Consider the following 144,179-nt stretch of genomic DNA (forward strand, 5'->3'; position numbering starts at 1 on the left):
GGTGAAGAAAGAAAGAAAGAAAGAAAGAAAGAAAGAAAGAAAGAAAGAAAGAAAGAAAGAAAGAAAGAAAGGTGTTTACAGTTTAGGATGACACAATTTAGAGTGATGAATTTGTTAATGATATAAATGTTTTTTCAATATTTTACGTTATATTAAAACGTTATCTAAAATAGATGTTTTCATTTCTTATACTTATACTTTATTTTTATATTTTACATTTTTGATGTTTTGCAGTTCATAATCTATATCCTTGACGTTCCACTTCCAGGATTTCACTCATTTAGAATGGACATCCGTTGCCTTGGGCTTCCTTTGTGTTGGCATTTTAAATTCCGGTCGATTTATGATCTCTGTAGGGTAAATCAAGACCGCTAGCCAGACATCGTCTGTCCAATCTGAGTATACTGCTGCACGACTAAAATAACTTTTGAACATTCACATGTTCCACCAAAACAAGTTCCTTCCGAGCCTATTTTGCAGCAGCACTGTGGCTTTTGTGATTGGTTTAAAGAAATGCCAATAAACCTGAGCACGTTTTCCTCCCATCCCCAAATGCTATATGGAGTAGCCGGACTCTCCTCCAGCGCGCTTTGGCAGAGGGTCTGGTGAGCATTACTTTGTATGTGGTGCTGCCCAGATGCAAACAAATGCAGGGGGGGGGGGTCAAGATTACTAAAGATTGATTACTAAAGAGCAGGGGCCAGTACCACGAAGCGAGTTCAACACATGCAGGATATCTTTTGGTTATCTGGCTTCACTAACCATAACATTCTGCAGGTCACCTGACGTCGGCCATCAACTCTATAAGTCAACCCAGGGTTTCCCCATGACTCATCGGCGAGACTACATTGTAGTACAGGCCCCAGGTCAGCTCTACCCTGAAATCAAAAATGCAATGGCACAATAAGATCACATTAACTTAACAACAGCTGGCTGCTGTGGCATGCCACTGCCTCTGCATTTATGAAAACTGGTTTGTTATTCATATAACTGGCCACTAGAGGGCAATGTACATTGTTGGTAATGGGAGTCTCAATCACCAAAGACCATGCATGATTATGTCACCTAGTGATGTGAGGTCTAGTTGCCTTCCAACCATGTCTATATTGTTTTGAGTCCTTGAGGGTCCAGACCTATTTGATGTCTTTTCTATAGACCTTTTTCATGCCAGACATGTTGACATACCATAGTAGGAAAAGCAAAGGTGTATTCAAAACCATTAATGATGGCTGCATTCCACTTAGGAAAGGCCCTGGTATTGTGCATGGTGACTCACTGAAATAGCTTACTGGGACACTTGATGGAATTGAGCCATCGTTAAGGTTATCAATTTCAGCTGTGCTTTTCCTACTATGACAAGTCAAAATGTCTGCTGTGAAAAGGGCCATCATTTTCTATGTATCCTCATTTTGTGTACTAACGCAGAGAAGAGTAGTAACGAGTGTTGGAGCCATAATAAGTCTATTGGTATTTATTAATTTCATTGTAAAAACAAACTTTACACTTTATTTTTCTATTTCATCTCTAAATTGTATACATCTGGAGAAATAACTTAAAATAATTGCTAGAAAACGGCAACCCCTGCTCCTCCTCCTAATTAGGTCACCTTCACAGGTATAACGAGGTGCTGGGTGACAGCTTGAGGAGTTCTTTTGTTTGAGTAAGACACATTGTACACATTGTGATCATTGATTAGTAAACGTTTAAGTTTCTGTTGAAAGTCAAACACGGAGAGATTATTATTTTTTATTTTCTTGACGTAATAAATCTTGCATTATTTGAACGAAACGTAAGGATCTCCGTGAGTGCTTATTTACCATACGAGTCACAATCCTCCTCAAAAAAGGCGACTAAGGAAAATAAGATGAATGGAGTCGCCACAACGAGCATTCTATTCTTTTTGATTCTTACTGTATTGTTGATGTATTTTTGTGTATCTGATATATATCTGTATCTGATCTTGACTGTGATTGTTGACATGTCCTTATTTTCTATTCATACATATGTACCAAAATTGATGTTTTTTTTTAAATAACTTTGCCTTATCGTTTTTTGACCTTGAAATGTTGAATCTAATTAGTGTATGTGTAGCTCAGATGTAGATTCCATAATTTGTATGTAGTTTGTTGCTGCTGCTTATTAAATATTTGGACACGTTTATGTTGCAGGCTTTTCTTGGTTATGAATGTGAATGGCCTTTGTTGAGACTCCTTTAAGTTGATGAGCTCTGACTTTCTAAACACCAGTTACTATAGATGTCAGACAGGTGACTGCTGGATTTGATCATAAGGAAGGCAGTGTGGAACCTTGATCTAGAGAATGTGTAATATAAGATTGTTTGGAGTTATGAGCGCAAGATGCAATTTTCATCTTCTTTCCTTGATAGTTGCATTTCATTACCTGACACTGATCATTTTTGTAGACGAAGCTTATCGCAGAAGCTACTGTATGGTATGGAAACATCAGACAGGTTTGAAAATGACTCATCCTCAACATTTGTTGTGTTCTGGTTTCCGAACAATGAAGACAGTTGGATACAGAGGAAACAATCTTTTCCTCTGCAACTTTCAGGTTTTTCCCAAACGATGTACAGATTGTCAGGCATTCTATTATCAAATGGCTTGAAATATAGTGCATATAGCTGCCGTAAATAGAGCATGCCCCCAGACTCCGCCCCTGCCAGTATACCTAGAAATGTTCCACTTGACTGCAGTAGGAGGTCCTAGGTTTCCATTCAGTGTCAGCCCTAAAAGCCACAGGTATCATTATTGTTCTCATTATTGTTGATTTCTAAATATATACAATGGTGGAAGTCATCAGTTCCTTTACCTACTTACAGTAAATAAAAGCAGCAATAGAACAATGTAAAAATACACCATTACAAGTAAATGTCTTACATTCAAAATCTTACTTTAAGGTACTATGTGAAGCATTTAGCACCTTTTTGTTAATTTTACATCTTGGGGCCTCAGATAGTTATATACATGTAACCATGCGAGAATGCTCCAACTAGGTTGTTTTTTTGTAAGGGGTCACAAGCCAAAAAGGTTGGGAACAAATTGTTTAATCTTAACAAAATTGTACTTAGGTACAGTACTCATCACCACTGATTTTACTCCAGTAATAATAAAGTATCTCTCTGTAATCAGAATGCAGAGAGCATGTTTGTGAGTTTATCTCTTGTCTACATGATGCCATTCCAGTGAAAACATGCTCATATTTTTTATGCTTCAGTTATGATTTACGATCTGTGTTGTCATGGTAATTCTACCACATCAAATTGTAATGATTGTAAAACATTTCCTTATATTTCGTCAATTGTCAGATGTTTTGACCCACCAGGACTAAGGACTCACAGACTTAAGTGATCTCAGGTACTAAGTGAGCGAGTGTGTGAGGCCACATGGGCTCGGATAGGTATAAATGGGATTGGGACGGCGCTTCACGAGATCACATGTTACCTTGGCGACATTTAATAACAAAGATGTTGCTAACACTTGCCGGTTTGGGAATTGTCCTTTTAAGTTTGTTGCTTTTCACACGGCCGAGGCCCAGGAGACGGCTGCCTGAATCCAAACTCTTGTTTTACGAGCAGGACAACAGGTTGGTCCGCTCCGTGGTCGCGTGTCGTGCTGTTGTTTACCTTCGTAATTTCCGGATTTCCCTATCGTCTCCGCGGTAAACGTCACAACGCTTTGAACTGTGGGTAATTCCCTTTGGTGAAGTCTGCATCGATGCAGACTTACGGTTAAGGGCTCGGTAAGTGTGTACTCAAACCCTCACGCCCTTTGAAATTCCACATTGGGACAACCCTAAGCCCTGACGAATTTCGCGAGAACGCGCACCAAAGTCCGTGAGTCTGTGAGTCCGGACATTGGGATTGGGCCACTGACACCCCAACACTCTCATGTTCTAAGTGTCCTCCAGCACTGGCTCATTCGGCTCTGTTTCCCAGTTTAAGAGAAGCTTGTTAATGCCTGTAATGGGTGCTACATCCCTGAGATACAGCAGGATATTTTAAAGCTTGACCTTTTCACTTTAACAGAATTAAAATCTTCTAAACAGCATTACTTGCTAATTGGTGTGACGGGGCTGAGGGTAATTAGTCTGCATTGCACAGTCTCCAGAGGCCTGGAGGACTATTGTTCAGCCAGACCAATTACTCAAGCAGTGAGACTGGTTTTCAGAAGTGTAGCACGAGAGTCGGCTCACAAACATTGGGCTGCATGCAAAAAACAATTTCTTATTTTTCCTTGTTTATTTGATCTTGCACAAAGCCGTAGAATGTAAATTAATCCTATGTAGTCATCACTGAGTATGGTGATGTTGCGTTTGATTTTAAATTGGATACATGTGCCATTTGGCAATTTGAAATTAGTGTACGGAACGCCCCAATAAACCCATATGAGGGCGACAGACTCGTGTGCAAACCACAAACCAACCAGCCACTGACATTTGACAGCTAACAGTAAATTCAGACAAAAAAAGAAAAGAAAGAAAAATGGAAATAGCTAATACGAATAAGAAATACCTAAGGGCAGCAAAAGGAAAAAAAACCTTTCTTCTGAAGAAATATAAACCATAGAAGAAAAGACGCCATTTGTAAACCAAAGTGTCAAATATCACCACAGATGGGATTACATTATAATTAGTTGAAAGCCCCCTGCATCTGACTGAGATGCTAATAAACACTTTTTGTGTCAGTAACTAACTGCAAAGTACGGAAGCCCTGAAAGGCAAGGTGGAAAAAAGTTTAGCTATAAATGCAATAAAACCATGGTGAGTAAGCCAATACTTTGGCTACACCTGTTCAACAGGCATAAACATGTAGAAAAACGTGATATTGGCTGCTCTCATCTGCTGCCACTGTGTTACATTGCACAAATAGCGAATTACAAACAAATTCTTGTGGACTCAGGAGCTTGCTGAGGCAACCAGCGGTCCACATAGCTAATTAAAATTCACATGAATGATCTAATTATATGCGAGTGAATATTAATTAGCCATGTGGACTATAGCTTATCTACACTGTTTAACCCAAGTCGGCACCTATACACAGTTCCATTATGTTTTAAAGTAGACATTTGTTAACTCAGAAGGTAAACCTTTTGTTTATACTGCATTTGGCTAAACATTCAATTCCCTTTGTATCATTTATTAAGCGCTTAAGCTTTCTCGCTTTCAAAACAGCCTACAAGTAATTTAAAAGTAAAAGATAGGATAATATCCATGGCCAAAACCTAAGTTTATCTGTCTCGTAAGTACAAGATAAATTTTGACTTTCAGGGCTTCTGTACCAAATGAACCTGACCAAACGTTGGTTTTTGATATGCTGGGGCTGAGACTGTGTTGTAGTTTATAATAATATGAAAAAGACAAATTTAGGTAAATAAAAGGCCTCATTATTAATGAATTATTAAAGTTTCTCTTTTTTAAACATCCCCGTAACATTTAAAGGAATCTACATGTATGTATGTGTGCTCAAATATGGCTTCTGGAAAGAAAATAAAGGATAAAATATGCCAAATCTCTGGAATCTCTGTTTTCTTTATTTTCATATGTCGCCGTCCATACTACTATGTGCTAATGTTACCGCCATCAAGCTGCAATTATTTGCCGCAAATGAATGCCGCAGAATCTGTCGAGTCGTCTTGTAGTGGTGTGTCAAGTGCAACGTATATTCCCATCCAATTAGACTGAATTCAGTATTGATGATGCAAAAAATAACGGTTACTCCACTGAAATTCTTTGAAACTAAACTAACTAGCCAATTTTGTAAAATGTAAGGAGTAATGAATAGTAAAGTAAAAATATCTGAAAAATCTACTTGAGTACAGTAACAAAGTATTTGTACTTCGTTACTTCCCATCTCTGATTAATATCAAAAAGTTACATACTAAAGCTTTAAGGGAAATAAATGAAAGGAATCAAAGAGAAAACAGTGACTAATGTCAATTTCTTTGTTGCAAAGTCCTCACTTTGCTGATTTCTGTCAAAATTGTGATTCTGCCTCAGAGGCTTTTAGTTGTTGTTTGCGTGGCGTTTACCCAATTATGTGTTACAACTTTAAACTGTCCATGGATACATGTCAATGAAAGGAAAGGAAAAACACACTGAAATTAAATATACAAGACAAACAAAACAAAAAATCCAGTTGGCATTGGCATATATTTATTTACACTTCAAAAAATCTTTTCCACAATGTAATGTAAAAGTAAGACAAACAAACATACTCACAGGTAGACTAAATTTGGGGAGCCATTATTGGCAAAACATTTCTTAATTTGTTGTTTTTTATATGTCAAAGCACATAATGCTGTTTTGTTACAGTATCTTTATTTTTACTTGTTATTGTATATTGACTTGACTCAAGTGAACTCAAACACTTTCAGGTGATAGCGATGTACGAACAACCTAAATGAGATAAAAATTATATAATTATAAAATATAAAACAACAAATCTAGCAGCACATTATATTTATTACGTCAGGGTGTTCATGTATTTTGGTAATGTGTAGTGATTGACAACATCAAAAAGAAGTAATGTACAAAGACAAAACAATGGGTATTTATATGTGTAAAGATGGAAAACAGCAGTAATTGACATAAATTCTGAAAACAGTATTCATGTGCAACATATTTTTGCCACAAATATAACTCCATACACCCTCATTGACCAATAGACTACACACAGACCAGAACAACTAATAATTATAATAATTAATAATTATACTGTTTATTAGAAATCACTACACACAGGCCTGAAATACACACAGACATGCTCAGGACCTATTCATGCACAAATGGAGAGATGTCAGAGTGAGTGGGCTGCCAGTGCTGGACCAGCGCCCTGAGCGGTTGGGGGGTACGGTGCCTTGCTCAAGAGCACCTGGCAGTGCCCAGGAGGTGAACTGGCATCTCTCCAGCTACCAATAAATACCTGAGATTCAGTTTTATGCCAAACAAAGGCATCATTGCAGTCTCCATCATCTAACGACAGGCCCGGCCGCTTTACCCTCAGTTCAGGATGATAGTATTCTGTGAAACCTTTAGACTTGAATTCATGCTTATGATTAATAATGGAACTTAAAAAAAGGAGAAAAAAGAATTTGACATTTGAACTGAGAACAAAGACACCCCAACCTGTGTTATAATGCTTTCTATATGCATAACATTAGCTGTATTACAGTAGTTCTCAATCAATGTACAAAGTACAGTGTGCTTACTGGAAAACTAAACATCAGTTTCCTTTTTGCTTCTACGCGGACATCAACCTCATATTGACAAATCCCATTTGAGCCACCAAAATAGGAAATAATTAACAAAAACAATACTCTTACAAAATATTCTATCAATTAGCACATCACTTATTATTGACAAAGCATTTAGATGCAAGCAGCAAGTCATGAGGGGCAAGTAGACTAGAACTATTTGGACAATGCAGACATACAGAAATAAGAAATAAAGCAAAATTAGTTGGTGTTAAATGTTTGGTGCAGCAGTGTTTTACATTTAGTGGATTTTGTGCAAAGAACATGGAGACCAAGGACTGGATCTACAAGGAGACATGCTAATTAGCTTGACTAGCAGACATTATTTAGTGGCTAAAATTTTGAAAGATAATATATTGTTAAATGCTGCTTTTATGTAATATCATGTAAAATCAATACAATGCAAACCACTAAGTTAAATGTACAAACAGTGGCGTCATTTTAACCATCATCTCTATTTCGTGGGATTGTACATCAGATTGTACAAGTGGACGTAATATTCTCCTGACAGTCAAACTTCATATAAAATACATACAATCATCCTGAATTGACAGAACATAGTGTATTTTCTTTGATTGCAATTGACCAATCTGTGTAGTTACTCTTTAAATTGTGGCATTCCCTCTGACATTTTTTATTTTTTTTTAAACACTTTAGATTATCCATCATTTATGAAATATGCTTGTTTATATGTGCAACTCCCTAGAATTGACTGACCCTTAGTCTAGCAGTAGTCAGCAAAGACAGGTCTTTCCTATTATGGCATGTTGACAATATATTAACCTCTTAGCAATCTGTCCCCATTTTAAGAGGGGTGGGGGGACAGGGAGTGTTCAGAAGCAGATAAAAGTCAACAGTATATGCCACATACAAGTGGTGTACATCATCTGAAAGCTGGGAACCTGAAGGGTAATCTGAGATGCAGCTCAGCACTGTGTCAATTTGTTCTAGTCATTAACCAAAAATACAAAATAAATGATTAATAATAATTGACAATAGAACAGTGTGATGGAAGTATATGGTGGTCAATCCAAATCTCACCTTTATATATATATATATACACAGTTGGGAGAACAAGTATTAGATACTCTGCCGATTTTGGAGGTTTTCCTACTTACAAAGCATGTAGACTAGAGGTCTGTAATTTTTATCATAGGTACTCTTCAACTGTGAGAGACGGAATCTAAAAATCCAGAAAATCACATTGTATGATTTTTAAATAATTAATTTGCATTTTATTGCATGACATAGTATTTGATCACCTACCAACCAGTAAGAATTCCGGCTCTCACAGACCTGTTAGTTTTTCTTTAAGAAGCCCTCCTGTTCTCCACTCATTACCTGTATTAACTGCACCTGTTTGAACTCGTTACCTGTATAAAACACACCTGTCCACACACTCAATCAAACAGACTCCAACCTCTCCACAATGGCCAAGACCAGAGTGCTGTGTAAGGACATCAGGGATAAAATTGTAGACCTGCACAAGGCTGGGATGGGCTACAGGACAATAGGCAAGCAGCTTGGTGAGAAGGCAACAACTGTTGGCGCAATTATTAGAAAATGGAAGAAGTTCAAGATGAAGGTCAATCTCCCTCGGTCTGGGACACAATGCAAGATCTCACCTCATGGGGCATCAATATTGACGTGAGGGATCAGCCCAGAACTACACGGCAGGACCTCGTCAATGACCTGAAGAGAGCTGGGACCACAGTCTCAAAGAAAGCCATTAGTAACACACTACGCTGTCATGGACTAAAATCCTGCAGCACACGCAAGGACCCCCTGCTCAAGCCAGCGCATGTCCAGGCCCGTCTGAAGTTTGCCAATGACCATCTGGATGATCCAGAGGAGGAATGGGAGAAGGTCATTTAGTCTGATGAGAAGAAAATAGAGCTTTTTGGTCTAAACTCCACTCGCCGTGTTTGGAGGAAGAAGAAGGATGAGTACAACCCCAAGAACACCATCCCAACCGTGAAGCATGGAGGTGGAAACATCATTCTTTGGGGATTCTTTTCTGCAAAGGGGACAGGACGAGTGCACTGTATTGAGGGGAGGATGGATGGGGCCATGTATCGTGAGATCTTGGCCAACAACCTCCTTCCCTCAGTAAGAGCATTGAAGATGGGTCGTGGCTGGGTCTTCCAGCATGACAACGACCCAAAACACACAGCCAGGGCAACTAAGGAGTGGCTCCATAAGAAGCATCTCAAGGTCCTGGAGTGGCCTAGCCAGTCTCCAGACCTGAACCCAATAGAAAATCTTTGGAGGGAGCTGAAAGTCCGTATTGCCCAGCGACAGCCCCGAAACCTGAAGGATCTGGAAAAGGTTGTTATGGAGGAGTGGGCCAAAATCCCTGCTGCAGTGTGTAAACCTGGTCAAGAACTACAGGAAACGTATGATCTCTTTAATTGCAAACAAAGGTTTCTGTACCAAATATGAAGTTCTGCTTTTCTGATGTATCAAATACTTATGTCATGCAATAAAATGCAAATTAATTACTTAAAAATCATACAATGTGATTTTCAGGAATTTTGTTTTAGATTCCATCACTCACAGTTGAAGAGTACCTATGATCAAAATTACAGACTTCTACATGCTTTGTAAGTGGGAAAACCTGCAAAATCGAATCAATTCATTGTTCTCCCCACTATATCTATCTATAATTGCAGGACCGTCTGTCTGTCTGTGTGGGTGTTAACCCTTGTGTGGTCCTTTGGGTCCCAGTGACCCGAAGGACAACACAAGGATTATGTACCTCCCTTGTACCTTGTTGAGAATTGCTCTCTAAACCCTGTTTCTTGTTAAGTAAGTAAAGTTTATTTCTAGAACCCATTTAAACACAGTTTAAGCTGACCAAAATGCTGTACAAACAAGAACTAAGGTGCTGTATTAACCCTTGTTTAGAGAGCAATTCTCAACAAAGTAAACGGAAGTACATAATCCTTGTGTTGTCCTTTGGGTCACTGGGACCCGAAGGACAACACAAGGGTTAAGCGCATATCTCTCGAACCATTAGTCCGATGGATTTCAAAAAATGTGATAATGCGATCGCATATTTCAATGCATAATCAGCCAAAGTCTGCATATTCATGCGGGTGCCGCATTTTTTAAAATATGCCGCACTTTCGCCGCATAAATTGTCTATTTCCGCGCAAAATATGCGGTGCTTGCATGATTTCATAATCCCCGCATTTTCGTTGCAAAAAAGTCACATATATCTTAGCAGAAAGTTGAAAAAATGTTGCGTTTACTTCACACAAGAGCAGCCATTTTCCCCTGTTGCCATGGGAACGTTATGAAGTAACGTAATTACGCAACGTGAACATCATCGAAAGCAGGTGTTGGAGGTTGAATTTGACATGTACTTTGAGTCTCTTAAATTGGTATCCAATAAGAAACCTATCTTAATATCTGATATCTACACAAATTTCTTTGTTTAAGTGCTCCTGCTGTCTATATTATTAACGATTTTTGAAAGTCTGTATCTTTTATTTCCCTCTGTTTAGACTATTTTATTTTTACTTTAATATTATATTATTTGTATATATTTTTGTATCTTATTTGCTTACTTATTGCAATGACTGAATATCTGTAAACTATTTTTGGAAATTAAGTTAAAAAAAGCAAGGTGTTGGGGGAATCACTTTTTCTTCTCTTTTTCATCAAACCGCAGTTTTTGCAAGTTCCCGCATTTTTTGCAAGTTCCCGCAATTTCATTGCATAAAATTGCATAAATATCCCGCATATTCCATTGCATTTTTTAAGAAAACGTGCCGGATAATCAAGGATTTTTGCACACAACAATCGGAGACAGAGAGAGAAAGAGCAGCGCACCTTTGGCAGCTAAAATGTGACATACACCTCAGACCTACAAAAATGTGCAAAGTAGCACTACTTTGGACTGTCTTTGACTTTGAATAAACAAACAACAATTCCCGAATTTAAGGACGTTTCAGAATCCCACACATGCAAAGCACAACCAGCTACAACAAGTGCAGACAGAGTGTGATGTCACTTATAGGCAAGCTATCTATCTTATAAAGCAAGACGTATCTGTAAGTGTGTCCGTGTTTGGGGGGGAAGGTAACCTGCACATCAGCGCCTCTGACTCTTTTCCTGCTATTGTATTAAATTGCTGTGACCTGGCAGAACATAACGTAGCCTAATCTCGGAGATTATTCCTTCAGAGCGCTGTGCAACGCGAGAAAATCTCAGAGCTGAACCGGGCAGATAGCCTACATCAGATTTCATCAGACTCACCCTGGGTCGGGTTAATTAAGTCGCCAAAATACTCCCCGCAATTCAAATCCCCTACTTCACCGTTAACCGTCAAGGCACTAAACCTGTATGGAAATGAACACGTCTGCTGAAATGTTAAATTTGTTAACGATCCGACACATGACAACACAGTCTCTCTGGTGGTTGATGAACGCAGATATGTGCTGTTTAGCTCTCATAACGGGCAGGGTGGGTAAAGCACTGCCATGAGTCCATGACGCTAATGTCTGATTACTCCACATTTTAATTGTGATATATTGTGATTACATTCTGATTCTGCAATGTTCTCTGTCAGGTAAATATAGAAGCACAATGTCTTCCTCCATAGGCGCCGATTTATGTTTTCCTCCGTGGGTGCTCATGGGCGCATGCCCTTTAAAAAAAAAAGTAGTCCAAAAATGTTTTAATTTCAGAACCTTAGAAAAAAGACAGCGGCCGATACACACACTATTAAATTGATAATAAAGCCGTAAAGTTTCAACTGAGGACAGCGCCAGTTCTCACAAATACAGATAGGATTGGAGATGAGAAGTTTAACTGACCACCAACTACCGCTGACCTGATGGAGAACCACGACCGGCAGCTCGCGGTGCTCTGTATCCAGCGCACAGTCACCTATTCTGGGGTAACTAGACCACCAACTACCGCTGACCTGACGGAGCACCACGACCGGCCACTCGCGGTGCTCTGTATCTAGCGCGCAGTAACCGATTTTGGGGTATCAATCCCAGCTTCGTGGGAAATTAAGAACTCTCTGCACTGGTGGTGGATGTCGTTGATGCACTTTCATCATTAGGTTTGCATTTTTAATAACAAATCTGTTAATTTCATTCTCACTCTGATTACCTAACGCACATCCACGCACTGTGGGGGGATGGAGGCGTTTTCATCCAAGAGACGCTGTGATTGGCGAATAAAATATGGAGCAGGGGACTGACAGCAACATAACCAATCACATTATGACAGACGCTCCACTTAGCACCAATTGCAATGTTCAGTTTAAATGAATGTAGCCTACAGGCAGTCTGTCACACGTGGGTGCTCTGTATTTTCCGTTGGTGCTTGAACTCCGGAGCACCCACGGTATCGGCGCCTATGTCTTCCTCTGATGTAGACGTAGCCTACACAAAGTCAATAGATAGTAGGCTATACAGTGGAGTTGCATATTAAGTGATTCAGGGTCCTTCTGTAAGTCATTTTGGAGTACACTTTGGTTTTGATAAATTCTACAAGCAGCAACACCATAGGCCAAACAATCAGCCCGTTTAACGGGCACAGCACTAGTGTGTGTGTGTGTGTGTGTGTGTATATATATATATATATATATATATATATATATATATATATATATATATATATATATATATAACGGTAGTTGCCAAATTGCGTGAGCAACCTGTCTGAAAAGTTGTCAGTCTTCTGGTAGATGTAGGTACATGCGTAGATATATGTAAGGACATAACATTGGCACAGGGTTGCTAACTGAAATGCTAGTTAACATTATTAATTAAACTTAAACAGCTAATGTGAGTCAAAACTGCCTGCGAGCTTCTCCTGACTATACGGTAATTTCTCTTCTGTGCGACAGAAAGTCGCGTGGTTATGACACAATCATTAGCCTATTTTTACAAAAACTACTGCTACGGGGCCATAATGTGAGATACAAGGTAATGGAGTTTTTTTTTAACATTGTCGTGTTTCTTTAGAAATAAACAATGGACAAATAAAGTCTTTAAACGCTTCAGATGTAAAGTTATTTGCTGTCAAAGTGAAGCCAAAATGAATGGGAGTCAATGAAATGCTAACGGCAGGTGATGGCTTGTTAAGGATGCTGACACACAGGGCTGATTATTGGCTGTTGGACAGTCTGGCGAGGTCAGTGACTCGAATCTGTTCGGTGTGTCCCGTGCTGTCGTCAGTCTGGGGGGCTGTCGCCGTTCATTTTCGCCGACCTGACGTGTTCAGTCGGTGGCAGGGCAGTCGGGACTCACCCGGAAATGGCGAGCGGAATGAGGTGAATAGAGTCTCTCAAATTCTGACGAAAATCTTTTAAACTGACCTTTGTTGAGCTGAAATGAAGACAGATTCTGGAACTGCATGGCCTATTTCTCACTTAAATTTTTTTTTTCAAAAACATGTTTCAGTGAACTATTTTAGTACAATATGAGATCGTATTCTGAACAGCCGCCATGACAATGTAGCTTTGAATTTCCGGAGAAAACAAACCCATGTGACGCGTTCGTCCAATCAGCTGCTGGTTTTCATTTCTTGGGCAACAATACAGATTAGCGCCGCCTGCTGTTATAGAGATGTACAGTACAGGCCAAAAGTTTGGACACACCTTCTCATTCAATGCGTTTCCTTTATTTTCATGACTATTTACATTGTAGATTCTCACTGAAGGCATCAAAACTATGAATGAACACATATGGAATTATGTACTTAACAAAAAAGTGTGAAATAACTGAAAACATGTCTTATATTTTAGATTCCTCAAAGTAGCCACCCTTTTCTCTGATTACTGCTTTGCACACTCTTGGCATTCTCTTGATGAGCTTCAAGAGGTAGTTAACTGAACTGAACTGAACTGGTTTTCCAACAGTCTTGAAGGAGTTCCCAGAGATGCTTAGCACTTGTTGGCCCTTTTGCCTTCACTCTGCGGTCCAGCTCACCCCAAATCATCTTGATTGGGATCAGGTCCGGTGACTGTGGAGGCCAGGTCATCTGGCGCAGCACTCCATCACTCTCCTTCTTGGTCAAATAGCCCTTACACAGCCTGGAGGTGTGTTTGGGGTCATTGTCCTGTTGAAAAATAAATGATGGTCCAACGAAACGCAAACCAGATGGGATGGCATGTCGCTGCAGGATGCTGTGGTAGCCATGCTGGTTCAGTATGCCTTCAATTTTGAATAAATCCCCAACAGTATCACCAGCAAAGCACCCCCACACCATCACACCTCCTCCTCCATGCTTCACGGTGGGAACCAGGCATGTAGAATCCTCTTTTCTGCGTCGCACAAAGACACGGCGGTTGGAACCAAAGATCTCAAATTTGGACTCATCAGACCAAAGCACAGATTTCCACTGGTCTAATGTCCATTCCTTGTGTTTCTTGGCCCAAACAAATCTCTTCTGCTTGTTGCCTCTCCTTAGCAGTGGTTTCCTAGCAGCTACTTGACAATGAAGGCCTGATTCACGCAGTCTCCTCTTAACAGTTGTTCTAGAGATGTGTCTGATGCTAGAACTCTGTGTGGCATTAATCTGGTCTCTAATCTGAGCTGCTGTTAACTTGCAATTTCTGAGGCTGGTGACTCAGATGAACTTATCTTCGGCAGCAGAGGTAACTCTAGGTATTCCTTTCCTGGGGCGGTCCTCATGTGAGCCAGTTTCGTTGTAGCGCTTGATGTTTTTTGCAACTGCACTTGACACATGAAGTTTTCGCAATTTTCCGGACTGACTGACCTTCATTTGTTAAAGTAATGATGGCCACTCGTTTCTCTTTACTTAGCCGATTGGTTCTTGCCATAATATGAATTCTAACAGTTGTACAAATAGCTGTGTATCAACCTGACTTCTGCACAACACAACTGATGATCCCAACCCCATTAATAAGGGAAAAAATTCCACTAATTAACCCTGACAAGGCACACCTGTGAAGTGAAAACCATTTCAGATGACTACCTCATGAAGCTCATTGAGAAAACACCAAGGGTTTGCAGCGCTATCAAAAAAGCAAAGGGTGGCTACTTTGAGGAATCTAAAATATAAGACATGTTTTCAGTTATTTCACACTTTTTTGTTAAGTACATAATTCCATATGTGTTCATTCATAGTTTTGATGCCTTCAGTGAGAATCTACAATGTAAATAGTCATGAAAATAAAGGAAACGCATTGAATGAGAAGGTGTGTCCAAACTTTTGGCCTGTACTGTATTACGTCTTGTCTTGTCTCGTCTTTTTGATGTGTTCTGTGGCACTTTTTGGACCAACACGGGGAGAGTGATCATTTCGACTGGCTTTTCTGTCAATGGTCGGCTGTCGGCCCTGTGTGTCCACACCTTTAGCCTAAGAGTCTCCCCATAGGAGGTATGCTTTCCGGATGCTCGCTTACCCCCTGCAGTTTATACAGTCTCTGAGGTGGGTCTGGCCAGAGACAGTTTCTTTGGTCTGGCTGTGTGCTCACATTCTTTCACTAAACAAGCTGGTATTCAAGAGAATGTTCATCATTTGTTTGCTTGTTGCTTTTAAAGGAATTATGTAGTCTTTGTTGCAGCAATGAATTACAGTTACACTAACACTATGTTGTTATAATGCTAACAGTTAACTGATGTTTTTGCTAGGCTAGCAAGCTAGAGAAATGTTAACATCAATCAATCAACCAATGATAGAAGCTGGTTGTTCTACCAGTGCTATGTGTTGATTATAAAGCCAAGGTGCTACTGTATGGTTACCCCACAGTCACATTAGCTACAAGAGACAGAGACAAAGCGACAGGCTACCATTCATTTTCAATGGGAGTGGCCGTTTGCCAGCGACAAGCAACGAGCTCACCGCTGCCACGAGCAAGGCGGGGCCAAAATAGACAAGAAGTCTATTTTATGCAAATGCGGAGCGATGCGACAAAGCGACAGCCAATCGGAGTGAAGGGGCAGCGCGACGTAGGTCAGTGGCTGGAGTCGAAGAAAATAATTTAAGATGGTGGACAAAGCTTCAGGACATCGTATTTCTGTAAATATCTGATATGTTTGGCATTTTATCTCATATATTTTGTTACTTTTATCGAGAAATAAATACTTTTAAATTCAAAAACATCGTTCTTGTGACTTAACAATACCTCTGAAGTAACTTTTAAGACCTACTTGAAGGTAGCACCGGAGAATTTCTGTTTACTGTTGCCAAGCAACTAGGAGTAGGCTAGGGACGCCCAGGAGCGCCCACAAGCGAGTGCATGTTGCTCTCTTTTGTAGACTGTGGGGTTATCCTCACTGACTAGCATGGGAGGACTTACCCACATTTGTTTTGCTTGCGCAGCCACGGCGAGACTACGTGCGCCTTAACTCTAACCACATCTTAATATAATTTATTTGCCATAAACATACAGCAGTTGGCAGTATTCCGGCAGGATTCTATTTTATAGTACGCACAAGAACTACCCGCCCACCAAAGCGGTTTACTGCGCCAGAAATCAGCACAGAGCAGAACAGAGCTGCTGTCGGCTGCTGCTCCTGTGTGCATTTACACATTGTTATCATTAGATGCGTTGCATGTCTCACAGAATTTTTTTTACAAACCATGCGTACAGGATTATGGCTGCCAGCGCCACTGGTAGCTGCCATGTGCAAATATAGTAGAAAGCAAGACTGAAAAAAAAAATGCACTGGACTGGAAGGAAAACCTGTTTGAATCCGAAGTTTTGCAGAACCGTCCAATATCGACGTTTGAGTGTTGAGCAGCTGATTTGAGTGTCTGACTCTTGATAAACTTGCATAGTTCAGAGGCTCTACAGTGGTTGAACGACCAAATGTGATATTGTCTGAAGAAACTTGAATCATAAAACTTGATGAGGAAATGTTCATGGCCCTTAGGTCTTCACTTGACAGGCTAACGTATCTCAAGCATGATTATCACACCCCAACATTTCTGTTTTCATTTTCTGATTGTGATTCGGATTCTCTAGCTTCATACATAACACACAGACACGAGTGGTATCAATCTTCTCATCTAACTCTAGGCAATAAACCCAAAAGGATTATTTACCAAAATGTTAAACTATTGAAAATATGCTGTTCTTTCTGGCTATGGCCAAAAAACAAACAACAAACCAACAATAAATATATATTTAAAAATGGTCCCTGAATCAACTATAAGTGTAACCATGGCCACAACTGTAGGTTTGGTAGTTGGTTAGTTAAAGAATGACATTTCAATCATTCAAAGAAACAACTTCTGGAGTTGTTTCATTGGATGAATAATGTGTGTCTTCTTCTTTTCAGCAATTCCATATATGTGTGTATGTGTGTGTGTGTGTGTGTGTGTGTGTGTGTGTGTGTGTAAAACACCAAACTTATCAATGCTGAATGGCTTTGTAAGTAAAGTGCACAATTTCACTGAATACAGCCACATAAAATCTCTTCATGTGCACTTTACAGCTGATGAAAAACTAAGTTGGTGTGATTTAGTGCTTTTTGAGATATTTCAACTGTATACAAGCCACAGCTGTAGACAAGTCACAGGTGTAGGGGGTACAAAATACAACAGCTTTTACAAACAGTAAAAATACAACTTTGAGCTTGACAGTTACACCTCAGTCTGTTTTTGACATGGCTCAAGTCAGGTATATTCTTTTGCTTAAATTTCCATTTCAGTTTTAGAAACATTTGAAAATATATTTACATTTTTATAGCAATTTTTATGCTTCTGTAAGATTTGGATTCACAAAACATTATGGCTTTAGATTTGACTTGAATTTCTTGCAAACGTGTCACGTTTTCAAACCTCAGTCGAGCCGTCGTATGAGAACAACACCGTGGTGAGTCAATCAGTAACATAGCATTGAAAGACAGCGTGTCTGTAACACTTAAAAACTAAGTCAAGAAGGTCAAGACAACGCAACTCCACAGAATAAGCAAAACCTTCTGGGAAAGACGTGTTTCAGAGTAAGGGGAGGCGTGGGTGTAAAAACAAGCCGGAACTCAGGAGCCATCGGCAACAAAGGTGAGCTGTAGATAATACCATAACAGGTGACAGGCAGCATGTGATTGGGTATGTGTAGGGCACAGAGGGCAGGAAACAAGGCATACTGTCCAAAGTAGAAGAGTTAGACACAGTCACATCTCGATTTCAGCTTCATTAGCTGATGGATTGTCCTTTAACGAGCCAGCGATGGTGTAGAACCTGCAGGGACATCAAAAGAAGAGAAAACAAGAACATCAGTAAGAAACGTTTTCAACACTAAAAACCATGCAAATGTACTTTAACTTTCTACATTTTATTTTATTATAAGGCCGGCGACAGACTGGATGCATCGCGTGAGCGTGGCATTTCTGTAGCTTGTCAGCTGCGTGGCGGCTGTCTGGATTTGTCTTTACACACCAGAAACATGTCTGATGCGGCGCTGCAGCTGCTGGCCTTTTACACATGTATGTTTCCCATTGATTTACTGCACTCAAATAATAATAATAATAATAATAATAATAATAATAATAATAATAATCTGAATTTATATAGCGCTTTTCACGAACTCAAAGTCGCTTTACAGGGTAGGTATAGCTAAATAAAGACAAACAAACAAAACAAGTATATGGCAGTATTGACAGCAAAATAGGCTACAGAATATGTTGTTCTGTATTGACAGGTGCAATATTTGAAAATCAATTATTTTTTAATTGCATTTATAGCTGCATTTATGTCAAAACCTAGAGACTTTCAAACATCAACATGTCATTTATTTATATGTATTTGTGTCAAAATGACATATAAACATCTTTTCCTATTCTATTTTGCCTGGAAACTCTTGAAACTCTCGCAGGCAGTTTGCAAGCTTTAACCTGTTAACATTGGAGCTGAAATAAAACGAACATGCCACGCAGCTGACACACTCATGCAATGCCTCCAGTCTGTCGCCGGACATACAATATTCTTTGATTTTAATTAATCTTTCTAATCTTCTTTGCTAAAATTCTAACCATATTTGAATTCTAAATTAAGATCTATTCTTTAAGTCAGTCAGACAAAAAGTGGTCCCGTTTTCCGTTACTCCTCTAGTAAACTAGTATTCACATGAAATAAAACAATAAAACATTGAGACCATTCATCAAAGCACACTGGGTAATAACAAATTCAACACTGGTTGCTATGGACTCGTCACTAGGCTTCCTCAGTCATTGTATATTTTAGCATAGGTAAAGCTGCCGAAGCTGAACATTATCCAAAACTCCCATTTCTCAGACGAGCATCAATTTGGGAGCTTGCATGCTACCACTCCTTCCTTCTCAAATGCCTTGAAAAGGCTGTCGTTTGCACAATTTCAAATCACCGGGACCCAGGTGCGGAGCTGTGGGCGGGCCTCACCCGTGAAGGCATTGACATCTGGCCCGCCCAATCAGAAATTCAAAGTGTGCAAAGCGCTGCAACAATCACAACAATGGATTGCTGTTGTGGCCAACAAATGGAAACTTTATACATTGTTCGTCTGCTATTACTACATAACTTTTTTATGCGAGAAATCAACTATGTAGAGCTAAATTTTGGGCCGTTTTACGAAAATTGATTTCAACAAAATTCGGTCCAAGTTCAGAAGCTCCACAGTCTGACGTGACAGCCGGCGGGTGCCTGCCGGGGTCGCTGGCTTGCCGCCATGCCTGTCCACCTGGCCTGTCCACCTTCACAGACCTGTTGTGAGCTGGCTGGAGCTCTCTCAGGAGACTCGCGGACAAGAGGCGTTTATTTCCCTGATCGTTTGTTTAAATAACTCAACACACATATCCATTATAAGATTAACTGGAACCTGTGGTTTTTCAAAGTTATAATGCTCCACAAGAGATTGCGGGCGTAACAAGCTTGCTGACATCTGACAGGGAAGAAAGATACCCGTCTCCCTTTGACAGTCTTATAAATAAATTATAACATGTAGATCTGTCAGTCTTCCATTATCATAGGTTTATGATATAATAATTACGATATATGTTTTCCTCCGTGGGTGCTCACGGGCGCACGCCCTTTAAAAAAAAAGTTGTCAACATTTTTTTGCAGTGGCCAACACGAACGCACACGCCTATTAACTCGATAATAAAGCTGTAAACTAGGCCATCTTTCAACTCAGGACAGCATCCCCTCTCACAAATAAAGATAGGATTGGAGATGAGAAGTTTAACTGACACATAACCGCGATCAGCGCTCACACGCTCCACTTAGCAACAACTGCAATGTTTAATTTTAAATGACTGTAGCCTACTGGCAGTCTGGCACACGTGGATGCTCAGTATTTTCCGTGGGTGCTCGAGCTCGAGGCAACGTGAAACCTTTCAGCTGTTCAGCTTCATTATATTCCATCTTCATGTCAGTGACGATACTTTGGCAATAGGTGGTGCAGTTATATAGGGTTGCATTCTCAAAGAAAGCAACTCCAAACTCGTGTTGCTGTCATGTTGCGATTTTTGTTGGGTCACACCCATCTGCTAGCGATGGGGGGCAGAGACTGAGATCTACATGGAAAGGTATGCACCAAACAAGCCACTTTGACATTTTTCTGTTTTCATAAATACAAAAGTTGGGTGACCCTCCCCCCTAGACTAAAAAACATTGGGTGACCCTCCCCTCAACAAAGAATAAAAAGACATGACCCTCCCCTATTTTCCCCCAGTGGTCCATTCCATAAATACCATAAATATAACAGTCCCTTATGCATGTACTGTATATGGCTGCTGGTCCATGTTTGCTTTACTGTGTTTATGCATCTGTGATCTGTTTGTCTGCTTCAATTTTTTGTTTGTATGCCTATTTTATAGTGTTTTACCATGTGTGTCATTTCCTAAAGTCTAAGCAGGGACAAGGAACGCACATTAGCGTATGGCTAGAAGTCACATATACATAGCATTGGTTGCACTTTAGATGTAACAATGCCTATATGTATTGTCCCTGACAAATAAACTGATAAAATAAAATAAAAAACAAGGATTCCCCCGTATTAGTTACATTCTTACTAGGGCTGTCAAATGATAAAACAATTTTAATCGCGATTAATCGCTGAATTTCTATAGTTAATCGCGATTAATCGCATGTTTTATCACATGATTATAATTCTATTATTTTGCATTTCAGAACTGTTTTAAGTACATATTAATAATGGAAAGCAATTCTTACCAGTGTATCTTGATAGGGAATCAAATGAATGCAAAGAAAGTTACTTTATGAACTTAACTTTAAGATTTGTATTAGTTTATTATTTATTTATTGTAAACAAAAGAAGAAAAAAGAAAAAAAAGAAGGGTACTAAACAAGAGTCAGGAACTTGTTTATTGTTAAGGCCATGGCCAACATTAAAGATTTAATAATAATGTAATAACTATAACAATAATTTATTTCACCAGTGAATTGCTGTTGAACGACAAAAACAACCACCAGATGGAAAAAATTATATTTTACAATTACTTTGAATGCACCACGAGGCTACCTGTTTTAAGTCTGTGTTGTTTAATTCCGACAACGGCAGCTGCAAGTGAACGCACCATCTGTGTTTTTTAATTTCGACAACGGCAGCTGCTGTGCTGCAGAGCAGACTGTTAGGTCCCGATTTTGGAATACTCTACATGAAATACAGTCACACTTTACACTGTTTAATCCAGCTGCTAGCTAAAGGTAGGCTAACGTTACCTGCTGTCAGGCGTAGTGTAAAGTCAGGCACCGAAATGAGGCACAGAAATTTTCGTTCTTATTCGGTCTCGTAACTACCGTTTAGGTCGGCACGTTTCGGTACCCAAACCTACTTACCAGAGTCAATATAGTGTGCAGTAACTTATAAATAATTGTGATTACTCACTGACGTCCAGTGAGCACCGGTTGATGAGACAGCGTTTGCACTTTGGTTTCAATAACAGCTCAGTGAGTAGCACTCTAAAAACAGTGCTTTGCCTGAGCCCACTAGCATCAACCTGAGTCACGTTAACTGGACTATGCTTAGCTCATAGCTGGTAGCTGAAGCTTGACGTGCTTCGGTGATATTTTAATTTGGCTTTACACAATGTGCATATGGCTTTCGACTTGTCTACGAGCCGTCCGGGAGTTTTGTGAAATAAAAAGCGCCATTCAGAATTGTGTTGCTGCTGCATTTCTCCATCATGCCTGCAGCCAGCAGCAGGAAGATGTGTTAGGAGGAAGTATGACAGCTTGATGATAAGTAAAGGTGCGGCAAAGGGTCAAAATAGTAGCCTGTTGGGCAAGACGTGAAGCCGAGTGAAGTGAAAATAAATTTATAAATGACAGCATGCGATTAATGAGATAAAAAAAAATTAACGCGTTATGCTCGCCCCTTAATCGCGTCGCGATTAACGCGTTAATGCTGACAGCCCTAATTCTTACACATTAGATCTTAGTTAAAAGAATACCAACCGTGCTGTGGCAGCAAGCACAATGAGATTATTACTAGAGAAACAGAGAGAAATTTAAGATGTACACCTGAATTAAGTCAGGGTTAATGCCTGATGAGATATCCATTATCAGGTAAGCCAGAACTGGTTGCCTCCGCTAAAGTCCATTAATTACCTGATAAGGGACCTTATATAGACCTTAGATGCGACTTGCCACCATTGGCAACGGGAAATATTTCTAGTCTGCTCAGGTCATAGAACCCTTCAGCTGAGACAGCTATGAGCCAGAAAGCTAACATTATGCTAGCAAGATTCAAAGTCAATACAATAATTGTGTACGGCTGACAATCAGTAAATATAATCTGTTCAAAAACAAGACAAGCTAACTATCCAGCCATGTCATTGTCCCCAAATCAAAAAAGACTTTCAAGAACAAACGATACGCCATGTGTAATGTTGGCCGCAGCCTGAAGTACCAGACTGACCAGCAACAACGAGAAAAGAGATGATCGCTGTGAAACAAAGTCAGTTCAGAAGGGTAGAGTGACTTGTAGTGTTCAGCGGACAAGGCACTGAAGGACTACAGTCAGTGTTGTAAATTACATTTACAAATTTAGATGATCTTTTTCATGTAATGTAGCACATTGATTTAGAACGGTAAACAGTCAGTTTCACCAGAACTTGTACAGGTGTCCTGTATCCCCTTTTAATGGACACCCTCGCAGCCAATCAGAATTAAGTATTCACCAGAGACCATAATATGTGGTATCTAGTCAGATGGTAGTCACACAACTAGTGAATGAGCTAGTGACCATGAAGCATAAATGAAACAACTAATTCCAGCTAATGCTATGCTATGCTTCATCAACAGTGTCACTGGAATAAAGACTAGAAATATAACACACTCTGTTTTACCTTGACTTTCTAAAATTCCTGCGTTTCTTCAGGACCTTGAAACAGGAGGATATCCTGCAGTAACGTCTCAGGTTCACCACCTGGTAGATGATGGGGTTGTACATGGCTGAAGACTTGGCCAGCAGCGTGGGAATGACAGACACAGGGATGGGCACCGAGTCCGGTTCACCAAACGCTGACACCACTGACACCACTGCATAAGGGATCCAGGCTATCAAGAAGCCTGCACAGATCAGCATTGCCACCTGGGAGAGGATACAAAGCAATATTCAAATATTTAACAAAATGTCTTCTTTTCTCTACTTAGAACCCTTTCCTCTAACCTTTCACCCACCTTTGTGAGTTTTATCTCAAGGCTGTGGCTGTTTTTGATGCGGGCGTCAAAGTTTGAAATCTCCTTTGCAGAGGACTTGACTTTGAAGATAATCATGACGTAAGAGAAGACGATGATGCCTGTGGGAAGGATGAGACAGAAGAACAGAATGGCCAGGACGAAGCTTTGGCCGGACACAGAGGCCTGTGCCAGCCACCAGTCCAATGTGCAGGAGGTCCCGAAGGGCTCTGGGGCATAGTTTCCCCAACCAGTCAGGGGCATGGTGGCCCAGAAAGCTGCATACACCCACACAAAAACCAGGCACAGGAAGACATGGTGGCGTTGAAGCCATGTGCCTAAGAGTGAAAAAAAAAAAAGACAGGACGAATGATGGACAAGTGGTGAGAGACAATAGAAACCTAATTTAACTTAAATTACATCTGTTGAATGCTGCGTTTAATTCAATTAGGCTGGTTGACAATGTAGAACAAGGGGGGGGGGTTTCAGTTTTTTGTGCCTGTTTCTGCTGCTTTTGTTGAGTGCAGTTGCATGAGAATGGTGTGTCTCTGATGTAGGATTCTCGTAGGGTACAGATTTGATCATTGGCAAATTATCAAAGATGTTTTATCAATATTAATAAAGTTATGAATATGGTTATTAATAACTTTATCAAATCGACAAACAATCAAAACGGGGCACCACCCTGCTAGTCAGGGACCAATAATCAAAATGTGGAACAGTCTCATTTCTGTGGTAATCCTTTAAAAAGGAAATAAAGGAAGGGGTGAATCCAAGCACGGACCTGATCGACCAGCGATTATTACAACAAGTACACAAATAATCACAAGCAACTGCTAATTAAGTATAATAAGATTTATTAACGTCACAATTATCAGTAGCTAAACAATAATCCTTCAATAATAAACTTATATATCTTTTACCATATCACAACCAAAACAAAGCCAAAACAAAGCAGCATGTGTCATGGACACGTCTGTGGGTGGGTGGGTGTGTGTGTGTGTGTGTGTGTGTGTGTGTGTGTGCGAGCGAAGGAGGAGGGGCGGTGTCAAAATGTATTCCTAACACAAAAACCAAACTGGCTACTCCTGTGAGCTGCACAAAACTATTTAGCCTCAAGAGGGCGGTAGTGGTGCTGCGTGCACGGGGAGGGGCTGAAGAAGCCGAGGGGTTTGCTAGGCAACGCGCACGCTTAGCCTAGTATGCTAGGTCATGTGTTAGCTCTGTACAAGGTGAAGGCGACTCCACGGTGTGAAGCTAGCCTACCGCGTTAGCTCGGGAGATACGCGGCTAGCCTGTGTGTGTGTGTGTGTTTGTGTGTGTTAGTAAGAGGAGAAAGAGAAGAAAGAAGAGTAAAGGAAAAGAAGGCACTTTGATCTTAATTATCGATAATGACCTAGTTCCCCTCAGCCACTGTCCTACAGACTGAGACTTTTGGTTTTGCTGAGGGAAACGTCACTATAACCACTCCAGCAGCTAACAGCTGATTTTCGCGATTCTATCGCAGACAGTAACTAAATTCCATGAAAGGAATGAATTAGCGAGTAAGCGATTACAGTTATACCCAGCTACTTAACACCACATAAATCAACGGTATAATTGATCGTTTATACATTCACAGACAGATTAATAATCACATATGGACCAGTACATGATTAAATCAGATCACATTAATGGCAACAATGGTAGCGAACCCTTTGCTCATTAGTAAACACACTACTTATCTCTGCCCAGACGTCAGCCTTTTTACGGTGTGTTCAGTCCGTTGTTTCTGTCGATAGATTTCCACAGAAATGAAACAGAACGACTCCGGCTCTGGTCAGGGCCACCGGAGAAACCCTCCAAAAGGCAGTAAGGGGAAGAGTTTGTCGACTTTGAGAAGAAAAACGTTGTTTCCTTCTCACTGCAGTTACGAAAAACACTGGTGCGTTTTTCATAGGATCCTCCGAAATTAAATCCACTTTCTCCAGAAAATAGAAGTTGAGCACAAGCGCTTGCGCGCCTCCTGTCAGCAATGGGAGTTGCAGGTGAAGACGAGGGAGTTTCCTAGGGTCAGGTTATTTATAGGTTCAGACCCCCTGCTGTGTTTATGGTCCCGCTGAACCAATAGGAAGACTCGTGAAAACTACAGTCGTGTAGTCCTTTGACTTCCTGCCAGTTGTGAGGCGTTTCCCTTCTGGCTGGCACTTTCACATAGAGGTGTGAATTAACCAGGCTTTGAGGTTTACATACAGGCCAAGATTCCTTTGTCTTGGCCACATGTCCCCTTGTCTCTGAGCACATGTGTGTCTTGTATCCAGAGGTCAGTTTAATCTGAGGCCTTTTGGTTAAAATCGGGTTTAACCAGACTCTTGGTCCCCAACACTGAGCTATAAACAATTTCAGTAAACATGGAATTACTCACTCTCGTGCAAGAGATCATTTCTGCTGAACAGGAGTCAAACTGAAATTAAAATGTATTTCGTGTAATTTGGTCAAATTGTAATTAGCAAAACTAATGTATCTTTTGACAGCCCTACAATAATGTTATTTTGTTTGTTGCAATATCTGGGCAAAAGCACTATATAATATCACTTTAATGCTAACCGCCACACTGATAGTTAACCAGCTTGAAGAGCGAAGTCATTAGCTGTTGCTAAATCCCATCTGGAATTTGAGTACTTCTTTGTTACTCTGTGTTGTAATCTGAATCATACAGTAATTTAAGAAGTGCTGTGGTTACAGAACTAATTGTTGGTGTGAGTTTTAAAAGTCTGGTCATTTGCAGTCAACACAACTGGACCCATAAAAGTGGGAAAGCTAACGCTAGCTACACCCTCCTTTTTATAATGTGGGACACAAAACAATGTGCAGGAGCTTGATAATAGCACTCAGCAGGTGTTTAAATGCAATAAAACGCATAAGGTGTAATAGTAATCAAAGTTAAAGTTAGCATGCTAAGCTAACAAGTTGCCACTGTCCAAGTGGAAGTTTGTTAGCCTAGCTTGCTAGCTTACAATTGTTTGGATCACCCCAAATTTTGAACGTAAGGGAACACACACAGACAGCTTTATCAGGCCGCATATCACACAAGTAAACCCAGAAGCTTAGAAACTTTTTTTGGCGTACATGCTCCAGTTGAGCAATTCTATTGAACTGAATAGGCACCATTTCTTGTGATCCGGTATCTAGTTATTATTATACATCCATGTCACATCCATGTAGCATCTCCTAGCATTCGTAGCACTCATATGTCAGTCAACCACTGCCATGGAAGCTCCCACCCAGAGGATTGAAGCTTAGACGTTTTTAAGAATATCATTTGTTTTGTCAGTTTGACAGTTTGACTAGGACAAAACAGACAAGACATACAAAAAATTAACAAACACAAAGCAACCCCCTAGCTGCCATCAAAGCAAGATCTATGTACATACTTATATATTTATTTATTCCACTTGAAAGTTGTTAACATGACCAAAGCATATGAAAAAAATACCTTTATATTTCTTACAACACCAGCAGAAGAATGATAGCCATCATGCCTTATTTGAAAATATCTAAACAAATGGGAAGAAGAAACTCCATATTTCTGCTGAAGCTCAATGAATGAAAGAAAAATCCCATTTTCAAACAAATGTGAAATTTCTCATACTTTTATCCACAACACAAATGGAACACCTGGATTTCTCCAAATTGACTCAATAAACAGTGTAAACAATAAAGGTGACAGGGGGCACCCTTGTCTACAGCCTCTGTACACTGCAAAACCCTCTGACATCAGACCATTTGTATTAACACTTACTGGATCAGAGTAAAGAGTTTTACTCACATTGATAAAACTGGAACCAAAATCAAACTTTTCAAAGACTGAGAACAAAAAAGGCCTTTCTACATGGTCAAATTCAAATTTTCATTTTCTGCATCCAACAAAGTTGTAAACGCTGGGATTTATGGGTAGGCTATTATGATAGTGAATGACATTAAAGGGGTGATAGAATGCAAAACCGATTTTAACTTGTCATAGTTGAAAAACAACAGTTTTGGAGGGTAAATAGGACATACATAGAACCTCAAAATCCCATTGTCCCCCCATTCCTCTGCAAATCTCACAATTTGAAACTGCTGCTGAAAACAGGCTAATCTCAACAAAGCTAAAAGTTGACGTCAACATCCCAACTCCTAGTCTTTGTCACGCCCCAACATTTGCATAGGCTACACCACTGACCTGAGGTCAGCTTAGTCTTCTGAATCTAGCTAGGTCACGCAGATCTCCAGAGGTCCGCTATTTAATTACTAAATTCACTATGTAGAGGTCAAATATGGGCTGTTTTACGAAAGTTGATGGCTAATTGCAAATTATGTCCGACTGTGTGTCGCAGTTCAGCTGTAGCTCAGCAGGCTAACGTGACAGCGGCCGGTGCTGCCTCGCCACCCGGCGTGTCCTCATTCATAGACCCCGGCTTGCTGTGAGCTAAATGGATCTCCGTCACGACCAGAAGCCCGCGGCGTTCCATACCCGCGCAAAGTCACCGTTTCTGGGTTACTGGACTACTAAATGCCAAGGCCCTGACGGAGCTCCAGGGCCTGCAGCTAGCCGCAATCTTTACCCATAGGATTGAAGGGACACCAGCAGCTAACGAAACCCCTCCTATTCACAAAATTTAAATCTGACACAAGCGTTAGCTTTGTAAGACCTTATGGTAGCGGTTATATAAGTGACGTGATGAAATTCAAACTATAAATATATTATAGTTATGCCGGCAGCCGGACAGCTCTGCGTAGCCCCGGTTGTCCAGTAGCTAACCCAGAAACGGTGACTTTCTCCTGGGCTGCCGCTGTCTTGTCAGACTGTGTGGACCTCCTGAAATCCGACACGTCTTACCAAATTTGCAATTAGCCATAAATGTTCGTAAAACGGCCCATATTTGAGCTTTATATAGTTGATTTCTCGCATAAAAAAGTCTCAGAAGTGAATTTAGTAACAAAACATTGCAGTGTCTGAAATATGAGACCTGCTGTCGAGTCTCCAATGTGTTTCTATGTGGTTCGCTCAAACCAATCTGCACGCAGCTCATCTAAATATTCATGTTCATACCATATTTGGAAGAAAAGCTCAAATAGGGCCATATTCACAGGGTAGTTATGGGCCCATAAAATAGGATCGGACAATTTTCAGCCCAACAAATGTTACATACCCTATTAGGAGACCTTAAGGAACAGTGTGAAATACCCTATATAATCATTCTATCACCCCTTTAAGTGCTTGACGTACATACATCTTGATTTCACAAATCCTGCCTGATAAGGATTAATAAATTTAGGAAGAACCTTTTCAAGCCTGCGGGCCACTACTTTTGCAACTATTTTGTAGTCCACATTAAGTAGGCTAATAGGTCTGTATGATGAAATGCTGCACTTAAAGCCTGGTTCACACGGGACAATTTAAAAATTGTTGGCCGATTTTCCAATCCTGAGAGACCCCACACACGGTGATAAAAAATCACGGGTCTAACAGTTTTGGTCGTACAGTGTGTGGTGCGCAGCACACGGCAAAATCAACACATCACACACGAACCGATTTGACTCCCGAGCATTCCCAGGTCAGACGGGAAATCTCGCAAAATCCCTCGAGATCAAATGTGACTTCAGAATAAACAATCATTGCGGACGAAGAGGATGCAGTGGCGATAGTTTGTAGTGTGTTTTTAACCGAAAAGAAACGTTATCAAAAGAAAAGGCGATGGTCAAAGAAGACAACGCGAGCATGGACTATACTTGCTACATCATGATATGGAGGTGATTTGTTTTTTTCTCATAGAAATGTCGTTAGGTATTACACAGTAGAGCTGAAGATCTTTGCCCGAACCCGACGGGACCCGACGGGTTCGGTCGGGTTGTTGGTTGGGAGGCTGGTCTCTGGAGGACTTAATTAATTTCTATGTTCCAACTTCCAAGTGGCCTATAGCCTCCGTTATTCATGAATAAATGATGTTAAAAAATGTATAAATGACTCATTTTTTACGAAAGACAAAGGAGCTGTGTGCGTGTGGCGCAGTCTCTTTTTTCTTTCTCTCCCTTTTCCGCCGAGTGGTGCGTGTGCCCGCTCGCGGTGCCAAGCGCGTGTCCGACACTCTGACTGCAGTCGGGCTGTAAACGGGTTCGGGCTTTTAAAAAGCTGTCAATCAAAATGTACGGGTCGGGCTCGGGCCGAACTCTGTCGGGCTCAGGCCTTTTCGGGCCGTACTTTTAAGGCCCGATTACAGCTCTATTATACAGATTAATAAACGTTCATATATTCGTTTCCATGTACTCTGGTGGACTGCAGTTGTGGATGTAGTTATGCCCATCGACTTTATTTATTTTACACAGGCTGCGTGCTTGTTTGTCCCCGGGGGACACCACACACGAGGAGAAATCGGGCCAAATAAATCCAACATGTTGGATATCCCCGATTTGAGATCGGAGCGGTCCCAACGTCCTTCCGAGCAGACGAGAGCAGTCTTAACACACCACACACGGCAGGAATATCTGATCAGATTATTTTACGATAATCGGAGCATCCTTAAGATTGTCGGGAGGGGTGAATCGGGGCTAAAATCGGCCTAATTATCCTGTCATCTGTACCAGGCTTAAGGTGGAGCGTTCCTCCTCCACAACAGTAAGCAGGTAGGTAAGAGGTAACGTTGGATTCGATCTTCTCTGAACTGTAAAGGGATTTCTAAAAATCTCTGAATGTACTATTGTTAGTCAATGGGTCACAGGAATCATCACCACAGGGAGTTCTAATCATGTTGATTGAGCGATCATTGATCAGATTTTTCAGTTGGTGGGCAAGTAAGCGGCTTTATTATTATTATGATCAGGTCGTTAAGCCATACTGACACACAAGCCAGACCACACTGAGAGTGCTCCACTCTCTTGACGTGCTGACGTGTACGGTAAGCGTGTTGTGTCACTTCCGGTGTTCCCGTGTTAAAAACGCTAGTTTGCTGCTCCAGCAAAAACTTACTCAACTCTGCTTTATTGTTTAAATTAGCGGCTATTTGCCTGGATTGCATTTTAATTACAATTGTTCTACTCAAAGCACTTATACTTCGTTTCTCTTACAGCGACTGCCTCCCTGATCTTACAGTTGCTAAAACGCTGTTAGTAGCTACTTTAGCTTAGCCATTAGCAATGGCTAATTCCTCTCCCTCTCCTGCTCTCTCTTGCTCTGTGTGTCAAATGTTTAGCTATTCCTCTGACTCCTTTAGTGATAACGATACATGTAATAAATGTAGTATATTCGCTGCTCTGGAGGCAAGGCTTAGAGAGTTTGAGGCCTCCGTAGCTAGCCAGCACCATGCAGTTAATGCGGGCCAACATACTGTAGCTTCTGCTAGCTGTCCCCCGGCAGACCCCGAGCAGCCGGGCGAGTGGGTGACTGTCCGAGGGAAGCGTAGCGTTAGATCTAAACCAGGGAGTGCACATGATGACGGTCGCTCTAAACCGGAGCATCTTCGCCTCTCTAAAAGTTTCTCCCTACTCAGTGATACACCCGCTGAGAAGCCAATTCTGGTTATTGGGAGCTCTGTACTGCGACATGTGAAGCCGGCGGCTCCAGCGGCTGCGGTCATATGTGTCCCCGGGGCTAGAGCGGGCAATATAGAATCCCATCTAAAGCTGCTGGCTAAAAAGAACCGTAAATACAGTAAGATCATACTTCACGTAGGTGTTAATGGTCGAAAATTGGAGATCATTAAAATTATGGTTGAGCCACTTTGTGCATACACAAAGACAATGTCGCACTGAGTAGTTTTCTCTGGACCCCTGCCAAACCTGACCAGTGATGAAATGTACAGCCGTACGTCATCCTTCCACCGCTGGTTGTCGGGGTGGTGCCCAGCTAATGATGTGGGCTATGTGAATAACTGGAGGGCGTTCTGGGGAAAGCCTGGTCTGATTAGAAGAGACGGCATTCATCCCACCTGGGATGGAGCCGCTCTCATATCAAAAAATCTGACCGAGTCTATTATCGGTCATAGACCATGACAACCCAAGTTTGATATTAGTAATCAGAGGTGCACTGAAATGCGCCCCTCTGTGCTTCCGTTGGAGCAGTCGCCCACTCATAGTCTAATAAGCACGGTGTCTGTACCCCGGCTCAGATCGGTTAAATCAAAGGTAAACAAAAGATGCGCTATACTTAACAAGCTAATTGGAATTAAAACGACTGCAACGATAGAACAAAATAGGAAAATTAGATGTGGACTATTAAATATTAGATCTCTGTCTTCTAAAGCAGTATTGGTAAACAATTTGATATCAGATAATAAAATTGATTTATATCGTCTTACTGAAACTTGGCTGGGCCATGACGAATATGTTAGTCTAAATGAAGCCACTCCACCCAGTCATATTAATACTCAAATTCCTAGAGGCTCAGGCCGAGGAGGGGGAGTTGCAGCCATCTTTGATTCAAGCCTGTTAATTAGTCCTAAACCTAAACTAAATTATAACTCGTTTGAAAGTCTTGTTCTTAATCTTCAACATCCAAAATGGAAAACATCACAGCCAATTATATTCATTGTTATTTACAGGGCTCCAGGTCCGTATTCTGAATTTTTATCTGAATTCTCAGAGTTTTTATCATGTTTTGTCCTTAAATCTGACAAAGTACTTATTGTAGGTGATTTTAATATCCATGTGGACGTTGAATATGATAGCCTTAGTACTGCTTTCAACTCATTATTAGATTCAATCGGTTTCAGTTTTAACCACACCCTCGACCTTGTGCTGGCATATAGTATTGAAATTGAGGATTTAATAATATTTCCGCAGAATTCGGTATTATCAGATCGTTCTTTAATTACTTTTGGAATTCTTAATACCTGACCATACTAAATTGGATAAGAACTTCTACACTAGATGCCTATCTGACAGTGCTATAGCTAAATTTAAGAAAGATATTGCAACAGCATTTGACTCTATGACATGCCTTAACATAACAGAGGACCTTTATGTTATCCTTAGTCCCTCTCAAATTGATACATTTGTAGACGGTGCTACGACCTGCCTACGGACGACTTTAGACTCTGTTGCTCCACTCAAAAAGAAGATGATGAAGCAAAGGAAATTAGCACCTTGGTATAACTCCCAAACTCGCAAATTAAAACAAATCTCGTGAAACCTTGAAAGTAAATGGCGTTCCACCAAAGTGGAAGAAACTCTTTTGGATAGGCAAGAAAGTCTCAAAACCTATAGGAAGGCCCTAAGAAAGGCCAGATCAGACTATTACTCATCACTAATTGAAGAAAATAAGAACAACCCAAGGTTTCTTTTCTTGCTCCTTTAGTGATAACGATACATGTAATAAATGTAGTATATATATAGGGAGAGGAATTAGCCATTCTTTTCACTGTAGCCAGGCTGACAGATAGTCACAGCTCTACTGAGCCATCTATTCCTCTAGCTCTGAGTAGTTATGACTTCATGAGCTTCTCTAATGATAAAATTATAACAATTAGAGATAAAATCCATCACCTTTTGCCCTCAACTTCTAATGGTTCACCTTTAAACGCAGGACCGCTATAAAGAACGACTAGTCCCGACATATTTTTAGACTGCTTTTATCCTATAGACCTTCAACAATTAATGTTAAAGATATCCTCAGCTAAGCCATCTACCTGTCTCTCAGACCCCATCCCAACGAGACTACTCAAAGGAGCGTTACCCGTGATTAACACTTCATTACAAGATATGATCAATATGTCCTTATTAACAGGTTATGTACCGCAGTAATTTAAAGAGGCTGTTATAAAACCTCTTCTGAAAAAAGCCACCCTCGATCCTGAGGTCTTAGGAAACTATAGACCTATATCTAACCTTCCCTTTCCAAGATCCTTGAGAAGGTAGATGCTAATCAGTTATGTGATTTTCTACATAGCATTAGTTTATTTGATGACTTTCAATCAGGATTTAGAAATAGCACAGAGACGGCACTGGTGAAAATTACTAACAACCTTCTAACTGCTGCAGACAAAGGACTTGTCTTCATTCTTGTTCTACTAAATCTTAGTGCTGCATTTGACACTACTGACCATACAATCCTGTTACAGAGATTGGAACACTTAGTTGGCATTAAAGGAATCGCTCTAAGCTGGTTTAAGTCCTATTTCTCTGATCCATCTCAATTTGTTAACGTTAATGATAAATCCTCCAAGTACGCTAAAGTTAGCCATGGCGTTCCACAAGGCTCAGTGCTTGGACCAATTCTATTCTCCTTATATATGCTTCCTCTTGGTAATATTATTAAGAAACACTCAATTAACTTTCACTGTTATGCGGATGACACCCAATTATACTTGTCAATCAAACCAGATGAAACCAGTCAGCTAGCTAAACTTCAAGCGTGCATTAAAGATATAAAATCCTGGATGACCTATAATTTTCTGATGTTAAACTCTAACAAAAATTGAGCGTCAGCGTCAGTTCTGGCAGGCCAGGTAGTCAAGGCACTGCTAACGCTATTGGCCAACAACACGGTCTCATCAGCTGATCTGCTCCTGCTGAGCTGCATCAGCTGATCTGGATTAGCGCATCAGCTGGTCAACACCCCTCGCTGCTTAATGGCTACGCTCAAGACAGGGCGCCCTATTTAAAGCAGATTCAGTTTGCTCCTACCTGCTTGCTGCTCGCTTCTCTGCTGTCCGCCACCTCCCCGGCTCCTCCTTGTCGTGTATGGCGTGGCATTTGCTTCTATGTCTTCGTTGCTGCTCTGTTCATGTGGGGGAATAGTTCAGCTCTCACAGTCCTAAACTGTGTGAGCATTCCCTAATGCTGCTGCTGTCCTCTGACTCTCTGCTATTTCATGGTGCTCATGAAAGGTCAGAGGACTCCCTGAACAGAGCCATACCACCAAAGAAAATTTAATTCAGAATTTATTAACTGAAATGCAATTTATTCAATAAAAATGTCCTAAATCATTTTTATTGTCATGTGTGTTCTTTACTTAACGGACATGACAGAACTGAAGTTATTGTGCTGGGCCCTAAACACCTCCGAACCTCATTATCTAAAGACTAAGCTACTCTGGATGGTATTGCCCTGGCCTCCAGCACTACTGTCAGAAATCTAGGGGTTATTTTTGGTCAGGATATATCCTTTAACGCCCATCTAAAACAAACCTCAAGAACAGCCTTTTTTCATCTTCGTAACATTGCCAAAATTAGGAATATCCTGTCTCAAAACGATGCTGAAAAACTAGTCCATGCATTCGTTACTTTCAAGGCTGGACTATTGTAATTCCCTACTGTCAGGTTGCTCAAATAAATGGTCAAGCACCATCATATCTAGAAGAGCTCCTAATACCTTATTGTCCCACTAAAGCACTGCACTCCCAGAATGCAGAGTTACTTGTGGTACCTAGAGTCTCTAAAAGTAGAATGGGAGCCAGAGCCTTTAGTTATCAGGCTCCTCTCCTATGGAACCAGCTCCCAATTTGGGTTCAGGGGGCAGAAATTGTCACCACATTTAAGAATGAACTTAAAACTCTCCTATTTGATAAAACTTATAGTTAGGGAGTGAGTGTTGTGGATCAGTGGCTGTCCCCCTGTCCCTGCCTGTTTTCCTGTTCCCCTTTCCCCCTGTGTGTGTGTTGTCTGTGTCTATCTCCACCAGCTTATATGTCACTCAAGAGGATCTAGGTCAAGGGGCGTGGCCACTCTCACCTGCTCTGCTCCAGCCAGCTGCAGATCATTCCAGTAATCAACCAACAGCCAGCTGCAGCTCCTTCCAGTACTCAACCACCAGTTATCAACCCGGGCTGTTCACCTCTTCGGCGCCAGTTCGTTGCAACCACTCCTGTGGTGAGCAACTATAGGCCAATATCAAACCTTCCATTTTTAAGTAAAATCATAGAAAAAGTGGTTTTTCAACAACTCAACCTTTTCTTATTGCTAAACAACAGTTTTGATGCCTTCCAGTCAGGTTTTCGACCACACCACAGCACTGAGACGGCTCTTGTTAAAGTCTTTAATGACATCCACTTAAACACAGATAGTGGCAAAATTTCAGTCTTAGTATTACTTGATCTTAGTGCTGCATTTGATACAGTAGACCATGACATATTGCTTGACCGATTGGAAAACTGGGTTGGTCTTTCTGGCTCAGTACTAAAGTGGTTTGTGATCCTATTTAAAGAATAGGGACTACTTTGTGTCTATAGGTAATTATACATCTGAGCATACAAACATGACGTGCGGAGTTCCCCAAGGCTCAGTTCTGGGGCCTCTTCTGTTCAACATCTACATGCTTCCACTGGCTCAGATTATGGAAAACAACAAAATAACTTACCATAGTTATGCAGATGACACACAAATTTACATAACCTTATCGCCAGGGAACTATAGCCCAATACAACAATTAAATATGTGCATTGAACAAATTAATGATTGGATGTGCCAGAACTTTCTTAAATTAAATGAAGAGAAAACGGAGGTGGTTGTTTTTGGAGCAAAAGAGGAACGATTGAAAGTCAGCGCTCAGCTTCAAACGACAATGTTAAAAACAACCGACAAAGCCAGAAATCTTGGTGTAGTCATGGACTCAGACCTAAATTTTAACAGCTACATTAACATAATAAAAAAATCAGCATATTATCACCTTAAAAATATATCAAGGGTTAGAGGACTTATGTCTCAGCAAGATCTGGAAAAACTTGTCCATGCTTTTATCTTCAGTAGACTTGACTACTGTAACGGTGTCTTTACAGGTCTCCCTAAAAAATCAATACGACAGCTGCAGCTGATTCAGAACGCTGCTGCTCGAGTCCTCACTAAAACCAGGAAAGTGGATCACATCACTCCAGTACTGAAGTCTTTACACTGGCTTCCAGTGCCTAACCAATAGTATTAATTATATAACTATTTTGGTTTATAAATCACTAAACTGTTTAGGGCCAAAATACATTTCTGATCTGCTACTACACTATGACCCACCCAGACCTCTCAGGTCGTCTGGGACAGGTCTACTTGTTGTCCCCAGAGTCAGAACTAAACAGGGGGAAGCAGCGTTCAGTTTTTATGCTCCACATATCTGGAACAAACTCCCAGAAACCTGCAGGTCCGCTGCAACTCTGTTCTTTTAAATCTAAGCTAAAGACCTATCTTTTTGATGTTGCTTTTCTTTAAATCTATTTTATTAACTTTAATTTCTTATACTGCACTGTAACTTTTATTCTTATACTGCACTATCAATTTTATTCTTGTTTTAATTTGTTTATTAATGTTTTAAAATTGTTTTAAATTGTTTTCTAACTGCTCTTTAATGTTTTATGTAAAGCACTTTGAATTGCCCTGTTGCTGAAATGTGCTATACAAATAAAGCTGCCTTGCCTTGGTAACGTGGCTCTACTCTGTGCTCGAGAGAATTCAGTCCTGTTTCTAGCGTACCTGTTGCCTCATTTGTGCTTGGCTCGCGCATTCTATCTCTGTTCAGATTCCGCCTCTGGACCTGCTGCTCTTCGGTTCTCATCTGCCTCCTCGCTGCCTGCTCACCTCGCCGCTCCGTTCTCAACCAGCCATTCCACATCTTCGCTGCCTGGCCATACACCCGCCGTCTGATCACCAGCTTCGACCCCACCCGGAGCTGCTCTCCTGGCCATTTCCCTCCTGCACAATCCACATTGTTTCCAATAAAACACTCCTAACCGCTCATCTGTGTTTGTGTGCCTGTTCTCAGTCCTGGGTCCGACTAGAGCCTAACAGTGAGGAGTTGCAGCATCCGCCTAACCAGGCCCACATGCTTCTCTTCATAGTCATCAGATTAATAATCTAATAAAAGCAGAGGGAGGCAGGCCAGCACAGCCGATCCGGCAGGGGAGAGTTCCAAGCCCAAACAGGCTTCCTCTCCTTATGACCTGTCTCTCTTAGTTACGCTGTTATAGTTTTAGACTGCCGGGGGACTTCCTTCCTTTGACACACTGAGCTGCTCTCTCCTCTCCCTTTCTATTACCATTGGTGTGCATCCCGTCGCAGAAATGCTTGTTACTAATCCTAGCTTCTGGGGAGTTTACTCCCTGGAGTCCTTATGTTTTTTCACCCAGCGTATTTCCTTGGAGAACGTTGGCACCAAGATCCTGGTTGCAGCTGTCGCCGTGGTCCTGCTGCACTCCCTGCTGAGCTCTGCGGGGCCCTGCTGCTTCCTGCTACGTCCATCCATGCTCTGCTGGGCCACGCTACATCCTGTAACGCCCTGCAGCGCACTCATATGACATGAACTACTACGACTACCATTTGAAGTCACTGTTCCATTATTAATGTGACTTATCGTCACTGTTCATCACATCCCCAACCGGCACCGTCAGACACCGCCTACCAAGAGCCTGGGTCTGTCCGAGGTTTCTTCCCAAGAGGGAGTTTTTCCTCGCCACTGTCGCAGTGATGCTCTTGAGGGAATTACTGTAATTTTTGGGGCTTTGTAAATTACAGTGTGAGAATTACAGAGTGTGGTCTAGACCTACTCTATCTGTAAATTGTCTCGAGATAACTCGTGTTATGATTTATGACTATAAATAGAATTGAATTGAATTAACAAATTCATAATACTTCTGCTTTGTGAAAAGTAGTAGCTTCTGAACGTGGCGGTTGTGGTCAATATTGAGATCAGTCTTTGCAGTCACTAGCGCTTTTAGATTCACAACTGTGGGTGATTGTTCATGTATTTGTTTTAACCTAGTAACTTCCTTTTCAAGATTGTTCCTATTTCTCTTTAGAACCTTCTTTTGATGAGAAGTTTAGGAGATAAGATGCCCGCGTACAGTGGCTTTAGCCACATCCCAGATCATAGCAGAGAACACCTGGGGATTATTATTATCAAGCCAAAATTGTAATAGATTGTTCCAGACGAAGTAACAGAAGGGGTCACTGTTCAAAAGCGATGTATTGAATTTCCAGGTTGGAGTTCTGGGAATGTTAAATGCTGGGTCAATATGCAAAAGCACTGGGGCGTGATCCGATAGGACAATAGAGTCTATACGGCGAGCCTGGACTGCATGTTTCAAAAATGTGCAATTGTAAGCTCATTAAACTATAAAAAAAAAAAAAAGTGCAGACGAAATTGTCAAAAACAGACAACAGCTGTGTCTCAAAGACCGGGCAACAGCCAGGACGTTGAGAATCCACGCGCGCGAGGTGATGGATAGTTCCAGTCACTTCATCATGTATTCACTTCGTTGAAACAAGAGAAGAAAGCCTCACTGATGTGAAGAACAGGACAGAGATACATAAATGCTCTCTGCCTGCCATATGCCAACGCTCCGGTAAGTCCATCACCCTGTCTCTGCCCGGGCATGCCCCAGCTGCCCGCACATTTGTTGACAAACTCTGACGCGCACGCGACGGTGAAATGGCGATTTATCCCTTTAAATGTGAATAAAAACACACCCGCAGCAAATGCTCTTTCCGTTGTGATTGGTGGTATCTTGACAACTTGCCGTTTCCTTGTTTTCCTGTGACTGTGTTGATGCGACTTGTACATTACAGCCACTCAAACAGGACACGGCGGATATATTAAATTTCTTTTGAAGACTTAATTAAGGCAGCAGGCGCGTGTTGTTAAGGTGGCCGCCTAAACTAGAAAGTGCTGTGGGAAACCCTGTAAGGTGAATCAGAGTTTGGAGCATAAACATTAAGAATAGTTGTGTTGTTTAAGAACTGAGCCTGTAATTACAATGAATCTCCCCTCCAGGTCTTTTTCTTCGTGTTCTAAAATGAAAGGGATGTTCTTATGTATGAGAATGGCTGTACCTCTTTTATTCTGCGAGCGGGAGGAGAAGTAGACTTGACCCACCCAATCTCTCCCAAGCTTCAAGTGTTCTGTGTCAGATCATTTAGTTTCTTGAAGTAGTACTATGTCAGTTTTTTCAGATGCGTTAAAATCTTCTTCCTCTTTATTACGTGGCCAATCCCCTGGACGTTCCAAGTAACAATTTTAAGTGACCCAGACATACAAATTGTTAAGTTGAAAAGTAAATAGGTAATACAAGCTGAATTAGGAAAAGCTGACTACAGTAGATGACAGGAACCTAAAGCTCCAGTCGTATGGCATAACGGAAAAATTAAAGTTAAACAGTAAACCAAGATTGCAGTGTTTAACCTCCCCTATCCTGTCCCCAAACAACAGGGTAAAAGTACCCAAATGAAGTCACCAAGCACACTAAGCTTAAAGGGCCCATATTATGAAAAGAAATCACTTTTTCTGGGATTTGGGGTGTTATTTTGTGTCTCTGGTGCTTCCACATGCATGCATCCATCCATCCATCCATCTTCATCCGCTTATCCGGGGACCCCAAACTTCCCTTTCCCGAGCCACATTAACCAGCTCTGACTGGGGGATCCCGAGGCGTTCCCAGGCCAGGTTGGAGATATAATTCCTCCACCTAGTCCTGGGTCTTCCCCGAGGCCTCCTCCCAGCTGGACGTGCCTGGAACACCTCCCTAGGGAGGCGCCCAGGGGACATCCTTGCCAGATACCCGAACAACCTCAACCGGCTCTACTCCGAGCTCCTCACGGATGACTGAGTATCTCTAAGGGAGACCCCAGCCACTCTCCTGAGGAAACCCATTTTGGCCGCTTGTACCCTGGATCTCGTTTTTTCGGTCATGACCATAGGTGAGGGTAGGAACGAAAACTAGACCGGTAGATCGAGAGCTTTGCCTTCTGGCTCAGCTCTCTTTTCGTCATAACGGTGCGATAAATTGAATGTGATACCGCTGCGCCGATTCTCCGACCAATCTCCCGAGGTACCCCCAAGGTATTTGAACTCCTTCACTTGGGGTACGGACTCATTCCCTACCTGCAGTAAGCACTCCATCGGTTTCCTGCTGAGAACCATGGCCTCAGATTTAGAGGTGCTGGTCCTCATCCCACCCGCTTCACACTCGGCGGCGAACCGATCCAGTGAGTGCTGAAGGTCACAGGTCGATGATGCCATCAGGACCACATCATCTGCAAAGAGCGATGAGATGAGATCCCCAGCCCACCGAACTGCAACTCCTCCCCCCGACTACACCTTGATATCCTGTCCATAAATATTACAAACAGGATTGGTGAAAAGCTCCGCCGGAGGTGTGAGTTGAAAGTCTGTCGGACAGGGGCCTCCTCCAGACGTTCCCAATTTACCCGCACTACCCGTTTGGGCTTACCAGGTTTGTCCAGAGTCTTCCCCCACCCCCTGACCCAACTCACCACTAGATGGTGATCGTTTGACAGCTCCGCCCATCTCTTCACCCAAGTGTCCAAAACATACGGCCTCAGATCAGATGAAACGATTATAAAATCGATCAATGACCTTTGGCCTAGGGTGCTCTGGTACCAAGTACACTTATGAGCATCCCTATGTTCGAACATGGTGTTCGTTATAGACAATCCATGACTAGCACAGAAGTCCAACAACAAACAACCACTCTAATTTAGATCAGGGAGGCCGTTCCTCCCAATCACGCCTCTCCATGTATCTCCATCATTGCCCATGCGTTGAAGTACCCCAGCAGAACTATGGAATCCCCCACTGGAGCCCCATGCAGGACACTCAAGGTCTCCAAGATGGCCGAATACTCCGAACTCTTCTTTGGTGCATATGCACAAACAACAGTCAGAGTTTCCCCCCCCCCCAACCCCGCAGGCGTAGGGAGATGACCCTCTCAGCCGGGGGCTTGTGAGTATCCCCACACCCGCCCGGCGCCTCACACCCTGTGCAACTCCGGAGAAGAAAAGAGTCCAACCGCTATCCAGGAGTATGGTTCCAGAACCGAGACTGTGCGTAGAGGTAAGCCCCACCAGATCTAACCGGTAGCGCTCCACCTCCCGCACCAGTTCCGGGTCCTTCTCCTACAGAGAGGTGACATTCCAAGTCCCCAGAGCCAGCGTCTGCTGCCCGGGTCTGGTCCGTCGAGGCCCCTGACCTTCACTGCCCCCCCAGCGGTTCCTCCCACAGGTGGTGGGCCCATGGGCTGGAGAAATAGGTGCCACGTAGCTTTTTCGGGCTGTGCCCGGCCAGGCTCCGTGGCAAACCCGGCCACCAGACGCTCGCTGACGAGCCCTCCATCTGGGCCTGGCTCCAGACGGGGGCCCCGAGCTTCCTCTGGACAGGGTCTCTCTATCTCTACCTCGTTGTGTCATAGGGTTTTTGAACCATTCTTCGTCTGGCCCCTCACCTGAGACCACTTTGCCTTGGGAGACCCTACCAGGAGCACAAAGCTCTAGACAACACAGCCCTCAGGTTCATAGGGACACACAAACCTCTCTACCACGATAAGGTAATGGTTCCCTGAGAGGTCCACATGCATACAAACTTTGAAAAAAATCCATCCATGCTGTTTTGAGTGGGATATGGTTTCTGAATGTGTCCTGCCTTCAGTCTCCGGGTGAGCTGTTCAAAATCTGCATGGCTTTGTACGTCACTAGCTGAAACGAGCTGGCTAACCACTTTTATATATATGGTGTTTTTTGAAAATTAAACCATGTAAACCTATTCTGGAACAACCTTAAAATACAATTATGAACCTGAAAATTAGCATAATATGGGTGCTTTAAACATATCTTAATTTAACAGACCACAGTAACAGCTCAGGCGCTTGAGACAATATCACAACTCCAGGCCAAATAAATGACACCACTAGAGCTACCCCAAAATGAAAATTACTGAATTGTATGTAAACCCGAACATGGGCTTTGTGCCAGTCACTTCTTGAATATGAAATACCAGGGCGATATAAAAATAAGTTGATGAAATAAAATTCAAAGCGCTGTAGTCATAACAGTAGGTTATGGAAAAGCATTATAGTGAAGTGTAAAACTAATTTGAAACTAAAGTATACCAATTTTTGTACACTACAATAATAAAAAAAATGAAGCAAGCGGTCACAGCAATTAAAACACCCTGTTACCAAGGAGAAAAGTTGCATGTAGATTCAGCTCCGCTGCTTAATCAGTCTGTCAACAGTATTTATAACAACCAAACAGCAGAAATAATGTTTGATGGGGGTGGAGAACAAACGTTGCCTTATTTAAGAGTGTCCAAAAATGCAGCAGCAGACTCAGGTTATCAAAAATGCGGATCCGACTTTCGTGGAGGCACCACAGGCGGGCTGGATAAGCAAACCCACGGTACATATTGTGGCGGGCCAACACTTTCCCCACGGCATCAAACTCTCGCCGCTTCCGCAGAACCTCCGCAGATAAATCAGGGTAAAAGCGTAGCCGAGAACCATCATGGCCTCTCTTTGGGAGAATTGTAGAAAATGCACCAAGACACTCCTCGGGGGCTTGTTTGGAGCCGGGAATGAAGCCAGGGCTCTGTGGGCGCGTTCAGTGGTCAGCGGGTAAGCCGACTAAGGTCGGTAGTACAGAGTGGAGGAAGTCCACGAGAGGAGTACCGCCTTCGGCTTTCTCTGGGAGGTTAACAATCTTCAAATTCTTACGCCGGCCACGATTTTCCAAGTCGTGAAATTTCAGCTGTAGCAACTCCACTGTCTTCTCCATGGCCTTTAAGTGGCTGTGGTCCCCTAATACTGTATCTGAAGTCTCTTTCCAGAAATTCAGCCTTGGTGCAGAATTACAGTCACTAGAGCCAGTCCCACAATGAGCTTTCCTTAGTATGTGCCATTTCTGTGTCTGTAGCTACTGAGGAAGAGAGAGGGGGGGCAAGGTGGAGCACTTACTCCAGTCTGACTCCTGTTCCTTCCGTGCGTGACACTCTTATATAGGCCTTTAGCATGTCCCATTATCAATGGACACTGAGCTATTTTGATGTACCTCAATGAACATTTCTAAATACGCATTCATATAAGACTCTCGTTACTCTCTTTTGAGAGTAACATAATATTAAATCTCCATGGCTTGGAATTTGGTGCTAGCTTTTCAAATTCTATTTCACAAATCAGAGCAGAGAGGTCTGAAAGAATCCTAGCGTAGTAACAGCAGTTTAAATCTATTCTTGAATAAGAATCATGCTCATGAGAGTAGAAAGAGAACACTTTCTCCTCTGAGTGAAGCGTTTTCCATAATAACCACCCAAAAATATTTGAATTTCATACTGGAGTAACATAATATGAAGATCATTAATGCATTTGGGATCATCATAATTAGGACTATATGAATTCAATTGAATAACCTCTTCATGGACTAACAAGCCTGTAACAAATATATATATATCTACCATATAGGTCAGATTTAGCTTCTTCTAGGGAGAAAGGTATATTTTTACAGTCCCCCTATTTTATGTCCCCTTCAATGCAATGAAAGAGGTGCTGCATGGTATACAGTCAGCTCCACCTCAATTACATGAGACTTAAATATCAATATTTCTCAGAAAGTTGTGAATGAAGGCAGTTTGTTTTCCTCCTTTGGCGTCGCTAGGGATCCCGATGATGCGAACATTGCATTTACGGCTGCGGTCTTCGATTTGTTGGATCTTTTCTCTTAATGGGATGTTTTCTAAGTGTGGATTGGCATATTTCTTCTCCATTTCAGTCAGCCGGTGGTCGTTATCTGTAACTGCTTCCTCTACCACCCACAGTTTGGAGGATGTGTCCTTTATAACTTCTTGTAAAGAGTCTAACCCTTTAAATCAAATGCCATACCAATCTCCTCTCAAATAACATCTCTTATAATCACGGTGAGCTCTGTGCGATCCGTGACTGAGTACATGGCAGAATTGCTCCGCAAATTGCGATCCTTCCCCAAAATATATTTCAAAAATTGCAATTCAGGACATTATGTAGTCTTGACTAAGAGACAGTCAAAAGTACAAACTTTTATCAGAGGATGGAGCGACCGAGACATGTTCACTTCATGCTGCCGAAACAGGAAACAGTCTTTTTTTGTTGCTAATTTTTATTGAAATGAAAAAAATCAACCCACACATTTCCATACATTGTCACGTACATGGAATTCAAATGTTTAGGGGGAAATAAAGGAATAATCCGGAGACCCTGACATACCGTATCTGAGATGGCAGATCTTGAGGTACCGGTCCAGACTGACCACGGTCATCGTGATGAGGCTCCCACAACCAAAGAAGAAGCCTGCCCAGCCATAGAAGCGGCAACCTTCCCAGCCGAACAACCAGCGGTGGGACAAACTAGACACAATGAAAAAGGGTTTTCCTGTCACTGCAGGAAGGGGGAGCAGAAGGGGAAGCATGCAAGGAGATGAGAAGGAAGAAGATAAATGAACAAGAAGCATGAAACAGGAATGAGAAGGAAAGGAATGGAAGTTGGTGGAAGTAGGGTTGGAATAAGAGAAAGGGGAAGACAGAGAAAAGAGTAAACAGAAAATTATTAGATGATGTCAGGGTGAGCAATGTGCCCTTTTAGTAGGCTTTAGTACTTCCTTCTTTTGTTTTGGCTGGCTGGTAATGGGTGGGGCTTATCAATTAACTGCAGGTAAGAAGACAAAGGGCCCTATTTTAACAATCTGAAACACAAGTATGAAACGCAAAACGCAAGTAGCTTTGTGGACGGATCTCGGGCGCTGTTGCTATTATACCGGCGGGATAAATGACTCTTGCGCCCGACGCAAATCTAAAATGGGTTGGTCTGAAGTAGCTAGGTGTGGTTTGGGCGTAACGTGAAAATAACCAATCAGAGCGTTATCTCACATTCCCTTTAAGAGCAGGCGCGCTTGTTCCATGGCGGATTGCTATTATGACAGTGGATTTGCCTGGCGCACGCCAGCGGGAGCTATCCGAAGTAATAAATGCCCGTCTTGGCCAGGTGGCGATGTTGCTGCGGCCTCTTGTGCGCATCTCGTCAAGTCTGGAGAGGATTGCTGCAGCCATGGAGCGTGGGCCTCCAAACGCACCACCTGCACCTGTTGTGCCCCTTCCTCCTCCCCCTACTCCATCTCCGTCCACCCGCTCCATCAGGAGCATATCGCGCATTACTCCCGGACCAGATTCTGCCGGAGTGTCCAATCCCGCCGTAGTTCAACATCACGTCTCCTTAAGTCCTCTAATATTTCCTCATTTATGTCATCAACACATCCATGATTGTGTAATGTTGTGTAAAACACAACAAGCCACAAAGAATGCTGCAACTTTTTGATGACTGTAGTTTAAAGTGCCTCCTGACCTATCTGAACACCTGAAGCGCATTTTCAATAATATTTTCCTTTTGTAATTATGTATGGTTTGCAAAAATGGGAACTGCTGCGTCCGTTTAGATGAGAGAAGTGTATGCGCGTTGTGCACAGGCTACATTATGGCCAAGCATGCACCCCTAAAATAGCATCTGAATAATGCGCTACTGACTTTAGACTAGCACCACTGACTTTAGACTAGCACCACTGACTTTAGACTAGCGCCACTGACTTTAGACTAGCGCCACTGACTTTAGACCAGGTTTTTCCTGGTCACTGGCGGAATTGTTTTCTGAAACTGCAAAATAGCACCAGGTAACGTTTGCGCCTGAACACGCCTCCTGTTTTTGCTTAACCGACCACAGGAGCGCAAATACATTCCCTAATTTACCGACGTGCGTCTGTGGAGGGAAAAGTCCGCTGTGCGTCGGGTGCAAAACAGGAATGATACATGCGTCGGTGTACAAAGGCAATTGGGCTGGGTGCAAGATGGGGCCCTAAGTCTCAACAAGCTGAGAAGAGACTCTTGTCGCGGAATCATCGATGTTCTGTGTAGCTTTTGACACTAAAGAGAGATTTGATTTTGGAGCACCTTTGACTGTGGCCTTGAAGCCCGAACACCTTTTATTACCAGAGTTTTCTTTTCGACCAACCACTGATAACAAAATTTGAACGAGACACCATCAACAGCCGAAGACGGGGCTGGTCACTTGTGTGGAGCTGCTTTGACGAAAAATGTCAAACAATTTTTTTCTTTATTTGAATAAAACCTTACATTCAACACTTAGACAACAAATCCCAGTATATTCAAAGGATAAAAAGCAGGAATACATGTGACAGCTCCTGTGGCATCTTGCGACAAGTGACTCATTATCAAACATAAAAGGGAAGTGAAATATGAAAGGAAAATGATTGGACTGCTGATTGTTGACATAAACACAAAGCATTACTAGTAATTGTTGTACTTAAGCTTCTTTGGAAGGTTATAGTCATGTCTTAAAGCAGCAGTAAGCGATGCTGCGCCAAGATTGTTGATATATAAATTCAACTGCCAAACAAATACAACCCATTCTTCAGAATCTCCGCCCCCCACATTCATCGACTAAACGAAATATGGCAGAGTCAATGTTAGGTTGTGGATTAGCAAACTGACGCTACAGTTGTAAAGTCAACCAGTTGGAAGCAGCCATCACAAACAATAGCAAAGGTTAAAGTGACCTATTGAAAACGGCAAACAATGAAAGAGCCAAACTAATGTTACTCATCCTCTATTACTTATCGGTTTTCATTCCTTTGAGTTCACGGAGGTTTCTCTAGCGTTGAAAGCCTCACTGATGTTAACGAGGCTCTTCCTCCTTTCTTCTTTTTTAATTAGTATTCTTCAGATTTTTCCACTCTTCTTCTTGATAACTTCTGGCCGGCTGGCGCACATTCACATGCTGCCTCCCCCCCGCCCCCAGCCTTTGCTTGCACGAGCAAGTGGCCCCACCTGTTCCTGATTGACTGGAATAGTGTTTTGTGGCTTGTGCGCTCCTGTTTGTTTTCCATTTATAGAGGCAGGGCTGTGTAGGAACACCGGATTTTAACCACACACAAAAAATAGAGAGCTAGTTGACCGTGAGGAGATATTCGCTGAATTTGAGAAAAAGTGTATTGGATTAATATCGCTTACTCCACCTTAAAGTGTGAATGCTTTGGTAGCTATGGTATTTTTTATGGGACTTGTAATAACCTTGTCCTTTAAGTTGGGAATACCCTTTACACACAACACAGGTTAATAAGTTCATAACAAGGTCTGAGTGTAGCTACCTCTTATTGCAGCAAACCACAAGTAACTCCCTAGCCCCTTTTACACAGAGATTCCACAATACTGCCATAAAGAAGATTGGCATTACACAGGCTTTACTTTTATTACACTGAACTAACCAATGCCCGCATAGTCTATATCGACAACGTTCCACTTCTGGGATTGTTCAGGTGCCGCTGGAAATTCTGCCGGATGTCCCTCTTTTTAGGCCGGATGTCCCTAACCTTCCGCTTTCTTTGTGTTGGCATTCTAAAATCCGGTCGATTAATGAGGACTACGGTTAACTGCTCCTCAGATCTCTGCAGGGTAAATCCAGACAGCTAGATCTGTCCAATCTGAGTTTTCTGTTGCACAGCTAAACAACTTTTGAAGCTACAAATGTTCCACCAAAACAAGTTCCATCCCAAGGCTATTTTGCAGAGGCATCGTCATTGTGTCCAGAGCTAAGCGCTTCCCAAGACTATTGTGATTGGTTTAAAGAAATTCCAATAAACCAGAGCATGTTTTTTCTGTCCGTTTTGGCTCTGGTACTACCTCTGCTGCAGGCTTAACGGCAGAGCAAATGAGTCCCCCCCCATTCCGTGTTCATACTTTTTTTATAAAGAACGACAAGGCAGAATAGCGGCACAACATTCCTGGACAGGCTTTGTTAAAGGGGCTCCTGATTGTTGTAGTCTGCAACAGATGATGGCCTTCTCCCTAGAGAGCTGGATAAACCATGACCCATGTGGCAAGCCATGGCCAAGAGGTACAAAAGAGATAAACATCAAAACCTCTCGAGGCAAGATGACAGCATGAGACATTATGACTTCTTGGAATCACTGAAAACCGAGCGGGGCAAGGACACACGGTTGCTCACATGTTCAGAGGCTTGATCAGTCATGGTAATAACAGCAAATAAACTTTCAGCTCTACAAATAAGGCAGTTATTTAGTTTGCCCTGTGGCCAGCCGCCTGGTTTGGCAACCATGGCTGTTTTTGGTATTCCAGCTCATGTGGAAAGGATTATTGCGTAAATGGAAATTATTTACAGAGATGAAATTTGGCATCTAGTATAGGCTCTGAACCTATCTCTCCCAGCAAACATCATTTGCTCCATTTTTTGGAGTCCTTTTATTTTCAAGATTTCTTTTACATTTGTATTCAATTGGGGAAGATTTGCCACCACTGTATGCAATATTATGGAGAAAAAAACACATCCACACTAGTATACATTTAACAGTGTAATTAGATTTAATTGAGGGGCGAAAACTGTACAGTAATTTCATTCCAATATGCTATACAATACACTTCCACCAAATATTGTAAAAGGAATACAGTAGTTAAGTTTTTTATCAGGTCATGTGCATGCAGGTCACACATTTATACTGTTACAAACAGCTCAAGCTAACCTAGTTGTTGTGTCCCCCAGAGACCGCGGATCGTGTTGTCCAGCTGCAGCCCAGTCGCATGGCAGTTCGTGAAATAATAACATTCCAATTTCGTGGTGACCACCACAAAATATAGTAGAAAATCGTTTCCCTGTACACGAATCAATAGATCAAAATAACATGACCATTTCACGAACTGCCGTGAGACCGGGTTGATAATAAAGACATGCAGCCACTAAAGGTTAAAGGAGAATTCCGGTTGATTTTAACACATAGCTCTGTTGTTTGTAAATTTGGAGTGCTGTCAGTAGCTAGAACGAAAACAATCTGTGCTGCCTACACCGTGTTATCCTCCTGCTATCGTAAGAACCCAGGAGGCTGAAACAGGGCAAGTTTTAAACGTGCTTTTAATCTCTTAACATGTTCAAAATATCATTACAAGTGCCTACCCATGTGAAGTGATTCCTTCCCAGTGAACACAGTGAATCTGACTATAGTAGATGTGAAAGAAATGCTTTGCTAATTCAGCTCTGTTTAGTTCTGGTGTTGAGATGGCAAGACAAGTTCTTAGGGACCGTCTACAAACTACAACACCGAAAAGAGATACAAAAATATTTTCATAAATAGGCATATGCTTATTTTTATTAAGTAAATGCAGCAGGAGACAAGTTATAATCGAGGTAAGTTTGGAGACACTACCTTATTCAATCATTAAATTAATAAAGTTTCTTTTTCTCTTTTCGGTGTTGTACTTTGTAGACGGTCCCTAAGCACTTGTCTTGCCGTCTGAACACCGGAACTAAACAGAGCTGAATTAGCACAACATTTATAGCCTGGTTAAACCCTGACAAACTTCCGGCAAATTTGAGATTTGCTCTGCAAGTCAGTCTGGCCAATAGCCCCAAAATCGAGGCACCAATCACAACTACATCTACTGCAGTCAGATTCACTGTATTACGTTCCATGTGAGAATGAGACTAGCTTTCACGGATGAGTGTATGTCTTTCGTATTTCTAGATGGGTTTGTGCTGTGTTAAACTGACTCACCCAGAATATGCATGGTTTCGCGTCTGAAGCTGGCTGCTGTCAATCAGCTGACCACGCCCACTTCTCTAAAGACACTAAAGTGATATCATAACAATACTAATTTTTTAAAAGAAAAGGCTACATAATTTCCTAGCCACAGCTTCTTTATTGTTGAAAATATTACTCAAACTTTTCTGTCGGGTCTATGATATCTGCTTGGTAGTGACGCAAGGGGAAATGTCAACATATTAGGATTTCTTCTCTAGGGGGCAAATACACCACAAATTCTATTGAAACGAGGCCGTTTTTACTTCTAATTGACAAAAGTGTTGGTCAAGTAAAGATTGTCCATCACAATACATCAGAATCAGCTGCGAACACATACAAAGAAGTTGACTCTGTGATGGTTTTATTGGTGTTAAAGGGTTAGTAAAAATCCCCTGGTTTCTATTAATATGCATACTAAATTCTAATCAGTAGATGTCAAGATGACTTGCTCCGGACCAAAGTGTTATGTGGACACAGGCCAACCGAAGCAATCAGTTTAGTGACCTTATCATCTTTAGGTCCCATGGGGCAAAAGCTATTTCAATAATGGAAAATATTCATAATCTTAATGTATTCAGCTGCTCTTGTTCTCGAGATTGTACCGCATTGTTCTGTGCAAGACAAGGTTATTGTGAGCTACAACTATCACTATTACTTGAATTTATCCTTATCAGTGTTTTGGTCTTGAAAAGGCTACAACTTGATTGTCAATTTTGGACGCTTTAAAGGTCCCATGACATGGTGCTCTTTGGAGGCTTTTATATAGACCTTAGTAGTCCCCTAATACTGTATCTGAAGTCTCTTTCCTGAAATTACAGCCACTACAGCCAGTCCCACAATGAGCTTTCCTTAGTATGTGCCATTTCTGTGTCTGTAGCTATTGAGGAGGTAAGAGGGGGGGCAAGGTGGAGGATGGGGGTGTGGCCTTGACCAACTGCCACTTTGCTCGTTTGAAAGCCATTTTTTCTCATTGGCGGGCCAAATTCTCTGGGCGGGCAAAGCAGAGAAAGGGGAGGTAACCTTGCTCCTTATGACGTCATAAGGAGCAAGATTCCAGATCGGCCCATCTGAGCTTTCATTTTCTCAAAGGCAGAGCAGGATACCCAGGGCTCGGTTTACACCTATCGCCATTTCAAGCCACTTGGGGACCATAGGCAGGCTGGGGGAACTCATATTAATGTTGAAAAACCTCATAAAGTGAAATTTTCATGCCATGGGACCTTTAAGAGACTAGTTTTGTTTGGTATATCATCATTTCATGGAGAATAGAGAGCTAGTTGACCATGAGGAGATATTCGCTGAATTTGAGAAAAAGTGTATTGGATTAACATCGCTTACTCCACCTTAAAGTGTGAATGCTTTGGTAGCTATGGTATTTTTTATGGGACTTGTAATAACTTTATCCTTTAAGTTGGGAATACCCTTTACACACAACACAGGTTAATAAGTTCATAACAAGGTCTGAGTGTAGCTACCTCTTATTGCAGCAAACCACAAGTAACTCCCTAGCCCCTTTTACACAGAGATTCCACAATACTGCCATAAAGAAGATTTTCATTGTAAGCACCAATGAGAAAACAGATCAACCAGGGGAGGATTAGTGAGGATTACAGCACTGAAGTATTATGCAAGGTGAAAAACATGTAATTACATAATTTCAGTTACATAACGTCTGAAAATACCTATTGATACTCATTCAATAAAAGAATAAATAATAACTTTCCAATTGGTATATATAAGGTATTATGTTATGGTATGGTATGTCACCTATATATTTTTAATTAAAAAAATAATCTATCAGGTTTTTTTTCCCTCTGCCTCAAGCACAATCTGTACAGTGGCAGGATTTTTATTTACCTGATCACCACTCAGCAGAACAGTATGTGCATCCTCACTAGACCAATGCATTAGTGTAAAATGTGTAATGAGGTACATGAGGTACAGCTCCTGTTAAAATGTCAAGTGACCATTGTGAGTAATTTAGGCTATTGTAATGCTAATGTAATCAGAGAGCAGAGGTAATTAGGGAGTGATTGTAGTAGCCTGGGTAGACCGTGCCATAATTAGGGAGCGCATTGAGCCTGATTTTGATGACACAAACATAACCTCTCTTAAAATAATCGACTGCTTCGCACTGCTGCACCAGTAAGAGCAAATTAGGGCAACATGTTACATGGACGTGAATACATGGATGGTACACTATGTTCAAGGCTCTGGGTGTTATGCAGGGAACCTATACTGGACCTAGAAGCTAAATTATCAAATATAAAATACATTAAATTCCAATGAAATCCAGTGAAAGAAGAAAAGAGAAGACAAGAGAGTAGACGTGAAAGCATTTAGAGAGGGCATGAAAAACGCTAATCATTGATTTTTAACCATTTAAGAGCCACTTGCAATCACAGCATCCAAAAGCCAAGAGTCAGAAAATGACTGGGTAGTGGGAAAAGGTGGATGCAATAAACAGAGAAACGTTTAAGGTTAGACATCTTTGGCACAAATACAACTGCATTTTATATTCTTTAATATTATTATAATCATTATTTAATACAAGAAAGGAAATGCTTATGAGTCAAAGACTGAAAGCCTATCTATTGGATGTTATATGTTTGTGTATGCTACAACATGTTATGAAACTGTTGCCTTTTTACCATAGACTGTAAAAATAATGAAGAAAGATTCTTTCTTTCATTCTTTAAACAGGTCTGTGTGTGATTTTTAAAGACAAAAAGTCCATGGAGCTCTGTACAAATACTATTGACCGTCGCAATCAACAGCATCCAAAGTGATCACCCATGTCTCCATGATTGCATGGTTGAAATTGAAAAGTAGCATTTAAGACATTACATTGATGAAATGTCATCAGACAGATATGTTGGGCCTATTATTGGCAGCAGCCTTAAAATTGCACATTACACAGTCTGTGCAGATAGCAGCTGCGGTGAAGCTCAGTTTGTTGAAAAAATGTAAGGGAGATGGCTTTTGAAACGAAATTTGATGTACATAATGATTAATCAAAGGATGTAAATGTTGCTTTTTACAAACTTTTTGGAAGAATATAATTTAATCAAATAATGGAAGGTAAGATTTGGCTGCCTGGCTGATTTAGTTGATAATTGTAACAAGATGTTTTCAACTGGTGGTATGACCCATTTTGGAATAAAACTCTTTAGTTATTCTCAATATGCGGTTACATGGCATGTTTAATAACACTTATTTTACTGTGTATCTAGCTACGGGGCAAACACATGGGCTGCTAAACTGGCTTCACTTCCTGGGCACTTGACTCTGGTTGACTTTGACTTTAAAATAAATAAATTAATCAATGCAAATTCAATGTATGAAGAAGGACTGAATGAGAGAAAAATGTAGGGCCTAAATGATATTTATTCAAAATTAAACGTACATTATGTAATTTTCTGCCGCGAGGGGTTTCCTGTCAAGCTGGATGTAAACACAGGCTTTTGATCACGTTGTGAAGTTGCATGGGATTATGGGAGTTGTAGTTTTCATTGTTTAAATCACTAGGTAATTAAAATGTTTCTCTTCACATACAAGTTTATCCATTCAAGTTTTATTCAAGTCACGTTTAGTAAGGTTTATCCATGTCATTCTAATGAAAAAGCTGCAGTTGGGGGTGGCTGCGGTGGAGACAAGATGGGGGGACGGTAGTGGATGGCTAACAGAAACCTCCTTAAGCAGAAATGGATAAAGAAAAGGGTCTTTTAATAGCAAGTTACGTTTCAAAGCCCTTCCGGATGGTTCTCTCAACAAGACTAAAGTTATTTGCATGTACTGTCGATGTAAATTGAGTTACCACTGGGGTACGTGGAGTGTCAAATACCACTTGAGCATTAACAACTTGAAAATATCCTGTTTAAAGAACATTTAGAACAGATAAAATATGTGTGATTAGTTGCGAGTTAACTATGGACAATCATGTGATTACATGTTTTAATCGATTGGCAGCCCTACTAAAAATATTTAATGTATCTAACAGTGGCAGTGTGATTGTTTAGGTTGGTGCTCAAATTATGTTTTTTTGGCTTTTTCCCTTTCCTTTATTGTGTTATATATCTTTTTTTTGGGCATGTAATAGGTTTACAAAGTGAAAAAGTCCAAAGTCCACCCCAAAGGGACTTACCATCTCCAACAGAAAACACTGTTCACAAACTGCTCCAAACAGCTCTATTGTAGTCCAGCCTTTACTTCAGAGACAAACGTGCGTCACTTTGTAACACGTCATAATCCTCGCCTAGCTGCTAGCGTGGCACGCCCTCATACTCTTCATATTCTGACTGGCTAGTAGTCCTTACCTAGCTACTGCGCATGTGCGACTCCCAACAAAGATGGAACAGAAGTGAGATGCCTCACTCTGTAGCTAAAACAGAGAGCTCAACACACAAGAGTGAAAAGAGGAGCTGCAGCAATGTGCAGTACAACCAAAACATGGTGTTTTTTGAAAATTAAACAATGTAAACCTGTTCTGGTGCAACCTCTAAATACAATTATGAACCTGGAAATGAGCATAATATGAGCACTTAAAAATTTCTCACGATTTCATATCATCTACTGTCTTTACTAACATAAATGACTTAAATCCATCTATCCACTATTTTTTTTCCTCCACTAGTTGACCAAGTCAATCTGATATGCTTAACTTTAGTTTTTATGCAAAATGGTTTCCTTGATTTTTTGTGACATGTATTCTTTTGTACTATAGTAACTGCACACCTAAGCCAGTACCTGATATGCCAAAGTCGAAGATGGCTAGATTAACAGTCATGAGCTCAGGAGGCTTCAACTTGGTCTTGCGTTTGATGGTCATATAAATGACATAGCCATTCCCTGTTGCAGACATGATTCCTGTAAGATAGAGAGAGAAAGAGAGAAAGAGGGAGATTGAGCAATATGGGCTCACAACAGTATGACAGAAGAGACTGTTTGTGAATGCTGTCAAAATCCCAAACAAATCCTGTTCATAAAATTTTAAATCTGTCTTCACTGTCATCCGATTATCGGCTTGGTGTGTCAGCGCCTTAAGATGGAGGACTTTGCCTAGCTTTCTTAGCCACATCTCAAATGAAGGCACAGCGTCAGACTTCCATAATCGCAATATAATTTTTTTTTGCCAGTACATTACCCAGATACACTGGCCATTTATCCCTGCCAGAGTTCAAAGCAATGTCATTTGTAGACCCCAGAATGACCACAAGGGGGTTGGGCTCCCATTGCTTGTTAAAGGCTTTTGAGTAGAAAACAAATACATAAGACCAGAATGAGTGGAGGTTAAGGCACATCCTAAATTGGTGTGTAAATGTAGTAATTGCTTCTACTATCTCTTCAATAGAATAATAGAATAATGTCCTTGTCTAACTGCTTCATTGCTAAGATGAGGGAGGTTCAGCTCTGAGAGAAATTACCTAATTATGTCTTGGGCATGATTACAGTTTGACTAGAACTCCATAAAACGTGCGTTTATTTCTTTTAGGTCAGTAAGAACCATCCCATTGTCTGATTTTATAGCCTGAGAGGCTTGGGCCTTGCTCCATGCTGTGCCAACAATTTCTGAGGTTTGTCTCCTATTTCAAATTGCATCTGTTTAATTATGTTCATCTGCTTACAAACCTCAGCAGATACAATTGTATTGTACTCATCGCTATGGGAGACTATGGTATTCAATGTATCTGGATCTGCCGAGGATTTGTAAGAATGCTTTAGTTGAGACAGAGATTCGTTTAGGTCCACTAACCTCTTTTCTGTTTGTTTCTTCCTGCCTGCTACATAGGATATAATGCTCCCTCTAAGCACTGCTTTGATCGAATCCCACAGTACTGAATCGTCCACATCTCCATTGTCATTTGTAGCAATTATTTCAGCTAGGAGCATGAGCCCCCCCCCCCCTAAAAAGGGTCTAAAATCGCCCATGCTCGTTGCTTTACGCAAGATTGATTACAAAGACAATTTGAATCTCTTTGTTTCCCATCAATAATTTTAGAGCAGGTATTGACAACATTGTTCAGGCTGTTTCTGTCTTTCACTGTGAGGCTGTGAAACCAGCATATAAAACATAAAGTGATAAGGCTTTCGATAAAAGATTGATCAAAAAGACGTTTACATGTGTTTTTTGCCCCCAACGGTGCCTTCCAGGCACTGGTTATGGTTAGGGTTAGGGTTAGGGTTAAGGTTAAGGTTAAGGTTAGGGTTAGGTGCCTTGAAGGCAGCGATCGCAGCGCTGCCTGGAAGGAGCAGTTGGGGGCAAAAAACACCATCGAGCCAAAAAGACAGAGAATGATTGGCCTGACAGAAAAGGAGTTCAGTTTCCTGAGTAAGTGAATTCTTTGTTGCCTCTTTTTCACAATTCAGTATTAACACTGAATTTAAGGTGGTCATCAAGAACGGTACCTAAATATTTATATGAGGTGACCAATTCAACCTTTTCATTGTGAATGATGGACTACCAGGCTGTAGGTTTAATGGGTCTAAAATTGAAGAAAAGTTCCTTGGTTTTTTTGACATTTAAGTCCAAGAAGTGTTTGTCACACGAAGAAACTAAATCAGGGAGAGCCTTCCCATGATCAGATGCTGAACCTTGGAGAAGGGACAGCCATACAGTGCCATCTTAATTTTTTTTGAATTATCTGTTTATTGGATTTTACATAGTTATAAAACAAACAGGCAAACAATACTGTTCCATACAATAGTAATTGCAGATGTAAATTCAACATATCACAGGACAGATACCAACCCCCCACCCCACCTCCCACCGGCACCTAGCCCCAACAGATGGGGACATATAGTTGAAAAGTAAAGAAAAACAGAAAAAAAAAATGACGGGTTAATAGAAGAAGAGAGCACAAGGATAAATACACAGGTAAATAAAATAGAAAAGAACAGATAAAATAAATGATACTAAAAATAAATAAAATAAACTAACAGAGAAATAGGATAAAAAAAAACACCATCTAAGTTGGCAGATCATAAATATACAGTACAGGCCAAAAGTTTAGACACACCTTCTCATTCAATGCGTTTTCTTTATTTTCATGACTATTTACATTGTAGATTCTCACTGAAGACATCAAAACTATGAATGAACACATGTGGAATTATGTACTTAACAAAAAAGTGTGAAATAACTGAAAACATGTCTTATATTTTAGATTCCTCAAAGTAACCCTTTGTTTTTTTGATAGCGCTGCAAACCCTTGGTGTTCTCTCAATGAGCTTCAGAAGGTAGTCACCTGAAATGGTTTTCACTTCACAGGTGTGCCTTGTCAGGGTTAATTAGTGGAATTTCTTCCCTTATTAATGGGGTTGGGACCATCAGTTGTGTTGTGCAGAAGTCAGGTTGATACACAGCCGACAGCCCTATTGGACAACTGTTAGAATTCATATTATGACAAGAACCAATCAGCTAAGTAAAGAGAAACGAGTGGCCATCATTACTTTAACAAATGAAGGTCAGTCAATCTGGAAAATTGCGAAAACTTTGAATGTGTCCCCAAGTGCAGTCGCAAAAACCATCAAGCGCTACAACGAAACTGGCTCACATGAGGACTGCCCCAGGAAAGGAAGACCAAGAGTCACCTCTGCTGCGGAGGATAAGTTCATCCGAGTCACCAGCCTCAGAAATCGCAAGTTAACAGCAGCTCAGATTAGAGACCAGATGAATGCCACACAGAGTTCTAGCAGCAGACACATCTCTAGAACAACTGTTAAGAGTAGACTGCGCGAATCAGGCCTACATGGTCAAATAGCTGCTAGGAAACCACTGCTAAGGAGAGGCAACAAGCACAAGAGATTTGTTTGGGCCAAGAAACACAAGGAATGGACTTTAGACCAGTGGAAATCTGTGCTTTGGTCTGATGAGTCCAAATTTGAGATCTTTGGTTCCAACCGCTGTGTCTTTGTGCGACGCAGAAAAGGTGAACGGATGGATTCTACGTGCCTGGTTCCCACCGTGAAGCATGGAGGAGGAGGTGTGATGGTGTGGGGGTACACTGTTGGGGATTTATTCAAAACTGAAGGCATACTGAACCAGCATGGCTACCACAGCATCATGCAGCGACATGCCATCCCATCCGGTTTGCGTTTAGTTGGACCATCATTTATTTTTCAACAGGACAATGACCCCAAACACACCTCCAGGCTGTATAAGGGCTATTTGACCAAGAAGGAGAGTGATGTAGTGCTGCGCCAGACGACCTGGCCTCCACAGTCACCGGACCTGAACCCAATCGAGATTGGTTTGGGGTGAGCTGGACCACAGAGTGAAGGCAAAAGGGCCAACAAGTGCTAAGCATCTCTGGGAACTCCTTTAAGACTGTTGGAAAACCATTTCAGGTGACTACCTCTTGAAGCTCATCAAGAGAATGCCAAGAGTGTAAAAAGCAGTAATCAGAGTAAAGGGTGGCTACTTTGAAGAAACTTGAATATAAGACATGTTTTCAGTTATTTCACACTTTTTTGTTAAGTACATAATTCCACGTGTTCACATAGTTTTGATGCCTTCAGTGAGAATCTACAATGTAAATAGTCATGAAAATAAAGGAAATGCATTGAATGAGAAGGTGTGTCCAAACTTTTGGCCTGTACTGTATATACATGCATACACATATATACACACACATGTATACATACACACGCACCAATTAAAAATAAATCTGTAATAATAAATAAAGAAAACCCACTCACAGGCTCAACTCATTGCAGTAATTAGTGCACAGAGATCAAACATCTTGTGCTATTGACATAAGACAGTAAGGGATTCCAGGACTTCTCAAATGAGACAGCCTTGCCAATTAAAGTCAGTCTTATTTTTTCTAATTTAAGAAAATAAAGCACCTCCCTAATCCAGTTTGTAAAGGTAGATGGGACTGGGGATTTCCATTTCAGCAGTATCAACCTCCTCGCCAGCAGAGTTGTGAATGATATTAAGTCCTTGTTAGCTGGGGAAAGAGTAAGTGGGAAAGGCCATACACCAAACAGAGCAGTTAAGGCATTAGGAGTCACATCCCTTCTAATTACCTTGGATAAAGTACTAAAGATCTCAGACCAAAATCTAGTCAGAGAAGAACAGCTCCAAAACATGTGTAAATAATTTGCTGTGGCTTGTTGGCATCTGTAGACACTGTATCAAATGTTAGGAAGAGCAGGGAATTCTGGGAATGAGTTACGGATAAAACTTTGAACCTGAAGGTATCTAAAAAAAAAGTCCTTTAGGAAGTAACAATGTATTTTTCAATTGCTGAAAAGAAGCAAAAATAGAACCAACATACAGGTCTCTAAAAGTTTTTATGGACAGCCTAGTCCATATAGAGAAAGTGCTGTCCAATAACGATGGGGGAAAAAAAGGATTAGCTGCAAGTGGAGCACTAAAAGTAAGCGTTTGCAGGCCAAAATGACATCTAAATTGAGTCCATATTTTAATACTGGAGGCCACCATCACATTGTTAGTATAACCAGAAATAGAAAACGACAGGGGTGAGTACAGTAAGGCCTTCAATGATACCGGATGAACAGAATTTGCTTCCAGGATGGAAGGCACCGCAATATGTCCATAATTAACCCAATAGTTCAGATTTCTAATGTTTGTTGCCCAGTAATAGTAAAGGAAGTTTGGCAATACCATTCCGCCCAGAGCCTTGGGCCTCTGTAAAACTTGTCGACGCAACCTAGGAGTTTTCTTGTTCCAAATAAAATCAAGAATAAGACTATCTACTTTATGAAAGAATGAAAGAGGAAGGAAGATCGGAATGCATTGGAATAAATATCAAGATCTAAATCTTGTTTAATTTTTGTGAGCAGAGAGAGAACATTTTCCCTATAGAGATTAACCAACGTTTTGGCAACATACACTCCGAGATGAAGAAAGCCAGAGTTCACAACCTTAAATGGCATGTTTTGGAGACAAAGTGGATTTTCATTCACCTCTCCATTAACAGTAAACATTTCACTTTTGCCCAGATTAAGTTTATATCCAGAGAATCTACTAAATGCTTCAAGAACTAAGAGGGCTGCAGGAATAGAATTTGACAGATTAGACAAAAACAGCAAAAGATCATCCGTATACAGCGGCACCTTCAGCTTTACACCATTTATGGTTATACCACAAATATCAAGGTGACACCGCAGAGCAATCGACTCCATCACAATGGCAAATAAGAGCAGGCTTAAAGGGCAACCCTGCCTTGTAGAGCAATGTGACTGAAAATATTCAAAATTTGTGCCATTTGTCCTCACCAAGGCCTGAGGAGAAGCATATAACAATCTGACCCATGAAATAAATTTTTCCCCAAAACCAAATTTCCCCAAAATGAAAAAAGGATAATCCCACTGTACCCTGTCAAATGCCTTCTCTGCGTCCAGTGCTATCAGAGGCTCTGGGAGAGCGATTGGAGGAGGATTATAAACCACATTAAACACCCTTCTAAGATTAAAAAAGGAGTGTCTGTTGTGAATAAACCCTGTTTACCTTTCTTTAAAAGCAGAGAAATGCAAGCCTGGTTTAGGGTGTGGGGAAGTGTGCCTGACCTGTAAGATTCAGGAAACATCTCTAATAAGTGCGAGGCCAGCTGTTTCCAGAATGTTTTATAAAACTCGGTTGGGAAGCCATCCGGGCCCGGACTTTTACCACTTTGTAATGATTTATTATTATGACAATCAGAGGAATACAGCAATTTGTAGAATTCCATAAAAGTTTTATTAATTTCCAAAGGGTCAGATGTTACACCCGAGCCAGTTTCAATTTGAGGAATTAACTGAGATGCTGATATCTGGCGTAGCCGATGGGCCAAAAGTTTACTAGTCTTATCTCCCTGTTCATAACATTTTGATCTTGAATGTAGTAAAAGTTCAGTAGTGTACTGTGACATAATAAGATCATATTCAGCTTGTAAAGTCATCCACCACCCACACTGGATAGTGTACTCTTAACCTTGGTCATTGAAAGACAAAGAATTCAGTATGTAACAAACAAAAGGAAAGAGAAGAAAAAAAAAAAAAAAAGAGTGCGATACACATCCACTCAGTACATTGGAAAAGTAGCATAGGTGCCAACCCATTATCAAGAAAAATAAACACAAAAAGGTGCCATGGATTCTTAAAAAATAAAAATAAATAAATAAAACTGGTTCAAAAGCACTAAATTCTCCAGAGTCAGAACGTCCTCATCGGCAGAGACTGACCGAAAGAAAAAGAAAAATAGCACCAGTATGCTCTGAGTGGAGCAATAAAACTTACAGTCAGTACACAGCAAATACCGTATTTAGTCTATAGACAAATCAACAGCAGCATAACACTGGTGATACCTGCTAGAAATGCATCCTACAGCCGCAGAAATACAAACCAAACCAACAAGCTCATATGGATTCCAGAGTTAGTCACTCTCTGGGGCCGGATTCTTCTTAAGTCTCTTGTTTACAAAGTCCAGGGCCAGGTCCGGGTCTTCAAATCTGTAGGTCTGGCCGCTAGACATGGTGATGTGTAAAGTAGCCGGGTACCGGAGGCCGAATTTAACGTTAGCACAGGCATGGAGCTCCCTCTTCACCTGGACTGCCATCTGAAAATTTTAGTGGCTGCCCTCCTGAGAGCTCCTACAACCATCAGTGTACATAATAAAAAGGAGGGGAGAAAACACAGCCTTGTGGTGAGCCTGTGGACATAAGTAGAGGGTCTGAGAAATTATTGTTCACAAAGACCCTCTGCTCTCGACATTTTGAATCCACAAAACAAGCTGGTGAGGCAAATTGAAATCACAATGCAGCTTCTGTATTAAAAGATGTGGTTGTTTTGCCTTCAGGTTTAGTAAATTAACACTCTACCGGCCCTTTAAATTTCCTTTAGTTTGATATGCACTTTGACCCAGAAGAGGAAGTCAGCCATTTCAGTTTGTAGCATGCAGCTGTATTTTTGCTGAATGGACTCACATCTTATCTGCTGCAATCCTTCCTTTGTTTATGCCTTCGAAAGCATCGTCTGTAAGTATTAGTTTAAGACAGACCATAGAACAATATCTTGACATTATTTTTGTGATGAATGTTTTACTAAGCTTTATTTTTGTAAATTAGTAAATCGTAAGCTAAACCATATGTACGTTAGCAAGTTATCAGCTTAACTGCATGCCATGTATACTGTATACTTAAATCACTATACCACTGATGCATAGTAGCTATGTGGAGTTTACACTACAGTGTATACTTTGATTGTGCATCTTGCTTATTGTATATTTTTGTTTATGTTCTACAGTTTCACTCCTATTCATACTGTATATGACGGTGACGCCAAATAAATCACCAGGAGCTTGGACGCTATATCCTGACTTCTCCTGAGTTTGGCTTACTGCTGAATTGTGTACATGCACACACACAAGGAGAGCAGCATAGTGAAAAGACGGATACGCAGCTGGCTAAACAATGCTACAGCAGTAGATCGCAGTGAGTAAACAAAACATAGCTATCATGGATGACAAGTACTTCCAAGACCATAAGGAAACTCGGGGCTCACAAGATGGAGCATTAGTTCATAGTTCCCAGCGTTCTTGTTCATCACGATCATCATGATCATCAGTGGGTGTTGCAGCTGCATGAGCAAGAGCAAAGGCAGAGGCTGCACGAGCACGTGTTGAATTTGCAGAGAGGGAGATTGCTATTAAAGTTGACAAAGCTAGACTAGAGGCTAATTTGGAAGCTCTGCCAACGTGAAAGGCTGCAGCTGCTATTGCCCAGGCAGAAATATTGGAGGCAGCAGCAGAACATGAGGGTGAGGATTTTCACAGCGGAAAAAGCTACCTAGCGTCAGGACAAGGCACACACGAACGCGTGTCTGATTATGTTAAGGACCAAGCTACACGTCTGAGCCAGCAATCTAAGTCAGCCTTAAACTTCCATAATGAGCAACAAGCAATGCACCCTGTTGGGCTTACCTCTCAATGTTCTCTGAATGCTTTGGAGGAAGATGATAACCAGCATGTTGAAGGTGATGTCTGCCCCTTACCACTTAACCCACAACAATGCTCAGAGAAACCCCAGACCTCACAAATACTTCACAACCCTCAGTCATCTGTCCAGCTGCAAGGAAGAAATCCCCCTCAGGTGAAAAAAGAGACATTACAGACCGACAATATTTTGCATCAAAAGCCCAGGTTTAATGCCCCTCAGTATTCATATAGTTTACCTGTACGGCAGCCAGAGTCTTCAGTTATGTTGGACATGGCAAAGTATCTAGCACGCAAAGAGCTTGTCAGCACCGGCCTATCACATTTTGATGACCACCCAGAAACCTATAGAGCTTGGAAGTCCTCTTTTCTCAACACAATAAGGGATTTGGACCTTACTGCTGGGGAACAGTTGGACTTGCTGTCAAAATGGAGTATGTCAGGTGTTTGAGGGCAGTTCATATAAGCAACCCACAAGCAGCTCTGAAAATGACTTGGGAAAGGCTTGATGAGTGTTACAGCTCTCCCGAGGTCATATAAAGTGCTCTTTTTAAGAAGCTTGACAACTTTCCTAAGATCACAAATAAGGACAACCACAAGTTAAGAGAACTAGTGGATCTTTTAATGGAGCTACTCTCAGCTAAGGAAGATGGCTATCTACCAGGCTTGGCATACTTGGACACCGCCCGCGGCATCAGCCCCATTGTGGAAAACTGCCATATGGCTTGCAGGAGAAATGGATTTCTCAGGGACCAAAGTATAAGGAGGAGTATCGTGTTTCTTACCCCCTGTTTTCTTTCTTCACTTATTTCATATGCCACCAGGCTAAAACAAGAAATGACCCGAGCTTTGCACTTCCAGGCAACAGCTCTCCTAGGAGTGAGAAACCTCCTTTTTAAAGCGTGTAAACTTCAGATCTCCAGTGTCGGTGCATAAAACTGTTTCCCCCACTGCAGCTCAGAACAAAACAGCACCTGAAGATGATGTAGCTAAGTACTGTCCCATCCATAACAAGCCTCATCCACTCAGGAAATGCCGTGGCTTCAGATTGAAAACAATTGAGGAACGGAAAGCCTACTTGAAAGAGCAAGGGATCTGCTTTAAGTGCTGCTCATCATCTTCGCATCTCGCTCGCAACTGCAAGGCTGCATTGAAGTGCGATGAATGTAACAGTGATCGTCACCTTACAGCTCTACATCCTGGACCACCTCCATGGGCACTCATTGCCTCAAACTCTCCATCAGAGGACGGCGGGGAGGAGGAAAAAGAGGATGTTTTGTCAACACCTGCTGTGAACTCTCTGTGCACTGAGGTTTGTGGCAGCGCCGTTACCGCAAAGTCATGCTCCAAGATTTGCCTCGTCAATGTCTATCCTAAAGGCCACAATGAGAAAGCTGTCAGGATGTATGCTATGCTCAATGACCAGAGCAACAGATCATTAGCCAGGTCAGAGTTTTTTGATCTGTTCGGCATTCACAGTCATACGCTTCCCTACACTTTGAAGACATGTGCCGGCATGAGAGAGAGTTCAGTCCGAAGAGCGTCTGGCTATCAGATTGAAGCGCTGAATGGTGGAGTTAGCCTTACACTTCCGACACGGATTGAGTGCAATGACATACCAGACAACCGTGAGGAAATCCCAACACCTAAGGCTGCTCTCCATCAACCCCACCTTAAGAGCCTTGCTGCTGAGATCCCAGCTCTAGATAACGAAGCCCACATTCTTCTTCTGCTTGTGAGAGACATTCTTAGAGCTCACAAGGTGAGGAAGCAGATCAACGGTCCTGGCAACACACCCTTTGCCCAGAAGCTAGGGTGGGTCTTGGTGGGCGATGTATGCTTAGGGAATGTCCATAAGCCCACTGTTAGCACTTTTAAGATGAACATCCTAGAAGACGGAAGACCTACCTTGTTCAGACCGTGCATAAGTCATGTCCACCTTAAAGAAAAAGTCAATTCCAGCTCATTGTATGGTCTTTCTCATGACCGCTGGAATAGTAACATGGATGAAGACCCCCTTGGGCTCATTGTCTTCAAGAGAACAGTGGATGATGATAAGCGTGCACTCTCCATAGAGGATGAACACTAAAGATCATGGATGAACAGGTTTTCCAGGATGAGTCTTCCAGCTGGGTGGCACCTCTCCCCTTCAGGTATCCGAGACCACCTCTGCCAAACAATCGAGAACAAGCGGTAACCCGTCTCTCTTCTCTACGGCGCACACTAGAGCGAAAGCCAAAAATGAAGGAACAGTTTGTTGCTTTCATGCAGAAGGTGTTTGACAACAACCACGCAGAGCCAGCTCCTCCACTGATGAAGGGAAAGGAGTGTTGGTATTTACCAACTTTTGGAGTTTATCACCCCAGAAAACCAGACCAGATCAGAGTGGTTTTCGACTCCAGTGCACAATACAATGGCATCTCTCTGAACAGCGTCCTGCTCACGGGACCAGACCTGAATAACAGCCTCATGGGTGTCCTGGTTTGCTTCAGGAAGGAGCGTGTGGCCGTGACTGCAGACATTCAACAGATGTTTTATTGTTTTGTTGTGAGAGACGATCATCGGGACTACTTACGCTTTCTCTGGTATCGTGATAATGACCCAAGCAAAGATGTGGTCGAGTATAGGATGAGGGTCCATGTGTTTGGCAACAGACCGTCGCCAGCTGTGGCCACCTACGGCCTCAGAAGAGCTGCTATGAAGGGAGAACAGCAACATGGATCAGACACCAGACAGTTTGTAGAACATGAGTTCTATGTGGATGATGGACTCATTTCTGTGCCAACTGAGGAGCAGGCAACTACTCTGCTAAAGAGAACACAATCCTCTCTCTCTGAGTCAAACTTGAGACTTCATAAGATAACATCAAACAACGTAGATGTCCTGTGGAATTCCTGAGATTTCCAGTGGAAGACCATGCAAAGGACATCAAGGACTTTGACCTGGGTGGAGAAACCATTCCCACACAGCGCAGCCTTGGTTTGATCTGGGAAGTTGCTGTTGACACATTCCCTTTCCAGGCATCTGTCAGTGACAAGCCATTCACACGTCGTGGAGTTCTGTCCACAATAAACAGCCTTTTTGATCCTCTTGGGTTTATCGCTCCTGTCACTATTCAAGGGAAATTTCTACTCCGAACTGTCTATGGAAGTAAGTGACTGGGAGTCACTTAGCCACTAGCACAAGGGTCCAGGTACCGTTCGTTCATTTGTTTTTGCTTTCACATATGAAATCGAAAAAACGAGAAAACAACTCCTTTTTCCGTTTTTCCGTTTTTTTAGAAAAACAAAAAAACGAAATTATGACTTGATTTTTGGTTTTCCCGTTCTTGCACAGAAATCAGAAAAAAAACTTGATATTCCGATTTTCGCCTGTGGGTGGTGCTAAATCTGATTGGTAGGATATGCATTCATTGTTTTTCAAATTAAGAGTTTACCCACACTGTATTTGTTAGCCTGTAAAATTAATAGTCTATATGTAAAATTAATTGTCTATATGCATGCTTTTTGTCAACCAATTATTTGGCTTAACTGACTTAAAACATCTATTGAAATAGCCTAAATGTAAACATGTTCACCCATTGACAGACAAAAGGCACAATCTATTCTCATCGTTTAATCCTGTTGTGTTCAAAGTCATGTTAACTAATTTTTTGTTCCCAGTCAAAAATAGATAGATAGATAGATAGATAGATAGATAGTTAGATAGATATTTTATCGATTCCCCAAGGGGAAATTCAAGGTTCCAGTAGCTTAAAGACATCACACACAACATACACATACATGACAAACAGGATCATAAAAAAAGCAACTCCACATGAATAGCATGGACAATGAAATAAAAATACTAAATAAATTAAAAAAATAATAATACTAAATAAATAAAAAAATCCACATGACTGTACTAAGGGATGTATAAGCATGAGACGCTTGGAGTGATAGGGCAGGGACTGACCCTGTGATTCAGTATGAGAGTGTGTGTCATGGTGGTAGTGCAAATAGGTCCAATAGTGCAAGGATAAAGTCTGTTTATGGCCCACATGCCTCATTGATCTGAGCTTATACATCTTAAATTCGATCGAGTACTAAAAAACATAATTGCTGGATTATTTTGACGATAATAAATAATGAAATTCCTGAATGCAGATACTTTATCATGTACCAAAAACACATGGCACTCCTTTCCATAGATCATTTTATTATTTTTAATATGTTTTAAATATTTCCCTACTTTTTTCACGCCTACTACGCTAACCTTTTCTCAGAGTCTCTCTCTTTTTCCAAAGTGACAGATAAAATCTCTTACTTTTGACCCAAACAGGTGTTACTTTATGTGAATGTATACATACATTTTTAAATGGTTTCTTAACAAATTTCCTTGGTAACTTTGGCCCAAAGTAATCTGTGATAAACAGTATATTATGTTTCATCTGATTATTTATTATCGTCAAAATAATCCAGCAATTATGTTTTTTAGTACTCGATCAAATTTAAGATGTATAAGCTCAGATCAATGAGGCATGTGGGCCATAAATAACAAATAGACAATGTATTATTCATACGAATTTAAGTTAATAAAAACATCTAAAACAAAGAATAAATGTATTATTTAAATTTGTATGATGAGTATTAATGGAATGGTCATTTTGTCTGTCATGACAGACTGAGAAAGTAATTTGTCCACAGGGCCATACAACTCTACAATGCTTCACTAAAGAGAAGAGGAGAGAGAGACTTCTCTGCATAGTCTGTCTGCCTCTCCTCCCTCTCCACCACTTCCACTACCTCCTATAACAACAGTTATGTACTGACTGTCCACTGTTTACTGTTTACACTGTTTACTGGCTATATTAGCCCATATATGCACAATCCCTCCCTCCCTCCTCCCGCCAGCTTGGACTGAGGTCTAACATAACTTAATACATGAACAATGGCTGTAACCCTATTACTTCAAACCTTTAATATTGACTTTTGATCTCTTATATTGTCCATATTTAATGCTGGTCTCTAGACTTTATCCTTGCACTATTGGACCTATTTGCACTACCACCATGACACACACTCTCATACTGAATCACAGGGTCAGTCCCTGCCCTATCACTGCAAGCGTCTCATGCTTATACATCCCTTAGTACAGTCATGTGGATTTTTTAATTTATTTAGTATTATTTTTTTAATTTATTTAGTATTTTTATTTCATTGTCCATGCTATTCATGTGGAGTTGCTTTTTTTATGATCCTGTTTGTCATGTATGTGTATGTTGTGTGTGATGTCTTTAAGCTACTGGAACCTTGAATTTCCCCTTGGGGATCGATAAAGTATCTATCTATCTATCTATCTATTTATTTTTGACTGGGAACAAAAAATTGGTTAACATGACTTTGAACACAACAGGATTAAACGATGAGATGGATCTTCCCCTCTCCTACAAAAATAGATTGTGCCTTTTGTCTGTCAATGCGTGAACATGTTTACATTTAGGCTATTTCAATAGATTTTTTCAGTCAGTTAAGCCAAATAATTGGGTGACAAAAAGCATGCATATAGACAATTAATTTTACATATAGACTATTAATTTTACAGGCTAACAAATACAGTGTGGGTAAACTCTTAATTTGAAAAACAATGAGTGCATATCCTGCCAATCAGATTTAGCACCACCCACAGGCGAAAATTGGAATATCAAGTGGTTTTTCTGATTTCCGTGCAAGAACGGGAAAACCAAAAATCAAGTCATAATTTCGTTTTTCCGTTTTTCTAAAAAAACGGAAAAAGGAGTTGTTTTCTCGTTTTTTCGATTTCATATGTGAAAGCAAAAACAAATGAATGAACGGTACCTGGATCCACAAGGAACCAGCTACTCACACCAGAGAGATTTAACAGATTCTCTTCCTGGAACTCGTTGCAAAGAGCGGTTGCAACACTCATTCATGTAAGTCATTCGTTCCAGTCCTCGACCAGAGTTCCTTCTCAGTGCAATGGTTGGCATCAATGTACAAAACCCCACACAGTCAGTGATCTGTCAAAGGCAATGAGGACAATAATCCTCTCTGTGCAGAAGGCAACCTTCTCTGAGAAACTGGACACTCTCTCCAAGGGAGGAAGTATGTACAAGAAAAGCCCACTGGCCAAGCTAAACCCACTCATAGATGAGGACGGACCGCAAAGAGTTGGTGGCAGACTAAAGCTGGCAGATCTGAGCAGCCGAGAGAAGAACCCTATCATTTTGTCTGGTAAGCATCATGTCTCCACATTGCTCATACGTCACTATCGTGAGCGAGTGGAACACCAAGGCCGTACTTTCACTGAGGGAGCCATTCGAGCAGCTGGGATATGGCTCATAGGTGGCAAGAGATGCATAAGCAGCATTCTTCATGGATGTGTCATTTGTCGAAAGCTACGTGGGAAAATGGAGAGGCAGAAGATGTCAGACCTACCAGAAGAGCGGCTAAGCACTTCACCACCTTTCACTTACACAGGTCTGGATGTCTTCGGTCCTTGGACTGTGGTTGCAAAGCGCACGAGAGGAGGCTTATCCAACAGCAAACGTTGGGCAGTGCTCTTCACCTGCCTCAGCACTCGCGCTGTTCACATAGAAGTCATCGAGTCCATGGATGCTTCATCCTTTATTAACTCACTCCGAAGGTTCTTTGCTATCCGTGGCCCCTCCAAACAGATACACTCTGACTGTGGAACCAATTTCGTTGGGGCCTGCAATGAACTACAGTTCCACAAGGTAACGAAAGAGTCTAAGGTACAGAGGTATGTCAACTGTCAAGGTTGCACATGGGATTTCAATCCACCACATTCTCATATGGGGGGTGTATGGGAGCGCATGATTGGAGTGGCACGGAGAATCTTGGATTCTATGCTGATGTGCACAGACTATTCCAGCTTGTCTCATGAGGTCCTGTGCACTCTGATGGCGGAAGTGACGGCCATTATCAACTCCAGGGCTCTAGTTCCAGTCTCTACAGATGCAGACTGTCCTCTGATACTTACCCCGACAATGCTCCTTACTCAGAAGCAGAGCATGCCACCTCCACCTGGGAAATTCACAGAGAAGGATCTCTATAAACAGCAGTGGCGTCAGGTGCAGAGCTTAGCCAACCAGTTTTGGAGTCGCTGGAAGCGAGAATATCTGCATACTCTGCAAGTTCGTCACAAATGGCAAGATTCATGTCCTAACATCGAAGAGGGTGACGTTGTGCTGTTGAGAGACAGCAAAGCAGCTCGAAATGACTGGCCAATGGCACTCGTAACAAGCACCTTTCCCGGCGTTGATGGTAGAGTTCGCAAAGTAGAGCTCAAGGTGTCCAAGGAAGGCTCAAGCAAGAAGTTCTTCAGACCTGTATCTGAGATCATTCTTCTTCTGAAAAAAATAGGGCTGAGGCCTGACTAGTTGTTTAGTGTGGCATATTTACAGATGCCAGGCGGGGAGTGTTTTGCCTTCAGGTTTAGTAAATTAACGCTCTACCGGCCCTTTAAATTTCCTTTAGTTTGATATGTACTTTGACCCAGAAGAGGAAGTCAGCCATTTTAGTTTGTAGCATGCAGCTGTATTTTTGCTGAATGGACTCACATCTTATCTGCTGCAATCCTTCCTTTGTTTATGCCTTCGAAAGCATCGTCTGTAAGTATTAGTTTAAGACAGACCATAGAACAATATCTTGACACTATTTTTGTGATGAATGTTTTACTAAGCTTTATTTTTGTAAATTAGTAAATCGTAAGCTAAACCATATGTACGTTAGCAAGTTATCAGCTTAACTACATGCCATGTATACTGTATACTTAAATCACTATACCACTGATGCATAGTAGCTATGTGGAGTTTACACTACAGTGTATATTATATATACTTTGATACTTTGATTGTGCATCTTGCTTATTGTATATTTTTGTTTATGTTCTACAGTTTCACTCCTATTCATACTGTATATGACGGTGACGCCAAATAAATCACCAGGAGCTTGGACGCTATATCCTGACTCCTGTATTCATTTGAATGGAGTTTGGCTTACTGCTGAATTGTGTACATGCACACACACAAGGAGAGCAGCATAGTGGTTGAATTGCATTAAATGCAGAGGAAGTCTGCAAACAGAAGCCTGACATGAGCTTGTGGCTTTTCTAAATGTTTATAGATGCTGTTCGGAATAAAAAGCTTTGCATCCTCTACTTCAGCAGCATACTCGCGCCTTTCACCTGTGGAAAACCTGTAGATTGAATAAACTATGGCTGATCAAGTTATTGGAACGTCAGTTGAGCAGCTACAGGCGGAGAGGACATAGTTGATAGTTATGCCTTTGTTGGAGTGAAGCACAATATAATTTGGTAGATAAATACTGCACGTCAGTGAACAATGCAGGTAGGCTCCAGGTGTATTTAATCAAGTGGCTAATTTAACTAAAACCTCCAGAGGGAATCTACATGTTCAAGCTTGCTATGAGGTATCAGACACCCAAGAAACATGACACCTGTTATAATTATTAAAATAGTAGTCTTCAAAACTTTGTATGACTGGTGTCACTCGGTTGATTATGACACTTTTAGAGCAAAGTTGGCATTGTTTGAGATGTTTATGTTATGTCAACCTGACATAAACCAAGACAACAATGTCTGTTATGACCTCGTGGTGATAACGGTCTAAAACTCTGCCATTTCGGCCAGCTGTTTGTAACATAAAAACAAAACGATTATGGATAATTTTATTTCTATAGTTCATAGCTGACTTGACCAGCTGGCTTCTCTATTGGCTGTTGAAACAGGTGAAGTCTCTTACATTCTAAAACCAGCCTCGGCGACTTGAACAGCTGACCACCAGGCACCACCATTTGCTGGTTTGAGTCGAGCTAAAACAGGCCAGTTCAGACTGCTGCAACTCACAAATCCACAGTCAATTTGTGTTTGAGCTGACCTATACAGCCCACACAAAAATCACTCACAACCCTTTCTATTCTTCTAACCCTGAAGGCTTTTTGTTCCCAGTGCATTATTCCCTGTGTCTCCAAGAAGGTACTAATCAGGGTTGCTAGGAGGTGTAGGACATGTCAAGCCTACAGGCTTTGTACTGCAGCCATTTTATTACCATGATTCATGTGTATAATCTTACAGTTTTTCTCGTAGTTACAGAATTTTTTTTATTTCACATAGTCAACACATTTTGCAATAAAAAAAGTATATCACAACTTGTACAGTGAATGTCTTGTACACTGCAAGTAGTGCAATGACTACAATATTGGATATCTGTATATCAAGCACTTGTAGAACAATATACCTTGGATCTCATCATCTCCTATGGGCTTTCAGTTTCACTTGGAGAAATAACAGAAACTGGTATCTCAGATCACTTCCCCATCAGGTTCGAGATCAGTGTTCCACCACCCACTATTAAGCCTGTGTCCTCAGCTTTTAGGCGCCGCTGCATCACTTCCTCTTCAGCTGGAGAGTTTGCTTCTGCGTTTGTGGGCTCACAGTTTTATGTAAAGAATGGTCTGGTATCTCCCTCTTCCCCAGATAACATTCTCTCTGTGTTCCATTCCACATGCACTGAAATCCTAGACTCTGTTGCCCCTCATCGCATTAAATCTATTAAACCTAAGACAGACCCTTGGCTAAATGACACCACAAGGGCCCTTAGGCAACACTGCAGACAAGCTGAACGAAGATGGAAGAAGGACAATTTACATGTATCACTGGGTTTATTAAGGGACAGTCTAGCCACATACCAAAAGGCTGTGAAGGTGGCGAAGATGCAGCATCTCTCCTCTGTCATAGCTGGCAGTTGCCATGAACCCAGAGTGTTATTTAATGTGATAAACTCTGTTGTGATTCCACGCACCTCTGCTCTGACAGATGTTTCAATCATGACGTGAGAAATTTCTTTATTTTATTGACAAAATAGCATCTGTCAGGAAAAACGCCAGTGCTAATTTTAAGTTGTTTGTACCTGCTTCTCCTGCACACTCAGCTATGTTTGAGGAATTTAAGCCAGTTTCTCTGACGTTACTTAGTGAGGTGGTACAACACATGAAACCTACCAACTGTCCCTTAGACATTGTTCCCGCCAGAATGGTGAAGGAGGTTTTTAACAGCACCATTGGGTCGAGTCTTCTTACTTTTTTTAATTCTTGTCTTAGTTTAGGTTCTGTCCCAGCTGCCTTTAAACATGCTGTGGTCAGGCCCCTACTTAAGAAGCCTAATCTTGACCCCACAGTGTTGTCCAATTTTAGACCAGTCTCTCATCTGCCTTTTCTGTCAAAGGTCTTGGAAAAAGTTGTTTTTATACAGTTACAAGCCTTTTTACAGCAGAACTCTGTGTTTGAAAAATTTCAATCTGGTTTTAGAACACATCACAGTACTGAGTCTGCACTGTTGAGAGTACATAATGATATTGCCTTGTCAGTAGATGCCGGGAATCCTACTGTTTTAGTGCTTTTAGACCTCACAGCAGCTTTTGACACAGTGGACCATGCAGTCCTCCTCTCTCGCCTCGAACATTGTGTAGGCATCAGAGGCTTGGCATTTAAATGGTTTAGCTCCTATTTGGAAAATATTAGCTCATCAACTGCCTCTCTCTTGTGGGGTACCCCAGGGTTCCATTCTTGGCCCCATTCTGTTTTCTTTATACATGTTGCCTTTAGGGGCTATTATAGGAAAGCATAACCTGTCATTTCATTGTTACGCAGATGATTAGCAAATCTATTTGCCTATGAAAGCTAATAACAGTGCTGGACTAAATTCCCTGTTTAGTTGTATCACCGATATTAAGTTGTGGCTTTCAGAAAACTTTCTTAATTTGAATGAAGATAAAACGGAGTGTATTATTTTCAGTACTTCAGGCACGCAAGATGGTCCAGCTTTGAATCTGGGAGCTCTGGTATCCTACACTAGGTCATCTGTCAAAAACCTGGGGGTTACTTTTGATTGCAGCATGAAATTTGACAAGCAGATCAGTAATGTTGTTAAAATGAGCTTTTTCCAGCTTCGTCTCCTGGCTAAAGTTAAGCCTTTCCTGAACAGGCATGATCTAGAAAAGGCGATCCATGCTCTTATCAGTTCAAGATTGGATTACTGTAATGCTCTTTATGTTGGTCTGAATCAGACCTCCATCTCACGTCTTCAACTTGTGCAAAATGCTGCTGCGAGCTTTTTAACAAATACATCTAGACGTGCACATATTACTCCAGTTCTTTACACTCTACATTGGCTCCCTGTGCGTTTTAGAATAGATTTTAAGATTTTATTGTTTGTTTTTAAGGCCCTTAATGGCCTGGCCCCGGAGTACTTATCCGAGATTTTAACCCTGCGTGAGCACAGCCGGTCTTTGCGGTCTTCTAACCAACTGGTTTTACAAGTGCCAAGGTCAAGGTATAAACGATGGGGTGATCAGGCTTTTGCAGATGCTGCCCCGAGACTCTGGAACAAGTTACCCCCTGATATTCGCACTATCACAGATGTAGCTCTTTTTAGGTCCAAACTCAAAACGTATCTGTTACGTCTGGCCTTTAATACGTAGCAGTGGTGTGACAATTTCATTCTTTTTTTTCTGTGTAACCTTTTCTGATTTTACTGTTTTTTATGTTCATTCTTTCTATTGTATGACATGTGTTTCTGATAAGCACTTTGGATACCTGCTGGTTTTTGTAAAGTGCTATATAAATAAATTTTGATTTGATTTGATACAGTAAGCCAAAGAACAAAGAAAACAAAATGAAAAACACATGACAGTACACTAAAAATGAAAAAAAAAATTGTGAAACCGAAAAAACAAAGTTGGTCTCAACATTCAATGCTCCTGTGCCCCCTGTGCACTCTGAACTGGCTTGTATTATATATTATTATATATTTGGTGTGATCACCTCCTTAGAAACGTGTGTACAATTATGAGTCGTTGTGTGTAAATGATGACAACTGTGTTGTAGTTGGGTTTAACTTTTGCTGCCCGTGTTAACCATTTTGCAACACAAGTACATCATAGTGTGAAATGCGTTTTTTTAGCGAGTGAGAATGTGTTTAGAGTTTTGCAAGACCAACACAAAGAAAGCGAAAGTTAATGGACATCCGGCCAAAAAGAAGGACATTCGGCGAAATTTCCGACGGCACTCTAGCAATCTGGGAAGTGGAACGTTGTGGATATACACTAGTGGAGGGATAAAAACCTGTCTATAGGACAGTATCTCCTAATCAGATTTACAGTGAGCTGTAAAGTCTAGATTGTGTCTCTGCCGGGCTGCCCCTGGGGCATAGACGTTGGAAGTATTGACAACTTTCCTTTACTGCACCCAATGCTTTGTTTCTTTTAATAAAGAATTGGTGCTTTTTACAACATAAGAATATATGTTTTTATTACAAAGCTTTGTTAAATGCTCAATTCTGATTGGTCAATCACGGCATTCTACGGTCTGTTATGTCTGTTTCGCAAATCCTTGTTGGCAATAGTGCTAACACTGCCTAGCTGCAGCCGGTCTGCAGTGGTGGAAGACTAATACCACACTGTAAAAATACTCTGTTACAAGTAAAAGTCTGGCATTGAAAATGTTACTTAAGTAAAAGTATATAAGTACCCGGAAAATGTACTTAAAGAATTAAAGTAAAATTACTTGATGCAGAAAAATTCTCACATTTTAGAAACCGGAAACGATCCACAACAGTTCTGTGTTTTATCGGCTAATCATTTCAGCTTGACTTGTAGGCCATTATATTGTTGGGTAGTTTAATTTATAATAAAACATGTTTTATAAACTTTATTTATTACATTTTTTATAAAAATCTTAATTTGTAAAGTAACTAGTAACTAAAGCTCTCAGATGAATGTAGTGGAGTAAAAAGTACATTTCTCTCTGAAATGTAGTAGGAGTAGAACTAGAAAGTGGCATGAAAAGAAAAGACTCAAGTAAAGTACAAGTACCTCACATTTGTACTTAACCCTCCTGTTGTCCTCGGGTCACATTTGACCCATTTTCAAAAAGTTTCTATATCAGAAGTTTGGGTTATCTTTCAACCAAATTGTCAAAAACAATAACGTGGATGGTTCCAGACAATGCTCTTTACAAGTAAAATAAACAATCAGTTCACTACTTTTTATTGAATGTGAGTGTTTTATTCAATTTTACAGCATTTGAAAATAATAAAAGAACATTAAAAAATGTGACAAAAATATCAGAAAAAGCTTCAAAAATGTGACCCAGAAAAACTAAAAGTTGCATGGTCGACGAGAAGACGACACAAGTTTTAAGTACAGTACTTGAGTAAATGTACTTAATTACATTCCACCACTGCCACTCTGCACTGCGCACTACCCCGGTCGGGCTTCTGTGGGTGATCGTTTTTTATATAGAGCTTAACATTGTGGTTCCGGAAGTAATCCCATCCTTTTCTCTATAAGGTTTTTGATTATCAGCAATAATGTCTGCACCATCCAAGGTAGACTATGCACGAGCTCCGAGGTTGTAAAACAAAAGTTTCTGCTCCTGTAACCTTGTTTTAAGAAAAACATGTTTTATATGCTATCATATGGATTTACTTGTGGTGGTGGGTGGCGCAGGATGTCGCGGCGCAGCATGTGATGGCTGGGTTCAGCAATAAACTAGTCAAACAAAGGTTTATGAGCTATCTATTGAAAACAATGACTACACCATTAACAGATAATTTAGAAATTAATGACTATTTACATAAACAAACTAGACTAGAATATTATACAGATGAAGTGAAGCTTATGATGTGCTTTGTCAATTAAATCTGGTTGGTTTGTCATACATTTTATGGTTCAGCAGATAAAATACCCGATTACCAGGAGCCCAAATGTTGACCAAACATCATATGACATCCGGCCGAAAAGAGTGAATTCCCAGAGGCAACAGAGCAATCCCGGAAGTGGAACGTCGTGGATATCGACTCATAGATACTGGTTCAACTTCAGTATGTCACAAAAACGTATATAAGATTTATTTTCAATACCTTCCTCTGAGCCAGCTAAGCGCGTGAGAGGGACAGAAATAACAGCAGCTGTCAATTACACACCTGCACCTCCCAGATCATCTGTGCCAGTACGCCAACAGGAGCAGCAGCTAACCCCACCGGTTATTAGGCCTACTCTTCCTTCCCTGCCTCCTGAGAATACTCTACAGAAGAGGTCGTCACCGTTTTTAAGCCAAGGACCCCTAACTGAGATAGAAACAGAGCAGTTTCCCCCATATAGTCTATTGTATAAAATTAAGTTGCATATTAAACATTTTGCCTACAATAACGTCAGGGCAAAGCCTAAAGCCTTCATACATACCTTTTTAGTGCATAGAATACTAAGCTATTAAAATAATTGTTGGTGGTTATAATGTTAAACATGCAGAGTGAATCCTTATTAACTGTATCTGTGGATGGCTTAGTGACTGCCTTACCTATAGGCCAGTAAGCCTATCATCAATGTGTTTTTTCACAAAAAGGCTGATTTATATTTGCTAATAATTTGTTGGAATGATGTTAAAACATAAACTCCCTTTATTAATTCGGCTTGATGATGGTCTAGTACCAAAATGTTGCCTATTTCTTTTGCAAGTTAGACAGTTTGTAACTTTTGACTTAACTTCCAACTTATCCTCCAACGCACTTGTCTCACATTAAATATGTGCAAAGAATTATTTATATTTGGCCCTCCTTCAGTAACTCTGAGGACCCCCTAGGGGACCTGGATCCCCCTGTTGAAGATATCTGTTCTAAAAGCAGGTGCAGCGTCCGTCAGACCACCAGAAAATTATACATTGCCTGTCCGACAATTCACCGGGGCAGTATTGTGTGCAGTGTTGGCAGGTAAAACATCAAGAGCAAGTTGCTGTCAGAAACTGTTCTTAAAAGAGAAAGGCTTTCCAATTGGAGAAAAGCAATAGAGAAGATTTGTAACCAGAAGTCCCGCACTTATTTGGATGCGACTCAAAGATTGGCTGCACTGAAAACAACCACATTTAATGTGCTGCTATCTGACGCTGCTGCAATTTAACAGATGACTGCCCGGAAGATGCTGGAGCTCCTTTTCAGCTGCATACGATTCCTGAGGTGCCAGGGACTCTGAGAGGAGCCGCTTATTGGGATTGGGCATTATGGCAACTAATGACAAAAGGGGTGTACACTGATCCTGACTTAAACAATTGGCAGAAAAAGGAGGCAACTGGATGTCTAACAACATCCAAAATTAAATCCTGGAGCTGTTTGCCCATGATGTTCACAGACATATCGGGGCCAAGGCATCTCAAAGCCGTTGTATTGGCTTAACTGCTGACGGAACTACCGATATCGCTGGAAAAGAACAGTTCTCATGCGAAACATACATTTGCCATTGACAACCTGAAAGTTCAGAATTTCTTTCTGGGCTTTTACAACGCCCCTGACACAACAGCTGAGATGCTATTTTTGTGCATAAAAGACGTAGCCCACAGAGAGGATGAAAGGCTACTGTTTTGATGGAGCTACCAATATGTCTGGGAGGTTAAAGGGGGCACACACTAGACTAAAGTAAATGTGTCCCGACTGTGTTTGTCCATTGCGCAAATCACTCTTTGATTCAGTGTTGCAAGCAGGTGCACTGGTTGCTGATACAGTAAAATTTGTGTGAGAGGTTACAGTACACACTGAAGCACCTGTTTGAAACACCTTCCCAAAAATCTTCAATTAGCAATCAGTCTGCAGGCATTAAAGGTGCAGCGTCTGTGTTGTTCTTTGCCAACATGGATGGAAGAGGTCAAAGGCAGATGAGAGTGAGAGTGAGAGTGAGAGTGAGAGGAAGAGGAAGAGGTAGTAGTAGAGGTAGAGTTGGAGGGGGTCCGAGGAAGAGGAGTCCAAGTGCGAGGTGGAAGTATAGTTGGAAGGGCTCAGGTTTCTGATGAAATTCGGGCAACTGTTATTGATCACGTTATCAATCATGGCCTTTCACTGAGAGAGGCTGGACAAAGAGTACAACCTATTCTGAACAGAAACACCATCGCATCCATTGTCAGAATTTTTCAACAGGAAAACAGGTAATGTTGCTGCACAGTACATACAGAAATATCTTCAGTGATATGCTTTATGTAATTGTTCCCTCATTCACATTACATGTATTCTTTATAGAATCCAAAGGCTACAAGTGAACATGGTTGTGGCAAACAATGCCATAAGTCTGCGTGAAATCAGGGCAGCAGTGATTGGGCATCAGGGCATGTTTAGGAACATCAACAACGTAAGAAGGAACCATATTGTAGGAGTCATACATTGGGTTTGATTAGTCTTATGATCTTTCCTCCTTTTTTTTGCGCTATTGTATATGTGCACGCGCTTAGTGACGTCGTTGATTACTGTGGGTGTCACCGGGGGCGTGGTGACTGTATTAGTGTGTGTGTTCACTTGTGCGGGTTGGACCAGGTGTTGGGATGATGGCTGCAGGGTGAGCACTTGGAGAAACTTTCTGTTGACCGTCACCGTCGGTATCTTCTATTACTGCACTGTCTGAGGTATCTTTGCACGGCTTATGAAATGCATCAATACAAGTGCTGTTTCTTGCTAAGCTTGTGAAATGGATCAATAAAGACATTCCTTCAAGTGTAATGGTTCAGCGTGACGCGTCTTCAGTGTAAAACCACATGTCTTAGCCTGCTGCGGCGTTTGGATTAGTTTTAAGTTTTATACGCCGCAATACATATGGCCATGAAGCAGCTCTATACAGTTCCATTTCAAAGGAACTCTGACATTGTGAAGGAGGCCTGATGCCAACATGTGGAGGTAAGGAAACATTACTACAGCATACTGTAATGCCCTGTCATATCATGCAGTTAGTCAAAAAGAGTCAATTTTCATTGTAATTGTGCCTTCTTTACTTAGAGAATAATGGAGCTTGAAGCTGAGGGGGCACATCATGACATCGTCTTCATTTATGTTGATGAAGCCAGCTTCAATCTCTATAAAGTGAAGCAAAGTGGAAGGAACCTCATTGGGTACAGGGCCACTATCACACTTCCAGGACAGAGGGGCGGCATCATCTCCAATGATGGTGTCCTATGCCATATCCCCACTATTGGGCCATACAACACCGAGCGGCTCATAACATTCCTGGATGCTCTTCATGACAGGCTGATCCCACCTGAGGAGAGAGGGATGTTGAGGCCTGGCATGCCACTCTTCGTCATTATCTGGGACAACGTGGCGTTCCACCACTCTCGCCTTGTCAATGAGTGGTTTGCAGTACACCCACGGATGATGATGCAGTTCCTTCCAGCATATAGCTCATTTTTGAATCCCATAGACAAGTTCTTCACTGCTTGGAGGTGGAAGGTTTATAATCAGCGTCCCTATGAGCAGATGCCCTTGATGAATGCAATGACTGCTGCTGCCCAACAAATGGGTGCAGAGAAATGTCAAGGTTGGATAAGGCATGCAAGAATATTTTTCCCTTGGTGCATTGCAAGAGAGGATATCAAATGTGATGTGCTATTGCGGCGCGGGGGGGCCCCCTGGACAAAAAAAAACAATATAATAGTTTTTTTATACTCTACAGTAATAGATGTTTACTGTAATATATTTTATTTTGGTTTACATGTATTTTGTGTAATATTTACAGTATTTCAGTTTTCAGCCACAGTTTGAAAATAAGAATCGGTGGAATCAATAAAATTTGCATCAACGCATTTCTGATTCTGGATCCAATTCTTTTCAAGAAGGCAAATTTGACAACAAATGTCACTGGCATGAAAGCTACGTACAGTAATAGGCTACAATGACAAGCAATGGTGCACTGATGTTTGTTGTCCACTGTGTAATGGTTGATTGGAAGAGCTCATACACTTATTTGCAAGTTGTGTTTGAAGGCAAAATTAGCTTTTGTTGCATATTTTAAATGTTTTGGCACGGTTAGAGCCTTTTGCAATCAAAATGTGTCATTTTGACCATGAGTGCCAATGTTTTGGCCTGTGTGTTAACTGTTTTGAAAAATGTGGAGTTTGAGTTGACTGCTGTGTCAAAGCAATCAAGAAAAACTGTAATCAGCTGTCTGAAAAACAGTTTTTTATTTTTTTTTCCATGTGTGCAACAGTTGTTTTTTTGAAGTCTCTTTCTAGTGATCAGCATCTCACGACAGCCGCTGGTGTGCGTTGCTTTTCCATATTACAGCATATCATCTTTTTTTTTTTGGACCCATTGCCTCAGAGTGAGACGTTGTTGAAAACAAATGTTCTGACACATTAACACTTGACATGAATTTCAGTGAAAAGCAGTGAAATAATAACATTTATGAAGAGATGAAGAAAAAACTATCTTTGCAATCAGACTAACCTATTAAACAGACGTAAAAGGCTGCAATGATATCCGCCTCTCTGGACAGTCTTGAGGCGAAAGGGTCACCACGCAGGAGATAATGGGGCAGGTATGCATGGTGGGGCCACGTCTCGTTCTCCATCGCTGCCATGAGTGTGAAATATCCTGTGAAGTGGAGGAAAAGGGTGAACAATGAAGCTGCTTCCTCAAACTGAAAAAAAGGTTCACACACACACACACACACACACACACACACACACACACACACAAAAGGAAATCAGTTAAAAAGGAAAGAGACAACTGCACAAACGTACGTATATCTACGTATATCTATGCATGCGGTTTCTGAAATTTTAAACAAATGCATGTAGGCGAAGCATAACTCAACACCTGCCAGTATCCAGACTTTTTGTCTAAGGTGTCCCAAGTGGGGCACCGACTCATGCAGGGTCGGTATGATGTATGCACGTGAAGGTACACACACACAAACACACACACACACACACACACACACACTTTTTAAGATTATGTTTTGACAGATCAAGTCAGGAAAGTAGGACAGAGAAGAGGATGACATGCAGCAAAGGACCGCTGGTCTGAACTGTAGCTGACGCTGAAAATACATTATAGACGTTGCCATGTCAACACCGGAAGTCAATATGCGCAATCTTTATGATTGCTAAGTAGTTTCAGTCTCAAGCAATTCTAATACATCCTGTTTATTGTAATGTTGGATACTTTATGAGTTAAATGGTATGGTGTCTTTGTTATAGTCATGATGATTATTGAGCTTTATTTTGGTAAAGTTACATGCTACATGACTGGAAGTTTTGACTGGAGCGCGAAGAGAGCTGGCGGCCGTGAATGGCGAACTTTTAAGCTCCTGTTTATTATTCTACTGCTGGTCTATCAGGCGAACACAGTAATATTTGTTTAAGTTACCTTATTAATTGTTATACTTTGATTAGCCTGTAAGGAAGTGACAGACACATGCCGTTATGAGTATGAGATGTTATACTTTTGTTATGAAGAAATGAGAGACTCAGAGTAATTGCTTCTTGTTGTTTTGAGCTTTGTATGTGAACTATTTTGTTGTAACAGTTTTCACGGTGTTCCATAATACGTATGCAATACAATACAAATGTGAATATGGACATAAGTAAGAAGCGTGGACTCTTTTACATGAACCAAACCAGGCGATCCAACAGGCGCCCCTTAATTTGCCATTTTTGTCTCCACGACCCATATCTTCTTTACTAACATTACAATATCTTATGGTTTCTTACATTTATGTGCTTAATATTTTAATTTAAAAGATAAATAGACCTACAAATCGCAACACACCAGTTGTGATCAGCACTGTACAAATTTAATATAAAGCTTTCATTTTCCATCCTTCTTTTAATTTCCTCAAAAAAAAAGTGTACCTCCAAAAGTATAAAGTACCAACGAGATAAAATAAATAACAATAAAAAAATCAAACAATTAAAAATGATTGAAATAAAAACAATATTATATACAGTATATATTAGGGGTGTTGAAATGAATCGTTGCATCGATGCATCGCCAAGCGGACCTGGGCCTTTCTGCATCGATACAGTGACAGACCATAATCGATTATTGCCTACTGATGGTACTTGTTGATTTTCCTGTCGCTGCTTTTTTTTATTTGTTTTCTTTTTTAAGAGCAGATTCAATAAAAACGGGAGTTATATCTGATAGCTTGAATTTGTTGATAAAAACCATGTGTAGCAATATATAGTCTATCTGCTGAAAAAAATCTTTTTTCCATCGACAGATATAGCTCCTGTACGTCCGCGAAAAATCACATTCAGCAGCTATTTTTTAAGATAGCGTCGTCACCGGCGCAGCTGATTCAAAACATTTCCAGTAAAAGGTAACTTCAGAGCGTTTTAACAAATAAGTCGTTTAATCAGATTAATCACTTTATATACTAGTTGGAGAGCTTTTGTGTGTTCCACTGTGGTTCCTGAATTACTTACATGAATACAAATGTTTCAAAGCAGTTTTTTTTTATTCAACTCCATACTGTTGACACAGAAAGTGACATTTACACTTATTTAAGTGATGCGCCAGGTGTGCTCAAATGGCTCTGGGTGTGCTGTCATGCTGATTTGAGCACGTTCTAAATGTCTAGCTGACCAATCAGATTGTCTGGTCGGATCTACTTGTTGTATAATTAATATCAACTTCTGACTATGTAAATAATGAATAAATAAAATTAATAGCTATGATATATAATAGCTTTTTTTTTTATTCATTGCACATTATCAGCCCCATTGCCACTGCTCTTTATTTGTTGCCTATACTGTACATCCAATAGTGTCTTGAAGGTGAACTGTTGATGATCACTGTGGAATGTATATTCATTGCAGAGCCCAACTAATTAGTCAAGAAATTGGCAATAAAAACCAGGATATAGTTGTCCACAATTACTGTACAGAATATAACCTAATCCAATCCTTTTCTAATACATATACATTGCCATCTAATGGTTACTATGGGCGATGTGCACTGTAACTAGGCTATGCCTACATTAATTTCTTTGTTTAATCAGAGCACAACTAGCTACAATTAAATTGTCTTGATTTGCTGCACTTAAAATGTTTTGTGATGAAGATGAATACATGTTCTTTATTTGCTGCACTTATAATAAAATGTTATGTGATGAAGATTAATACATGTTCTTGATTTGCTGCACTTATAATAAAATGTTATGTGATGAAGAGGAATACATGTTCTTGATTTGCTCCACATGTGTAATCTGGTGCTTTCTGGTGCACTGTAAAAAAGTACAGACCCATTTAGTTATGTCCACTTATTTCTTATTTTTAACTGAACACGCTTATACAAGTTTTGGATTTTGAACTCAACTTTATTAGTTTTTGAAAGTTAAACTTGCATTTATTCATTGGTTCCACTATTTAAATTTTTTATCAGATATGTATGTGTTGATTGAACTTGGGTATGTAAGTTATCAGTTGAAAAAAAAAGTGTGTGTGTTGCAACAAAAAATGGTTGCCTTTCGATTTTAAAATAACCTGTCTTCACAGCATAGTTAAAGCATGGACAGAATAAATTGATTATACACCGCAGATAAGTGATGTAGCCTATGCAAATTTCTACTAAAATATAACAAGTGTTGTGGCAAACAAAAAAGCACTAGTGGGAGGAGGGAGTACCTGTCAAAGGCTTGTGAATTGTGAATTTGGCATTTCCCTCTTCTCATATTGAAATGTACTTGAAAAGTACTTTTCAAAAGTCAAACAGCTCCGCCCACATTTAGCCCAACCCCAATCTACATACTGCAGTCAGGTGCAATTGGTTCATTGGCTGGTCAATTCCCATGATGCAAGGCGGTAAATAGAGTTGTGTTAAAATTTGCTGAAAAGTTTGCAATTTGTTCGGAATTGTTTGTTTGAATTCCGTTTATTAAACGTGTGCTTGAATGTAGTGTTTTGTTGCCTGGTAATTGTCATTGTTGTGCTGGTTTACATTTGTAACCATGAGTTAAGTGACTGTTATGTTTGATAAGAAGAGCTGGAGTATTGCAGCATTAGACTTTGAGCAGTAATAGGCTTCCTTCAGCTATTAATCTGCAGTGTGTCACTTCACTAGCCCAAGTGACGCAAGATCATAGGCTTTAGAGAGACCCCTATTTTTAAGGCAGCAATTGAACTTAAATTTTTAAGTAGAACCACCCTGATAATTTTTACAGTGTGGTATTGCTATGTAAGTAAAAAAAACTAATTCTAAAATGCAAGTGTCAATGTCAACTAACTGACTTATGTAGGTTGATTTACCCATTAAAGGGGTCAACTTCATTGCAGCAATTGCCCCCCCTGAGAGATTTGGCAGGAGCCGCCACTGGCTAAATGTAAAATAATGATGACTGTTGAAACTAATTTGTGCTTGATAAAACATTTTTTGGCGAGAGAGAGAGAGAGAGAGAGAGAGAGAGAGGAGAGGTGGATGCGCTCAAAGCAGACAGCTTTCGGGCGACTCTGTAAAGGCATATGAATTACCTGACATCTTTGTGTGCCATGTAAACAATATCCCTAATATGATCAAGAACGGGATAAGCCCAATAACCGGAATATTCATGTCCATGTAAACACATGATTAAAACAACAGTTTAATAACAGCAGTTTATCGATTCATAGAAATTAACATTCTGATTAACCATGGATGGGTTGTTTGTGAAAATATAATTAATGAGGAAAATATTACTGTCAACATAGTAGAAAGCAGAGCAGAGCGTACAGGATTACGGTTGCCAGCGCCACTGGTTGCAATTAGCTGTTATGAGGGAGCTGGCATCACAGAAAGATGAGCTTAGTTAGGTATATCCCCACCTGACCAAGTTCTCTACCGTTGAGCTTACAACTCCTGTGGACAGTGTGAACTGTGAATGGGATTTCTCCACCATGAACAGGGTGCTAATATGGCACCGGTGCCTATACGATCGATATCTACTGGACCGAATAGCAACGCGGATTTCGGTGCCTCATTTTGGTGCCAATGAAATGCCTGCGCTGCTCTCTGATGCTCCAAAACGGACGTTACATGCAACAGAAGCATCGCTGCATGTCACGCTAGTTAACACTACACTTGGCAGCAGGTAACGTAAGCCTACCGTTAGCTAATATGTGGGTTCAAAACGGTTAAAATGCTGACAGCTAAACGGTGTAAAGTGTGACTATATTTCACTGGGACATACAACAGTGTGCAGCTGCCGTTGTTTTTGTCGTTTAACAGCAATTTATTGGTAAAATAAGTTATTGTTATTACATTATTAATATGTCAATTTTGACCATATGAACTTAGCAATAAACAAGATGTTCTTTAATGTAGCCGACTGTCTGCTTCTTTTTTTTTTTTTTTTTAAATTATTTTTTTTAAAGTCAGGCACCGTTTAAGCACCGGCACCGTTTTAGCACTAGTATCGATACCCAACCTTATGTAGTGGTGACATTTTCCGCTCCTAGCTTACGAAGCTGTTTGTTTCTTTTGCTCCTGGCTGCTCCATTCAATATCGCTTTGACTCTACTCAGATTTCAGGTCACTCTAAACCTTTCTAACTAACTTAGGCTATGCAAAATCACTCACCTCTCCAAAAAAAAGAAGAAGCTGTATTGTATTTATTAGCCTGTCCATGCCTTTGTCTCTTCCAGGCTCAACTAATGCAATGCCCTCCTCAATGGGATCTCTGGCAAAAGCCTCCAGAAGCTGCTGTACATCCAGAACAGCGATGCTTCTTCTATCATGCTACGTTACATGAACCAAAGCTAATAACAGCCTATGTAGCAGCAGCAGGCTAACGTAGCTACGTTACTTCCGCTATAGGGTTGGGCGGTATCCAAATTTTGATACCGTCAAACCTCCTCTCTATTTTACCGCGGTATACGGTATTACCGTGACTAATTAAAAATGATGACGTAAGGCTCAGACGGTGTCACCAAACTGTTGGCTTGTGCACCATTCAGAAACTGAATACCAAACACTAATACTGAAACAATAATAACATAACAACAACTTACAAAAAACTACTTTCTCATCCACACTGTCACGTGATGACAACCACACATAATTACATAAATTATATTTAATATTTAATCCTTGTCTCCTATATAAGTGCATTGCATGTTTTTTAAAGTGATGGTTCGGAGTAATTCACCCTAGGGTCCTTTGCACCATGACCTCGAGCCAAACACCCCCCCAGAAGCTTTTTTCACCTGGGTCGAACATTGGGAGATTTAGCTAGAGTAGCGTTATCAGCTGAATAGCTTAGCGCAGGGGCTAATGGACCTTTGGATCTTGTAAGTTACCCCACTAATAATGCCCGAAATGATACCAAACGTCTACAAGTAGTACAAATAGGTTATGCTGTCATAAAACGATGGATTGGAAAGTTTGTAAGTACACCAGAAGTTTATGAACACTTGCCTGCTCTCTTCTGCTCTCTGTTGCTGCTGCTGCTACCTGCAGTTAGACGAGTGCTTAGGGCCGTCTACAAATTACTACACCGAAAAGAGTTACAACAAAAATATTTATTAATTCAATGATTAAATAAGGTAATGTCTCCAAACTTACCTCAATTATTACTTGTCTCCTGCTAGTTATACTACAGCACTTACTTAAAAAAAAAAAGTTAAATTAATAAATATTTTTGTTGCATCTCTTTTCGGTGTTGTAATTTGTAGACGGCCCTAAGCACTCGTCTTACAGCAGCAACAACAACAGCAGAGAGCAGAAGCCAGCAGGCAAGTGTAATTTACATAAACTTCTGGTGTACTTACAAACTTTCCAATCTATCGTTTTATGAGAGCATAACCTATTTGTACTACTTGTAGATGTTTGGTATCATTTCGGGCATTATTAGTGGGGTAATTTACGAGATACAAACGTGGGTCCGTTAGCACCTGCGCTAAGCTATTCAGCTGATAACGCTACTCTAGCTAACTCTTCCAATGTTCGACCCAGGTGAAAAAAGCTTCTGGGGGGGTGTTTGGCTCGAGGTCATGGTGCAAAGGACCCTAGGGTGAATTACTCCGAACCATCACTTTAAGGACGGTATTGAAACTGATACCCTTGCCATTTTTAAGACCCTGCGGTATACCATATTACCGTATTACCGCCCAACCCTAGTCCGCTACATTGGTGTGCGCTCTGTAGAGAAGAGAGAGGCTCAGGGCTGTGATGGTTTGGACTCTGGAATCTTGCTAGATGAGAAATTGTTTAAAGTCAATATGTTACATGAATTTTCAACCAACAAGCACGTTTAGTGAAAGCTGACAGAAGTCGCCTTAGCTTATTTTGTACGCCTGTCCATGGGCAGCCGCAGCCCCATCACTCAGACATCTCTCCATTTGTGAATGTATAGGTTCTGAGCATGTGTGTATTTCAGACCTGTGTGTAATGTGTGTTCTAACAATAGAGTGAAACAAATTGTCATTTCCCTTGCAGGATAATAAAAAAAAAGTCAAATAAAAAAAAGAAAAAATTAAATGATAAATAATGTCTCAATTGGTTAATGTGTATAAACTTTGTACTATTATTTATTTTATTTTTTTTATAAATGTATAGCCTAATATTGTATATGTGTGCTTACGTATGCCTTCACAACAAAGACTGAACATTTTGATAATGTCATGCCCAGAGCAGTTCAGACTGCAGGGAATGAAGATAGGGCACAGACAGAATCAGGAATTGAGGAAATCAATATGGCCCCCTAAAGGAGGCTTTTCCTGTGACACTTTCTTATTTTGTTAATTAACACTGTTATTAAGTAGATGACATTAATTTTCTTTTCAAAAATCATTTCAATAAGTGTTTAACTTTAATTTTACATCACAATTTTGTATATGAGAAGATTATTATGTTTATTATGCCGATCATTTTGATGATGATGATTGTTATTATTATAACATTACATATGTCACATACTATTAAGTATGAGAATGAGGAGGATGTTGATGCTGATATATTACTAGTTTGGCTGTTATTATAAATGTAACAGAGTCATATTTGCCTTTATCTCTTGTTGTTAGATTGCACAAAATCTGGTTACAGTATATGTTTTACTGGGAGGACTCCAAACTCAAGAATGTAGGCTATCTTGAAGTTCAGAGCCCCTCCTTCATTTCTTTTTCTGTGGTCCCACGACTATAAATCCCTTGTGCCCCTTCCCCTCTCCCCTTTTGTACATTTCCCGTAGGGGAGAGAAGCTGGAGCGGTCAGTTGTAAGAAAGTCCTGTTTTTTGCATTTGTCCATCAGAATAAACAGATCAACTGAGAGATTCAAATGCCATATTGGTCCGGGTATCTTTTAGTTTAGTCATTTGATTTTCCTTTCATGAACAGGTATTAGAAAATAAAAAACGAGTGGTTGTTTTAAAACCCAAAATTTTTAAATTGAATACAAAGCGTTTTTGTTCCTTTTCGTTGTCAAATGTGGATGAGCAAAATTTTAAATATGCTTTGATTTTCATTTTGTATTTCATATAACAAAAATAAAAATGACTAGAAAACACAAATGGAAAAAAGTTATTTCATATTCTTGCCTTTAAAATGACAACATCCTGTCTCAGAATATGAAAAATCAGGCCTTTTTTGTTTCTATTTTCTAGTGATTTTATGGCGCCGCAGATCTGGAATGAGCTTAATGAAAGCTTAAAATAGTCGCATTCTGTCTCCATTTCAAGAAAAATCTGAACGAAAAACTGAAAAACTTGTGAATTGTGAATTCAGTCTTTAGTGTGTGTATATTCTCTGTTGTATGTTATTGCGCCCCCTCCGAAAATATTTTAGTAGCTTATTTGGTGTTCCCTATTTCGAGCATCCTGCATATGAACATTGTACCTTTCCATATTGCGTCTTGATGATATGATGATAACATGTGAATAAACTGAAACATGGAGACAGACTGGGATGATAAGGATGAGGATCGAATAAATATCATTAAACAGCCCTGCACCACTTACGCAATGCAATGCATACGAAAACACATTTTAAGTGATATATTACCAAGACATGCGTGTAAATATAAATATATCCAAGACACATGATCATGTCATGCAACTGTTGAATTAGAGTACCGGCACCTTTTTTGGTCCAATTCAGGCACTGATTATTACTATATAGATTATTGGTAGGTCATACTTGGTGATGATTGAAAGTGAGTGTGCTGATTATTTTTAATAACTTCCATTACAGGGGAAATATTGGCAGTAAAGTTATTAATGCTGTTTACGCCATATTCATACCTTACCTATGTTATGTGGCCTAAATTAAAAATAGTTACATCAGACAATTCATGCCCCGTTTTAGGTGGCAGAAGTAAGCACGGGATCGTTAATTTTTATTGATATTGATACCATTTTCGAGACTGTGTAACGATCCGAGTCTTTATCGATACCATTATCGATACTTTTCTATTATTTGGTGGAAAGTCGAGATGACAAATTCTTAATCTTAACAGAACTGGGGGTGCAACGGATCATAAAACTCTACCGTGAAATACAGTCACACTTTTACACCGTTTAGCTGTCAGCATTTTAACCGTGTTTAATCCAGCAGCTAGCTAATGGTAGGCTAATGTAACCTGCTGTCAAGTGTAACGTTAGTGTAAACTAGCGCGACGTGCAGCGATGTTTCTGTTGCCGCTAACGTCGGTTTCCGAGCATCAGAGAGCAGCGAAGACATTTAAGTGGCACCAAAATCCGGTTCACATGCAATACGAGTGTTGATCTGTACGGACCACGGATCAACTCTGGTCAGTTACACCACTAAACAGAATAATTATTGCTTTAATTGCAAAAACTGTGAGTCTGTTTCTTCTGTCTCTGTCGCTGTTTTTATTTTAACGAGTTGATTAAACGTACAATATGTAACTGTCTGCCGCTAGGGGTCTCTCAACCAAAACAATGGACGGTAAAACTACACTTTTGATGACGTTGGGAAGTTGCGTGGAATTATGGGAGTTTTTAGTGTTAAACACCTTCGCTGCCGGTTAGAATGCATCAGTTCACGGAGTTTACCCATTCAAGTTTATTCACGTTACGTTTATTCATGTTATTAGAATAAAATAGCTGCAGTTTCCCCAACATAATTACGTTTTTCTTGATTAGATTTTTATTTGTAGCTGACCAGTTAGCTATTGAGCCAGCAAGCTAACAGTAGCCAGCAGCTAAAACACAAAATATTTCACATATCAATGTCACCTTTTCGATGGTTTCAACACCGGGGCGGACGGGGTTTGCTGTAATGCTAGCTAGCTACTAAACGAGGCTGAGAGACCACAGACAGTATGAGAGACGGGTGTGGGTGGGGATTGCCGGGGGAATCTCCAGGACGTTCGATGCCTGTTGTGCAGCAGCAGAACATCTCCCAGGTGCCCGGAATTATCTCCCCTTCACTTTTCAGTAATCTTAAATTTTCGTTTTGGTGCTTAACCCATCTTTTGTCGGGTTAATTTAGCTAACAGTAAAGACAGCTAAACGCGAAGGGGGGAGAAATTCGGCAGGGAGGAGATTTTCGGCACATACACCGGTAGCGCTACGGAGATGTAGCTACCGCTATGGATGGGCGCTGTTGTGACTCAGTGCTGGGTCTGATATAGTCTGTTTCCCGACGTTTAATTAAACTGCCGTTAGCGTCGTAAGCACCAGGCACTGGAGATAAGTTCTGGCCGGGGGGTTGCTGTAATGAAAGTAGCTGGCTGATAGCTGACTGGGAGCTGACAGTAACTAGCTAGCTATATGTCCCGGGGCTGTTGTCAGCTGTCATCCCGACTGAGTCTCTCTGTGCCGGGGGAGTGAGGCCAACACAGTCTCATCCCTATCCGTCACATATTGCCGTTTGGTCAGTTTCCCCAGACGTCCATAAGCCGACGTTGAGGGTACCCCCTATTCGTCGCCCGACACCGAAGAGGGTCACCCGCAGATTTGCGAACGTACTCCCTATTGGTCGCTTGACACTGTAGAGGGTCATCCCATAGATTTGAATGCGAAGCCCTCATCTTTAAAATGACATAATTACAGGAGTTGCATATTTTGCTGTAGGCTTAAAACATGCCTTAATGTAGGTGGGATATTTTACAATTGTCGATGGTATTTCAATTTACGACGTACATAAAAACAGTAGGCTCACTATTAGCCTTTGTAAATTGAAATACCATCGACAATTGTAAAATATCCCACCTACATTAAGGCATGTTTTAAGCCTACAGCAAAATATGCAACTCCTGTAATTATGTCATTTTAAAGATGAGGGCTTCGCGATAATGCGGGTGACCTCCCCGGTTGTCGGGGGCGAAATAAGGTACCCTCAACGTCGGCTTATGGACGTCTGGGGGAACTGACCAAACGGCAATATGTGACGGATAGGGATGAGACTGTGTTGGTGAGGCAGACAGACCGGGGTGTGCTAGCTGGCTAAATTAGCATTAGATTAATCGTCTATCTATACAGCTAACGTTAACGCTACTAGTGAAGTTATTCGTGGGTTAGCTCAGTCCTGTTAGCTGTGGTCGAAACAGTCATACTAAAAATAACTTTATTAGCGTGTTGAACGATGTTGTAACCTCATAATGTTACCCACAAAGCATTAGCATCAACGTTAGCACATTGTAGTAACGTTAAGCTGGTATCGATATTGAACTTTCAAAATAGGTAGGTAAGATAAGGTCTCTGTTGTATTACTGTGATAAAAAAGTGGGATGTAATTAATCACAAAATGATGCTGTATGGCAAAAAAAAAGCAGTAATATGGTTACAAGTATTTTTTTTCTGTGACATTGTATGATTTACAATTACTCCTGAACGTATCATCTTGGTGCCAGTGTTCTGACGGAAGTTAGAGTAAAAGGTTGTATGACGCCACTGACGGGCGACTAAAGGAAACGTGCCGTGTCTGAAAATAAAATGACAGATTTCTCTGGGTTTGACATTTGGTGGAAACATTTGGGATAGTGTAAGAACACAACTCATAAAAATATATAACATATGTATGGTCGTTTTTAGACATTTTAAAGCAGAAATGTTACATATTGTACCTTAAGTGGCCCACAGAGCGGTGCTCTCGGTAGCCAGTCCGACTAGGTTTGAATGATTTGCGGTGGGAAGGCTCGTTACGCACACTGTGCTCGTAAATAATTTATTCGTTTCGCGCACTTATCTATATTTAGACATAACGTTACATGATCCACTAGTCTCGATAGCAGTATCGATAAGCTCAGACCTTATTGGTTTTGGGGTTTTGAGAAATTTGAAACCGGGTCCTAATAGAACCGGGTCTCGAGACCCATATAGGCAGAAGTGAAAATTAGTGGTCCTCAATATTTGTTTTTCTGGTTTCAGAATGACAAAGACAGTGGGCAAACAATAAGATACAAAATAGAATGTATAGGCTCTACAGGATCATTTATTTGCCCTTGGCAGCTATTTTTTTTCTTCTCCAAATTATGTACATATTTTAGGCATTCGATTATCTCAAGTGCTGGAAAATGATTGCATATAGCTGCTGTGAATGGGAAACAAATGTAGCCTACCCGAGCATGGGCAGATGTTTACAACTTCTGCATCAGCTCCTGCAGACAATACGCACAGCATGTTTTCTATCTATGACCCACAGCAACAGGCAGACTACTTCATTACTTCATTCTCCACAGGCTATTAACTGCACCGAACCTGTTACAACCCTTTTCCTGTTGTTGTTTCCTTCTTCCCTCTGTGAGACCCCAAAACAATGACGAGGTAAAGCCAACGCTTCACCTGTGTGCATTCAAATGTATTTCTTGGATAGTTTTCCTGAAATATGTTGATCACAGTAGTTCTTATTTCAACCCATAAGCGTTTCTGCAAATCTTCCCCGTATTTTGCATGGCTGTTTATATCCGAGAGGTAATATGCCTATACTTTGTTGAAAAATGACAGTAGGCTACATTTTTACACTCTGTTGACATGCTATTACACATACATGCACAAACCTTAACCTTAAACATGCACTAATGGAGAGATGTCAGCGTGAAAATAAATTAAAAGCCCACCATACTAATAACCAGTGCTTACAAAGCTTAATTTTGAGGCAAATCGAAGGAGACTTAAAAATGTTGAATAAACATTTATAAAACACCGGAGCTTTTCCTACCTCGATTTAGGCGACTGCAATGAAAAGACGGCGTTATTTTATCGAATACATGTAATAAAAAAACTGCAAAAGTAAGAGGGACATGCATATATATTTGTTTTTAAGGGGGGAAACCTGACGCCGTTGCCTCACTTTATGGAGCGGTACTCGAATTAACAAATGTCTTCATAGTAGAGAAAACACTCGCGTTCCTAATGAAGTCATGATCAGTAGATAAGGAAAACACAGCAGAAATGCCACTGCGATGTCTTCTCTACACTGAAAAACAATCATAAAGTGAAGGTCTGGTTCATCGCTCACCTTTTGTCCATCGGTCATCAGTCATACCGAGCGGAGTTTAATTCCCATAAATAAACTTCCTCTGTTACATTTAACCCCGATAACAGTCAGTTCCGGTCCTGTTAATGTATAGAAAGGTTTTGTGAAAATATCCCTGTGAGTCAACTTCAACTTTCTCCTCTGAGACCTCAGAGACGCTCTGGGGAGCGGCAGCATCAAGTCAGTATGACCGGCTCTCCGATCATTTTGTTATATAGTCAACAACTGTCAGTCCATAGACACCGTATAGTGAAACTTCCGGTCGTTTCTTTCACAATAAAAAACCCTCCCGATCTTTTGAGTTTCACCTTCACTCTCCGTGTGACTCAGGGCGTTTTCACACATGAAAGTCCGAACCAAGGTCCGGACCTAGGTTCATGTTTTTGTTACATTGTATACATTTGATCTGGTAAGTTTTGGTTTCACACTGCAGTTTTGCAAGCGCACTAAAGATCTATACGTGACAAAACTACGTCCTGCCGTCATCACATACGTGAGCTGCGTCTCCAGATAATTATAATTGATTGGTTTGTAGGCGGGCATCCCCGTCCCTCTCTCTGTGTCGGAGTTTTTTCAACTGACTGCTGCTCTCCCCTTTTGTTGTGATGTTGAGATGCAAGATACAGGAACTTTCTTTCTGGAGCATTTATTCAGAGACAAACTGAAACCTACACTGTACATTTACTACCACTTAACAAATAAACTGCTGATGTATTCTCTGCTCTGATAGCCGACAGCTGTCTTCTTTGAGCGCATTCACCGTCACTCTCTCTCTCTCTCTCTCCCTAAGCACCGAGCTGTTCCTTAAGGGAGCTTCCCTGGTCTTGTAACACAAGGAGAGCCTGCCAGAGCTTCTTGTATTTGGTCCGAAAGTCCGAACCATCCAAAAAATGCTTTCACACTACAAACGAACCGGACCATGGTTCAGTTTGGTCCGGACCGAGACCACCTCTTTTTATCGGACCAAAATTTGGTCTTTTGATCCGGACCGTGGTCCGGGGGAGGTTTCACACCTGTAATTTTGGTTCGGATCAAACTAAAAAGTCTGAAAGTCCGGACCAAACGAGGTATGTGTGAAAACGCCCTCAGATAGCACACCTTCAGATACAGAAAAAAAAATGCTCTGGGTTGTTTGCATTTCTTTAAACTAGGACTGTCAATGGATTGAAATATTGAAACACAATTACGTTATTGGCCATATAACTTGGGATTAATTACAAATAATAAAAATATTATCTGTTCTAAATTTAGGCTACTTTAAAAAGGGATATTTTTCAACTTTTTAATGCTCTTATCAACAAGGGAGCGGACAAATATGATTGCTTTATGCAAATGTTTATTATCATTGCAACAATCCATAACTTTACAGGTACTTTATGCTCAAAAAATGTGCTGAAAGTATAATATGGCATACTGAAGCCCATCAAGCAACAACAGATGATTGGCATATTGAACTGAATGGAACATTCCTTTGTTATAATAATTCAATTTTATTTATAGTATCAAATCATAACAAGAGTTATCTCGAGACACTTTACAGATAGAGTAGGTCTAGACCACACTATAATTTCCAAAGCCCCAACAATTCCAGTAATTCCCTCAAGAGCAAGTATTAGCAGTGGCTGTTGCGACAGTGGCGAGGAAAAACTCCCTTTTAGGAAGAAACCTCGGCAGACCCAGACTCTTGGTAGGCGGTGTCTGACAGGGCCGGTTGGGGGTGTGATGAACGGTGGCAATAATAGTCACAATAAAGATAATGGAACAGTGACTACAATGGTAGTCGTTGTAGTTCATGTCATAGCCAGGCACAGCAGGGCGTTACGGGATGTAGCGTGGGACAGCAGAGCATGGGTGGATGCAGTGGACGCGGCAGGACGCAGCAGTATGCAGCCGGACACTGCAGGGAATCGCAGAGCAGAAGAAACATAAGGACTCCGGGGAGTGAACTCCCCAGAGCTAGGTTAGTAACAAGCATTTCTGGGACAGGATGCATACAAAAGGAAACAAGTGGAAACAGAGATGAGAGAGCAGCCAGTGTGTCATAGGAAGGAAGGAACTTCCCCGGCAGTCTAGAATTATAATTGCATAACTAAGAGAGGCAGGTTAATAAAACAATGTAGTGTCCCACTTTACACTTGTAAAGGATTCCAAAATAATGGACCTTGTGCATTACAGCAACAGACAGTGTACAAGTAGATTGATCAGCTAAATATAACAATGTGATTGTGGTTAAAGTGGGAAAATAAAGGCTCACAAAAACATCCCCTTCTACTAAGTGGGATCAAAACTGGGAGATACAAAAAATAAATAAAAACAAACAATATAGTGGTGAGAGAAACGGTGATGGCTCGGTGGAGGCTATGTGCAATGCAAGCCATATGCTTGGATGTGAATTGCCTGGACGCTGCAATCATGTTGCGTGCACTGTCAGTGGTCAGTGTGCTGACTGTTGTTAAATGTCCCACTGTCTGGCTACTTGCATAAAGTGCTTGGCCCCTGCGCAGGTGAAATAACTCTCCCTCCGGGGCGCTTGGATAGCTCACTTGGTAGTCTATATCCTTGACGTTCCACTTCCGAGATTGCACCATTGCCAACGTAAATTCCGCCGGATTTCACTCATTTAGGCCGGATATCCGTTTCCCTTGGCCTTCCTTTGTGTTGGCATTTTAAACTCTGGTGGATTTCTGAGGACTATGGTTAACTGCTCCTCAGATCTCTGCAGGGTAAATCCAGACAGCTAGCCAGACTATCTGTCCAATCTGAGTTTTCTGTTGCACGACTAAAACAACTTTTAAACGACCACATGTTCCGCCGAAACACGTTCCTTCCCGAAGGTTATTTTGCAGCAGCACCGCGGCTTTTCCCAGTGCTTAGCACCGCCCAAGATGATTGTGATTGGTTTAAAGAAATGCCAATAAACCAGAGAACGTTTTTATCCCATCACAGAATGCTATGTGGAGTAGCCAGACCCTCCTCCACAGCGGAAGGTCTGGCAAAGTGTGACTGCTCACCTGGTAGAGCTTGCGACCTATGTACAGAGGCTCAGTACGCCTCGCAGCGGCTGCAGGGTCAATTCCGACCTGTGGGCCTTTGCTGCATGTCATTCCCCCTCTCTCTCCCCTTTCATGTCTAAGCTCTCCTATCAAATAAGTGCTTAAAATGCCCCCCCAAAAAAAAAAAGAAAAAAAGAAATACCTCTCCCCTATCTTCATAACATTCAAAGAATGCGACCGAAGTTCCCACTGTTCCCAATTTGCTTCTTAATTTCTCAAGCTACAGAGTGGGCAAAGGCCCAAAGCACAGAATGAGCGTGCATTAATCGCGCATAAAAAAAAATTGTGGCGTTAAAAGGAATTGCGTTGCCTTGCGTTAATTTTGACAGCCCTACTTTAAACCAATTACAATCATCTTGGGCAGCACTAAGCTCTGAATGCAGCGGTATGCCTCTGCAAAATAGTCTCAGGAAGGAACTTGTTTTGATGGAATATTTGTGTCCAGAAAAAAAAACAACATATAAAGTTTTAAATTAAGTTTAAGTTTAACTGTTCACACAATACAGTAATGTGAGCTATCTCAATCAGCTGGATACATGATTCATTGTAATTTACAAGTGCTGTCAGTTAAACGCTTTATTAACAGCATTAACGCAAACCCATTTTGCGAGATTAACGTTCTTTTTGGACTAGCAAACTTTGTAGTTTTTTTCACATACAACTAGTAACGTTAGAAAAACTACAACACCATAACGGATCTAGCTAGACCGGAAATAAAACAACAGGCACCCCGCACACACTTGTTTGGGCTTGCGAGCCGGCCAAAGAGTGGTAGGCTAACGTTACGTTTTGAGTGGATGGCGAGCGCGAGACGCCGAAATGGATGCCAATAAGATTCTGAATGGAAAGTTTACTTTTAAAAAGTTGCCAAATGTTTCCATTGACAAGACTAAAGTGATCTGTGTGTTTTTTCCTTGTGAACTGCGCTATCATCGCAGCACGTCCAGTCTGATGCTATGTTTACACGTGGCCGGCTATTTTCATAAACGGACATTTCAACCTCTCGGTTTTCAGAATAGCATTCGTTTATATGTACCCGTGTATATATGCTGTCAATGCAGTCAAGAGCACACCAGACCTGTAGGTGGCAGTGTAACGAGAAGCTCAAGCCCACGTTAGCCAATCAGAATCCCGACAATAGCAACAACAGCAACCAATCACGTCCTCTTTCTCTCTCTCAGCTGCCTAAACCTCCATTTGTCTCAGTTTACATGCAAACGTGCAAACAAAGATTTCAAAAATCTCCATTTTGGCCGGAGTTTTTAGAAATAATCGTTTTCTGTGATAAAAACAGGGTTTTCGTGTGTAAATGAGAGGCCAAACCGCAGGAAAATATCTGCGTCTTCCCTTCGTGTAAATGGGGCTTGAAATACCACTTGATGGCCAAGCACACAGCTGATGCCAATTCTCCACCCCTTCGTCAAAGCCAGGCGACAAAAGCACAAATCAAGCCGATCCACTTTTCCATTTTGATCAGAGCATTAAAATGAGAAAAAATAATGAGACAAAAAGAAATCAAGGGACATTTAGAATAGATAAAAATGTGCGATTAATTGCGAGTTAACTATGACATTAATGCGATTAATCGCGGTTAAATATTTTAATCATTTGACAGCACTATAATTTATGGCCGTGTGTACTTCGTCCACAGCAATCCTGCCAATAGCTCCCAAAACGTCAATAGTATATAAATAGTAAATTCTGTAAACATTTTCTATGTTTCACTAAAAAGAAAATAAAGAATATCATCATTATATTCAAGTAGTAGCATAATATACTCAAATACTAATTTCTCTATTTCAAAATAATATAGTATAAGTATGGATGCATGTGTGAAATCACTTTAATGTTGCAGGTAGTAAAGGTGGGGCTAATAGTAACTATATATTGCTGGGTGGCTTAATCCAGTGTTTTTCAACCTTTTTTGAGCCACGGCACAATTACTACATAAAAAAAATCCCACGGCACACCACCAACCATAAATGTTACAAAATTACATCTGCATTTTTCCTTTTTAAAAATGTATCCATCGCTGTTGCAGGCTTACATCAATGATCTCGGCCCTACTGCTTACATCCTGTCACTGCCACCTTTTGCGCTGGGATGCGCGCAAAAGGTAATTCTATGGTCTTAAATCAACAAGGTCATTATTGCGCTACACTGCCACCTACTGCCACAGAATATTATTTAATTTCTCTGCCAGTCATCACATTGCAGGCACAGAAGCGCAACAACGGCAAATTATTTGCAGTAACTCAATAAAAAAATGTTGTTGGACCGATTAAGTAAAATCGGATAATTTCCCAAGGCACACAGCATGATCTCTCACGGCACACTAGTGTGCCGCGGCACAGTGGTTGAAAATCACTGGCTTAATCTATAATTCATCATAATTTAGTTAGTTACTAGTTGCCTAACTAAAGTTGTCAAATGTAGTGGAGTAAAAAGTACCATAATTCAATCCAAAATGTAAATTGAGTAGAAGTATAAAGAATCAAAAAATAATTACTCAAGTAAACTGTTTGGCTAATAAAATGCAAACAACTACAAATGTCCAATGCGGACGGGAAGACATGTCACATGTTCATAGGGAAAATGTATTGAACTTAGTTTTACTTAAGGAAACGGTCCTATTAACCTGTTGTGTTCCTGTGTGTTCCTGTGTGTGTGTGTGTGTGTGTATGTGTGTGTGTGTGTGTGTGTGTCTGACTTGACCACCGAGGGTCTGTGCCAAGTTAGTCTCGCATTGCCAGACCTTCCTTCACAGCACTGCGGAGGAGGGTCTGGCGAGTCCACACAGCATTTCGGGATGGGAGAAAAATGTGCTCTTGTTTATTGGCATTTCTTTAAACCAATCACTATCGTCTTGGGCGGTGCTAAGCGCCAAGCGGAGCCCAGGGGCGATTCTAGGATCTGACCATTGGGGGGGGGGGCTCAGCCCCTAATGAGCAGTTGATAGCAGCATAGGTGGCACTAGGTTATTTTTAGGTGTGCTGAAGGGTGCTGAAAATCCAACATCTCTTTTTCTTAAGAGCCTGGTCTGATAATAAAAGCATTTCAGTGTCCAAGACAGAACCGACGTGAGAGGACGCTGGCGCTGGTTATTCGCCGCTTCTCCGTCTGCTATTCATCTGCTATTCGTCTGCTATTCGTCTGCTATTCTCTTGTGTTTGTGTTCGCTGTACCCCTTACCTCTGGACAGCCTCTGTACCTCTGGACAGTCTCTCTGCTGGTTCCCGAAGCCGCCTGGGGCTCCCTTGACCGGACTCTTGCCTCGTCGGTTAGCCGCCTTCAGCTGCCCCCGTTCACCAAAAACGGCGTGGCGGCAAATCCTAGCTGCCCGCTTCGCTAACCCGATTGCTGACCTCCTCCTCATAGGCAACCTCCACCAGATGCGAGCCCGACCAAGACTAGACATTCCTCTCCGTCGCGTGTCCGTGGATTATTTGGCAATCACCTCATTCATCCACCTCCACCTCTGTGCTCCTAGCCCACGACTAATCACTATCACGGAGCTCTCCGTCCCTCCGCTCAGCATCATGATCAAATATTCAACTCTGCAAATGGTCCAAGTCGTCCAACTCTTTCCATCCTGCATCCCAGTCATTAAACAGCTCGGTCTTCTACGTCGACGCCGTTACATCCACAGAAGCTCTCGCCGCAAAGTTTTGTTTTCTTCCACCACGGACAATCCATTCCATCCATCTGTCACCTCGCTACGCTCTGTTGCACCTGTCCCACGTCATCTGAATGCTTCACCCACTGGTTCACATAGGGCTGAACGCATCATCAGGCTACACAGAAAACCGGACCGGACTACAGTGCTTTTCCCACTTCACAATACACTGATTTACTTACTCCAATCAATTGCTAAAACGGCTCACTGTCCCCACTCAACTGCAATACCCCCACACCCAACGACCACACGCGACTGCTAACCGGGACAACCTCAGATCTCTTCAGCCTGCCCCCATCCCACCACCCTCTCACCATGCCAACTTTGCCCTCCTCAACACCCGATCGGCAACAATAAAGCCCCTGCCCTCCACGAACTAATCCTCGACAACACTCTTGACTTCCTTCTGCTCACCGAAACCTGGCAACAACTTAACGCACTTATTTCCCTTCACCAAGCATATCCCCCTGGCTACAACTACATCTGCAAACCCCGCCCCTCCAACCGTGGAGGTGGCCTCGTCGGTCATTTTCAATCAGAACTTCCGGATCACAGAACTCACCCTCCCCTCAGTATCATCGTTTGAATATCTCGCCTTCAAAACTCTTTCCTCCATGACAGTCATCCTCATTTACCGGCCACCTAAACCAAATCCATCCTTCCTCTCTGATTTTACTGAACTCCTCACACTAGCCTCATCTCTCTCTCCCCGTCTGCTCGCTATCGGTGACTTAAACATCCACATGGACCCCCCACCGTGCAAGCTCTCATCAGAATTCAACATTTTACTGGATAACTTCTCTCTCACCCAACATGTCACATTCCCCACCCCCCATGAAAAAGGTCACATCCTCGACCTGGTCTGCTCCACCAACCAATCAGTGCCGACCTCCATCCATGCCTCTTTCCCCTCTCTGATCACAAACTGATACGGTTCACCATCCCTTCTCCAACCCCACTCCCCCGCCTCCTCAGAGAAATCACCTTCCGCAACCTCAAATCTATCAATCCCCACCATTCTCTCTGACCTGCTCTCCACCACTCTCCACCTGAACTCAACCCTCACCTCACCCGATGACCTCACAGACCACCTCAACTCCACCTTGTCTTACCTCCCTCAACACCCTGGCCCCCCTCAAAACAAAACTCGTCACTTTTAACACCTCTTCACCCTGGTACACACCTGCAACCCGGAAAATGAAACAAACTGGCCGCCAACGGGAACGTCTGACAAAGAAATCATCCCTCACAGTCCATCATGAAGCCTATAAATCCCATCTCATCGCCTACAAAGATGCCCTCATTGCTGCCAAATCTGCCTACCTCTCCACCATCCTCACCGACCCCTGCCAAAACCCCAGAACCCTCTTCTCCACATTGAACAACCTCATCAAGCCTCGGACCAACAGCCTCCTTACCTCTACTCCGGATCTCTGCAACTCATTCCTCCACTTTTTCACTGACAAAATCAATCTCATTTACAAATCCCTATCCCCTGTATCTGACCTTCCAGGATCTACTCCAGCACCTACCTTGGACCCTCCTCTCCCCATCCCTCCAGACCTCCCGACCCCTCCTCCACACTTCCTCCTCTCCCAGTTTAACCCAGTCACTCCTCCTGAAATCTCCAAACTCATCAGCTCTTCCAAACCCACTACCTGCTCCACTTCTGAAGTCCTGCCTCCCGGTCCTATGCCCCTACCTCACTAACCTCTTCAACTCCTCACTGTCCCTTGGAACTGTCCCCTCTGCTTTCAAAACTGCCGCTGTCACCCCAATCCTTAAAAAACCTGGTCTGGATCCCTCCTCTCTCAACAACTACCGCCCAATATCCAACCTCCCCTTTCTGTCTAAAACCCTGGAACGCATAATCCCGCCCACAACTACAAACCCATCTTCATGCCAATAACCTATTCGAACCTCTCCAATCTGGTTTTCGCCCCCTACACAGCACAGAAACCGCTCTCCTCAAAGTCCTCAACGACCTCCTCACCTTTGCTGACACCGGTTCCCTCAACATCCTCATCCTTCTCGACCTGAGTGCAGCGCCCGATACTGTGAGCCATAACATCCTGCTCACCAGACTCAAAGACCTCGGTATCGAAAGGGTACTGCACTCAGCTGCCACTCCTACCTTTCCAACAGATCCCATTTTCTCTCTCCACAAACCACACCTCTGCCACAGCCACAGTCACTCAAGGTGTTCCCCAAGGCTCCACTGCCCGGCCCCTCCTCTTCATCATCTACATCCTCCCTCTTGGTCAGATACTCCGCCACTTCAACCTGGACTTCCACTGCTATGCTGACGACACCCAGATCTACCTCAGCACCAAATCCCCCACAATCCTCCCCTCTCCCACATCAACTCCTGTCTGCCTGCGCTTATTAAACCTGGATGCAACACAACTTCCTCAAACTCAACAGCGACAAAACAGAATTCCTTCTGATCGGCCCCAAATCCACACTCAGCAAAACCAATAACCCCCTCTCACCATCGACTTGGCCCATTGTATCCCCCTTTATTCCACCTTCCACTGAGTCACATCCGTATTCCATCCTTCTTTCACCCTCCACCATCCTCAAAATCAGACCCTCTCTCACACGCAAACACTAAGCGAAAGATCATTCCGCCTTCTCTCCTCCCGACTGGACTAGGCAACTCACTTCTCCCCGGCATCAGCTCTACCAACATCAACCGACTCCAACTGGTCCAGAACTCACCGCCCCGCTCATTACCTGCTCCAAATCCTGGCACCACATCACTCCAGTCCTAAAACAACTCCACTGGCTTCCCATTTCCCCACCGGATCACCTACAAAATCCTGGTCCTCACCTATAAAGCCCTCCACCATCTGGCCCCTCCCCCCCCCCCCCCCCCCCCCCCCCCCCCCCCCCCCGGTCCCTCAGATCCACCTCCGCCGGTCTCCTCTCCATCCATATATTTTTTTTTCTTTTTTTTTTTTTTTTTGGGGGGGTTCTTTTTCAGGCGCCCCCCCCGCCCCCGGCCCTCTTTCCCAAAAAGCCCCCCCCTTAGTCCTTCACCATCTTCCAGTCCAGCCTCAACACCCCATCTCTTCACCTCAGCCTACCCATAGTCCACCTGCCCCCCTCCCTTTTTCATCTGTATCTTGTTTTGTTCTACTTGTTTTGTTTGCTCGTTTTGTTTTGTTATGTTTTTATAATCAACCCTGCCCTGTAAAGCGACTTTGAGTCCATGAAAAGCGCTATATAAATTCAATTTATTATTATTATTATTATTTACTCTAATACAACAACTACATTATGATAAGTAAGACATCAATAAATCTGAGAAGACCAACTTTAATGATAAGCCACAAAACAATATTATGCAATACAGGAAATAAATCAGAGGCCAATGAATAATATGTATCATATGTATATAGCAACAACAAAAAAAACACTTAAAAGGGACGAAAACTAGTCCTCCATGAAATTCATGTAAATATAATGTGAATGGAATATATTAAGTGTTGTAAGTGTTTTTGCCTGTACAATATATGTCCAATTCTCACCTGGTTCTTCCAGGTCCCTATCTTTGTCCTCTCTCTCTCCATCCTGCTCTCTCTCTCATCCTCCTCTCTCCCTTTATCCCCCTCCCTCCATCGTATCACCAATCAGCCATTTTCTCACCTTGTTCATCTTGCTCTCTCTGCCCTTCTCCCTCTCTATTATCCTCACTCCTTTGTGCTGTCAACCAGAAGGCAAATGTAATCGACTAATCAAGAGAGAATGTATCGTGTAGGCTACCAAAGGTTATATATTCACCTATTTATAACATGTGTGAATATGGGGATGCTGTTCAGTGCAGTGGGATAATGTGAAAGGCTTATCTTATACTTTCTCACCTGAACCTGTCTGTTTTCTTTTACAAAGAAACGTATATCCATTCATGGGGAAACAGACTGTGGGTCAGGGTTTGTTGTTCCAGTGTTTCAGTTCTGATATGAATGAGTCTGATGATCCGTCAGGTCGAATTATTTAATTTTCATTGGCATTGAAAGTTAAAAATAAGAAAGTGTATGGTAGGGAGGTAACTGCAGCATAGGCGGTGGCGCTAGTCTATTTTTGGCGGTGCTCAAGCCGTTACGGCAGGCTACTAATAGGACACTTAAAAAACTCATTGTAGGCTACTCTTAAGCTACATTTGCCTACAGTTAGCAATTTTGTCTAACATGGCACAACAAAATTGGACTCCGTGGTGAATAAGCTAGGCTAATTCAGATATGATTGCTATCATTGTGATCAGGGAATCAAAGTTTGGTTCCACAAATACTACACCTTGTAGACTTAGACGTGTTCATTCGATTAGATTTAATTTTCACTCCATTAGCCATACCTTTTCAGTGGTTGAAAGTAGCCATACTCTGATGACCGTTCCCCAAACTTATCTACGCAGACTTAACAGTAGCCTGAGGCGCCCAGGTTCATGGAATCGCAGATAGGCTGTTGACTTAAGGCTACAACTGAGCTGAACCTGTCATCATTTATGCTATTCCATCGCTAAAATCAGGTTTGCAAAAGTAATTAGGTTTGAGCATTAAACAATTTCACAAAATCACAATGATAAGGGCTTTATTTGTCAGGGGTGCTGAGATGATTTTTAGGGGTGCTTCAGCCTAGCCTATGGCAGAGCCACAGTGCCGCTGCAAAAAAGCCTCGGGAAGGAACTTGTTTTGGTGGAACATGTGTACGTTCAAAGTTCACATCCACTGGAGTTTAGAATTACAACACAAAGAAAGCAGAAGGTAACAGGACATCTGAAAACGGACATCCAAAAAGAGTGACATTTGGCGGAATTTCCGGCAGAACAAGAGCAATGGAACGTCGTGGATATAGACTAGTGCCAAGTAGTCTGGATGAACGGAAGTACATTTCATGGATAAAGCCTGACATTCCGCGAGTGGCTCATGCACAGAATGTCCAATTGTATGTACATGGATGGACAATTAGCCCTATAAAAAACAGAGAAAAATGTATATTTGATTTATTGATTAGCATCAGTGATAGTCTGGATCAAAGAAAGAACATTTCAAGGACAAGACCTGACATCTGGCACGATGTAAGGCTTTGCGCCTCTCCTTCCGCTCTCTGTGTTTTGCCATTCTCAAAATCTCTTAGTGACGGGAAAACAACAACCACCTTCGAGCTGGCAAGCTACATGCTATAAATGGCAAGTTTTGAAGAAACTTTGGATTGTGCAATAAGGCAGGTGTGTTCATTTAAATTGAGTGACTTTTTCAAACTTCAAGATGAAACAAAAACACAAAAAATCTTAGCTTAATAGGTCTGTCTTGTGAATTTGTAATTTGTGGTGAACTTCAGAAAAGTGTATTTCAGAGAATGAAACAGTTGATTGCAATCCCCACTACACCACTAACCAATGCCTATACTATTTATTTGCAGATAATTTACAGCAGGTCAGGGAAGATCAAGGAGATATGCAAAGCTCAGGGAACGTCAGAAGAAGGAGATGTTTACTTCTTGGCCCTGATGGAACTCCTTGCAAATCATGATGTGAAGCTGAAGAATAGAATAAAATAAGAATAGATCTTTATTGTTATGGTTTTCAACAACGAAACGCAGTTTAGCAGCTCTCAATATGACAGTTAAATGACAAACAGAAATGTAAAATTGAAATAGTAATAGTAAAATATATAATAACAACAAAATAGAACATTTAAATAGTAAAATATAACAATCAAGTTAAATAAACACAATGAGGTGGCACTTAAATACATAATGTTATTGCACTTTAAATTTTGGGGTTTATTTCACACAATCTTTTTCTTTATAGAGGCAGGAGGTGGAGAGGAGGGTTTGTGCTTTTGACTGCCTGAGGGAAAAACTGTTTTTCAGTCTGTTGTTTCTGGATCTGATTGTCCTGTATCATTTTACAAAGGGCAGGGGGGAGAACAGACGATGTCCAGGGTGAGTGGGGTCCTTTATGATACAGCTTTTGGAGTCGGCCACTGTATATGTCTCTGAGGGGGTGTAGTGTTGTCCCGATGACATGCTCCTGCTGCCTTCACCACCCTCTGCAGGTCCTTCCTGTTCTCCTCTGTGCAGCTGGAGAACCACACCGTACAGCAGTAGGTCAGGAGGCTCTCTATTGCTGACCGATAGAAGTTGGTCAGCAGGTGTTGAGGGAGGTGAGCGTGCCTCAGCTTCCTGAGGAAGTAAAGCCTCTGTTTGGCTTTCCCCACCTGATGGGAGATGTGTGTGATCCAGGTGAGGTCAGCCCGAGAGGTCTCTACCTTCTCCCTGTGAATGTGGAGGGCAGAGTGCTCGGTGCGCTTGGATCTTCTGAAATCCAGAATTACCTCCTTAGTTTTTGTGGTGTTTAAGTCCAGGTTTTTCTGGGAGCACCATTTTGTAAATTTCTGAATCTCCTCCCAGTAGGCTATTATCCGTTATCAGTCCTGCTATGGTGGTATCATCAGCAGATTTAACAATGGTGTTGAAAGGATGGATGAGGGAGCAGTCATGGGTGTCAGGGAGTAGAGGAGGGGGCTAAGGACACACCACTGTGGTTTGTTTTATTGTCCTGTCCAGCTTGTCGAAAAAACATTTAACGATAAGTACAGGGATGTGCTGGAAAAGATAAAGAAATTTGGGGAGGACCACCATCTTATTCAAATTTATCCAGCCCATGAGGGAGAGTGGTAGGACTGACAAGCGGTCAAAATCACTTTCAGTTTTTTTGACCAGGGGTAAGAAGTTTTTGCGGAAATTTCTGATACGGGCGTTGTAATAACCCCCCCCCAAGTAGCGAAATCCGTCCTCTGCCCACTTAAATGACGATAAAGAGTGTGGGAGCTTGATAGCCAGAGAATTTATCAGTAGGACCTCGCTTTTCTGATAGTTGATCTTGTAGCTGCAACACGCACCAAAGCGAGACGGCTGGGTTAGAGATGTACAGGAGCAGGGCGTCCGCATACAGTGAGACTTTATGAGTAGTGCCAGATCGTGTCATGCCTTCGAAACCTTCCTCCAAGCGAAGCCAAACCAGAGGTTCTATTCCGATGGCGAACAGGAGTGGAAACAGAGGGCAGCCCTGCCTGGTACCTCTCCGGAGTGAGAAAAGGGGTGACAACATGTCATTAGTTTGAACTGAGGCAATCGGGGATTAATATAATAGTAGAAGCCGTAGCGAGGTAATGGCTCCTTGAACCTTGGCAGTGGTTATAGGACCACCCAAGTCATTCGCGGATTCAACGTCTATTTGGGGGAAGGTTATATCATTAAGCATGTCGCCTGCAATGGGAGGGCAGTCAGAGGTATAAAGTTCATCATAGAATTTAGCAAATATTTTATTAATGTTGACAGGATCAGTGTGGTCCTGCCTGAGTTAGCTCTAATGGCAGGAATTAGCTGTGAGGTTGCCTTGGCTCTGGCCTGATGAGCCAGAAGCTTTCCAGCTTTATCCCGACTCCAAAAAGTGCTCTCTAGTGGCCAGGTTAGCTCAGTTGGTAGAGCAGGCGCACATATATAGAGGTTTACTCCTCGACACAGCGGCCGCGGGTTCGACTCAGACCTGCGGTCCTTTGCTGCATGTCAGTCCCCCTCTCTCTTTTTTCCACAAGGTCGAGGGGGGCTTCAGTGCCATTAAAGTACTCATATTATGCTTTTTGGCTTTTTCCCCTTTCCTTTATTTTGTTATATATATTTTTTTTTTTTTTTTTTTCTGCACATTCTAGGTTTACAAAGTGAAAAAGCACAAATTCCACCCCAAAGGGACTTACCATCTCCAACAGAAAACACTGTTCACAAACTGCTCCAAACAGCTCTATTGTAGTCCAGCCTTTACTTCCGTGACAAACGTGCGTCACTTTGTAACACACGTTATAATGCCCGCCTAGCTGCTAGTGTGGCACGCCCTTATACTCTCCAACTGACTAGCTAGCAGTGTAAGGCAAGGCAAGGCAAGGCAGCTTTATTTGTATAGCACATTTCAGCAACAGGGCAATTCAAAGTGCTTTACATAAAACATTAAAGAGCAGTTAGAAAACAATTTAAAACAATTTTAAAACATTAATAAACAAATTAAAACAAGAATAAAATTGATAGTGCAGTATCAGAATAAAAGTTACAGTGCAGTATAAGAAATTAAAGTTAATAAAATAGATTATTTAAAGAAAAGCAAAATCAAAAAGATAGGTCTTTAGCTTAGATTTAAAAGAACTGAGAGTTGCAGCGGACCTGCAGGTTTCTGGGAGTTTGTTCCAGATATGTGGAGCATAAAACTGACCGCTGCTTCCCCTGTTTAGTTCTGACTCTGGGGACAACAAGTAGACCTGTCCCAGACGACCTGAGAGGTCTGGGTGGGTCATAATGTAGTAGCAGATCAGAAATGTATGTTGGCCCTAAACCGTTTAGTGATTTATAAACCAGTAAAAGTATTTTGAAATCAATTCTTTGAGGCACTGGAAGCCAGTGTAAAGACTTCAGTACTGGAGTGATGTGATCCACTTTCCTGGTTTTAGTGAGGACTCGAGCAGCAGCGTTCTGAATCAGCTGCAGCTGTCTGATTGATTTTTTAGGGAGATCTGTAAAGACACCATTACAGTAGTCAAGTCTACTGAAGATAAAAGCATGGACAAGTTTTTCCAGATCTTGCTGAGACATAAGTCCTCTAACCCTTGATATATTTTTAAGGTGATAATATGCTGATTTTTTAATTATGTTAATGTGGCTGTTAAAATTTAGGTCTGAGTCCATGACTACACCAAGATTTCTGGCTTTGTCTGTTGTTTTTAACATTGTCGTTTGAAGCTGAGCTGACTTTCAATCGTTCCTCTTTTGCTCCAAAAACAACCACCTCCGTTTTTTCTTCATTTAATTTAAGAAAGTTCTGGCACATCCAATCATTAATTTGTTCAATGCACATATTTAATTGTTGTATTGGGCTATAGTTCCCTGGCGATAAGGTTATGTAAATTTGTGTGTCATCTGCATAACTATGGTAAGTTATTTTGTTGTTTTCCATAATCTGAGCCAGTGGAAGCATGTAGATGTTGAACAGAAGAGGCCCCAGAACTGAGCCTTGGGGAACTCTGCACGTCATGTTTGTATGCTCAGATGTATAATTACCTATAGACACAAAGTAGTCCCTATTCTTTAAATAGGATTCAAACCACTTTAGTACTGAGCCAGAAAGACCAACCCAGTTTTCCAATCGGTCAAGCAATATGTCATGGTCTACTGTATCAAATGCAGCACTAAGATCAAGTAATACTAAGACTGATATTTTGCCACTATCTGTGTTTAAGTGGATGTCATTAAAGACTTTAACAAGAGCCGTCTCAGTGCTGTGGTGTGGTCGAAAACCTGACTGGAAGGCATCAAAACTGTTGTTTAGCAATAAGAAAAGGTTGAGTTGTTGAAAAACCACTTTTTCTATGATTTTACTTAAAAATGGAAGGTTTGATATTGGCCTATAGTTGCTCATTAGTGTCGTGTCTAGATTGTTCTTTTTTAGGAGTGGCTTGATGACTGCAGTTTTCAGGGCCTGTGGAAAGATACCTGAGAGCAGAGATGTGTTTACAATCTGTAGAAGATCAGAAGCCAAACACTTCGAAACATTTTTGAAAACACCCGTTGGTAGAATATCAAGGCAACAGGAGGAGGTTTTCAGATGTTGTATAATGTCCTCCAGGTTTTTAAGGTTGATCGTATGAAATTGTGTCATGTTGGAATTTGTTTTGCGTGCATACTGTGACAACACATATCCTGTACTTGATATGAAGGCACTGACTGTTTGTCTAATTTTCTGAATTTTGTCTGTGAAGAAGGAGGCAAAGTCGTTGCAAGCCTTGGTAGACAACAGTTCAGATGCTACCGGTACTGGAGGGTTTGTTAATCTATCAACAGTAGCAAACAAAGCACGTGAATTATTATTGTTTCTGGCGATAATGTCTGAGAAAAAGGACCGTCTTGCATTTCTTAGTTCCAGATTATAAATGCGAAGTCTCTCTTTATAAGTGTTATAATGGACCTGGAGATTAGATTTTCGCCAACTGCGTTCAGCTTTTCGACACTCTCTTTTTTCTGTTCTCACACCTATAAAATTTCTCCATGGAGATCTTTTCTTACCAGAGACAGCTTTGACCTTAGTGGGAGCAATAGCATCAATAACATTCGTAATTTTACAGTTGAAATTATCTACCAGCTCAGTGACTGAGGCCCCAGTGAGGGTGGGTGTAGAGGAGAAAAGCTGAATGAATGATTCACTGGTGTTTTCAGTGATATACCGTTTTCTGATTAACTTTGTTTGAACACTTTTGGGCACAGAGATAGTGCCATTAAAGAAAACACAGGAATGATCAGAGAGAGCAACATCAGTCACCACAACCTTGGGAATGTTCAGACCCTTGGAGATCATCAAGTCCAGAGTGTGCCCCTTATTGTGCGTGGGCTGTGTCACATGCTGAGTCAGTCCATAGCTCTCAAAAACACAACACAGTTCTTTGGTCCCTTGGTCCTGGGGGTTGTCAACATGAATGTTAAAATCACCAGCAATAATTACACGGTCAAAGTTAATACAGATTATAGACAGCAGTTCATTAAAATCGTAAAAGAAGGATGCACAGTATTTAGGTGGCCTGTAGATATTTAGAAGTAGAGCTTGAGGGGAGGATCTTAGCTGAAGAGCCACATATTCAAAAGAAGCAAAATTTCCGTAAGATATTTGCGTACATTGGAATGAGTCATTAAACAAAATGGCGACTCCACCTCCTTTCTTATTCACTCTATTCTCACTCATAAAACTAAAGTTGGGGGGGCTGACTCAATGAGAACAGCAGCACTGTTATTATGGTCCAACCAGGTTTCAGTTAAAAACATAAAATCAAGATTGTTCTTGATAATAAAATCATTGATTAAAAATGATTTTTCTGCCAAAGATCTAACGTTTAGTAGGGCTAGTGTTAGTGCGTTTTCATTTTTTGGGACAGACTGTGGCTGACGAGGAATGGATGCTAAATTTGCAAAGTTTGCAGTTACGTGCTTATTCGCCATTCTTTTTCTATTACCTATCACAACATAAATTGTGGAAGAACCTAATACGCAGGGCCCAGGCTTGTCTTGGAAGGAGTCATGAGTGCTACTATGCATGCAGCCTGGACCCGGCCCATATCAGTTAATGCTTACTGCATTTTGCACACAAGCATCCTTATCAGTTTGGGGAGAAGGAGTTAGCTGCCGTCCTTGAGGGGGCACTGCGCATGTGCGACTCTCAACAAAGATGGAACAGAAGTGCAATGTCTCACTCTGTAGCTAAAACAGGGCGCTCAACACACAGGGTGAAAAGAGGAGCTGAAGCAATGTGCAAGGCAAGGCAGCTTTATTTGTATAGCACATTTCAGCAACAGGGCAATTCAAAGTGCTTTACATAAAACATTAAAGAGCAGTTAGAAAACAATTTAAAACAATTTTAAAACATTAATAAACAAATTAAAACAAGAATAAAATTGATAGTGCAGTATCAGAATAAAAGTTACAGTGCAGTATAAGAAATTAAAGTTAATAAAATAGATTATTTAAAGAAAAGCAAAATCAAAAAGATAGGTCTTTAGCTTAGATTTAAAAGAACTGAGAGTTGCAGCGGACCTGCAGGTTTCTGGGAGTTTGTTCCAGATATGTGGAGCATAAAAACTGAACGCTGCTTCCCCCTGTTTAGTTCTGACTCTGGGGACAACAAGTAGACCTGTCCCAGACGACCTGAGAGGTCTGGGTGGGTCATAATGTAGTAGCAGATCAGAAATGTATGTTGGCCCTAAACCGTTTAGTGATTTATAAACCAGTAAAAGTATTTTGAAATCAATTCTTTGAGGCACTGGAAGCCAGTGTAAAGACTTCAGTACTGGAGTGATGTGATCCACTTTCCTGGTTTTAGTGAGGACTCGAGCAGCAGCGTTCTGAATCAGCTGCAGCTGTCTGATTGATTTTTTAGGGAGATCTGTAAAGACACCATTACAGTAGTCAAGTCTACTGAAGATAAAAGCATGGACAAGTTTTTCCAGATCTTGCTGAGACATAAGTCCTCTAACCCTTGATATATTTTTAAGGTGATAATAGGCTGATTTTTTAATTTTGTTAATGTGGCTTTTAAAATTCAGGTCTGAGTCCATGACTACACCAAGATTTCTGGCTTTGTCTGTTGTTTTTAACATTGTCGTTTGAAGCTGAGCACTGACTTTCAATCGTTCCTCTTTTGCTCCAAAAACAACCACCTCCGTTTTTTCTTCATTTAATTTAAGAAAGTTCTGGCACATCCAATCATTAATCTGTTCAATGCACATATTTAATTGTTGTATTGGGCTATAGTTCCCTGGTGATAAGGTTATGTAAATTTGGGTGTCATCCGCATAACTATGGTAACTTATTTTGTTGTTTTCCATAATCTGAGCCAGTGGAAGCATGTAGATGTTGAACAGAAGAGGCCCCAGAACTGAGCCTTGGGGAACTCCGCACGTCATATTTGTATGCTCAGATGTATAATTACCTATAGACACAAAGTAGTCCCTATTCTTTAAATAGGATTCAAACCACTTTAGTACTGAGCCAGAAAGACCGACCCAGTTTTCCAATCGGTCAAGCAATATGTCATGGTCTACCGTATCAAATGCAGCACTGAGATCAAGTAATACTAAGACTGAAATTTTGCCACTATCTGTGTTTAAGTGGATGTCATTAAAGACTTTAACAAGAGCCGTCTCAGTGCTGTGGTGTGGTCGAAAACCTGACTGGAAGGCATCAAAACTGTTGTTTAGCGATAAGAAAAGGTTGAGTTGTTGAAAAACCACTTTTTCTATGATTTTACTTAAAAATGGAAGGTTTGATATTGGCCTATAGTTGCTCATTAGTGTCGTGTCTAGATTGTTCTTTTTTAGGAGTGGCTTGATGACTGCAGTTTTCAGGGCCTGTGGAGAGAATACCTGAGAGCAGAGATGTGTTTACAATCTGTAGAAGATCTGAAGCCAAACAATTCAAAACATTTTTGAAAACACCCGTTGGTAGAATATCAAGGCAACAGGAGGAGGTTTTCAGATGTTGTATAATGTCCTCCAGGTTTTTAAGGTTGATTGTATGAAATTGTGTCATGTTGGAATTTGTTTTGCGTGCACACTGTGACAACACATATCCTGTACTTGATATGGAAGCACTGACTGTTTGTCTAATTTTCTGAATTTTGTCTGTGAAGAAGGAGGCAAAGTCATTGCAAGCCTTGGTAGACAACAGTTCAGATGCTAGGGGGTTAGTTAATCTATCAACAGTAGCAAACAAAGCACGTGAATTATTATTGTTTCTGGCAATAATCTCAGAGAAGAAGGACCGCCTTGCATTTCTTAGTTCCAGATTATAAATGCGAAGTCTCTCTTTATAAGTGTTATAATGGACCTGGAGATTAGATTTTCGCCAACTGCGTTCAGCTTTTCGACACTCTCTTTTTTCTGTTCTCACAACTATAAAATTTCTCCATGGAGATCTTTTCTTACCAGAGACAGCTTTGATCTTAGTGGGAGCAATAGCATCAATAACATTCATAATTTTACAGTTGAAATTATCTACAAGCTCAGTGACTGAGGCCCCAGTGAGGGCGGGTGTAGAGGAGAAAAGCTGAATGAATTTTTCACTGGTGTTTTCAGTGATATACCGTTTTCTGATTAACTTTGTTTGAACACTTTTTGGCACAGAGATAGTGCCGTTAAGGAAAACACAGGAATGATCAGAGAGAGCAACATCAGTCACCACAACCTTGGAAATGTTCAGACCCTTGGAGATAATCAAGTCCAGAGTGTGCTTCTGCCCCGTGGGCTGTGTCACATGCTGAGTCAGTCCATAGCTCTCAAAAACACAACACAGTTCTTTGGTCCCTCGGTCCTGGGGTTTGTCAACATGAATGTTAAAATCACCAGCAATAATTACACGGTCAAAGTTAATACAGATTATAGACAGCAGTTCCGTAAATGCGTCAAAGAAGGATGCACAGTATTTAGGTGGCCTGTAGATATTTAGAAGTAGAGCTTGAGGGGAGGATCTTAGCTGAAGGGCCACATATTCAAAAGAAGCAAAATTTCCGTAAGATAATTGCGCACATTGAAATGAGTCATTAAACAAAATGGCGAACTCCACCTCCTTTCTTATTCACTCTATTCTCACTCATAAAACTAAAGTTAGGGGGCTGACTCAATGAGAACAGCAGCACTGTTATTATGGTCCAACCAGGTTTCAGTTAAAAACATAAAATCAAGATTGTGCTTGATAATAAAATCATTGATTAAAAAAGTTTTACCGCCAAAGACCTAACGTTTAGTAGGGCTAGTGTAGTGCGTAGTTTTTCATTTTTTGGGACAGACTGTGGCTGACGAGGAATGGATGCTAAATTGCCAAAGTTTGCAGTTACGTGCTTATTCACCATTCTTTTTTCTATACCTATCACAACATAAATTGTGGAAGAATCTAATCCGGGGCCCACGGGCTTGTCTTGGAAAGAGTCATGAGTGCTACTAGGCATGCAGCCTGGACCCGGCCCCTATCAGTTTCGCAACGCATTTGCGCATTTTGCACACAAGCATCCTTATCAGTTTGGGGAGAAGGAGTTAACTGCCGTCCTTGAGGGGCAGGGTGTCGCGACTCTCAACGATGGGAGAAGGAAGGGGCTGGCGCACTTGGTTCCAGCATTTACCAGCTGCTTCATCTGGTCAGTGAACTCCAACATGGGGATGGGGGAAAGGGGAAGAGGGAGGCAGCGGTATCCGTAAAGGGGTTCTCAAAGCTGTCATGGCGGTCCAAGGGGTTTGAGGAGTGTTGGACGGGTGAGATGGGGGTTGAGATTTCTCATCTCCGCTCTTTGGTCTCCCATGGTCAAATCTTTGCTCAGGTGGGGGCTGTGGTGGCTACGCCGCCACTTTGTTGTGTCTTCCTCTTGTTTTGGTTCATCTTGTCTCATGTCCTTGGCCAAGGGAGCAGATGTGTGGCGCAGAAAGTAAAGTAGGCTAGAGATGAACAGCTTTACTCCTGACTTGTTAAGGAATAGTCCATCTGCTTTAAAAAGATGTCTGCAGAAAATGTTAAAATTGTCAATGAACTGCAGAGAATGGTTGTTGGTACATGCAGTTGAAAGCTATCTGTTCAGTGCCAACAGTCTGCTGAATCTCTCAGCTCCTCCTCTGACTGGCGGTATAGGGCCACTGATAAACACCTTTGCATTTAGGGAGCTGACTGTGTTCAGCAGATTCATAAAGTCACGATTCAGCACTTCAGACTCTTGCTTTACAACACCATTTGACCCTATATGCAGTATAATGTTCTTCACAGTTGGGTGTGCTGCTATGATATCCTGGATTCTTTGGGCCAAGTCAGACACCATGTCTTTGGGAAAACAGAGTATTTTGGTGTTTTTACTGCTTTTATATCTTTCACAGCAGAGTCACCCACAATCAGAGTTTGGGGCCCAGTTGTTAGCTTTCCCTGTAGCTTTTTACTTTTAGAATTGCTCTCAGTCCTTACCCTGCTGTGTGACGATGAGACGTAATCCAGGTCATGTCCAGGGTCCTGCAGCAGAGGAGCAAATCTGTTCTTCACCTGCACACTCAGTTGTTGGGGAGGCATTTTGTTGCTGATTTTCCCTTTTGCAGCTGTCCACGACTGTGTCCTGCTAAGTACAGGGGTTGAAGAGGCGCTCTGCCTGGGTGGTAATGCAGGCCAGCCGGTCGTATCACAAATCTCAGGGCGCTGTGCTCTGCCCGTTAGTCGTCCTCCCATTTCCCAGGAAAATGATTTACTCTTAGGCTTTGCACCAAAAGAGTTCCAGGGAGGACTGCCACTTGTTGATTTATTATCCGTTCCACAGCCCTCTTGTTTCTTTGTGGTCTTGCTGGTGCTAGTTAGCCGTGTGTTAGCATGCTTTTGTCCATTGTTTTGGGTCACTGGTAAAGTGGTGTCATTTCCACATGATCTGTTCACTTCCACGTTTACTTCTAACCGGTAAATTTTGGTTTCCAGAACTGCAATCTTCTGAAGGAGTTTGTAGTAGTCCTCTATGGAGAAGGGTGGCATCTTGCTGCCAATTAGCTTTAGCTACAGTCACTTTAGGACAGGCTTGAGCTATTGGTAGGCCACGCTCACGCAGAAAAATGTTCAAATATGACAGGAGCCTACTATGTCTACAAAAAATGTATAGTCCAGTGATTTATAAGTATCCAAGAGCCGCTGCTCATAGTTTCTCTCAGAGGAAAAGCAAGATTATCAGCAGAAATATGCAAGCAGAAGCAGGAGCAAGCAGTAGAGCGTCTGCACTGTAAGAAGCAGGAAGCACAACAAAATATGGTAAGTGATTCTCTGACTTCTTTTCAGAATTGTTGAATGGGTGTGCAGTACCTGATGGTGTGAATGTAAGTACTTTGTACTGTATTAGTTGTATATTTTCATTTTTTGTCATGAGGTAGATATTTTGATCCGTGGAGGGGGAGGCCGACCGGGGACCGCCACGAAGTCCCGACAGTCCTTCTCCATGGTTGGCCACCAGAACCGTTGGCGGAGCAGGAACAGGGTTCTGGCCATTCCCGGGTGGCAGCTGAATTTGGAGGCATGAGCCCACTGGAGGACCCGGGAGTGGACACTCGGGGGGACGTAGAGGCGGTTGGGAGGACCGGTACCAGGGCCTTGGTCTGTGGACTGGGCACGGCGGACAGCAGATTCCACACCAGGGAGGCGATGAGGCAGGAACGAGGAAAGATGGTGTCTGGCTCGACGATCGGGTCGTCTGAGGAGTGGAGGCGGGACAGGGCATTGGGCTTGGTGTTGCTGGATCCGGGGCGGTAGGACAGGGTGAAATTTAACCGGTTGAAGAACAGGGCCCACCGAATCTGGCGGGAGTTGAGTCTCTGGGCGTTTTGGATTTAGGACAAGTTTTTGTGGTTGGTCCAGACTAGGAAGTGGTGAGTGGCGCCCTCCAACCAGTGCCTCCACTCCTCAAGGGCCAGTTTGATGGCCAGGAGCTCCTGGTCCCCCACGTTGTAATCAGTGGGAATCAGGCGGCGGGAGAAGAAGGCACAGGGATGGAGCTTGTGTTCAGAGGGCGAGCGTTGGGACAGGGTGGCTCCAACGCTCACGTCAGAGGCGTCTACCTCTACCACGAACTGAAGGGAGGGGTCAGGGTTGGTGAGGATAGGGGCGGCGGTGAACCGGGTCTTGAGGAGGGAGAAGCCTGGAGACCAGGTAAAAGGGACCAAAGGGGAGGTGAGGCGGGTGAGAGGGGCGGCCAGGGAACTGTAACCACGGATAAAGCGATGGTAGAAATTGGCAAAGCCCAAAAAGCGCTGCAGCTGTTTAACGGAAGTGGGGGTGGGCCAGTTGACCACAGCTTGGATTTTGGCTGTATCTGCACGGAGCCGCCCACTCTCAATAATGAAACCCAGAAACTGTACGGATGGGACATGAAACTCGCATTTTTCTGCCTTGATGAACAGCCTATTCTCCAGAAGCCGCTGCAGCACCAGACGGACATGTTCAGTATGTTGGACTGGGTCACGGGAGAAGATCAGGATGTCGTCAAGGTAGACGAACACAAACCGATGGAGAAAGTCGTGGAGGACATCATTAACGAGGGCTTGAAAAACAGCGGGGGCGTTGGTGAGGCCAAAAGGCATCACCAAGTATTCGTAGTGACCTAACGGGGTGTTAAAGGCTGTTTTCCATTCGTCCCCCTCCCGGATCCGCACAAGATGGTAGGCGTTTCTAAGGTCTAGCTTAGTGAATATGGCGGACCGGGAGAGGGTCTCGAACAAGGAATCCATTAAGGGGAGCGGGTACTTGTTTTTAATGGTTATGGCATTGAGCCCCCGGTAATCGATGCACGGGCGGAAGGTTTTGTCTTTTTTCGCCACAAAAAAGAAGCCAGCACCTAGAGGGGACGAGGAGGGACGAATGATACCGGCAGCTAGGGAGTCTTTGATGTACTGCTCCATTGCCTCTCTCTCCAGACGCGACAGGTTGAACAGGCGGATGGACGGGAGCGGCGCATCCGGGAGGACGGATATGGAGCAGTTGTAGGGGCGGTGAGGTGGCAAGGACAGTGTCTGATCTTTACTGAAAAGTGGGGCTAGGTCATTATACTCGGGGGGGGGGGGGACTAGAGTCAGATCTGGGGAAGCGGGGGGGACAGTGGATTGGGCGGGCTTACCGGGGGCAGGTGCTGACAGTAGGCACGATGAATGGCAGTGATTGCTCCAATTCCTGATCTTCCCCCACGCCCAGTCCACATTGGGGTTGTGAGTGACCAGCCAGGGGAGACCAATAACAACAGGGTTAGCAGGAGAGAGGATGAGGTGGAAGGAAATGGTCTCATAATGGTTACCCGAGGTGAGGAAGTGGAGCGGGGGAGTGCGGTGTGTGATAGTGGACAGGGGTTGGCCGTCAAGACCGGTGGTGCGGAGGGGCGTGTCGGATACGCACGGAATAGACAGCTGGTTGGCGATTTCAAGGGCTAAAAAATGTTCATCTGCCCCAGAATCAATTAACGCTCCCAGGGGAAGGGTTGTCTCCTGCCAGGTGATGGCAGCATCCAGCAGGAGACGGGAATGGGGAGCGGTTCGGCCAGAGTCCCCATGACTACTGGTGAGCCATCCCTTTTGGGCGAACCGGGCAGGAAGAAATAAAGTGACCGGGGTTGCCGCAATAAATGCACATGCCCGCCAGACGGCTGCGTTCGCGCTCTGAGGAAAGGCAGGCACGGCCCAGTTGCATGGGCTCGGGAGGAGGCAGTGAAGGGGGGGCCGGAGGGACTACCGGACGTGACTGGGGAAGCGGGGGAGCAGAGGCCCGTGTAGGCGGAGGGCAGGACTGGGAAGAGGAGGGCCTGTGGGGCGCGCATTCCCTCTCCCTTTCCCGGAAGCGGTTGTCTAAATCAATGGCGGTCTCGATGAATTCATCAAGATCCTCCGGCACGTACCTGGCGGCCAACAGATCCTTCATTCGCTGACTGAGGCCCGCCAGGAACGTGCTGCGGAGAGCCGGAATGTTCCAACCCGATCGAGCGGCCGAGATGCGGAAGTCTATGGAGTACTCCGCGACACTGCGATCCTCCTGCCGGAGACACACGAGCCGGGAAGCCGACTCCGTCCCCCGGACAGGGCGATTGAATACCCTCCTCATCTCTTCCTCAAAAGAAGAGGAAAGGAGGTGTGGTTGTCCCTCATTTTCCCAAGGTATACCACTCAAGCATCCGATCACCGAGCAACCCAGCGACGAAGCACACCTTGGCCTCGTCAGAGCGGAAGGTTACTCTCTGCCTTCTAAACACCAGGGCGCGCTGCACTAGGAACCCCTAGCAGGTTCCCAGCACGCCGGAGAATTTATCGGGGGGAGCGACCGGGGACTCGAGGGGGGAAGAGGCGACAGCAGGCGGAGAAGACAAGCCATTGTTTCTGCAAGCCATCATCGCGATAAAATATCAATCATCATCATTATTAAATGTCAGAAGGATGATCAATGATTAATTTATGGTGAATTTATAGTGATTCAATATATTTTGAAACCTCCTTTACAGAGTGCTCCACAATTAAAAGCATTAACAAGGAGATAATGCTCAAATGTAAATAAAAAGAATGATGAAATCCATTGCTCATAAATAATAAAAATAAATAAAAATGATGTTTATAAATTTACCTTTGATTGACATTTCACAGGGCGCTTTTGTGTAGCCTACAAAAATAATGACACAATCAGTGAAATTGACAAAGTGACTGACAACACCAAAAGCCCCTAAAATGGTGAGTCATGCCATGTAATCTCCACTAGAGCCTTTGTATAAGGCTGATGTGAATCATGTCATGAGCTTCTTCAATGATAAAATTACAACAATTAGAGATAAAATTCATCACATTTTACACTCAACTTCTAACGGTTCACCTTTAAACGCAGAGTCGTTAGAAATAAAGACTAGTCTCGACATATACTTAGACTGCTTTTATCCTATAGATCTTCAACAATTAATGTTAAAGATATCCTCAGCTAAGCCATCTACCTGTCTCTTGGACCCCATCCCAACGAGACTACTCAAAGAAGCATTACCTGTGGTTAACACCTCATTACTAGATATGATCAATATGTCTCTATTAACAGGTTATGTACCACAGTCATTTAAAGTAGCTGTGATAAAACCTCTTCTGAAAAAACCCACCCTGGATCCTGAGGTCTTAGCAAACTATAGACCTATATCTAACCTTCCTTTTCTATCCAAGATCCTTGAGAAGGTGGTTGCTAATCAGTTATGCGATTTTCTACATAGCAACAGTTTATTTGATGACTTTCAATCAGGATTTAGAAAGAATCATAGCACAGAGACGGCACTGGTGAAAATTACTAACGACCTTTTAACTGCTGCAGACAAAGGTCTTGTCTCCATTCTTGTTTTACTAGATCTTAGTGCTGCATTTGACACAATTGACCATTCAATCCTGTTACAGAGATTGGAACACTTGGTTGGCATTAAAGGAATTGCTCTGAGTTGGTTTAGGTCCTATTTCTCTGATCGATCTCAATTTGTGAATGTTAATGATAAATCCTCCAAGTACGCCAAAGTTAGCCATGGGGTTCCTCAAGGCTCAGTGCTTGGACCAATTCTATTCTCCTTATATATGCTTCCTCTAGGCAATATTATTAGAAAACACTCAATTAACTTTCACTGTTATGCGGATGACACCCAATTATACTTGTCAATCAAACCAGACGAAACCAGTCAGCTAGCAAAATTTCAAGAGTGCATTAAGGATATAAAATCCTGGATGACCTATAATTTTCTGATGTTAAACCCTAACAAAACTGAAGTTATTGTGCTGGGCCCTAAACACCTCCGAACTTCATTATCTAGAGATATAGCTACTCTGGATGGTGTGGCCCCTGGCCTCCAGCACCACTGTTAGAAATTTAGGAGTTATCTTTGATCAGGATATATCCTTTAATGCCAATCTAAAACAAACCTCAAGAACAGCCTTTTTTCATCTTCGTAATATTGCCAAAATTAGGAATATCCTGTCTCAAAACGACGCTGAAAAACTAGTCCATGCATTTGTTACTTCCAGGCTGGACTATTGTAATTCCCTACTGTCAGGTTGCTCAAATAAGTCTCTTAAGACTCTCCAGCTGATCCAGAATGCTGGCGTGTGTTTCTCACAAGAACTAAGAAAAGAGATCATATTTCTCCTGTATTAGCTTCTCTGCATTGGCTTCCTGTTGAATCCAGGATTGAGTTTAAAGTCCTTCTCTTACCTACAAAGCTCTAAATGGTCTAGCACCATCATATCTAGAAGAGCTCCTAATACCCTATTGTCCCACTAGAACACTGCGCTCCCAGAATGCAGAGTTACTGGTGGTACCTAGAGTCTCTAAAAGTAGAATGGGAGCTAGAGCCTGCAGCTATCAGGCTCCTCTCCTATGGAACCAGCTTCCGATCTGGGTTGGGGCGAAGAAACTGTCACCTCATTCAAGAATGAACTTAAAACTCTCCTATTTGATAAAGCTTATAGTTAGGAGTGAGGAGTTGCAGTGTTCACCTAACTGGCCCAACTGCTTCTCTTCATAATTGTTAGATTAATAATACATAACAAAGCAGAGGGAGGCAGGCCAGCCAAGCCAGATCCGGCAGGGGGAGAGTTCTAAGCCCGAAAAAGGTACCTCTCCTTATGACCTGTCTCTTTTAGTTACCTGTTATAGTTACGCTGTTATAGTCCTAGACTGCCGGGGGACTTCCTTCCTTTGACACACTGGAGCTGCTCTCTCCTCTCCCTTTCTATTACTGTTTCTATTACTGTTACTATTACTATTACTATTTGTGTGTGCGCCCCGTCCCAGAAATGCTTGTTACTAATCCTAGCTTCTGGGGAGTTTACCCTCCGGAGTCCTTATGCTTTTTCCCCAGCGTATTTCCTTGGAGAACGTTGGCACCAAGACCCTGGTTGCAGCTGTCGCCGTGGTCCTGCTGCACTCCCTGCTGAGCTCAGCGATGCCCTGCAATGTCATGCTGCGTCCTGCTGAACCCTGCAGCTTCCCGCTACATCCAGTCACTGTTCCATTATTAATGTGACTACTATCGCCACTGTTCATCACACCCCCAACCGGCTCGTCAGACACCGCCTACCAAGAGCCTGGGTCTGTCCGAGGTTTCTTCCCAAGAGGGAGTTTTTCCTGCCTCGCCCACTGCTTGCTCTTGAGGGAATTACTGGAATTGTTGGATTTGTTGGGGCTTTGTAAATTATAGAGTGTGGTCTAGACCTACTCTATCTGTAAAGTGTCTCGAGATAACTTATGTTATGATTTGATACTATAAATAAAATTGAATTGAAATTGAATTGAATTGAATTGAATTGAATTGAATTGATTATTATGTGAGGATAAAGGTGTTTTATGTGGAGTTGCTAAAAACAATAAACATCATTAAAGTCAAGGCTGAAAAGATCGATGGTGGCGACTGACTCAACCTGACAAAGACAGCTTGTAGATGTGGAGCTTACTCAGTTATTACACTGAATGCTGAATGAAGTGGGACATTGCCCTTTGTTCTAAAACTGCTACAAGGAAGGCAAAAAGACTCCTATCCTGTGATCACAGCTTTGGTCATGGTCTCTTGCAGGCCAAAATAAACAAAAGCCCATCTTGTTTATTAATGTAACATAAAGAAAAGCCCATCTTGGGTTTATTAAAAATCCCAAAACGGGAGCCCTGGGCCGTATTCAGTGGTGGAGAAAGTACTGAATCTCAGTACTTAAGTAAAAGTACAAATAACCAGAGACATATTTACTTAAGTAAAAGTAGAAGTACCACAATGACAACCATACTTAAGTAAAAGTAAAAAGTACCTGATTTTAAATGTACTTTAAGTATTAAAAGTAAAAGTACTAGCATAACAATTTCTTGTCTTAATCTTATTTGCACATTACCATTTTATATGGTAATATGCAAATAAGAAAAACAAGTTGGTTAGTTCGTTAGTTTACACCTTGGTCAGTGAGGGCACTGGGTCTAGCGACCCGTTATTTACAAAGGGGTGGTTCCGTTATTTTGATGCTGAGCTTCAACAGTATCCATACGGTCCACTACCACAAACAAGGCCTGGCTTTTAAAAAAAGTTCCTCTCCTAACCAGCATAAATAAAGGAAGGAAATATGTTGTTAGAATCGGAATGCGGTTGGTTTTATTCATGGATGTGTTTTAAAACGGTTTTATTTCCTTTAACCATGGGAGCGTAAGCAAATAAAGTGTGTGATTAATGGGGAGTCGGCTGTGAAGAGGTCCAGCCAAATAAATAAGATATGAACGTGTCTTACGCAGCCTGGCAGAGAAGTGAAAAGACGCTGTGGGAGAAATAGATGACAACTATGATTTAAAAACGGGAATAATAAAAAACAAACATTTTCATTTTCACTTTTACCGGAGGCTGTATTACGGAAGGTCAGCAGCACTGCGCTCGGGCTCTGGAACACCGGAGCCGGCTTGGAAGCCGATCAAGGATCGGCGGTGCCCCATATCTATGGCAACCAAACTTCACTGGGGAGACAAACGTGTGACGGTCAGGAAGACGTTTTGGCAGGGGGAAAAGCTGATCAGAAAATGTAACGAAAATGTAACGGAACATTGTTAGAAATGTTGTGGAGTAGAAAGTATAGATAATTGCTGCAAAATGTAACGAAGTAAAGTCAAAAGTATGCATTATTGATTCTACTTAAGTAAAGTACAGATACGTTAAAAATTTAATAAAGTAAAGTAACAAAGTATTTGTACTTCGTTACATTCCGTTATGTATTACCGTATTACAGAAACGTATTAACTTGTGGATGGATTAAGTATTTAGGATTTCCTAAACTGAGATAAGACAGGATGAAGTAATATAACACAGGAATACTAAAATTAGTTAGGACTTTCTTCTGTAATACCAAATTGGGGAAAATCCTACTTTAGACTCTTCCTACCTTAACTTAAGACGTAAAGGTGCAATATGTAGGCTAATATATTTTATTAAAACCAAAAATGTCCACAATATGTCATCAGATATTAAGGAAACATGCTAAGCTTAAATACTTTCTTTTCTTACAACAATGCCAAAATCCACTATTTTCTCCTTTGAAATTTCCATTCCGTGACAGAATGTCCGTTTGTGTTTTGGCCAGTTGATGTGTTGGCATCAACTGCCCTGACAGCCAGGCCGGGTTGCCAGATACTGTATACCTGGGGTCTGTGAAAACTCTGAGTTTGTTAACCCTGGGATGAGGGAAACTCTGAAAACATGGCATTTCCTTTTGTCAATGATACCGTTGATGAAGAAGCTATATTACTTTGCAGAGAGTTAAACATATGTCAGGAGATGATATTGAGGCCCTGACTAGAGATGCATTTTTTCATTTCCAGATACTAGCCTACCTATTTGAGCGGTATTGTTTTTCTTCCCAGTCTATCAGTTATGTAGCCGACATAACCTTATCCGTGCTCATATCACTAATGCAGTGGCATAACGAGCCAACACTAGGCCCCTATGCAGGATTATCAAGGCGGGCCCCCCTACTACAGCACGTGATGATGGCGCAATGTCCACAAGTAGGCTACCATGAATAGGACAGGAGAGGATCATAGCATATAAGAGATGAGATAACTGACAAAATCAGGAGTAGCCTACACGCACCACCACAACAACAAAAAAAACACTGGTAAATGCGCACCATAACACATGAAAAAACACACAAGGGCAGTCCTTACAGGATTTCGCAGCCTTTTTTTGAGATTGTTGCAGCCCAAAATGCCTGATTTCACGGGAGCTTTTGTAAAAAATTGCGATAAAAGTTGCAATGTCTTTTGTATGTTTGTTGTGGAAGACAGTGAAAGTGGCATTTTTTTTGTATAGTTGTTTAAAAATAAAAAGGAAAGTTGTTTTGGGGAGAATAATAATTATTACTATTAATTAATTAGTCTGGGCTTTTTAGGAACCTTACCAAAAAAGCTCAGGATGCTGCAAATGTTGGTATAATATGAAAATGGCTGGTGGATTTAAGACAAAAAATAATAATTTATTGAATGAATCAAATATGAACATACAGTGCCTTGCGAAAGTATTCGGCCCCCTTGAACTTTTCGACCTTTTGCCACATTTCAGGCTTCAAACATAAAGATATAAAACTGTAATTTTTTGTGACGAATCAACAACAAGTGGGACACAATAATGAAGTGGAACGAAATTTATTGGATATTTCAAACTTTTTTAAGAAATAAAAAACTGAAAAATTGGGCGTGCAAAATTATTCAGCCCCTTTACTTTCAGTGCAGCAAACTCTCTCCAGAAGTTCAGTGAGGATCTCTGAATAATCCAATGTTGACCTAAATGACTAATGATGATAAATAGAATCCAGCTGTGTGTAATCAAGTCTCCGTATAAATGCACCTGCTCTGTGATAGTCTCAGAGGTCCGTTTAAAGCGCAGAGAGCATCATGAAGAACAAGGAACACACCAGGCAGGTCCGAGATACTGTTGTGGAGAAGTTTAAAGCCGGATTTGGATACAAAAAGATTTCCCAAGTTTTAAACATCCCAAGGAGCACTGTGCAAGCGATAATATTGAAATGGAAGGAGTATCAGACCACTGCAAATCTACGAAGACCCGGCCGTCCCTCTAAACTTTCAGCTCATACAATGAGAAGACTGATCAGAGATGCAGCCAAGAGGCCCATGATCACTCTGGATGAACTGCAGAGATCTACAGCTGAGGTGGGAGACTCTGTCCATAGGACAACAATCAGTCGTATACTGCACAAATCTGGCCTTTATGGAAGAGTGGCAAGAAGAAAGCCATTTCTTAAAGATATCCATAAAAAGTATCGTTTAAAGTTTGCCACAAGCCACCTGGGAGACACACCAAACACGTGGAAGAAGGTGCTCTGGTCAGATGAAACCCAAATCGAACTTTTTGGCAACAATGCAAAACGTTATGTTTGGCGTAAAAGCAACACAGCTCATCACCCTGAACACACCATCCCCACTGTCAAACATGGTGGTGGCAGCATCATGGTTTGGGCCTGCTTTTCTTCAGCAGGGACAGGGAAGATGGTTAAAATTGATGGGAAGATGGATGGAGCCAAATACAGGACCATTCTGGAAGAAAACCTGATGGAGTCTGCAAAAGACCTGAGACTGGGACGGAGATTTGTCTTCCAACAAGACAATGATCCAAAACCTAAAGCAAAATCTACAATGGAATGGTTCACAAATAAACATATCCAGGTGTTAGAATGGCCAAGTCAAAGTCCAGACGTGAATCCAATCGAGAATCTGTGGAAAGAACTGAAAACTGCTGTTCACAAACGCTCTCCATCCAACCTCACTGAGCTCGAGCTGTTTTGCAAGGAGGAATGGGCAAAAATGTCAGTCTCTCGATGTGCAAAACTGATAGAGACATACCCCAAGCGACTTACAGCTGTAATCGCAGCAAAAGGTGGCGCTGCAAAGTATTAACTTAAGGGGGCTGAATAATTTTGCACACCCAATTTTTCAGTTTTTTGATTTGTTAAAAAGGTTTGAAATATCCAATAAATTTCGTTCCACTTCATGATTGTGTCCCACTTGTTGTTGATTCTTCACAAAAAATTACAGTTTTATATCTTTATGTTTGAAGCCTGAAATGTGGCAAAAGGTCGAAAAGTTCAAGGGGGCCGAATACTTTCGCAAGGCACTGTATATGTCACTGTCAATGGCTTGTTGATCTTTACATTGTTAATTAATTTCCTATCCTGGCCTGGGACACACATTCATACGGTTTGATAAAGTACTTATTCTTATCACTGCACTTATAATAACGAGCATAGCTGTCCTCAATTTAGGTCATTGTGTCATCTAATCCCCGATTTTTCCTGTATCCACCGTGTGTGTGTGTGTGTGTGTGTTTGTGTGTGTTTGTGTGTGTGTGTGTGTGTGTGTGTGTGTGTGTGTGTGTGTGTGTGTGTGTGTGTGTGTGTGTGTGTGTGTGAAATGGAGCAGCAGCCCCGCCCGCTGCAGAAAGCCGACAGGATTGAAACAGCAGCAGCTTCAGCGACTTTAGAGTGAAAAATCGTTCCAGCGTACATTGATGTTAAAATGTATACAGGTTGGCAGGATGGCCTGAAATGTTTTGCACGGTCTTTCGCTGTACATTTTGTTGGTAATGTGAGATATTCGAGTCACACACACGTCTCATCTTCATAACAGAAACAAGGAAAATAATTTGACCCGTTCTCACTCCCGCTTGGTCAGTGGCTGCACATGGGACTGCTGGGATTGTCGTGAGTAATGAAAATGCGATAGGGGGCCCTGGCTGTCAATCAATATCTTCCCCTGATTGGTTTGGGCCCGTAAGCCCTGCATATCCTGCTTACCGATAATTATGCGTCTGCACTAACGTCACCCATCGTGGACATGCCTCCCAGCAGATTCTTTGTGTCACATTACGTTTTTTTTGCAAACGGCAGTTTTCTTTACAACATTGGTGATATATATATATATATATATATATATCCTGAAGCAAAGAGCCATCAGAAGAATGTGACTTGCTCTTAAACGTTTTTTAAACGTTTTTGTAGTGTTCCCTGGATACAAACCAGTGAGAGCCATTAAAAAGGAGTTCCACAGTATTGCAGGTGAACCCTTTGAAATAAAAGATTATGAATTATAATTCTGTTAATGATGGTGCTGCAGCCTCAGAATGGGATTAATAGGCCTAGGACTTTTTTGTCCGCAGGACTGCACCTAAATGAAATAGATTATAGGTTCAATACCATTTCACCAGTAATATTATACTTATGATTAAATATTAAATTAATACACTATATTGGAACTTATGCATTTACTCTAGCAGCTATTGTCTCCCACGCAAATTCTCTCTATGGCAGCAGCCCCTGTGTTGCTTTTTTAATGAAATACATGTTCAACCAGTTTGTTTGTGGTTGTTACCATGGTGAATCGTAGTATCATTGCTCCATTAAAGCTGCCTTTTTATAGTGGTGGTGCACGCGCTTAACTCTGAGTGAACCTACTCTGAGTTGATTGAACCAGCTCAAATCAGCTGTTCTGGAACCGAAAACTCAGAGTTTGCCATCTCTCCTCTTTTCTGAAATGGGCCCCTGTAAAAACTGAAACACAGCGTGCTACAGCTCTAGTACAGCCATGGAAGCAACAAACAAACTAATGGGATCAACGGAGATAGAGTCTACCCAACCTAAATCTTGGCATGTTTCTAACTAAATATTGGAGATGTATTTAAAAGATGGAGACAGCTTAGAGCCCAAAAGGATGCCGAGTTGGCTAATTTCCTCCTGAACAGGTAAACATTAAGCTTCAGGCTAATTTATCATGGCTACAAGGGACAGGCATTTTAAGTAATTTCAACATTTATGTATTCACATTGAATTATATACAGTGCTCAAGTTGGGGTTATTCGCAAAAACAATTGAGACACTGCCAGTAAAGTGATCCCGACTGGCCATGCTAACACGCCATAACTGCTAACGTTATCGGAGGACCAGGCAAGCGAGCCACGGCTGTTTACAACGTGTAGCCTGTTCAGTGGCTGTAGCCAAGAAAGGGTGGCTGTAAATCGGGTAAAGTGGACCGTGAGTTTGCGCTGTTTTTAGCGGTTGTTGCCGTAATTTTAAGCCGATAAGGTTTGTCTGTCAGTCAGGTAGAGAGGACAGTGAGGTAGTGGTGTTTTTTTTTTTTGGGGTGAGCCACAGTCCACGTAGAGTCTAAAGATACTATGTGACACAGGCTCTGTATTCTGCAGACCACTCACTCGTCCCTCCCCTCCATGAAGTACAGCTAAGCTGACGGTGTACAATGCAGCAGGAGCAGGCACGGATCTCGCAGCAACAGTGGGAGGTGGTGCGTGAGGCGCTAGACAGACAGGTGCGGTTCCTGACTCGCGTGGCTGGCCTGGTCCGGCCGGCGGCGGTGGGGGTGTCCCTGCAGCGGATGACGGTCGGGGAGAACTTGCAGGTGTTTCTCGACTCCTTCGAGGTGACGGCGGCGTGCGGCTGGCCAGAGGCTGAGTGGGCGGTGCGCCTGTTGCCGCTGTTGCCTGTGAGGCGCAGGCGGCTGTGCTCGGTCTGTCGGCAGGCAGCCATGGCGGCTACTCGGAGGTGAGGAAGGACGGTCGGAGGAGGACCATCGCCACCAGTTCCGGTCTGCTCGAATAGAACCGACGGACTGGCCATTTGCCTTTGCTCTATGGCTGAGGGACGCCGCGACCAGGTGGCTGCGACCGGGACACTTGGCGGGGGAATTGGCCTTCCTGGAGAAGATCGTGCTGAAACAGCTGCTGGAGGGGCTGCCGAGTAGGGCGGCTGCCTGGGTGAGGTGACATCGGCCGGCGTACGTCGGCAGAGGTCTATCTGGCGTACGTCGGCAGAGGTCTATCTGGCCGTTCATCCGGCGAGGCAGGAGGGCGGGGGTCCAGTGGGAGCCCTCGTCAGAGCCGTCGGGAAAATTTTTCGAAAGAATCGGTATGGACCTCATTGGGCCATTTCCCCGTAGCACGCAGGGATATCGATTTGTGTTGGTCTCGATAGATTACGCAACCCGCTATCCCGAAGCAGTGCCCCTGAGCACGATCTCAGTGAGGAGCGTGGCACGGGCACTGTTTAAGGTCATCTCCCGAGTTGGGATCCTGAAGGACATTCGCGACATTGGGCCAGGTGGGAGCGAATCAACTCTGTGAGATCTGTCTGAAACAACGCCTCTGTCAATGTGAAGCATAAGCATAACTATTACAGCTCATGTCTCAGGGCCGGGAGTGGGGAAGGGGGTTCCTGCATTTGACTGGGTCAGGCCTGTGCCAATAAAGAAAATTAACCAATGGGCTGCTTTCAGTTCTTTATGGGCCGGTGTCGCCCAAAAAAAAATAATTAAAAAAGGCCCAAAAGTGCGTTGGCCCACCGGGAAAATGCCTGGTATGCCAGATGGCCAGTCCAGCCCTGTTTCGGAGCCAGCAGTAGACACTGGTAAACAGAGGCACAAGTGGATCAGCTTTTACCACCTCGGTGAAGAGCCCTATTGTTTGTAGATGTAGAGCTGATACAAAGCGAGCTCTTTGACTGAGTGGAATGCTTGTTGTTTTAAAATTACTAAAATGATCCCTCTCTTCATTCCACACACGCCAAACATGACATACAGTCGGGTAGAGAGGATGTAAGGTAGTGGAATTTTTAGTGGTTGATGCTGCAATTTTAAGCCGATATAGGGTGGTTGTTAGTCGGCTAGAGAGGCCCGCAAGGTCATGATGTTTTAGTGGTTGTTGCAGTAATTTTAAGCAGAGCTCCGTGTGAGCATGGGGTTTTATGACTGTCAACATAGCCAGCTTTTAACTCCTCATTTCCACAACATGCGTAACGGCTGCGGACCGGCTACGCTGCGTGTCTGCTGCGTGTTGCGCCGTCCGTCAATACCCACCAGGTCTGGATTTGTTGCGGAACGGCTGCGGCCATGACTGACAGCGAATTCAAGTAGTATATAACCGTTAGTTTCCATCCAGAGGAGTAGAGGGGAAACAGCTCTGTGCTGTGTTTTCAAGGTGTAGTGCAGGGAAATATGATCCGCCGTGAGCACGGTGTATTTTATTTTGAAAATTAACTGGATATTTATTTTGTTTCTGTGCTCGACTTCCTGTCCTGCACTATCTGCCGTGTGCTGAATTGCTGCGGAGCTCTCCATCGTCCGTCAAAAATAGAAGCTCTGCGTATCTGCTCCGGAGGGCTGCGGACTGACGGAACTGGGACGGAGTAGGGACGCAGACGTTCCGCAGTCTGTGGAATTACACACATTGACTTTAATGGAAACCTAATGACTCAGTCGACGTTTCGCATCCAGTGGAAATTGCAGGTAAGGTTAGCTACTCCGCTACACTGTGGAGTAATGTCTGGCTATGTGAGACTAGCGTCTTACAACATTGTTGGATGCTATGTTCTCAACCTGGCAACCTCTGTGAATTTTGATTGTTGGGAGGAGGGGCTGTGGGAGACGACTCTCTCCAGTTTTAGAATTTGGACTGCAGTAACTATTCTAAACGCATTATAAGTTGCACTTTTAAAATAAGTATTTTAGAGCTTTTAATAGCTGTGTCTTTGTTATACGAGCCTAGGTTAGCTTAGCTTTGTAACACATATTATATATAGCAGAATATTCTTATATAGCATTCCTCTGTGTCACATTATCCTCTCTGTGCACTTATAGTCCCATTTCCTTCTAGAGGTGCCATTGGCTGGCAGTAGAACTACAAGATTTAAAAACAGTTTTTCCCTGTGGCAATCTGCCTCTTAGACTGTAAACCTAGTTTACCTACGGTTATCAATAAAGTAACCTGAACCTGTAAATTAATTTCCCCGCTGTGAATTCACAAGAGACCTGATTTATCATGCATTGATGCATTTGGGTCCATCCCCCATCCCAGTGGATTAAGTCACTTTAGCCTCCTTCAACACCTCCCTCAACACCTTTAATGCAACCTTTCGGTCTTGATTCAGCTCAGAGCCTACGTGTTTTTTTAACAGCTCCATGAGGTGTGAGAGAGCACTGTTTGATTTTGAATCCAATGCGGCCACACAACTCTCTTATCATTGGGAGCAATTCAAAAGAAGAGGCGGGTGCTTAGAAAAAAATGCTGAGTCAGCCTAAAGCCCGGGATTACCAGTTCTGTGAATAGGCATAACATGTATTAGCAAACTTAGCTAAATGTAATGCTTAAGTTAGCTTAGCTGTTTATAACGGTTATTGACTACCAGACAGAAAAGATGAAAGATGTAAAAACTTGACAGGCCGGTAAAGGAAGGAAAGGAGGTTACAGAATAAAAAGCAGAGTGGTGCTGAAGGAGGTGAGGGATGTGGAAGTAAAGCTCCATTTTGAGTTTCCTCTACCCCTTTTTTTTTTTTTAAGATTATTTTTTGGGGGCTTTTTCCCTTTATTATTCAGTGATAATGGATAGACCGGAAAGGGGGAGAGAGTTGGGGATGACACGCAGCAACAGGGGCAACAGGTCAGATTCTAACCCTCGCCACTGCAGGACTCAGCCAACATGGGGCAAACGCTCTTACTGGGTGAGCTAGAGGCCACCCCGACCCCTTTTTTTTAAAGACAGGCAGACCAGTGGAAACATTGTGGAGGACTATGACTAGACGCCAGCGACACAGACAGCATCTGAATCCAGTGAAGAGACAAACTCTTCCAACTGTGCTAGTGTTCCTCATTATCAGCCCTCATGGTCTGCACCATCCTCGCTCCAAGATTTTCAAACCCCTTCATTTGCACAGCAGTGCTTGTGAGTTTTTTCCAACTGCTCTCCCCATGAAACCGCAGCTTTTTTTGTTTAGTTGCGTTGTCGAGAAGCAAGACACAGGAACTTTACTTGGGTTATGAGGAGCTGCAGCATTTATTCAGACACAAACTAAAACCTACACTGCACATTTTCTACCACTTAACAAGTAAACTGCCAATTTGCTGCTCTGATAGCCTGACAGCTGTCTGCTCTGACTGCATCCACTGTCACACTCTCTCTCTCTCTCTCTCTCTCTCTCTCTCTCTCTCTCTCTCATGTACACACTTAGCACTGAGCTATTCCTTGCACTTCTTATTTCTCCCTTTCGTCACCAAAGACGCTTTACATACAAATAAAAGACGTAATCAGGACAAAAACATAACGAGAGAATAGCATATCAATAGAATTTTTTTATGGAAATGAGTTGGATTGGTATCCATAAAAAACGTCTAAAACTCAATTATAATTATCTCAAAATGGCAGATTCATTTTCTCTCTCAAGTTAAAACATTAATTTACATTACATAATACATTTAAAATTGTTTTTCTCAACATCAGTAATACCAACATAGACAAATAATTAGGGCTGTCAAGCAATTAAATTTTTTCAAATCTAACTCAGACAGGCTTACAGGCTTTTTAATTAAATCAAAATTAATTGCACATATGCTTTGGGAAGCATTTCAAAATTTTGAATGCTAATTAATTTTGGTAGATGAGTGAATCATTGAAACACAAACATTACATTAACACAACATATTTATTTCCTAGACATTTAAGACATGTTCCCTCTGTTTATACAGTATGGCATATTCCAGTTTATCTTAACTATTAGTCAAAATAACTCATAATTTTAGCTTTTTCAAACTTCAAAAATTGGTAAAATTTAAATTAGGTTTATTAACGATGAACAAAAACGTAAAAAAAAAAGCGCCAAAAGCATAAAAAAACCCGCCAAAAATGTTCATTTTCTATTTTGTCTTCAGATTGAAAACAAGTTCATGGTCAACGGGAAGACAACACAAGGGCTAACTGAAATGAAAACGTTATTTTAACAGCCCTACATTGTATTTGAAATATCAATAATACAAATAGACAATTAACAGCCCTGAAATGATGTGCACAAGTTGAAACAGACGTGCTACAGCAGGTTGTGCTGCACTGGCACTTCACTAGCAGCAGAGGAAAAGTAAGTATATTTTTCTCTGACAGAGAGTGCTGTCGCTGCTGCATTACTATCTTTCACCCTGGGGATGTTCTGGAAGGCAGAAGTAGGCCTCTCAGGCTCTGGATTAGGGCAATGGGTTGGTGAAGCGGAATCAGACCATTGGAGGAAGTTGTGGAGGATGACTGTTGCCTTCACAGCTTAACCACGTTTTCCAGGCACTCCTTGATGACTATTAGGTATATCCTCCACTGTGCTGCCAAGATCTCAAATGTGTTCTCCACTATCAGTCTGGCTGGTGACAGCCGCTAGTTGAAGACATGCTGCTGTCTTGAGAGGTGACGTCCTGAAAAAGGTCTCAGATCTCTGCAGGGTAAATCCAGACAGCTAGCTAGACTATCTGTCCAATCTGAGTTTTCTCTCGCACAACTATTTTGCAGCGGCTCCGTACGGAGCTTAGCACCGCCCATGATGATTGTGATTGGTTTAAAGAAATGCCAATAAACAAGAGTAAATTTTTCTCCCATCCCAGAATGCTGTGTGGAGTAGCCAGATCCTCCTCCACTCCTCAGCGTGTGGATGGTCTGGCAAAGCGAGACTGCCATGATTGTGAAGGGCACAAAGCCATTCAGTGTTGTGGAGAATGTGGGATTTAGTGACTTTGTTTGCAAACTAGACTACGTTCAACTTTGTCAGGACTACTAAAATTCCCCGAGGCCCACACTGTTAAAAATATAGCTGTGGTGAAAGCCTCCCTCATGGAGGATAGGAGATAACTCATGCCTGGTTACAGATGGTGCTGCTTACATGATGGCCTGTGGCAGGGAACTGAGGCTTAGTCATACAATCTGTATTGCACGTACACTGATATCTGATGAATACACCTCTGTCAGTGGGTGTGTTTCTCTGCAGTCTGGCTTTAACGGTAACACTTTACAATTAAGGTACACAATAATGTAGGTAGTTACTGAGGAACGAATGAGGAACAAATGGTTAGTTAATGAGCAGTTACTGATTGACTGTGATTTAATCACTAATGGTTAGTTTTTGGTAAACAGACTGGTAGTTACTGTATTAATGAATGAGGAATGGTTAGTTAATGAGTTGTTACTGATTAACTGTGATTCAAGCACTAATCATTAGTTACTGGTAAACAGACCGGTAGTTACTGTATTAATAAATGAGGCACGAATGAGGAACAAATGAGTAGCAACTACTTAGTTAATCAGTAGTTACTGAATGACTGGAATTCAAGCACCAATAGGCTACTTAGTTACTGATTAACAGATTGGGAGTCACTGTATTGATGAATCATTTGGAAATCAGTTACTCTCTGTTCATGGGATTTCCCAAGTCGTAATAAAATGAATAGACTTGATACAGGATGACACTCATAATATATTTTAATAATTATATTCGAATATACGAAATGCTATGTGGACTAGCCAGACCATCCTACGCAGCGCTGTGGAGGAGGGTCTGGCAATGCAAGACTAGGGCAGCACAGACCATCACAAAGGTGGGAAAACACAAAAGGCAGGAGATCAAACATGACATGGGAAGTGACCCTACAAAATAAAACCGAGGATCATCAGCTATAGCTTCGATGTCTATATCTGTAGATTATGTCAGATGTACAACAAACATAAATATAGATTTTTTAAGAAACATTTCTCTGTCAGGTAAATAGTAGTAGTAGTACAATGTTTTCATCTCAAACAGAAGTAGAAGTACACAGCTAGTAGTATACAGTTGAGTTGCTTATTTATTAAGTGCTTTAGGGGCCTTCTGTTTCGGAGTACTGTGAGTTAGAGTAGTATAATTCTATATTTCTTATTCAATTTTCAATATTTATGTTTATATCTAAACATCATATTAAATCTATAGCTGTTTGGTGCCCTCTTGCTCTTGATCCCTGTGATATGCAATGGCAACTGGATTTGCTAGAAATTCTTTCGCCTCTCATCTAAAAGGCTTCTTCGGTTTTGACCGACTAGTGGGGAGTTCCATTTATTTTGGCTGGGGCAGATATTCTGCCTCAGGGTGTTACATGGCTTAAGGTGTACAGGGATGTTGTATTTTATTAAAGATCCATCTGAGTTTTTCTGATACCCCTGCTATGTATGGAATGACAATGCAATCTGTTCTCGGTCCTTTGGTGGTTTTGGGAAAATCACTTATTTAACAGAACATCAGTATTGACTTGTCTGTTGAACTGTGGATGACATTATTGATTAGACTCTAACTCAATCGCATTGAAATTTGTATGTTGATGCACATATTCATCCGTAGTAGATGAAAATATTGTCTTGTAAACTAAAAGAGGCAAAATTGAAGGTGTTTAGTGACTTTGGAGGGGTCTGTGTTCGTGCATCTCTGCCAAATAAAGCCATGAAAATGGCCCGCTCAGAAGGAATTTTATATCTGGTTGAGAGGGGTGGTTTAAACCTTTAATAATCAAAAAGGAAAATATTAGCGCCTAATGGCGGCATGGAGGGAGGCCGGGCGCCGTTCATCTGCGTGTAATCTGTACATCATAGAAAGCTCTATACTTAATTTGGTATTGGATCTGTAACCAAAGTGGTAAAGAAAACGTTTCAGTATGATTGTGCAACATATAGCCTACCTGTCTTTTTAGGAGAGAGTGCCTGTGCTGCTATTAATAACTGATATGAGCATCCTGCAGCTTTATCCCACCTGGTATTTATCAGCCTCTCATTATTGTCAGTGTGGGCTATTACTGAAGAAAAATAGGTCGATAAGAAGATACATTCACTTTGCACACAACAGATGCGCCTGGTACAATGGGAAAGACTATACGGCAGGAATGGATGTTGCTGAGCTTCCTGGAGCCACACATAAAAATAAAAAAAGACATCCATGTCCAATATGAATAACAAGGTATATTTATCACAAATACATGTATGAAAACCAAAAGTTGTTTTAGTCATGCAACAGAAAACTCAGATTGGACAGAAAGTCTAGCTAGCTATCTGAATTCACCCTGCAGAGATCTGAGTAGCAGTTAACCATAGTCCTCATAATTCCACCAAAGTTTAAAATTCCAACATATGGAAAGCGGAAGGTAATGGACCTCCGGCCGTAAGTGAACGTCATGGATATGGACTAGGAAATTGGTAATTGCCGCTGCTCCTGGAATCCCTTCGCCCCTCTTTACCCACTCATCTGTGGTGTTGGAGCACTTAAAATAAAGAGACCAAGTTAAATTATATGGGTATATATAAGGTGATGCATACAAGAAGACTTGAGGGTTTTGATAAAGAACTATAAAGGCAGTTTGAAGCTTTCCAATGAACAGGTTTTTCCAAACATAATTATTCAAAGCCAGTTAAGTTGTATTGCATTTGAACAAGTCACAAATATATATCTGAAAATACATGGGTCAAAAAACACTCAAAAACAGAGCCAAAACGACATCAAATGTTTCACTTCCTAATGTTACCTACAGACGGCACTGTATTTACAGTGATTTAAACTGGATTGAACTTGCCTTTAAGTCGTCATATTTAAGGACACTGTAGATTGCACTGCAGGTCTCTGGGATGGTTTTAGCAACAAGAGTGTCTGGTGCAGAACAGGTAGGCAAGACCCCTGAAACTGCCACCTAGAAAATGGTACATCTTTGTGGGTGACTTGAAACTGACTGCCCCTTATGGGCCAATAGATATTCCCTTTTTCTTTTATATATATATATAGAGCTAGCTTTACTTAACTTTTAGTCTGTCATGACAATTGAGTTATTTCTTTTTTCTTTTTATGTATTGTATAACTGACATCATTATCTAATCTTGTGGAAGATCATTTTATTAAGTAATAGTTGTGCATTCATATGCTAGAGATAAATGCCTTGCACTTCTCCCCTTTGATACTGTATGAAGGATATGGATCATAAATTGTTACACTGTTTTCCTTCCTGAAAATGTATCTGCGTGAACCTACCTTGAACCAATCCTCCTTCCTTCTGGGGATTACTTCTTATCTATCTCCTCTCACTTTATCAAAGTAAATGAAGTGATTGTTAGACAATATATATTGTGTGTCTCAATAAACCTTGTGAACTGAACCCTGTTTTGTGTCACTTTATTCTCCGAGAACTCATTACTGCTTTCAGAATCAACTCACAGAGGTCAAGCCAGTATACGATAGGATAGGATTCGAACCACAAACAATCGTGATCAGTTTGTTTCATAACATGCAGCCTACTTTCTTTATTACACTGATTCTCACTACAGTAATGAAATGGTGTAGTGTCTAAATGACATGGAAAGGCCTAATCTTCCCACCCTTGTGTAATGGGATATCCATCCATCTTCGTCCGCTTATCCGGGGTCAGGTCAGGTAATGGGATATATCATACAGAATACTGCTAGTGTATGTTTTATGTGCTGTAGCTCACCCATTACCATCCCTATATGTTAATTTGCACTTTTCTGTGTATTATATAAGACTTAGATTTAGATTCTCATTTAGGGCTTGATTTATCAAGCCGTTTGCGCCTGTTTCCAGGCGCTAATTGGTCGCAAAGAAGGACGTAACCGATGCGGGCTATTTACAAACAGGGCGCACTTGGGTAAAATTGCAGATTGTCTGCCACATGAGCGAGAAGAGACAAGTTGCGCTTTCAATATGCGTTCGTGGGAGGGTCGTGGGGAAAGTGGGAGTTCCACCCAAAAAGGTGGGAGGATAAGCACAAAGTGCACCTAATTATATATTCTGTGGTATTTACAAAGACTGTCAGTGAGAGCGCGCCTCTATTCTGCGGGGGAAATTCTCCGTCTCTTAAAAGCAGGTGCAAACCAGCCGCAACCGAGTTTCCTCGTAGACCTTTATGCCGCTGGTGAAATGGCAACAGTAATTTGAGTAAGAATAACAAACAAAAAAGGGAAAGGAAAAAAATTTTTAACACAAGAATCACACTTTGTGGGGGGGGGTTTTTTCTTTTTCAGTGAACACAACATTTCATTTAGCGATACAGATCAAGCAGCCGCAATATTAGAGTTACTGGAAGAAATCAAAGATGAAATTGAATCTCCCACTTCAGCGCTCATCCCATTCCAGTTAAACTCCTCGCTACATTACAAATATTGGCATCAGGATAATTTCAAACAGTCATAGCATCAGCAGTGGGAATATCGCAGTCTGCACTCAGCCATATCATAGCACAAGTACCGCTTTGCTACAGCGCAATTTACGGTCTAGTGGGCGGAGAAAGACGCTGATTGCCTGATGGGTGTCAGAGTTGATAAATACTACGCAAAATGTGGAAGCATAGCGTGCACTATTACCGAACTCGCATAAACAGACGCAGCGCAAACTGCGCTAGTGTTAGTAAATTAGGCCCTTGGTGTCAGTGAGACAACCGTTCACCACTGTGTATATGCGGTGTGCACGGCCAGGGAGCGTGCCTATGTTCCCCAGGCCCAAGTTTCCCACATTTCTAAGAATTCTTTTTTCACTGAAAATTAGGCCCTATGTTCCCACAGTTCTAAGATTTTTTTTCCGAAATTAGGGCCTAATTTTAAGAAAAATCTTAGAAATGTGGGAACATAGGGCCTAATTTTCAGTGAAAAAAAAATTCTTAGAAATGTGGTAACATAGGGCTGTGGGAACATAGGGCTGACACCCAGGGCCATACGATTCAAGCTGTTAAACCAATTCGTCAATTTACCCGATGTGGCTGAGGCATAGGCTGTAGCACACCGCAACTCCACTACGCACCCTGTGCCACAAGTGTATGGAGCACTGGATGGGACCTATATCCCGATCCTTCTGCCATTCGATGGATACCGGGACTATAGTCATGTGAGTTACATGTTCGCTACATCACAACTTATTCGGGAAAGCTGTTTCCATCTTCCATTTTGTGCATTAACTCTTTTTTTGAAAAAGGCAAAACCACCTTAGTGAGCGTAAAAACTTTCTTTGCAAATTTGAGTATGTTCTTTCAAATTTTGCCATTTCTATCAACAGATACTTCACATGACTACTGACTGTTCGTGTGTCTGCAACTGTGCTCCGGCACCTTGATTAATAAGTAAATTATTAATGTCGGGAAAAAAAAGACTAGATCTAAAATAGCTGCCAAAATGAACACGGGTTTCAACACAAAGTTTGAAAAATAACTCTGATGTCATTATCATTATTTCTTCTTCAAAATTAAAGAATTTAAAACGCTTTAAAATGAAATTCAATTGAGGATAACAGCTATCAATGAAGCATCTCTGCTTGTAGGAGAATCACTTCGAAGTCATGACAATATATTTGTTTTGGATGTTGCAGTTTTGTGTGGTTGTTTAGTTACTTTTGACCACCACTCTCCTGAATTAAGGTTTCATATTCTGATCATTTGATTTTAGACTCCTTAAAACATCAGGATATACAATATATAGAGTGGTGGTAAAATGATGGTAAATGTTTAAATTGTACACTTTGCATGCACAAACAAAAATGCATGCACCAGTGCATACAGTATAGGTCTTGTGATTCCACTGTCTCAGACATTTTCCAATATCGTAATAAAATTATGACAAGTCTTGGAGCATGATAAAACTCTGTCTTAAATCTTTTCCGTCTTGACATTCCAACAAAATCAAATGTGTTTGATATTATCGTAAGTATTAAGTCTTGGTAGTGAATTGTAATCCCGTGAACATTGTCAACAACCAATGGACGCGCTCCCTCCAGCACCAGGAAGCAGCAAACTGGCCAGATAGAAAACATGGTGATGGGGGTCGCCCCGATAGCACACTTGGTTGAGAGTGAGCCCCATATACTGAGGCTCAGTCCTTAACGCAGTGGCCCAGGGTTTGAGTCCGACCCATGGCCCTTTGCTGCATGTCTTCCCCCCTCTCTCTCTCTTCCCTTTCCTGTCTTCAGCTATCCTGTCTATTAAAGGCCCAGAGGCCGAACGTGGTGGGGAGGCTAATGAAGTCTAGGTTCTGTTTGACTGTGGAAAAGAAAGAGAAACTGGTGAGGTTGTGGAGTAAACAAGAGTGCCTCTTTGACGTGTCCTCCCATTTGTACCACGATAGAGAGGAGAAAGAGTGGACAGAAATTGCTGCAGCCCTTGAAATCGGTGAGTAATATGCTATAGCTAGCTAACGTTAGCTAACCACTGTCCTGAACTAATCTTAGCTACTGGAATGTTTGCTATTAGCCTACAAGCTAACCAAACATTTTAGCTGAAGATTGGTAGTTTCAAATCACATAAATCTGGCTGCCATGCCTCCTTTCTCTTACATGTGCATGTTTGAGTATTTACTTCACATATCCTGTTATTTCAGTTGAACTCAAATAATCTGTCCTGCGATGTGCTTTGGTTGAGTTTGAGGACGGATGGTTTTTACCCCACATGATCATTACACCACCTTTCAGAATGGAGATCCTTTTCAAAGGCCCCATATGATCATGGGATAAAGTGAAGGCTGCTGCACTCACATGATTAACTAGATGCCACGTGGGCCCTAAACAAATCACCCAAATTGTTCCAGGAACCTTTCAGATAGACTTTATTATAAAACACAAATGATAGGACTTACTTACCTTGGGTCACAATAACCACAGACTTATGTATAGGTAGTCCATCAGGAAATATTCCTGCCTCCAAGTCCAAGATATAAGCTAAAGAAAAACGTCACGACTGGTTTAATCTTTCTACATTATTGACAGTGTGTAGCTGAACTGTAGCCATTTATTTTGGGACTACAGTATCTAGGCCTAAAAAAGCCAGATACACACAGCTACCACTTCACTAGATAGTGATTTGATCATTTCTCTGATAATATATACAGCTAGAGCAGCTCTGTTCCACACAGGAGCAAAACACAAGGTTGAAATCAGTAATCAGAGGTGCAGTGCACTTCTCTGTGCTTCCGTTGGAGCAGTCACCCACTCATAGTTCCATAACCACGGTGTCTGTCCCCCGTCTCAAATCAGTTAAATCAATGGTAAACAAAAGAGGTGTTATACTTAAGAACATAATTGGAATTAAAACCACCACTGCAATGATAGAACAGAATAGGAAAATTATTATTAGATCTCTGTCTTCTAAAGCAGTACTAGTAAACAATTTGATATCAGATAATCAAATTGATCTATTCTCTTACCGAAACATGGCTGTGCCATGAAGAATGTTAGTTTAAATGAATCCACTCCTCCCAGTCATATTAACCCTTGTGTTGTCTTCCCGTCAACCTTGAAAAAAACGTTTTTGACGCTTTTTTTTCACAGTTTGTTTTTGCTTTTTACATTTTTATTCTACACATTTTCAGCGCTTATTTCTACCTCCCATATTTTCTGATATAAAACAAAAATTTAAAACGGGTCAATTTGACCCAAAGTCAATACTCAAATTCCTTGAGGCTATGGCTGAGGAGGGGGAGTTGCAGCCATCTTTGATTCAAGCCTGTTAATTAATCCTAAACCTAAACTAAATTATAACTCGTTTGAAAGCCTTGTTCTTAATCTTCTATATCCAACATGGAAAACAGTACAGCCAATTTTATTTGTTGTTGTTTACCAAGCCCCGTGGTCCGTATTCTGAATTTTTATCTGAATTCTCTGAGTTTTTATCATGTGTAGTCCTTAAATCAGACAAAGTACTTATTGTAGGTGATTTTAATATCCATGTGGACGTTGACAATGATAGCCTTAGTATTGCTTTCAACTCATTATTAGATTCAATTGGTTTCAGTCAGAGTAAGGCCATTCACTGTTTTAACCACACCCTCGACCTTGTGCTGGCATATGGCATCGAAATTGAAGATTTAATAGTATTTCCGCAGAATCCTTTATTATCAGACCATTCAACTTTCGAATCTTATTAGTCGACTATACGGAATTAGATAAAACCTTCTACACTAGGTGCCTATCTGACATTGCTATAGCTAAATTTAAGGAAGATATTCCAACAGCATTTAACTCAATGTTGTGCCTTAATATAACAGAGGACTCTTATGATAACTTTAGTCCCTCCCAAATTAATAATTTTGTAAACGGTGCTACCGCCTCACTACGGACGACTTCAGACTCTGTTGCTCCTCTCACAAAGAAGATCATGGAGCAAAGGAAACTAGCACCTTGGTATAACACCCAAACTCGCAAATTAAAACAAACCTCACGAAAACTTGAAAGTAAATCTGGAAGGCCCTCAGAAATGCCAGCTCAGACTATTACTCATCACTAATAGAAGAAAATAAGAACAACCCAAGGTTTCTTTTCAGCACTGTAGCCAGGCTGACAGATAGTCACAGCTCTAGTGAGCCATCTATTCCTATAGCTCTGAGTAGTGACGACTTAATGAACTTCTTTAAAGATAAACTTATAACAATTAGAGATAAAATTCATCACCTCTTGTCCTCAACTTCTAACGGTTCACCTTTAAACGCAGGACCGCTAGAAATAACGACAAGACCTTACACATACTTAGACTGCTTTTATCCTATAGACATTCAACAATTAATGTTAAAGGTCTCTTCAGCTAAGCCTGTCTCTTAGACC

At 41.7% G+C, this 144,179-nt stretch overlaps 1 protein-coding gene across 2 annotated transcripts; it reads right to left on the bottom strand.

Annotated features, from left to right (window-relative positions):
* Positions 1–17,408: 17,408 nt before the first annotated feature.
* opn5 (opsin 5) lies at positions 17,409–94,615 on the bottom strand. 2 transcript variants are annotated; one of them, XM_039780983.1, is made up of 7 exons: positions 94,413–94,615; positions 81,462–81,608; positions 54,977–55,096; positions 44,842–45,012; positions 23,886–24,220; positions 23,552–23,796; positions 17,409–18,446 (listed from the first exon to the last, which is right to left on the bottom strand). In XM_039780983.1, the coding sequence occupies exons 1-7, from the start codon at positions 94,435–94,437 to the stop codon at positions 18,380–18,382; spliced, it is 1,110 nt and encodes a 369-aa protein (XP_039636917.1). In that variant the 5' UTR covers positions 94,438–94,615; the 3' UTR covers positions 17,409–18,379. The 2 variants fall into 2 exon arrangements, with proteins under 2 accessions (XP_039636917.1, XP_039636918.1); XM_039780984.1 differs by lacking the exon at positions 54,977–55,096.
* Between the last annotated feature and the right edge of the window lie 49,564 nt (positions 94,616–144,179).

This window comes from Perca fluviatilis, chromosome 18, assembly GCF_010015445.1.
Source record: "Perca fluviatilis chromosome 18, GENO_Pfluv_1.0, whole genome shotgun sequence".
Classification (NCBI taxonomy): domain Eukaryota; kingdom Metazoa; phylum Chordata; class Actinopteri; order Perciformes; family Percidae; genus Perca; species Perca fluviatilis.

Coding starts and splice junctions, on each gene's coding strand:
- opn5 (XM_039780983.1), bottom strand. CDS start 94,437: ATGACTGATGACCGATGGACAAAAG. Junction 24,221..44,841: donor GATCTGCCATCTCAGATACG/GTATGTCAGGGT, acceptor TTTCACTCTTAG/GCACATGGCTTCAACGCCAC. Junction 18,447..23,551: donor AGGAATTTTAGAAAGTCAAG/GTAAAACAGAGT, acceptor ATGTCCCTGCAG/GTTCTACACCATCGCTGGCT.